Source organism: Quercus robur, chromosome 8 (genome assembly GCF_932294415.1).
Source record: "Quercus robur chromosome 8, dhQueRobu3.1, whole genome shotgun sequence".
Classification (NCBI taxonomy): domain Eukaryota; kingdom Viridiplantae; phylum Streptophyta; class Magnoliopsida; order Fagales; family Fagaceae; genus Quercus; species Quercus robur.
Window position 1 is genome coordinate 8,446,688 of NC_065541.1, and position 122,278 is coordinate 8,568,965.

General features: G+C 36.4%; 8 protein-coding genes, 2 long non-coding RNA genes and 1 pseudogene across 12 annotated transcripts; 6 read left to right on the plus strand and 5 right to left on the minus strand.

Annotated features, from left to right (window-relative positions):
• The first annotated feature begins 1,233 nt into the window (after positions 1 to 1,233).
• Positions 1,234 to 3,479, plus strand: LOC126694445 (uncharacterized). Of its 2 annotated transcripts, none has more exons than XR_007645766.1 (3): positions 1,234 to 1,518; positions 1,637 to 1,655; positions 2,405 to 3,479. It is a non-coding gene; the product is annotated as an uncharacterized LOC126694445 (long non-coding RNA). The 2 variants fall into 2 exon arrangements; XR_007645767.1 differs by lacking the exon at positions 2,405 to 3,479 and adding an exon at positions 1,813 to 1,954.
• Positions 3,480 to 12,599: 9,120 nt separating this feature from the next.
• LOC126695797 (cytochrome b561 and DOMON domain-containing protein At5g47530-like) lies at positions 12,600 to 13,715 on the plus strand. Its single transcript, XM_050392609.1, has one exon. It carries the CDS (start codon positions 12,600 to 12,602, stop codon positions 13,713 to 13,715), a length of 1,116 nt encoding a protein of 371 aa, XP_050248566.1.
• A 20,621-nt stretch (positions 13,716 to 34,336) lies between these two features.
• LOC126695798 (cytochrome b561 and DOMON domain-containing protein At5g47530-like) lies at positions 34,337 to 35,320 on the plus strand. The gene has a single exon (XM_050392610.1). The coding sequence runs from the start codon at positions 34,337 to 34,339 to the stop codon at positions 35,318 to 35,320; it is 984 nt and encodes a 327-aa protein (XP_050248567.1).
• A 14,836-nt stretch (positions 35,321 to 50,156) lies between these two features.
• LOC126695799 (receptor-like protein kinase 7) lies at positions 50,157 to 57,511 on the minus strand. Its single transcript, XM_050392612.1, has 4 exons — positions 57,437 to 57,511; positions 51,536 to 52,934; positions 51,144 to 51,160; positions 50,157 to 50,747 (listed from the first exon to the last, which is right to left on the minus strand). Exons 1-4 carry the CDS (start codon positions 57,509 to 57,511, stop codon positions 50,157 to 50,159), a joined length of 2,082 nt encoding a protein of 693 aa, XP_050248569.1.
• Positions 57,512 to 57,848: 337 nt separating this feature from the next.
• On the plus strand, positions 57,849 to 60,614 carry LOC126694446 (40S ribosomal protein S8-like). The gene is made up of 5 exons (XM_050390710.1): positions 57,849 to 58,013; positions 58,116 to 58,188; positions 59,073 to 59,406; positions 59,729 to 59,913; positions 60,271 to 60,614. Exons 1-5 carry the CDS (start codon positions 58,010 to 58,012, stop codon positions 60,347 to 60,349), a joined length of 675 nt encoding a protein of 224 aa, XP_050246667.1. The 5' UTR covers positions 57,849 to 58,009; the 3' UTR covers positions 60,350 to 60,614.
• LOC126695800 (F-box protein At2g26160-like) lies at positions 60,576 to 64,334 on the plus strand. The gene is made up of 2 exons (XM_050392613.1): positions 60,576 to 60,712; positions 63,260 to 64,334. The coding sequence occupies exons 1-2, from the start codon at positions 60,576 to 60,578 to the stop codon at positions 64,332 to 64,334; spliced, it is 1,212 nt and encodes a 403-aa protein (XP_050248570.1).
• Positions 64,335 to 65,615: 1,281 nt separating this feature from the next.
• On the minus strand, positions 65,616 to 75,761 carry LOC126694447 (beta-1,2-xylosyltransferase). Its single transcript, XM_050390711.1, has 3 exons — positions 74,974 to 75,761; positions 67,573 to 67,722; positions 65,616 to 66,871 (listed from the first exon to the last, which is right to left on the minus strand). Exons 1-3 carry the CDS (start codon positions 75,622 to 75,624, stop codon positions 66,149 to 66,151), a joined length of 1,524 nt encoding a protein of 507 aa, XP_050246668.1. The 5' UTR covers positions 75,625 to 75,761; the 3' UTR covers positions 65,616 to 66,148.
• Positions 75,762 to 78,875: 3,114 nt separating this feature from the next.
• Positions 78,876 to 92,778, minus strand: LOC126694448 (pirin-like protein). 2 transcript variants are annotated; one of them, XM_050390713.1, is made up of 6 exons: positions 92,517 to 92,778; positions 92,363 to 92,412; positions 92,224 to 92,262; positions 92,081 to 92,109; positions 90,826 to 90,992; positions 78,876 to 79,458 (listed from the first exon to the last, which is right to left on the minus strand). In XM_050390713.1, exons 1-6 carry the CDS (start codon positions 92,633 to 92,635, stop codon positions 78,954 to 78,956), a joined length of 909 nt encoding a protein of 302 aa, XP_050246670.1. In that variant the 5' UTR covers positions 92,636 to 92,778; the 3' UTR covers positions 78,876 to 78,953. The 2 variants fall into 2 exon arrangements, with proteins under 2 accessions (XP_050246670.1, XP_050246669.1); XM_050390712.1 differs by lacking the exon at positions 78,876 to 79,458 and adding an exon at positions 89,596 to 90,254 and having other exon boundaries at positions 92,517 to 92,742.
• Positions 80,260 to 91,408, plus strand: LOC126694449 (uncharacterized). The gene is made up of 2 exons (XR_007645768.1): positions 80,260 to 80,407; positions 91,187 to 91,408. It is a non-coding gene; the product is annotated as an uncharacterized LOC126694449 (long non-coding RNA).
• Positions 92,779 to 104,328: 11,550 nt separating the features above from the next.
• Positions 104,329 to 107,108, minus strand: LOC126694450 (O-fucosyltransferase 13-like; annotated as a pseudogene).
• Positions 107,109 to 116,944: 9,836 nt separating this feature from the next.
• LOC126695801 (exopolygalacturonase-like) lies at positions 116,945 to 119,044 on the minus strand. Its single transcript, XM_050392614.1, has 4 exons — positions 118,985 to 119,044; positions 118,549 to 118,860; positions 117,460 to 117,972; positions 116,945 to 117,263 (listed from the first exon to the last, which is right to left on the minus strand). The coding sequence occupies exons 1-4, from the start codon at positions 119,042 to 119,044 to the stop codon at positions 117,012 to 117,014; spliced, it is 1,137 nt and encodes a 378-aa protein (XP_050248571.1). The 3' UTR covers positions 116,945 to 117,011.
• Positions 119,045 to 122,278: the final 3,234 nt, after the last annotated feature.

Genomic DNA, 122,278 nt, shown 5'->3' on the forward strand with positions numbered 1-122,278 from the left:
TTTCTTTTTGTCTCTCTTTCTCTAATTGCTCAAAAAGAAAAAAAGTCTCATTACACACACTTCTCTTTTGAGTTGGACTCTAAAGTTAGGTCTAAATAGAATCCATATATCAATAGGTAACATATTTTGCAACAAATTTCCCAAATTTTTTTCTCAAAAAAAAAATTTCCAAATTTTTGGTATGATAACTTGTTGGTAACGGAAAAACTACCAATGTGGTTGGTCATTTGTTAATAGTGGATAACAAGGTTCATATGGTAATTAGCAAAAGATAAAGTTTGAAACATGTTTAGAGCCAAACTTTTTGCATTAATAATAATTTCCAATATCTGGTAAAATTTATTATGAAAAATGGTTTAATGGAGTGTCCTCATCAATGTACTACTACTAACACAAAATCTTAGGATTGCTTAACTTTCAAGAAGTCAGTGGTAACTATGACATTTAAGAGGAGTTTATGGTATGCCTTTATGTTAGAATTTTTTTCCCTCTTTCTTGTTAGTGTCAATGACTCAATACTTAATAGTATAGTAGTACTTTCGTGTAATGTATTATAAGTCTGTTTAAAAAACTATATATTACTTTCGTGTTTGTGTGTTCTAATAAGTATTACTGTTTCTTAATATATATATATATATATATATATATAGTATTGAAAAAAAAGAAAAGAAAAAAAAAAGTAAGTGATACTGATCATGGTTTTAAAAACCAAACCGGACTGGCCAGTCCGATCGGTTCAACTGGGAACCGACTTTCAATTCGGTCTGGTTATGGGTAAAAACCAAAAATCCATAAAAAATCGGGAAAATCTGGAAACTAATCGGTTCAATTGGAAAATCGAAAACCTAGGGTCAAATCGGTTAAGGGCTGGTTGGGTTGTCCACTTAGGTGTGGTTTGGATACGGACGATTTCGCGTTTGCGTTTTTTTTTTTTTTTTTTAACGCCTCTTGCACTGTTCATGGGACATGAACAGTGTATTTAGGCTTATGAACAGTAACCTACACTGTTCATACACACGAATTACACTTTGCAGGAGACATTGTGCACTGTTCACATATTGTTCATGAGACCCACAACCATTTTATTTAAAAAAAAAATACTAAAAATGGGTTCCATAATACTATTTACACATTTAAAAATTATTTTCTTACATTGTTTTCAATTTTCAACAAAATAAGCTGTATTAAATCGGACGCTAAACTACACCATTTTTTTAACTTGTACAAAGGAAACCTAAAAACTAACCTAAACACCTGTTCATACTCTCAAGCCTCTCTAATCTCTATCTCACACCTCTGTCTCACTCTCACAGTGAGAGTCTCACCTCACTCAACTCTCAAGCTCATGGTGAAGCCTCTGTTCTGCCTCTGAATCTCTCAATTTTTTTTCCCTTCTCACGGCCTCTGTTCAGCTTTTCATCCTCACGGTCACGATCTGCTAGACTGCTTCTGATTTTTTTTTTTCTCTCTCTCTCGCGGTCTCACCCTCTCTGCTTCAGTGGCTTCATCAATCATCAGGTATGGAACTTATTTTCCTTTTTCCTTTGCTTTTGATTTTTGATTACTTGATTCTAAATTTCTGAAATTTGGGTTTTTTTTTTCCCCCTTTGTCTTGATCTCGCCCTCTTTGCTTCAGTGGCTTCATCAATCATTAGGTATTGAACTTATCTTCATTTTCCTTTGCTTTTGATTTTTGATTACTTGATTCTGCATTTCTGAAATCTAGGTTTTTTTTTTTTTTTTTTTTTTTTTTTTTTTTTTTTTTTTTTTTTTTTTTTTCTTTGGTCCATCCTCCGTGCTCTGCTTCATCAGGTATTTTGATTATTTTCCTTTTTCCTTTGCTTTTGATTGTTGATTCTCTTTCTTTCATTTGATAATTTTCTCCGAATCTGTTTTTTTGGTCCGTCCTCCTTAATGTTATTATTTTAAGTTCTATAAAAAGATGTTATATACTTGTATGTTTGTTAAGGAAACATATTTATTAGTATTGGTTTGTTAGTTTTAGTATATAAAAAAATTATTAATTATTTATATAATTTAAATAAATAATAATTAAATTATTTATAATGTAAATTAGTTTCTTTTCCAGTTCTTTCACGGTATTAATTTTTAAAATCATGATGCTAATATTGAATTCTAGGTAACTAGCATTTTTATTTGACCTTTTATGCCACAAAAACTAAAAGTAGGCACTAATACGTAAAGATTTGGGCAGGGTTTTTTTTTTTTTTTTTTTCGTTTCGTTTTGTTTTTCTTGGTCATAAACTTCTTTCTTTTTGTATTGGTTATTCAATATAATTTTTAGGAATTATGTTCTTGTTTACTTTTGAATTTACACCCGTAAAAAGCAATCATACTCTCAATATATTCGATTTTATGTTTGTTGATACCCAAAAAATTACAGGAACATATCCATCCCAGGCTACAGACCATGGGCCTTTCATGGGTATGAGGGACCCATGGCTTCATGGGAATGCTAATGCAAAAGAGGCAAATGAACTAAAAGTAGAATGGGGCAAAAGCCCAACATGAAAGAAAGAAGGAAAATGGCCTCAAAAACAAGGTGCAAACGACCTTATAAAAGGGTGCAAGTGAAAAGGTTCTCGAATGAGACCAGCCCAGCAAATGGGGGAGCCTAAATAGGGTTTACCAAGGAAAAGGCCATGGAAGGCCAAGTTCCCTTAGAGAAAGGATTGAAAGGGACAAATGATCCCACAAAACCTTAAGACCTAGAGGTGAAAACCAACCAGTCCATGAGGGAGAGGCTTGAGGAACCTCGTCCAAAAAGAAAAATAATGGATAGAGAAAGATGTCCAACAGACTTTAAAGGTTCACCCAAATCAATAAAGGATCTATACCATTTTAGGAAGGAGGCATGATACGTAGAGTCCCTATCAAAGTGAAGAAATCTTCAAAATGTCCTTCTCACCAGCCTTGAGAAGAGACCGATCCTTGTTGACCTTAGCCAATGCTAGAATTGGTTGGAAAAATGTATCTCCTATAAGAGGAAAACTACCAAAGGTGCTTTCAGGGACAAGTTCCCAAGAAAGAGAAACAAGAACGAGAATGGAAAAAAAATGCCCAAAGCTTCAACACAAGGGCAAGCAGCAAGATCAAGGCAAAGGAGAAGATAGTAATTTTGAGAACCTCTAAGACTAGTATAAAAGGGCCGGGAGGAATCATCCATGGAAGAAAAACAACAAGTAGAGAATGAAAGAGAAATATTAGAAAGAGTAAAACATAAAGTAATAAAGAAAATTGGAAATTATAATGAGAATATAGAACCTAGGTCAAGCTCCCAGAAAGTAGTGGTCCTTTTTTGTAGTATTTCCTGGGGGCTATACATCAATCCAGGGATCCATACTTTGCAAGATTTGTAGACCTCAAAGTTCACTTAAGTCTGTGAAGTTTGGGGCTTATGGGTTTTATACCATTCCCTCAAAAAATTTGTATATGGGTTATTTGTCTTATTAATAAGAGTTCACTGAATATATTTATATTTCCCAATATTATGTTGCTTCCATAGTTCTTGCAAAAATACACACATACATACATACATATTTCTTGGACTTGCTTGTGCACAAATCGATCAGTTAAAATGACTCAATTGGCCGCAGTGGGATCGAACCCAATTCCTTCACTCAATATCTCACATCTTGTTTGGCCCTTGAATAGACCCATAAATCCTCATTGGGTTTGGGCTTGTGGAACCTTTCAAAAAAATGGTCCTACAATGTTCTCATATGTTGTGCCACAAACATAACAAGCATTCTAACATTTTTATCGTATGATAAATATTTAGAAAGTTTCTAGAAAAAGTTTCAAATTATGGGGTAAATGTATTATTCTTTGCCGTGAAAACCCAAGTCAATTTGGCTTGCACTTAACAATTTGAGGAATCATGATACTGAATACTTATCAAGGATCTTTAAACCAATAGTATAATCTTGAGAACTATTACTTCTTTTTCTTTTCTTCTTCTTCTTCTTCTTCTTCTTCTTTTTATTTATTTATTTTTATTTTTATTTTTTGAGATTGTTTCAAAATGCTGCTAATTCTGCGGTTTGAACTCTTTCCCTTCTAGACCCCAAGTACTTTGTATATGGAGAGGTACCAATTAAACTCAAACCCTTCCCCCTAGTGGTATATTATTGTTAGGGTACAATATCAATCCTACTAATTCTTGGTGACCTCAAGATAAAAAACCTAATTGAGAAATATTTTGCAACTATTATGATGGAGAAAAGAAAAAAAAAATCATAAAATTTTATGAATGAATTTTATAATAATAGTTTATGATATTAGTTTTTATGCAATTATTATTGGTTTCTCATTATCACTAAAAATATGTGGGAAATTATACTTTACTACCCTAAATTATACCCTAATTATACTTTATACCCTAAATTTTGGAATGTATATTTTACACCCTAAACTATAATCCTTGTTACACTTTATACCCTGACATCAAGCTTGCTATTAAGTTAGATGGAAAAATATAGAACCACATGAAAATACCTAATTGCTCATATTTTCAATGTTTTAAAAACAGAAGAAAAACTACAATTTATCACCTTAAACTATACATCTGATTACACTTTGCACCATAAACCTTAAGTTGTCATCTAAGTTAACAACAAATTTAAAGTTGGAGTGCAAAGTGTAACAAGGGTCATAATTTGGGGTGTAAAACACGCATTCGAAAAGTTTAGGGTAGTAAATTATAATTTTCCCAAGAATATGATAACCTGGAAATTCATTTATTTATTTTATCATTGGGAAATGGCAACTCATACATTTAGATATAAAACTTTATAGTTTTATAGACTATTGAGAACCCCATCCTCGCATTCACATTAGCTTGTTTATTTTAGTATAAAAACTCTCTCTCTCTCTCTCTCTCTCTCTCTCTCTCTCTCTTTTTAATAAATTTTACCTCACCGCTTTTTGAAAGATCTATTCTATTATTAAAATATCATTTTTTTTTCTTAACAATATTTTATGATATTTGGACTTGATTAGCTATATTTTATGCTTTATGCCATTTTACATAAGACTGTAAACGAGCTGAACTTTTCTGAGTAGTGTATGTTTGAGCTTGGCTTGTTAATAAATGTCAAGTGTTCAAGCTCGGCTTGGCTTGTTTTGATAAGTTTGTTGCTTGAGCTCTTTATCAATTTGAGCTTGAAATCCAACAAAATTAAATAAAAATGCTTAAATCTTGGAAAATTATGTAAACAAGAATAACATACTAAATACATCATGCTTCCAATTACAAAACTAAGCTACTATCAAACAAATACAATCAATAAGATGTTATTGGGTTATATAGAATTGGAAACAACCATAATCTAGAAATCAAGATGTTTATGAGTAATCAAAAAAATTATAATGGCTAACAACTATAAAAATATATAGGAATTTAAAAAATTTAAACCAAAAATAGAAATTAAAAAGAGAGAGAGAGAGAGAGAGAGAGAGAGAGAGAGAGATTTATTTGGGGGTGAGTGAAGATTGTGAACAGCTTGGAGGTAGAGAGAGTGAAGATGGTAGTGATGCTAAATATGACACCAAATCTAAAGTCGTTGTGTGCCTTCGATTACATAATGGAAACCAAAGTCGAAGCACTCTTTGCTAGCATAGCAAATCTCATTGAAATTTAGGACTCGTTCACCAACAGGTGAGGTTACAAAGAGATCAAGGAAGATGGTGGAATTTCTCATTATCTTGGCCTCATGGCTCACCAGAGAGAGAGAGAGATAGAGAGAGTAGAGTTGTTTGAAAATACAAAACTAAGTTGAAAGAGAGTAAAGAGAAAGTCTTATAATAGAAGCCTATTGTTCTAGGTTGTAAGATATAGGCATAGTTTGGATCCACGTTTGCTGCGTTTTCCCTTTTTTTTTTTTTTTTTTTTTTTTTTCACGCCTTTTCCCCTAACAAGCAGTACTGTTCATGTATGGTACATGAACAGTAGCTGCAACTTTTGACCGATCTTCCGTGAACAGTGCATCCGTGCACTGTTTACGGACCCACAAATTTCATTTTTTATCAATTTTTTCATTAAAAATGGGTCCCACAGTACTATTTACACATTTAAAAATTATTTTGCTACAGTATTTTCAGTTTTCAGTTTCAGCAAAATAAGTTCTATCCAAACAGACCCATAGATCCTATAGATAGAGTCAATAAAAGGTGAAAGTGAGAAAAGAGAATCTTCTCAAGGAAGCTTCTGTCTTATTAAGGAAGCCTATTGTTTTAGGTTGTAAGATATAGACCTTACATAGAGACAATAAGAATCCATTTGGTTGGTGGAGTGGAAAAGTGGAAGGATATAAAATAAGAAGATGATATAAGAGATTTAGGGGTTGTTTGGATTTATAGTTTTCAATAACTCATCACTCTATTTCCATCACTCATCACTCAAAATATGTGGGTCTCACGCATGCAATCCTTGTTTGGCTTTGTTTCCATTTTTTGTTTCCATCACTCATATCTCTCTTTTTTGAGTTATGAGTTATTGAATTCAGAAGCAAAAAATTATTGTTTTCAAGTTATAAAAATTGAGTTATGATGGCAAGATGATAATTTCCCTCACATGTTGGGCCCCATAGTTAGAGTGTAGTCTCGTTACTGCTTAGTCTTTACTCCCCCCAATAGTCATAATTCATTTTCTACACAATCAACTTTTTTCCTTTTAATCACACTTCACTTTCTTCTTAAGAAGCTCCTAGACCCACTACAAAAGCTCCCTCCCATTCCGGTCTTGCACACCCATCTGAAGGAGAAGTTTGGAGCTGGACGGTTTCTCCATCTTTTTTGCTTCGCTATTCTGGTTAAAGGAAGACACTCCAACTTGAGCCGTGGCTGCCACTTGTGAAAAAAAAATACCACATCGTAAAAAAAAAAACCCATGTATACTATTATCCATTCATCATAGACACATAAACAACCTTGCAACAATAAAGAAATAAACTTTATTGAATACCATGACATACCCAGAAAAATAAGTTCATTTGTTCCCTAAAATTTTAGAAAAGATGTGGGAAAAATTCATACACTGGTCTTGGTAATTTTCCTCCGAGTCGTCAGATTCCTCTTACTGTCAACCACTGCTAATTTGAATGAGGAGCAAAGCACCGAAACAGAGTTTTCTAGGTTCGGTTTCAGGGCTGAAGATGGAGAAAGGAGGTGTAGAGGTACTTAGTGGGTTCAGTTTCAGGGACGAGGAAGGAGGAAGATGATGTAGGAAGGATCCATGGCTTCAGCGCAGTTGGGAGCAGGATGGAGGAGATGATCTCCAAGGTTTAGAGCCTTTGGGGTTTGAGAGCTGAAGGAAATAAGACAAAGGAAATAAGGGTAATGCAAATAAAAGAGGAGTAAGGGTAATGCAAACAAAAGAGAAGGAATCCACAGGTAGCCGTTCTGTGTGCACTACACAATGGCTAATGAGTGGGTCCCACAAAAATGTGAGTTTTTTGAGTTTTTGGATTGGAAATTGAACTGGGTTTAGGTGCCAAACAATGTTGGGGTGTGTTTTAGGGATTTTTAAGTTATAAGAAATGAGTTATAGGTTAATGAGTGATGAATAATGATATTTGAGTGATGAGTGATGATATTTGAGTGATAGAATGGAATGGAATGGAATTAAGTAATCTTGATTGGATGTTTTAAAATAAAGGAATGGAAAGGAATGAAAATTAATAGAATGTAAGTGTTAACGTGTATTAGGGTATGTGGGCTTTAGGCCCACCTTGTTTACTTGTACAGCACACTTACTTGTACTGCACACTCTGCCTCCTATATAAAGGCACTTATGTATATTCTATTACTTGAGAAATACAATATAATCATTCAGTATTTCTAACATGGTATCGGAGCCACCTTCCTATGACCATGGTTTTCTGTCCTTACGGTATATTTAAGAGCAATTTTTGTCTTCCTCGGTGTTTTTTTTCGCTGCGTTCATCTTCTTTGGCTTCCTACTGCTGCCGTCAAAACTCTCCAGTACAGTCAAGCCACCGTTAGAAGTCGCATCAACACTGCAAGACCATTGCCTTCCTCAACCTTATCAAATCTCAAGATTTCATCAAGTTTCCATCTTGAGTTTGAGAGGGGGTGTTAAAGATATATTAGCCCATTAGCATAAGCCCAAGCCTAATTCTACTTTGTGTGCAAGCCAAGTCTCCTACTTGTACTAGAAGTCTATTAGTTTAGTGTTTAGTCTACTATATATACACATGTTATAATTCATTGTAACACAAGGATCTGTACTACACTTTAATATATTATTAATGTAGCCTTTTAGGGTTTCCTCCGTGAATGTAGGCCGTTAGGCTGAACTGTATCAATGCTAATATTTAACATGGTTACCTTCGGCGTGCTCTTAATGGCCTTAAACAAGCTCCACGAGCTTGGTTTGCCAAATTCAGCTCTACCATCTGTCGCTTAGGTTACATGGCCAGTCATTATGATTCTGCCTTATTTCTTTGTCGCACTGACAAAGGCACTATGTTACTTCTCCTGTATGTGGATGATATGATCATAACTGGTGATGACCTTAGTGGCATTCAAGAACTCAAGGGTTTTCTCAGTCAGCAGTTTGAGATGAAAGATCTTGGACATCTCAGCTACTTCTTGGGTCTTGAAATCACTCATTCTACAGATGGACTTTATATTACTCAAGCCAAGTATGCCTCTGAACTCTTGTCTCGAGCTGGACTCACTGATAGTAAGACTGTTGACACTCCAGTTGAGCTTAATGCGCATCTGACTCCGTTAGGGGGGAAACCGTTGTCTAATCCCTCTCTTTACAGACGCTTGGTTGGCAGCCTAGTTTATCTCATTGTCACTCGTCCAGACATTTCCTATGCTGTTCACCAGGTGAGTCAGTATCTGTCTGCTCCACGATTGACTCACTATGCTGCTGTTCTGCGCATACTTCAATACCTAAAGGGCACTCTCTTCCATGGTCTTTTCTACTCTGCTCAGTCTCCTCTTGTTCTTCGTGCATTTTTTGATGCTGATTGGGCAGGAGATCCCACTGATCGCAGGTCCACCACTGGCTATTGCTTTCTTCTTGGTTCTTCTCTGATTTCTTGGCGAAGTAAGAAATAAACTCATGTGGCCCGCTCCAGTACTGAAGCAGAATATCGTGCCCTTGCTGATACCACATCTGAGCTCCTTTGACTACGATGGCTTCTCAAAGACTTAGGTGTATCCACATCCTCTGCTACTCCTCTTTATTGTGACAACCAGAGTGCCATTCATATTGCTCACAATGATGTCTTCCATGAACGGACTAAACACATCGAGATCAATTGTCATTTCATTCGTTATCATCTTGTCCATGGTGCTCTCAAGCTGATCTCAGTTTCTTCTAAAGATCAACTTGCAGATATCTTCACCAAGTCACATCCTAAGGGACGTCTTCGCACTTTGGTTGACAACCTCAAGTTGGTCTCACATCCACCTTGAGCTTGAGGGGGGTTGTTAACGTGTATTAGGGTATGTGGGCTTTAAGCCCACCTTGTTTACTTGTACAGCACACTTACTTGTACTGCACACTCTGCCTCCTATATAAAGGCACTTATGTATATTCTATTACTTGAGAAATACAATACAATCATTCAGTATTTCTAACAGTAAGTAATTTTGTTTGGGAGCAAAATGGAGGAAATGAAACAGAATCATTTTATGACAATATTACTATTAGACATTTATTTTAAAATAAAGAGTTGAATATACAGGGGTATTTTGGGAGTTTTAGTAAAAAAATCATTAAATCTAATTTCATTCCCTCAAATTCCTCCCAATTTCGGGGGGGAATAAAAATTTGAGGTTTAAAGGGAATAGAGATGAATGAGTGTTCCCTCCTATCCATTCCATTCTCTCCTACTTAAACTCCCAAACAAGGGAATGTGTTTTCCATTTCCTCCATTAAAACTCTCAAACAAGGGAAAGGAAGAATATTCTAAAATGATTCTTTTCATTCCTTTCCATTCCCTCCTCTCAAGCGAAGCCTTAGTGTTTGGGAGGATGGAAAAGTGGAGAAATGAAAAACTTCTTTGTTTGGTTGAGAAGAAAAATGAGAAGATGGAAAATGAAGTTGGTATAAATTTACAATATGTCCCCCATTAAAGAAAACAAAAAAGTAACACATTTATTAAAAAAAAAAAAAAAAAAAAAAAAAAAATTAGAAAAAAAGAATAAAGGAACAAAAAAAAGAAAAAAAAAAATTGCACGTGGGCATTTTGGTCAGCTTAGACTTGAGCTTTTTTCCACTCAAGTTTTCTCCCTATTTTGGAGAGAATATTTTGGTGGGCTTGGGTCACTTTTTCTCCCCCTCCCAACCAAATAACCAATAAAAAAAGCTATTTTTCCACTTTTCTCTCCTCAATTTTCCATCCTCCTTAAAATTCCACCAAACAAACATACCTTAAAGGTGAAAAAGAAAGAATGCTTCTTAAGGATGCTTATGTCTTATATTGTTCTAGACGGTAAGATATAGACCCTAGATAGAAACAATAAATAAAAGTCAAAGAGAGGAAAGAGAAAGCTTTCCAAGGAAGATTCTATCTTATCTAGGCTGTGAGATAGTTGGCGTGCGTTTGGATTGGGCGTTTTGCCCAATCTACACATTCAGCCCAATCCGTACATTCAACATTTTTTTAGTGGGTCCCATGGGTATTGGCGTACCATCGAACTCAGCAAAACACATATTTCTAGGTAAATTTGGGTTCCAAAGCATTATTTACATATTTAAAAATTATTTTGTTATAGTGTTTTTAGCAATAAGTTTTCAGTTTTCAGCAAATAAGCGATATTCAAATACACCTTTAGACTCTAAATAAAGATGATAAGGTGACTGGGTTAAGAGGAGAAATTTTGAACAAACTGAATTGTGAGTAATGTGGGAGGGTTTGGTAATTTGGTTACATGTAAAGTTAGTCTTTTTTTGTAACGTTTTGATGGGAATGGATGGGAAGGAAAGGGATCATTGGTGGGCATGTAGCCCACTTAGATTAAAAATACATAAATCATAACACAAGGGTACCACGCGTGCCTAGTCAATGCAGATGCAAAGGAAGGAAAAAAAAGGTAATGGTAATTCGTAATTGGCACCAAGTGGTCCACATTATTATTAAAATATTTGTAATGGACTTATATTAATTAAGCACATATCAATTCCTCAACCAAAAAAAAGAAAGAAAAGAAGAAAATGCACATATCAAGCTTACCAGGTTTATAAATAAGGCTAAGCTTGACTTGATTTATATCAAGCCCTAATATTCACAATCTTGTTCACGAGCAGTATTTTTTTTGCTTGAACTCGACTTGTTTAGTAAACAAGTCTAAACCTAAGGCTCAAGCATAACTTGTTTATAAACAAACAAATATGAATGAGCTTTTTATTGAATCAAGCCCAAACTGTTTATGAACGGTTTGGTTCGTTTACAGTCTTAATTTTACATAAGTAGCTAGATGTGAATAGTGAATAATTATTGGTCAAAAAGTCCCAATTTATTGTTGAACCAACAATGTATCTGATTGTGATACTTTGATTACATAGAATGTTTTCTTTTTCTTACAGGAGTAATGCTAGGACCACAAACAATTACACAATTTTTACCATAACTCACCATGTTACAAGTTGTAAGTGGTGAACGTATAGACCCCCAACTTTTTCTTTACCACACATAACTCGCCGTATGACAAGTTGTAGCAAAAGTTGTGTAATTTTTTGTGGAATTACCATTTTCCTTCTTACATATTGACATATCAGATTGGGAATTTTGTTAGTAAACATGCGTGCTTTGGGGTTGGACTACTTCAATCCTAAAAAACAAAATTTACAAGTTTAGGCAAACCCTATATATAACAATTTTCCGGTTCACAATTTGAAATTTTGAACAAAAACTCTACAAGAGTCCCAAGAACAAGTAGGATGGGAGTAGTCAAAGGAATTGACCAGGGAATTAGTAAGCTTCTAAATCAGGAGTATTTAGGAATAAAAACCTGTCTAAAACATTATGAAAAAGTTTATTTCCAAACTGTACCTAGGAAAATCCTCTGACTTATTGTGTGGCAATGGATAAAATTAAAACTATCCTAGGTGTAGTCTAAGTAACGTGACCTATATATGCGTTCTGTGACTAGTTTGAAAAGCACATGTACTTCGTCCAAAAATTATATATAACATTCCTCCAATAAATAAATAAAAAGTCACAAAATTGAATAAAACTCTGGAACTATGCTGTCAGTGTCTGAGTATAAGTTGACTAGAAATAGCCAAAGGAAATGACCATGAAATTAATTAGTAAATTTCTACACAGGCCAATAATACTCTAGGAATAACTACCGAGCCAAAGCACTATATATATACATGTATATATATAGAGAGATAGAGAGACAGAGATTATGTGTGCGTGTGTGTGAGAGAGAGGGACTGAGGGAGTTGGATATTGTCTTTTTCAAACATACCCTCAAGAAATATTTTCAAGTGCTCCTTTTCTTTCACGATCTTTCCTCCATATTTTCATTTGGGTTTTGGTTTCCGAGTCATGATTAGGATTTTCTTCAACAAATTATTATTATTCCTCATGGTCTTCTTTTCGACTGCCATCTTTTTATGCAAGGCACAGTGTTCTTCTAAGTCCGAGTTTTCTAACTTTGCCTCATGCTCAGATTTGGATGTGTTAAATTCAGTCCTTTATTGGAATTACAATATATCATCTAACAAGGCTGAAATTGCTTTTAGCCAATCAGGTATTTATAACTACTCAACTTGGGTTGCTTGGGCCATCAATCCCACTTCAATTGGTATGATTGGCGCTCAAGCTTTTGTTGCGCACCCAATAAGTGATGGGAGACTAATAGCCTATACATCTTCTATAACCAGTCGTGAAACAATTCTTGAAAAAGGGAAGCTTAGTTTTCCTGTCTATGGTGTCTCAGCCATTTATGCAAATAACTCAATCACCATTTTTGCCACGTTAATGCTTAATAGCAGTGCCTTCGCGGTGAATCATGTGTGGCAACGAGGTCCAATGTCTATGGATAATGTTCCTAGCTTTCATGGTTATTCTAAAGACAATCTTCGGTCCTATGGTACTTTGAGTTTTCTATCAGGAAACACTGGAACAAGAGGACCAGAAAGATTTATGGTAATGAAGAAAATTCATGGAGGCTTGAATGTCATTGGTTGGGGTATTATGTTGCCTCTAGGAGTTGTTATAGCGAGGTATATAAAGGCGTTCAAAAGAACAGACTCGTCATGGTTCTATATTCATGTTATATGTCAATCTTTGGGGTACATTGTTGGTGTAATGGGCTGGACAACTGGACTCAACCTTGGTGTTCAACTATCTGGATTTAACCAAAAGGCGCATGGATACATTGGCATTAGTATTTTTTGTCTTGCAACAACTCAGTTTGGCTTGTTTTTAAGGCCAAAGGAGCTCAAGTTCAGGAAATATTGGAATATAATACATATCTGCATTGGTTATGGAACAATCATTCTGAGTATCATTAATGTATTTATGGGGATTCATATTTTGAAGCCAGGAAAAATTTGGAAAGAAGCCTATATTATCATACTTGCATTATTGGGTACTGCTGCTGTGCTACTGGAAATTGGTACTGCTTGTTATTTGTTTTTTTGTAGGAAAACTAAAATCCTAGAGACAATGGATGGAGCTAGTCCATTTAATTCATGAATAGCATGTATTTCTAAATTAATATGCTTACTTTACAATGTAATTTTTTTTTTATGGGTAATTTAATAGTTAGAGAGCTAGTAGGATTTAAATTTTAAATGTCTTCTTTAGAATTTAGGAACACCTTAAAGTGTAGTTTGAACTACAAACATCTTTGGCATTTTCAATGTAGTATTGACATTCAAATCATCCATTATCGTATTATTATTACAACTCGTGAATATAAATTTTCATTCAATTGTTTTGCTCAAATTCATGGAATATTCATATCTCCTACGTATGTAATTTTTTTTTTTTTTTTTGAGATAGAAAAATGTTTAATTTGTACGTACGTAAATTTGAAGGATGTCCGAAATAAGCTTCAAAATATACTATGACAATCATTAAATAAAATAAAATAAAATAAAATAAAAGATCAATTTAATTGAGCTTTAGGGACGTTAGAACCAAATAAAATCCCAAAAAAACTCAGCAAAAAATAATAGAGGCCTTTTTTTGGGGTTCAAAATTATCAAAATCTAAAATTCTATTATTGATGACCACATTATGGGTTCTACCTTTAATTCATGTGAAAAAGGGAAATATGTATTCTTTATACTCCCAAAATATTTTATAATTACACAAATAACACTGCCAATGAAAGAAAACATCACGATGTTGTAAAAGAAGAACTACCGATAAAGATTATGGGATGAGACTCTCTGTCCCATCAATTCCATAGAAACAACTTTGGTGTCCTGATAAAAAAATGATTTATTAATGTGAATGTGATGGTTCACCAATCACATTCACACATATAATCAAGTTATAACAAATGGTGTAATCCTAAAAGAACCAATGGAATAAATATATAGTTCAAACCTTTTGCTCAGTAATGCTACGGATACAATATTTTAACTATAATTTCACAACAAAGCTTAGGAGACAAGCTGTTTCTAATTCTCATTTGGACCTATCTATACTTTATTGTGAAAATATTGTGATTGGCCATATCTTATTCTTTGGTCAAACAACAAAGTATATGATTGTTTGATACATCGATGTAAACATTTACAGGCATGCTTGTTAGATTGAGAATTTTGTAGATAACTAGGGGTGCTTTGGTCATTGTGTATGAAATAATATACGGGTTAAAGCATCTCCAATAGGTTCTTTAAAACCAATTTTGAAGAACAAACACACCAAAAACTCACTCCAACCGCTTCTCTAAAATTAAAACTTTTCCAATTTTTTTTTTTTGAAGTTGCTACAGTAGTTTTCTTAATTTAGAGAACACTATAACAACTTCAAATGAATTTTTCTACTTAAAAAAAAATCAAACAATTCAATAAAAAAAACAATTCTTTCTCTTTCCTCTCATCTCTTTGTTTTAGTTTCTTTGTTTCTCTCTCAGAGACTCAAATGTCTCACATAATCAAAAAATAAAACATAATACAAAATCTATTTATTATTATAACAACAAAGTTGAATCAGAGAGAGAAAAAAAAAAAAAAAAAGAGAAAGAAAAAGAAAAGAGACAAGATGATCTGTCTGGCGGTAGGGAGGAGGATGAGGTGGTGCTGCATGATGACTCCGACGGCTTTGTCCTTCCGGTGACTCTCGATCTCCACTGACCTTCTCTCAAAGGTGTGCAGCGGTCTGTAGAAAAAAAAAAAAAAAAAAAAAAAAAAAAAAAAAAGGACAGAGACAATGTGGTGGTCCTAGAGGAGAAGAGGTAGAAAAATAAAAAGAAATATGAGATAATGTTCTCTAAAATTAAAACTTTTCCATTTTTTTTTTTTTGGGTGAAGTTGCTACAGTAGTTTTCTTAATTTAGAGAACACTATAACAACTCCAAATGAATTTTTCTACTTAAAAAAAAAATCAAACAATTCAATAAAAAAACAATTCTTTCTCTTTCCTCTCATCTCTTTGTTTTAGTTTCTTTGCTTCTCTCTCAGAGACTCAAATGTCTCACATAATCAAAACATAAAACATAATACAAAATCTATTTATTATTATAACAACAAAGTTGAATAAGAAAAAAAAAAAAAAGTGACAGGTTTATTTGTCTGACAGTAGGGAGGAGGACGGGGTGGTGCTGCATGGTGACTCCGACGGCTTTGTCCTTCCAGTGACTCTCGATCTCCACTGGCCTTCTCTCAAAGGTGTGCAGCGGTCTGTAGAAAAAAAAAAAAAAAAAAAAAAAGGACAGAGACAATGTGGTGGTCCTAGAGGAGAAGAGGTAGGAAAAAAAAAAAATGAGATAATGTTCTCTAAAATTAAAACTTTTCCTTTTTTTTTTTTTTTTTGAAGTTGCTATAGTAGTTTTCTTAATTTAGAGAATACTATAACAACTCCAAATGAATTTTTCTACTTAAAAAAAAAAAATCAAACAATTCAATAAAAAAACAATTCTTTCTCTTTCCTCTCATCTCTTTGTTTTAGTTTCTTTGCTTCTCTCTCAGAGACTCAAATGTCTCACATAATCAAAACATAAAACATAATAAAAAATCTATTTATTATTATAACAACAAAGTTGAATCAGAAAAAAAGAAAAAAAAAAAAGAAAAAAAAGAAAAAGAAAAAGAAAGAATAGAGAGACAAGTTGATCTGTCTGGCGGTAGGGAGGAGGACGGGGTGGTGCTGCATGGTGACTCCAACGGCTTTGTCCTTCCGGTGACTCTCGATCTCCATTGGCCTTCTCTTAAAGGTGTGCAGCAGTCTGTAGAGAAAAAAAAAAAAAAAAAAAAAAAAAAAAAAAAAAAGACAATGTGGTGGTCCTAGAGGAGAAGAGGTAGAAAAATAAAAAGAAATATGAGATAATGTGGAGGAGAAAAAAAGAGATGAAAGAGGAGTGGTGAATGGAGATACGTGTGTGGAGGAGAAAAAACAAAGATGAAAAAAGAAAAAAAGAAAAGAAAAGAAGAAATTGTATAGTTTTTTTTTAGCAAAAAGAAATCGTATAGTTGAAAATAATAATAATTAGAGGAATGAAAAAATAAAATAAAGAATAAGAAATTAAAATTGAGATATACTATTACAATATTTTCACAATACTTTTAAAATAAAACAAACAAAGAAAGATTTAAAAAAATGAAAAAATAATATTAAATGGGATAAATAAAAAAATAGAGAATTTGTTGGATAGTATATTTGAAAAAGTAAGTAGCTAAAAGGTAAAAGAAATCGTTCACTTTCCAAACAGTACAAAAATTTGGAAAGACTTCTGGAGATGCTCTCACACTTGTAACATTATGGGCTAGCCATGTACCAGTCAGAGCATTCCCATTCAAAAATGTGAAAATAAAAAATAAAAATGCATTTCAAGTCCCCAAAAAGTTAGTTTATCTATTTAAGATAACCACTTTAATGCACATACCCTATATCTCATTTTTTATTTTGCAATTTATCACAATAAAATACTCTATATTTTATACACACACCAAAATAAATAAATAAATGCAATACCTTAACAACACCCAACCCAAGGCAGAGAGAGAGATACATATCATCTATCAATATATATCTAAAAGTTGAAGCGTAACATTTATTATTACTACGTTTTAGTTGAGCCACATCGGCATCTACATTATTATATTTTTTCTTTCTAATTTTCCTATAATTTTTTTTAACATTTATTTGTTTAATATTTACACTTCTCCAATCTTTCTCCCCTCCCTTACCTTTTCATTTTCCCACTACTTCTTCAATCTTTCTTCCTCTTTTACATTTTCATCTCCCCACTACCCTCTACATTAATATCATTCTTCCTCTTTTTCTTCATCTTCCTTTATTTTTGTCTCTTCTTATTCGCACCCTCTCTTCTCTCTCTCTCTCTCTCTCTCTCTCTCTCTCTCTCTCTCTATATATATATATATATATATATCTATATCTAAAAGCTGAAGCGTAATATTTATTTTTGTCTCTTCTTATTCGCATCATCTTCTCTCTCTCTCTCTCTCTCTCTCTCTCTCTCTCTATATATATATATATATATATATCTAAAAGCTGAAGCGTAATATTTATTATTGTTATGCTCTAGTTGAGCCATATCAGCGTCCATGTTATTATATTTTTCTTTCCAATTTTTCTATAATTGTTTTTAACATTTATTTTTTTAATATTTACACTTCTCCAACTTTTCTCCCCTCCCTTATCTTTTCATCTCTCCACAACTTCTCCAACCTTTCTCCCTACTTTACCTTTTCATCTCCCCACTACCCTCTGCATTAATATCATTCTTCATCTTTTCCTTCATCTTCCTTTATTTTTGTCTCTTCTTATTCACAACCTCTTACTATAAATCTGTTACCATCTCTTCCATTCTATGCATAATTTTCCCTCACAAAAAAGGTTCTCTCTCTCTCTCTCTCAATTTTTTGGTGGATATTTTTATTTTTCTTGTATCTCAGCTTTAGGTTAATAATATTTAATATTCTTTAAAACTCTACTTTGGGCTAATGTGATTTTTTTTTGAATTTTTTTTTAAATTACTGTTAAATGTTATTCTATTGCGTTATAAAGAATTAAATATAGCATATAAAAATATAATATTATTCTATTACATAGCATGACTTGGATAATTGGGTATTTATTGTAATTTGGTATTTATTCTATTATATAGCATGATTTTTATAATGCTCAATTTAGATGTTAAACTATGAGACTTCATTAATTTTTGTTTATTTTTTAATCCTTTGTGGTGGACAAAGTACTCTTAATAGTTGTATTAGAAGTACTCTATAATATCATTTATTTAGAGAAAAGTAAAAGTTAGCCAAATGAAAATAATCGGATGAGTGACAAATTTAAGCTTTTGCAATTTTATTTTAATAATTATTATTATTTTATAACAATGCATATATAGAAATTTAATTATTAGATTTCTTTTAATAATTGTTTATTTAACCATATGTTTTGGGTGGACGAAATTACAATTTCTTTAAAAAAAAAAATATTAATAAATTATCAACAAAAAATTGTTTTCCTAATTGGTCCAATTAATTATTGTTTAGTTTTATTAATTTTTTTAGTTATGTTTTTTGGTGTTTTGGATTGTAGGTAGAAAAAATAAGGTTTGAGAAAGTTTGTTTAAAACTAAAAGAATAATTTCCAAATTTTATATTCTTTTTAATGATTCACAAAATGTTATAAATAACTGTAGTTGCACGATTTTCCTGGCCCAACTTCTATTGATCAGGCCTCGGCCCAAAGCGCAACCCACAATAAATATTTGTAGAGGATGGGTCAAAGAACTTAGCCTCAGTGAAACTATTCGGTTTGATACATGGACAGTATTGTTTGCAAAGAAAATAAAACACAAGAATGGATCTTTCACGTATGATTCTATTTCTTCAGTTCCCAATACAATTTTTCCGTCTCCTTCTTTGAGGGACTCCACTACATTATATAGTTCTCCTTCTCTCATCTCAACCTTACACCTGTTGATCATCTAAGCATCTACTTGAGCACCTGTCACATCAGCCGCCCTCATCACTCCCTTTGTGAGTTGCAGAGGCCAAGGCGGTACTGTTCAGGGGTCCTGTCCTCATTAATGCGGCCAAGAGGGTGGTTGGGGCGCAATTAATGTGGTGGTAGCTTTCCATGAGATATTTTGGATTTTATTCATTTTATATGTTGGGAGGATGAACTGAAATGGCTGGGGAGAGTTCCTCGTCTGAGCCTCGTGATGCCCGAGGAGGATTTACTCCTCGGAAAGGTTTCCTTGGCGTTATTGGGATTGAGTAATGCTTCATTTGTGGTTTCTCTTCGGGCAGGATGCTCCTCGGACGGGCCTGAATTTGGAATAGCCCATTATTTTTGGGCCGGGCCCCACAATAGCCCCTCAAAACTCCGGTTTTTATCTCCTTCCGAGGAGAAAAGCGGGGTTTTGATGTTTGTGAGAGGATGGAAATAAGGAGATCGTGTGGCGCGCGTGCGGACTGTTACTTTTGACGCGCTACAATTTACGAGGCGCGGCCATTAACTTCTGGAGGCGTTATGTTCCCTTCATCCAATGGCGTGGCGTGGATCGAACGGCCATCGTTTTTTCTCGTATTTTTAGGCAGGAGCAATCTTCTCTCTCTCCTCCCGGCTATATAAGACGTCAGAGGGGTTCAGTTCCTTCTTTTTATCTGTATTTCATAAACCTCAAAAGACTCCAGAAAACTCCATCGAATCCCAGAGATATACGAACACTTGCGTCCGTTACGCCACCGTAGCCGTTTTTCGTGAAGCGTTTCGTCCAAGAGAGATTTCCAGGCGTCCCACTGAGCGTTTTGTGAAGGTACCAGTACATTTCGTTCTTTTCGTTGTTTCAATTCCCTCCTCGGACTCTACTTTTCTTCTCAGTCTTTACTTTCATTTCCCCAGTTCAGTTCAGATGGGTAGATTCGAAAAATTAGTAAAAACTCCAGCCGCTATGGAGGCCTTTAGGGCTAAATACCATATTCCCCCGGGGGTTGGGCTGCGGTACTGTCCTCTTGAAGGAGTATTGACAGATAGAGGTGAGGGAGAAGTCGTTATCCCCATGATTGCTTTCATAGAGGGAGGGATGACACTTCCCATGCGTAGGATTACAAGGGAATACCTGTTCAACCATAGGTTGACGCCGTATCAGTGTGCCCCGAATATGTTCAAGATACTAGGTTGTGTAGATGTCCTAGACGAGCGGATGAATCTAGGCCTTACTTGGCACGATGTGGCTCATTTGTACGAATGTCACCGCCTCGAGGATGATGGGTATTATCTTAAATCCCAGAACGAGGATGTTAGGTTGATCTCTTGTCTCCCAGTATCCAATAAGACCGTGAAGAATGACTTCCTCATTGCTTCTGGGGAGTGGTTCGACGGTATTCATTGTCCAACTCGGGCAGGAAACCTAGGTGCGGCGCTTTTAGGATTGGTCCTTTTTGGGAAAGGATTTAGTGTTGAGGGGTTATTTTTCTTGCTTTCTTTGTAATTGGAAAATTTCATGGTCTAACCTCACTTTTCTTGGTTGTTTGCAGACAAAGTTCACGTTGCTCCTCGGATAAACTTTGTGAACGTGCCAGCGTTGAACTATCTTCTTAGGTCGGAGATTTACGTTGCCGAGGACGGACAGTTGCGTGCGGCCCATCTGGTTCTGGGCTATCAACCTCTGAGCAGCGCTTTCCAGGCAATCGGTCACGCTATAAGGGCTGGCAGTCCGAGGCTGGCTAGGATTGACGTGTCCAAGGACGCGTTCCTAGCTCAACACGATCTGCCCCCAGTTGTGTTGCCTGGTGTTAGAAATCCCTACTTAGCAGAGCAGCTACCTCCGGTAAACGAGCCTGGCGCTGCTGTTTTGGTTGAAGAAGAAGCTAAATCATCTCGTCTTTCCCTTGAGGAAGAGATAGACAAGTTTTACTTCGAGGAGGAAATTCAGCAAAACCCCTTGGTGGAACTTTCTAATCCCGAAGCAGAGCAGGACCAACATTCCGCAGTTGGTGTTCCCTCAATCGTTATCTGCTCGGACGATACTTCAGACGAGGAGGTAGAGCCCATGGCAGGAAAGGGAAAGTCTCTAAAGGAGCTGATGTCCTCCCGAGGGAAAGGTCAGTCATCGAAGGGTCAGTCATCGAAGAGACCAACTCAATCACAGGTCAAAACCCTTCCCCCTGTGGTCCCTCAGGGCGTCTCGGATCCTGGCCTTAAGGTTAATCCGGACCTGAAGAAGAAGAGGCCGGTTGACACTCCTGAAGAAGGTGAGGTGATTGCCCAGCCGGCCAAGCAGCAAAAAACCACACGGGCGCCAAGGAGCAGAAAGGGTAACTCCTCGGAGAGCCGGGATGAGGAGAACCTTGCTGAAGTGCGTGCTACCATCCGTGCATGGAACCCCAAGTTGGAGCTGGATGGGGTTGCCATCCCTTTCAATACTTCGGTCCGAGAGTATAACCGAGGACGGGCAGGGTACGTGGCGGATGCCTTAGAGCAACCCCTACTCCTTCCTCGGGACATGGAGGCCTATAGGCGGTTCTCTCAGCCCGAGATCTTCCTATCCCTTAAAAGGGATCTCGCGCTGGTAAGTTATCATTTTACCGTTTTATTGATTTACTTACCCCTGTTAGATTTTTTTTTTTTTTTTTTTTTTTAAAAAAAAAAAAAAAATCTTGTTTCGTTCGTAGATTACTCAGCAGGTGTTCGTGGCTGAGGAGTTTTGCTGTGATAGCCGTAGTCGGGCTGAGGCTGAGACCCAGGCTCGGACGGAGATGGAGAAAGCCTTGGGGTCCCTCAAAAACGATCACCTTAAACTCACGGACGAGTTCAAGGAGTCGAAGAACCGGCGCAAAAGTGCAGAGGCTGGTTTGAAGAGTGCCGAGACCCAGGCGGAGGACCAGCGCAAAGAGCTGTACTCGACACAGATTAACCTCGCCACCGAGAGGCAGGCAGTGCAGGATCTCAAGACTGCTCTGCAAAAAGTCGAGGATGAGCTGAGACGGGTCAAAGAGGAGGCCCAGCTGATCCGAGAGGCTGCAGAGGCCGAGAAGAATGCTGCTCGCCAACTCGGGGCCGAAGAGACGGAGGCCAGGCTATCCGAGGAGATCCCCGAGGTGTGCAGGGATTACTGCAGTATTTCATGGGCTCATGCTCTCGATGCTGCAGGAGTTCCTGCGGATTAGGCACTAAGACTGCCCGAGAACATCTTCTATCCTCAGGAGATCTGAGATAATCCTGATGACGCCCAAGTGGCTTCAGAGCAGGACCTGGCGGTGCTTGATGCCGTCCTTGTGCCTGATAGGGCGAAGGATCCCGCCGCAGACTCTACCATCGAGGTTCCTCCTCCTCAGCCCGAGCAGAAAGAAGATCCTCCTGCTAAGGCTTAGCCTTTTAGGCTTTTGATCTTTGTACTTTTTTTTTTTTTTTTTAAATGAGAATCGTCTTATTTTTCCATTCTTTTGTAAGGACCTCTCTTTCTAATGTACTCGGCATATTAATATAAAATGTTCGTTTTGCTTACTATGGATGTATGTCAGTAGCGCTCTTTTTTAAACATTTGCAACGATGTAGATACAGGTAAACGGTTAAAATAAAAATGAGTTTTTTGGGCTGCGCATTTGAGGGTTGCGATGGTGCTAGACTGTGCGCATGCATTAAAATGATTTCCTTTAAGTAATAATCTCCCAATCTATCATAAGTGATAATTTCCCCTAAGTCTGTGGTCCGAGGGTCCATGCAGGACTTAGGTTCTGTTTAAAACTTATGAATAGTTGCCTTAAGTATTAATTTCCCCTAAGTCTGTGGTCCGAGGAGCCATGCAGGACTTAGGTTCTGTTTAAAACTTATGGTTTTTCTTGTGTACTTGGTTTCCCCATAGGCTTGAGTCCGAGGACCATGCAAGGCCTTGGTTCTGTCCAAAACTTATGGTTTTTCTTTCGTGTATTTGGTTTCCCCATAGGTTTGAGTCCGAGGACCATGCAAGGCCTTGGTTCTGTCCAAAACTTATGGTTTTTCTTGTGTACTTGGTTTCCCCATAGGCTTGAGTCCGAGGACCATGCAAGGCCTTGGTTCTGTCCAAAACTTATGGTTTTTCTTGTGTACTTGGTTTCCCTATAGGCTTGAGTCTGAGGACCATGCAAGGCCTTGGTTCTGTCCAAAACTTATGGTTTTTCTTTCGTGTATTTGGTTTCCCCATAGGCTTGAGTCCAAGGACCATGCAAGGCCTTGGTTCTGTCCAAAACTTATGAATAGTTGCCTTAAGTATTAATTTCCCCTAAGTCTGTGGTCCGAGGAGCCATGCAGGACTTAGGTTCTGTTTAAAGCTTATAAAGATTGTCATGAGTAATAATTTCCCCTAAGTCTGTGGTCCGAGGAGCCATGCAGGACTTAGGTTCTGTTTAAAACTTATGGTTTTTCTTGTGTACTTGGTTTCCCCATAGGCTTGAGTCCGAGGATCATGCAAGGCCTTGGTTTTGTCCAAAACTTATGAATAGTTGCCTTAAGTATTAATTTCCCCTAAGTCTATGGTCCGAGGAGCCATGCAGGACTTAGGTTCTGTTTAAAACTTATAAAGATTGTCATGAGTAATAATTTCCCCTAAGTCTGTGGTCCGAGGAGCCATGCAGGACTTAGGTTCTGTTTAAAACTTATAAATAGTTGTCAGTGGACCAGCAAGCAGCGGATAGTCATGAAAGAAAACGTATGCTAAGCCATTCTCATTAATAACAATATCTTCTGAGATTATTTACATTCCATGGTTGAGGTACAGCTTTTTCATCCAAATCTTCTAGGCAGTAGGCGCCTATTCCGGCCACGGATGTGACACGGTATGGTCCCTCCCAATTGGGCCCCAACTTGCCCCAAGAGGGGTTCTTTGCGCTGCCAAGAATCTTTCTCATCACGAGATCACCTGGACCCAGAGGCCGCAGTTTGACATTAGCATCATACCCCTGTCTCAGCTTCTGGTGATAATAGGCCATATGAATCATCGCTTTTTCCCTTCTTTCTTCAGCTAGGTCCAGACTCCGTTCCAATAACTCGTCGTTATCGTTTGGGGTAAACAATTTAGACCTTAGCGTGGGAAATTTGTTCTCGATCGGGAGCACGGCCTCAGCCCCATAAGTCATCGAGAAGGGGGTCTCACCGGTCGATCGTCGTGGCGTCGTCTGATAAGTCCATAAGACGTGGGGGAGTTCTTCTACCCATCTCCCCTTTGCCTCGTCCAGTCTCTTCTTCAGTCCGTTCACTATGACCTTGTTCACGGCCTCGACCTGCCCATTTCCTTGAGGGTAGGCGGGGGTGGAATATCGGTTAATGATTCCAAACTCGCGGCAATACTCCCTAAAGTTCCTGCTGTCGAACTGCAGACCATTGTCGGAAATGAGTGTACGCGGAGTCCCGAAGCGGGTGATGATGTTCTTCCAGATGATTTTTTGGGCGTCCACGTCCCTAATGTTGGCCAAGGGTTCAGCTTCCACCCATTTAGTGAAGTAATCAGTTCCGACTATTATGTATCGCTTGTTCCCCGCAGCTTTGGGGAAAGGTCCGACTATATCAAGGCCCCATTGTGCGAACGGCCATGGGCTAGAGAGGGGGTTGAGAACCCCTCCGGGTTGGTGGATATTCGGGGCGAATCTTTGGCACTGGTCGCACTTCTTAGCGTATTCTTGGGCCTCTCTTTGCATGTTCGGCCACCAGTACCCTTGGGTGAGTGCCCTGTGCGCCAGCGATCTTCCTCCGGTGTGGCTTCCGCAAATCCCCTCGTGTAACTCCTCAAGTAAAGACTCGGACTCTTCTGGATGTATGCAGAGTAGGTACGGCCCAGAGTAAGAGCGTCGATATAGTTTGTGGTCTTCTGATAGCCAGAACCGAGGAGCATTCCTGCGTATCTTTTCGGCTTCCAGTTTTTCCTCCGGTAAGATGTCGTTTTGGAGGAAGCTCTTTATGGGGTCCATCCAGCTAGGACTTTTTCTAATCTGATGGACTTGAGCCGGGTTTCTGCAAATGGGACTTGCCTGTGATAGATCTTCAACAAGGATCATTCGCGGCAGATTATGTGCCGAAGACGTGGCGAGAGTGGCCAGCGAGTCTGCATGGGTGTTTACGCTCCTGGAAACGTGCGTCAGACTGAAGGATTCAAAACTCGTCTGTAGCCATTTGACTTGTCCCAGATACTCTTGCATCCTAGTATCTCGAGCTTCAAGCTCGCCCATCACTTGTCCGACCACTAATCTGGAGTCCGAGAATGCTTCTATTATTCTTCCACCCAATTTTTGAACCATCACCATCCCTTGAAGTAAGGCTTCGTACTCGGCTTCATTGTTCGTAGCCGAGAATCCGAGTCTTAACGATTTTTCAATGGCAGTGCCGTCCGACGATATTAAAACTATCCCAACTCCTGATCCTCTCTGGTTGGCCGCGCCATCCACGTAGACCTTCCAATGCGTGGTCCCCCCTGTTGAAATTGCTCCAACCAATTTTCCACCCAGGTCTTTCTTCTCGGTCATCGTTTCTATAGAGGGCTCAGCAAACTTCGCTACCAAGTCTGCGAGGACCTGTCCTTTGACGGAGGGTTTGGGCATATATTTAATATCAAAGGCCCCCAAAAGAGCACTCCACATGGCGATCCTTCCTGTGTAGTCAGCGCTTCGAAGAACGGCTCGAAGGGGAAGCTGAGTTAGAACGATGACCGTATGCGCCTGAAAGTAATGAGGAAGCTTCCGGGTTGCATGCACTATCGCCAGAATTGCCTTTTCTAAAGGTAGGTATCGCACCTCGGCCTCATGTAGTGATTTGCTCACATAGTACACCGGTCGTTGCACCCCATTATCATCCCGTATAAGTACCAGGCTTACAGCGTGGGGAGCTACGGCGATGTAGGCAAACAGCACCTCATCTGCCTCAGGACTGGACATGATGGGTGATCGGGACAGGTAGTCCTTAAGCTGCTAGAAAGCCTGAACGCAATCCTCCGACCATTCGAACTCTTTCCACTTGTTTATCAGGAGGTAAAAAGGCCGACATCGATCCGCCAATCGCGATATGAACCGGTTTAATGCCGCAATCATGCCAGTGAGCTTCTACACCTCCTTCGGGTTCCTAGGAGTCTGTAGGCTGTTAATGGCTTTGATTTGGTCGAGACTTACTTCTATTCCCCTGTGGGTGACCATGTACCCTAGGAATTTCCCAGACCCGACCCCGAATGAACATTTGGAGGCATTCATCCGCAACCGGTGCTCCCTTAGGATAACGAAGACTATTCCGAGGTCTTTCACGTGCCCGGACACCCTTTTACTCTTCACAACCATATAGTCTATATAAACCTCAATGATCTTGCCCAACAGTGGCTCGAACATCCGAGTCATCATCCCTTGGTAGGTTGAGCCCGCGTTCTTTAGCCCGAACGGCATCACCTTATAATGATAATTTCCGATGGGCGTCATGAAAGCCGTTTTCTCTTGGTCCTCTAGCGCAAGGGGTATCTGATGATAGCCCTGGAAGGCGTCCAGGAAGCTCATTCGAGGGTGCCCCACGATTGCATCTACCAATCGATCGATTTTGGGTAGGGGGAATGGGTCCTTGAGGCACGCCTTGTTCAGGTCCGTGAAGTCCACACAGACCCGCCACTTCCCCGTCTTCTTCTTTACCACCACTGTGTTCGCCAACCATTCGGGATAAAAGACTTCTTTGATAGCCCCTGCTCTTTTCAATTTTGCCACTTCGTCCCTTACGGCACTAGCGTGTTCCTTTGAAGGGCATCGGGGTGGCTGCTTCTTCGGAGTGGAAGAGGGGTTGACGTTCAGGTGGTGACAAATGAGGCTAGGATCAACTCCCGGGGCGTCGTAGGCGTCCCATGCGAATACATCGACATTTTCTCTGAGAAATCCGACCAGTTCCTCCTTTTCTTGAGAGGGCAATTCGGAGCCGACCTGAAAGAACTTCTCCGGGTCGTCATTGACAGCAATCTTATCTAAACTTTCACACCTGATCTCCTCGGCCATCCCATCGTCTTGCCTTGCCGAGGAGGCTGGTTGCTATAAGCTCTCTAGGACCGAGGACTCGACTAAGGGCCGGTGTAAAATGGCGGCCACCATGCACTTCCTGGCTACGGCCTGATCTCCTCGGATCTCTTCTACTTGTTCTCTGGATGGGTATTTTACTTTTTGGTGAAGTGTGGAGGTCACGGCCCCTAGGGAGTGGATCCATGGCCTTGCAACTATCGCGGTGTAGGGTGAATAAGCGTCGACCACGATAAAATTCACCTCCACCACTTCCGCCCCAGTCTGTACCGGTAGTCGGATTTGCCCTTTTGGCGTAACAATCCTTCCCTCGAAGCTGAGAAGGGGGGAGTCATAAGCTGTCAAATCTTCCGGCTTCAAGTTCAGCCCCTTGTATAGGTCAGGGTACATTATCTCCACCGCACTTCCCGAGTCTACTAACACCCTTTTCACATCGAAACCCCCAATCCGCAATGTGACCACCAAGGCATCATCGTGAGGTTGAATAGTTCCTCTCTTATCCTCATCCGAGAATCCCAGTATCAAGGAGCTTCCCTTTTTTGGCCTTTTGGGCTCCCTTTGCCTGCCCTCGGAGGGGAGCCGATCAACAGCTAACACCCTGGGAATGGGTGGCCCGGTTCTTCCTGGTGCAGCGAGGATGACATGTATCGTCCCGGTGGGGGGTCTTAAAGACACGTCCCTTCGAGGCTCTTGTGCTGCTTGGCCTGGATGGCCGCTCGATGGGTGCAGCAGGTGACGTAACTTTCCTTCTCGGACCAATTGATCTAGGTGATTCCACAGATTCCTGCAGTCCTCAGTAGTATACCCATGGTCCCGATGATAGTGGCAGTACAGGTTCTGGTTACGTTTGGAAGGGTCTCCAGCCATCTTTCCCGGCCACCTGAAATAGGGTTCATCCCTTACTTTCTCCAGTACCTGCTGTACTGGCTCTCTGAACACGGCATTCACTGTTTGCGGGTTGCTCTGCCCAGCCTGTCGCGAAAAATCTCTCCTCGGCTGACCAGGATTGTGACGTTCCGACCTGACATCATTTGCTTTGGGGTGGATAACCTTCTCCTTTCCCCTCCCTTCCAGCTGATCTTCCTCTACTCTTTTGTACTTGTCGATCCTATCCATTAACTGTTGGACGTCAGTAACTGGTTTTCCGGTGAGGGATTTCCTTAAGCCATGCTCGGTGGGGAGACCGCTTTTGAACGTGCTGATAGCAACATTATCATGGTTGTCATCTAAATCGTTATACACCTCCCAATACCTATCCGAGTATGCTTTCAGGGTTTCTCCTTCGTGCATGGATAAGGATAGTAGCGAACTGAGAGGTCGAGGGACTTTGGTGTTTGTAATAAAACAGGAGCAAAAAGCTTGCGTGAGCTGCTTGTAGGAGCCTACGAAGTTTGTCTTCAGGCTGTTGAACCACCTCATTGCCATCGATCCCAAGCTGGATGGGAAGATTTTGCACATTAGGGCTTCGTTTTGTGAATAAATCGCCATTTTTTGGTTAAACTGACTCACGTGCTCTACCGGGTCTGTTCTGCCGCTATAGATGGCGAACACCGGTTGGTTGAAGCGTCTTGGCAGCTTAGCCCCTTCGATTCTATTCGTGAAGGGTGACCTCGAGACCTGATCCAGCGCCTTCTTCATGGCGTCGTTTCCCGAACCTTTGCTGGATGGGCTCTCATACTTCCGTACAGGGCGTGGTTCCTTTTCGTAAGAAAAGGTTTCACTTGGGGGGGTCCTTGACCTTTGTCTGTAACTCACGTCCTCCGCATTAGAAGACTCGCCTGAGTCAGAGGGAGATCGTCTTCGCTGTACACGTCGTAACTTTCTTTTTAGGTCATCTATCTCTCGCTGCATGGCCTGGTGACTATTTCGCCTCTGAGACACGTGACTTCCTATCTGAGTGTGACTCTGGCTCGTCCGGATAGTATGCACACTTCCCTCACGATTCCCCCTGCCGCCTGGGTTGGCTGGGTTATTTTGCCTCTGGGACTCGGCGGGTTGTGTTCGTTGGGAGTCAGCTTGGTGAGGATCCTCCTGGTGCGGACCTAGTTCTGCCATGCTCGACCATTGTACTAGCTGATGCCTTAGTTCTCCCCACAGACGGCGCCAATTGTAGTTGCACGATTTTCCTGGCCCAACTTCTATTGATCAGGCCTCGGCCCAAAGCGCAACCCACAATAAATATTTGTAGAGGATGGGTCAAAGAACTTAGCCTCAGTGAAACTATTCGGTCTGATACATGGACAGTATTGTTTGCAAAGAAAATAAAACACAAGAATGGATCTTTCACGTATGATTCTATTTCTTCAGTTCTCAATACAGTTTTTCCGTCTCCTTCTTTGAGGGACTCCACTACATTATATAATTCTCCTCCTCTCATCTCAACCTTACACCTGTTGATCATCTAAGCATCTACTTGAGCACCTGTCACATCAGCCGCCCTCATCACTTCCTTTGTGAGTTGCAGAGGCCAAGGCGGTACTGTTCAGGGGTCCTGTCCTCATTAATGCGGCCAAGAGGGTGGTTGGGGCGCAATTAATGTGGTGGTAGCTTTCCATGAGATATTTTGGATTTTATTCATTTTATATGTTGGGAGGATGAACTGAAATGGCTGGGGAGAGTTCCTCGTCTGAGCCTCGTGATGTCCGAGGAGGATTTACTCCTCGGAAAGGTTTCCTTGGCGTTATTGGGATTGAGTAATGCTTCATATGTGGTTTCTCTTCGGGCAGGACGCTCCTCGGACGGGCCTGAATTTGGAATAGCCCATTATTTTTGGGCCGGGCCCCACAATAACTTTTATTAAAAAATGAATATTTTTGTTAACTTGCCTTTTGAATTTTTTAAAAAAAAATTGTATTATTTTCATTTTAGTACGACAAAATTTATATTTATGATTTATGATTGTTCCTATATTACATTTATGATTGTTCTTATAATAAACAAAAATACGATTACAAAATACATTACTCATTATTAAATTAGTTTAAATTGTAAAAAAAAAAATTAATAAAATCACTATAAAAATAATTATCACGCGCAATGCATGGATTCGCGGTTAGTTAATTTAATTGCAGTTGGAAAAAGATAATTGGGTTTAAGTTTATACTTATAGAATTTGCTATGGGGATAAACAAATTTAGATGTTTAAGTGTCAATATGCAAAATTTTGAACAGGGATGGATGATCGGATGTGGGGTTGTTTTTGCTCTTTTAGGCTAGGAAAACCGCCATCATCTATTTTGCATTTCATCCAGATGAGAACGCTCTAGGTCCATACAAAATCCCAGGACTACTTTACTTCCAAGAAGCGTGGATATTGTCCAATTTCATACAGATCCAAATTGTGAGCATTTTCACAAGTTGTAAACAAAAGACTAAATTCAATAAGGATAAGAGTCTTGTAGAGTTGTAGTTATAATCTATATATATATATATATATATATATAAAACCGAAGCCTCTGCTAGCACCACAATTTTCCACGTCAGCACAATATTTATAAAATAAAAAATAAAAACATTATAACTCCTCAAAACCCTAGCAACCTTACCCCTCTCTCAAGTTAAGAAATATAAAGCCACGGTTTCTGCAAACTCTCTCTCTCCAAACGTAAATATCAAATTCAGCCCCTTTAATTTCTCTTTATATTTTTGAGACTTCTATAGAGTTATAGTGAGTTATGTTGATTTTGTTTTGTGTGTGTGTGTATAGATGGTCATAATACTCTGGTATTCCAAGAGAAGTTTGTGTTTTCGTTAATTGAAGGCCTTAGAGAGATAAGTGCTGCAGTTTGGAACAGCAATACAGAAGACGATTTCATTGGCGGCAGAAAGTAATTACTTTTTCTCATATTTTTGTTTTTTGAATTGATTTTGTGTGCTTTTTAGACCCTTTTGGATCAATTTTGTTAATTGGTTTTTTTTTTTTTTTTTTTGATAGGGTCCAATTGGGGAAGGTTCTTTCAAAGGGTTACGACGACTGCACTTGGTGTCGTATACTAATAGTGGGGGGTAAGTGCTATAAATTACTAACCCTTTTAAGTGTATAATTTGTTTATAAAATTTAAGTGGATGGAGGGGTTTAAGTTTGCTCAAATTAACAGAATCTTCACATGTTCTTGTAGTGGAAAGGCTTTGATAGTTTTATTGAGCTAATTCAAAGTCCTGATATATTAATAAGTTCAGATTATATAGTAACACAATCAAATTAAATTCGTTGCTACCCGTAGAATATTGTGTGAAAAATTTGTTACAATACTCAAATTTTAACTTAATTTTTGTTCACCATTGAATACTCATATAATCAATTTCCAATTTAGTGTTTAAGAATTAAATCAAAATTCTAACTGCGCTATCATAAAATATTATTATTAGTATGAATTTAATGAAGTTGCAGTGTTCAGGAATTAAACCAAAATTCTTTTAAATTATCTATAATATTTTGTCCTCCAAAAATTTTCTCTCTTTAATTTTAGAATATTTTGTTTCTTAAGCTATAGAGAGATTTTCTTTGGTTTCTACAAACTCTCTCTCTCCAGATGTAGGAAGCCCTAAACGCACGGTATAGCATTCAAGATCTACAACGCTTGGTATAGATTTTAGCTTATAAAGTTCAGCTTTTGTAAGGTTAATTTGTTTATATATTTTGATAGAGAAACATGTTCAATGTGGTATGGCTTAATAATCGCATTAATAGCCAATAGTTAATACCATTTGCAAATTCAATTCATGGAGTTGCAATTTTCATTAAATGTTTTATGGCTTGAAGCACTTGCATTTTAACAAATTGGACATGTCTTTAAAGTACTTTTATTTCTTGGGGGAAAAAAAAAAGAAAAAAAAAAGGAGAGGATACATTAAACTTGGCATCATCAACTTATAAGAGAGGATATGTTCTTAGATGGTAGGAATAGGACAAAATGGTTACACGTTTGTTACGCCTGACTGCCAAAAATTTCTCATAAAGATGTATGCACATGATCTACTTCCCTTTGCTTTTAGTGAAAGATTAAATGCACGCCAATGTTGAGATCAAATATTCTAAAAAAATAGTCTGTGCAATCATAAAATATTATTATTAGTATGAATTTTATGGAGTTGTGGAGTTCAGGAATTAAACCAAAATTCTTTTAAATTATCTATAATATTTTGTTCTCTAAAAATTTTCTCTCTTTAATTTTATTATGTTGTGTTTCTTAAGCTATAGAGAGATTTTCTTCTTTATTTTAAATTTTATGGGATATAAAGAGATCTTTGATTTCGTGAAATAATTTATACTCTCTCCTTCTTTGATTTGATTTACTTACTATCTTTGGCACTTGCCATCGGCAATTACTCAGGGCCACTCTTATGGACTAAATCAACTTATTCTCCAGTCACCATCATTGATAAATGAGAAATCAAATCAAGGTTATAGTTTTTCTATTTGGTTGCTAGGGTTTTTGTTCATGAAATTGCTATTTTCTATTTAAAAATTGCACCTATAGATCAATATTTATATTTCTTAATTTGGCATTTTGCACCTATGGCTAAAATTTGTGTGGATCTTTGGAAGTTCAAAAATCTTTTCTCCATTCACCATGGTTTTTCATTGTGTAATTTCTTTCTCTCTTACTCTTGACAAGTTTTTTTTTTGACTAGAAGAAAGTTTTTTTGCTTTGAAGGTCATGTAGCACCTGTCTCATTTTATTTGTCCTCACCACAAGGAAAACATCTAGGTAAGGCAAATAAACTATTTTAAAGTTTGAATGGAAATTACCAAGTACAAGAGGTAAATCTTTAAGGGATGAGCTTAATTGTTTCTTATTTTCAATAATAAATCATTTTATTGCAATACTGGTAATTGTTTGAGAAATCCAACATGTTCATATCTCTATAAAATAGAGAATAGTAGAAGCCAATTTTATTACAACTACTTAAATTGAGTTGACTTAATTCCGTACAATTACAAAGTATAGCATGAAAGATAATGGAATTAATTGTTGTAATTTTTATTTTCTTTCCATGTTTTGAATTTCCTCTATATTATTATTACAACTGAGTAAAGATTGAGAAAGTAACATTACTACTCTAATTTGAAGTTTAATGCGTCCTTCTCAAGTCATGGTCTTTATTTATATATTTGCAGTTTATATTTCTAACCGTTGATGAGAAATTAAGGCTTAGTTGCACAATATGTGTATTCTTCAGAAGGCTACTTTAAATAGTAAGTCAATATGTCTCTTACATTTGGATATTAGTTAAAATTGTTTTCAAATGATTGTACCAATAAAAGTGAATGTGTATACATTTTGTTTAACTATCCCGTGCATCGCACGGGTTAGTGACTAGTAAATAAATAAAATTGAAACCCATTTAAAAATATCACACCCTGATTTAAATTCTAAACATATTGAGCTTATCATAATTCTCCAATCCAAAATCCAAAAAACAACATTCACATGTTAAGCCAAACTCTTCTCTCTCTCAAAAAAAAAAAAAAAAAAAAAAGAAAAGAAAAGAAAAGAAAGAGAAGTCGCAAATTGAACAACTAAATTAAGAAAGGACCAGAAAATTAGAAAATTTCTAAATCAGGAGAACTTAGGAATAACCACTGACTCAAAACATTATATATAATAGTTTTATTCAATCCAACAATAGTTCTCCAATACAAGGAAAGTTACAAAATTGAATAAAACTCTGGAACAGTGCTGTGTGGATAGAAATAACCAAAGGAAATGACCATGAAATTATTAAATTTCTAAATAGACCATGAATACGCAAGGACTAACCACCGAGCCAAAACACTATATATATATATATAAAGGGATTCGATCCTCTAGATTTCCTAAGGTATTCTACCAATAGATTTCCTTAAATCCTAATAGAGAGAGAGTTAAGCAATTGTCTTTTTGAAAAATACCCTTAAGATATATTTTCAAGCTTTGCTCTCTTTCTTTAACCATCTTTTCAATTTGGTTTTGTGTGTGATTTGGTTTGCCAGTCATGGTTAGGATTTTCTTCAACAAATTATTACTATTGTTCCTCATGGTCTTCTTTTCGAATGCCATCTTTTTATGCAAGGCACAGTGTTCTTTTAACTCCGAGTTTCCTCGCAAGAACTTTACCGCATGCTCAAATTTGCCTGTGTTAAATTCAACCCTTTATTGGAATTACAATATATCATCTGGCATGGTTGAGATTGCTTTTAGGCAACCGGGCATCGATATTTTCTCAACATGGATTTCATGGGGCATCAATCCCACTTCAATTGGTATGATTGATGCTCAAGCTTTTGTTGCATACACAAGAAATGATGGGAACCTAATAGCCTATACATCTCCTATAAGCAGTTATAGAACCTCTCTTAAAGAAGGGGCTCTAAGTTTTCCTGTCTATGATGTCTCAGCCATGTATGAAAATAACTCAATCACCATCTTTGCCACCTTACAGCTTCCTAGAGAAACCATCATGGTGGATCATGTGTGGCAAAAAGGTTCAATGTATGGGAATAATGTTCCTAAAATTCATAGTTTACATAGACACGAGCTTCGCTCCTATGGTACTTTGAATTTTCTATCAGGAAATGTTAAACAAGGAAGAGGAGGAAAATTTATAGTATTGAAGAGCTTTCATGGAATCATGTGTAGCATTAGCTGGGGTATTATGCTGCCTGTAGGAGTTCTTATAGCAAGGTATTTGAAGGTGTTCAAAACAACAGACCCGATATGGTTTAAGCTTCATGTTGCATGTCAATCTTCCGGGTACATTATTGGTCTTATTGGCTGGGCAACTGGACTCAACCTTGGTGCACAATTATCTGGATTGAGGTATAAAACTCATGGATGTATTGGCATTACTCTTTTTTGTCTCGCAACAATTCAGGTGATCGTTGGCCATTCTATTAGGCCGAAGGAGCGCAAGTACAGGATTATATGGAGTATATTCCATTTCTTCGTTGGTTATGGAACAATTACTTTGGGTATCGTTAATGTCTTTATAGGGATTCATATTTTGGAGCCAGGACAGAGGTGGAAAGCAACCTATATTGGCATACTTGTATTATTGGGTTGTGTTACTGTGCTCCTGGAAACTCTTTGTACTTTTTATTTGTATTATCATGAAAAAAATGATAGCTATACAATGGATGGAGCTACCCCATTTAAACCTTATTGAAAACATGTATTTATAAATCAATAGTGTGACTTTTTAGTGTAAATTTTTGTTCTTTTGTAATTTGATACATACAAAGTTGGAGAATAGAGATTTGAATTTTGAAAATTTTTGTTATAAACACCCAGAAATGTAGATGGAACTATAAACATCTTTGATGTTATCAATTTATCTTAAATATTAATTTGACATTCAAATGATCCATAAAAAAAAAATTAAAAAAAAAAAAAAAAATTCCATCATTGTATTATTATTACAACTCATGGGTATAAATTTTCGTTCAAATCTCCTACGTATGTCAATTTGAAGGATGACCGAAATCAGCTTGAAAATAGACTGTGACAATTCATAAGAAAAGAAAAAAAAGATCAATTTAATTGAGCTTTTAGAGATGTTATAGAACCCAAAAAAAAAATCCCAAAAACTCCGCAAAGAAAGAGGCTATTTTTGGGGGTTAAGATTATCAAAATCTAAATTTCTATCTTTGAAGCTTTGGTCCCAATTAAGCTAGGAGTTCGTGATATGGGAGTGTGCCAACAAGAGTGACAAATCAATTTTGAATCGACTGTAGGTAAACACAATGGTCTGTCTCAGTTCATCCACAGCGAAACCTACACATTCGTGCGTTAATTTTGGTAGGCTATTATTTGTTTGTGTACAAATCGTTAAATCTTAAAAGCATCAGCATCAAAGCTACTTTATTACTTATACCATACCATTTTATAATACCTCCCACGTCCCAAAACTCTATTTTTATTAAAATATTATTTTTTAATCTTTCTTTATTATTTTTTTTCTAACCGTAACTTTTGGTTTTCCTGGACTTTTCCAAACCCATCACCACAGCCACACACACACACAAACACAAACCATCAAACCTTAAACAGAGCCATACACACACAATCCATCAAACCAATTGGAGCCAATGATCAACCCAGAAAAACCCAGCCGTAAAAAATACCCAGAAAACGCCGATGATCAACCCAGAAAAACCCAGCGGAATAAAAACCCAGAAAAACCCAAGCCACCATTGCCCACTGCTCACCAAAATCCCACTGGAACAAAAACCCATATTATAAAAATAAAATAAAATAAAAAACCCAGCGTCACAACAGAAGGGAAAAAAAAAAAAAAAAAAAAAAAACCCATCGGAAACCCAGAAGAACCAGCCAACCATACGGTGACCCACGTCGATCTCCACCAAACCCATCACCGTAACCCACGCCGATCTCACCATGACCTCGTCGGACCCAAACACTGGCAATCTCCAACGACCAACAACCCACTTCAGCCACAACCCAAACACTGGACCCAACCACAACCAACGACCCAAACACCGGACTCAACCACGACCCACAACCCACTTCAGCCATACCCACCTCTTCCTTTAAGAACCAGTCACAGCAAAAAAAAAAAAAAAAAAAACCCAGATCAACCCCAATCAAAACCCAGACACCGCCGTCGCTAGATCAATGTTTCCTCCATTGTTGATCAACCTAGATCAACCACCAAAATCCCACTGGAACAAAAACCCAAACATCGCTGATCAACCCCAATCACAACATGAAAAAAAAAAAAAAAACCCATATCAACCCCGATCAAAACCCAGACATCGCCGCCACTGCCGCTACTAGATCAACGTTTCCTCCATCGTTGATCAACCCAGACCAACGTTTCCTCCATTGTGATGTGTGATGTTGATGCTGGGAGGAGGATGATGTTTGGGTCTGAAGAGAGGAGAGAGCAGATGAGAAAGAGAGAAGATAATAGAAATAATGAGGGAGGAGAGAGAAATTTCGGGGGACTTAAAATATTATTATTATTTTTACAATACTGCTACAGTGCAATTCTAAAGATAGAATTGCACTGTAGCAATATAGCAAAAAAATTTGCAATACTTGCCTTTTGCATTCTCTGATGCAGTGGGTTTTGAAGCTTAAAATGCTAAATACACCTTACATATGGCATTAGCATTGAAAAAATGCTAATGCTCTTAAAAACCTTTATTTTTATTTTTAGGTATAATTGTCAAACTTTTAGCAAATAAGTAAGAACAACGCTAATTACTAAGAATATTATGGACCTTACTACGTTAGCGCGTAGTAACCTAAAAATAAGCAAGAGTGATGTTAGAAATATTATCACTCTTAGTAAATAAATAGACTTGAAATTAATGTATCATAAACCTAGTTTGTTTGTACATACGAAACATTTTAAAAAACTCATGTTTGCCGCCTGTTTCCCAATGAAAGGGTAATATACAAGTGTTTTTTAAACTAGGAGTAAGAGTGTGTTTGGGTAGCAATTAAAAATTAAAAATATTTTACTATTCAGTTTATTTTTACTACTATTTATGGGCATCACTATATTTTTTAGTACTATTCATAGGTCTCGTTGTACCTTTAGTAATAATTTTCAATTTCAACGAAATAAATGGTATCCAAATACACCTTAAGAATCTGTTTTTATACCGTCAAACACGACAATAAAAAGGAGAAGATAGACATCAAAACAGTAAAAAATGCACTAAACTTATATTGTTCCACTGCACCCTACTATTCTATACGTCAAAACACACCTGCACACGCAGCACACCTATAGGCTACTATTCTAACAGTCAATTGGCATTTGCACAGAGCCTAATAAAAAAAGGACCAAACCAGCCGGTCCAATTGGTTCAATCAAGAATCAGGTACCAATCCAATTCGATAAAAATGTCAAAAACCGGAAAAAATTGGGAACTAGAGGCAAATCCGATTTTGCCCCCAGTTTAGTTTTTAAAACGTCTAGTCTTTTATTGTCAAATTTTATTGTTTCTAAATTCTATTATTATTATAATTATTAGTTTTGCTAAATCTCTTCTGATGACGTCGAAAATTGTCACCAATGGGTCACACCGTACTCGCGACTCGAAGCGAACCTGCACGACAAAAGAAGTCGAAAGAAGTCCTTCAGAGAGCACCGGTGTGGTGCCGGCCAAAAACTCTCCGACGGTCAAGTTAGAATTCCTCTGTTTTACTTAGTGCGTTAGAGAGGGTTCATTAAAGCGTACCTCGATTTCTGTGGGTATTAGGCATTTTATAGTGATAAAGGGTTGACTTTTCCTTTTTGGTTTCCACATCTTTTCAATGTGGGACTCTACTCCCAATTCTTCTAAGCGTGGTGAGCAAGGATTCCCATTTCCGGATCTTAGGGTTTTTCTGGGCTATGGACGTTTCGGATCATGGGCCCTTACTGTGTCAGTCAGTGATGGGCCTTCAAAGCTGGGACCATCTTTACACAGGCCCAAGAGACCCAATCCGTCAGGCCCATTAAGGTAAGCCCATCAGGCCCAATATTTTATCACCTTCAGTTGCCCCCTTCACCCCAATGGTCCGTCAGCTTTTAGGACAAAGGATCAATGGGGTGACGATCATAGCGTAGGGGTCTGACGGGCGTTTTATAACGGAAATGGATCCGTGAGATAGAAAAACCGACTTAAGTTGTCACAACTGGTTGGCGGATTTGTACAAAATAGGATGACGGTTCCAGACGAGTCAACCCGTCAGAGGAAGATTCATCGAGTTGACGGCTACATGATGGGTACAAATCTGTTGGTACGTACTGACAGGTTGTCAACATTTATTGAGCATGCCACGTGTCAATCTCTGACTGGTCGTTGTATAGGATCGAAGCGTCGCTTCGTCTTCCGTGCATCTCCTATATATATAAGGCGCCTCACTCTCTCATTTTTACACTTTTCAATCAGAAATTGTTTGTCAGAGCGAAGCCGTCAACCTTGTCAGAGCAATCCGTCGAGGACGAGTGTCTACCGATTACATCAACCGTCATCTATCCTCTGCTAAGTGTGGTAAGTACTTTAATACCATAATCAAGCTTTATTTTCGTCCTTACATTGTTGATAGGTTTACTATACCCGTCAATAGTTTCAAACCCGTCAGTCTTAGGTTTCATCGTCAATTGTAGGAAATGTCTAGTGCGTCAAGTAACCAGTCGGTGGTTCGTGACGGGACGGAATACGAGGATGTATACCCGTCCGGTCATAAAGACCAAGAGAGCCCCGGCGAAGATAGGAGTCCGTCTGCCTCCTCTTCATCCTCAACAAATGAGGATGTGGAGATAGTTGAAATAGAGGGTTCCGATGACGACGGAGATCAAGCACTAGAGTCCGTTGTAGGTGCTGATGGACTAAGGCAGTTCATCATGTTGCCAGAGTGGACGGTGCATAGGTTTACATCCGTCATCAGGGAGAAACACTTTAGCACCTTCAGAACCAATTTCCAAATCCCTGATTATGTTTCCATCCGTCTACCTTACGCGTCGGAGAAGTGTTACTATGAAGGGATAGACGGTGTCGGAGTGTACAAGCAGGCGTTGAAGGCTGGACTTCGATTCCCGCTTTCTACACTTCATAGGGAACTCTTACAGTATCTGGGGTTATCCGTCACCCAGATATCCCCTAACGCCTGGAGGGTCTTCATAGCCATGGAGATTCTTTACGGTGCAATGTCAGACGGGGAAAGGAAACTGACGGTCCGTGAATTTCTTCACTGTTACCGTCCAGACGAGATTTCTGGATCAAGGGGGATGTATAGTTTTGCTAGTCGGAGCCCCTTGTTGAAGGTGATCTTTGAGACCCCAGACTCAAATAGAGACTGGAAGAGTCGGTACTTCTTCCTGGAGGGTGACAGATGGATGAACCATCCAGGGGAGACGGAGTACATGCCCGTCGACACAACTTGGGCAGTGATAAATCATACACGTATGCATCCGTCTTAATTTTGTACTGCTTTTCATATCCGTCCATTTTTATGTGTATATCTTGATCATCTTTCTCTGCAGGTAGACGGCGCCCACAAGTCAGCCTTGAGGAGTTTAGTTTCCTTGAAAAGATTTGCAGGAAAACTACGCCAGAGGAAAGGACTTGGGCTAAGTTGGTGAACCCGAGGACCATACATTGGTATTGCGACGGTCCTGAGCCCACCCAAGAGGCAATTAGATACGACAAACGAGTTCATAGACATAAGCCCGTCAACTTTACTTTGCCATTTAACTGCCCTTACTTAGTTTTAATTTCATCCGTCATTATTTGCAGAGATGGAGGACGCAAAAAGGAGAGCTTTGATCAAATCCCAAGCCGTCAAGAAGAGGGAATCCGGCGAGGTGGTACCTAAGGTGTCGGCTTCAGCCCCTAAGAGGAAACCGACATCAAAATCTGACCGTCCATTTAAGCAACCAAAGGTCTCTTTTGAACCTGTGGTTGGTTTAATGGCTGAGGGTAACAAGACCGTCACTCCAGCGAAGCAGGGGACGGGTAAAGGATTGATGACGGCCCCAGACGGTAAGCAAGAGAGACCTCCTTCCCTTCTCCGCGACGACTCCAAGTATGCATTGGAGAAGCTGTCGTCCATCATCACGGCAGAAGACTATGAAGATCTGGGAAACCATTCGACGGAGGCCATGGGGGAGACGGGCCTCTTCGCCGTCGCTCAGGTTGGTTATGTCTGTCAAATAAGTTTATTTTTTCTTTCTCGTTGTTATTTACATTATGTGACGGTCTCTTTTCTACTCGCAGTCCTTGGTCATGATGAAGGGACTACTGGACCGATGTCTCAACCGTGAGAGTACCTTGGACCGGGTGCGCGCGAAGGCGGAGCAGACGGAGGAAGAGCTCGGACAACTCCATAAATGGAGGTCCAAGATGGAGAAGAAGCTGGAGCTTTCTGAGAAGGCGAGGAAGGAGCTGGAGGAGAAGACGACCTCTGCGCTGACGGTCATCGAGAAAAAGGAGGCGGAGATCAAAGAACTCAAGGAAGAGATCCGTCATGCGAAAGAGGTAGCCGTCGAGGAGTACCAATGCTCAGAGTCCTGCTTGGGCGAGCTGTCAGACTCTTTCCTTCAAGGCTTCGATGATTCTCTCCGTCAAGTCAAGAAGGCCTATCCAGAGCTGGATTTGTCAATGGTCAAACTTGAGGACCAAGCCCAGACCTCTGCCCTCCCCGTCGCCTCCAAAAATACGGAGGACCTCTTTGGCGAAGGCACTACTCAAGGAGACGGAGAGTCCGTCCCGTCCAAGGACGTCCAAGTCGCTGAACAAAAGAAAGATTAATGTCTATGTAATTTATTTTGAGAACAATCCGTCCTTCCCCCTTTTTTTTTTTATTCATATTTCAGAACAATCCGTCCTCTTTAATTGTCTTAAACATTTGTCTTTGGGGCTTTTGGCTTAATGTTCATATATGCTTTCTATCATTGTTTGGTACTTTGTTTAAAGGTCCGTCCTCCTTCCTGAGGAAGGATTTTTGTGAGAATATTTGTTTATCTGTGATACTCCGTCCACTTTGCAGACTTGTTATCTTGTGTTGATTGAGCATTTACATCGGTGAGGATTTTCCTTTTCCGTCTATTTTGAGAGATTTATTATGAGGACCGTCCACTTTGTGGCGTTGTACATCATTTTTAAATGTATCGCGTATTTAATGGACTTGTAAAAAATTTTAACGTAGTTAGTTGTCCGTCCACTTCGCGTACACGCTCTTCTATTATTTCCGTCCACCTTGGGACATGAGCATTCGTCCCTGTAAGATGTTATTATCCCTGTAGGATAGTCCGTCCATCTCATGGACTTTATTTCATGTCCGTCCATTTTGTATTTTCCAATTTTTGATGACCCGCCTGTTTTGTGGACATGTATTTCAACATTTTAGTGATCCGTCCACTTTGGGGACAGTTTTTCAATCACCTTAGTGATCCGTCCACTTTGTGGACTCATGTTTCATCACCTTAGTGATCCGTCCACTTTGTGGACTCATGTTTCATCACCTTAGTGATCCGTCCACTTTGTGGACTCATGTTTCATCACCTTAGTGATCCGTCCACTTTGTGGACTTATATTTCATCACCTTAGTGATTCGTCCACTTTGTGGACTCCTTTTTGTATCAGTCCATCTTGTTGAAAGTGATAATCCTCGTAGGCTTATCCGTCCATCTTGTGGACTTGATTTTGTATCCGTCCATCTTGTGGACTTCAAGTGATCATCCTTTAGAAGGATCCGTCCATCTTATGGACTTTATTTTGCATCCGTACATTTGGTGGACCTCAGTTATTTTGTGGGCAATTGTAATGACATCCAAGTAGAAAATCAAAGTTGATAGAAATGCGTAAAGGAAAAGTGCCTGCCCCCCCGGGCTTAAAAAGGCACGACAAGATTGTAGCAAAAATAGTTAAACAGTTAAAAGAAAAGCTAATAATGCCAAAAAGTCTTAAAAGAAAAACTGGTTGTCGTGTCACTATTACTGGTAATATTTCCTCAAATGCTCGGCATTCCATGGATGCGGTAGCTTCTCTCCGTCTGTTGTCTCCAGGTGGTATGTTCCTTTCCTTTTCCACGACGTAACTCTATAAGGTCCTTCCCAGTTCGGGCCGAGTTTTCCCTGTGTAGGGTCTCTAGTTGCGCCCATGACCCTCCTGAGTACGAGGTCTCCTACTTGGAAGTTTCTGTGTCGGACCCGGGAGTTGAAATGTCTGGACATGCGATCCTGGTATCTAGCGATCCTTTGCTCTGCTGCCGACCTAACCTCATCTATCAGGTCCAGTTGTAGCCTCATGGATTCGTCATTCCTGCTCTCTTCATGGTTGTGAACCCTGTAGCTTGTGAGCCCAACTTCTGCTGGGATGACTGCCTCGCTCCCGTATGTCAGTCGAAATGGCGTCTCTCCTGTCGGAGTCCTCGCCGTTGTCCTGTATGCCCACAGTATGCTCGGCAATTCTTCTGGCCATATACCCTTTGCCCCCTCGAGCCGAGTCTTGATAATCTTTAACAGGGATCGGTTCGTGACTTCAACCTGGCCGTTAGCCTGAGGATGGGCGGGTGATGAGTAGTGGTTTTTTATTCCTAGCTGTGTGCAGAAATCCCGGAAGTGGCCGTTGTCGAACTGCCTCCCGTTATCTGAGACAAGAACTCTAGGAATACCAAACCTACATACGATGCTCCGCCAGACAAAGCTTCTAATGTTCTTTTCTGTAATGGTGGCCAAAGCTTCCGCTTCTACCCATTTTGTGAAGTAATCAATACCCACTACCAAGAACTTTAGCTGCCTTATCGCCGTTGGGAAAGGTCCCATGATGTCTAGTCACCACTGAGCGAACGGCCATGGAGCCGTTATAGGGGTTAGTTCTTCAGCTGGCTGTTCGATAAAATTGCTGAACCTCTGGCATTTGTCGCAGCTTTTAACGTAGGATTCGGCATCCTTCTGCATGGTTGGCCAGTAATACCCAGCTCGTACCAGTTTGTGCACTAACGACCGCGATCCAGAATGGTTCCCGCATATCCCTTCATGTACTTCCCTCATCACGTAGTCTGCCTCTTCAGCCCCCAGGCATCTAAGATAAGGACGGGAGAAACCTCTTTTGTAAAGAATATCCTTTATTAAGACGAATCTCGCCGCTTGGACTTTTAGCTTTCTTGCTGCCTCCTTTTCTTCTTGCAGTAACCCGTCCTTTAAGTATGAAGTTATCTGTGTAGTCCAGTTTCTTTCGGAGTGTGTCTCCTGCATGTTGTCGGGGTCTATTAGCGGAAAGATTTGAACAAAGGAAAGTACATTACCCGGTGCCGTCATATGTTCTGCTGAAGCGGCTTTGGCTAGCCGATCGGCGAGCTCATTTTCTCCCCTGGGGATCTGGACGAACATTGCTTTTAGCCCGTCGACTCTCGCCCTTACTTGATCAAGATATCTCTTCAACCTTTCCCCTTTGCATTCATAATCTCCGTTTACTTGATTGGTCACGACTTGAGAGTCGCAACGCACGACCACACTTTCAGCTCCGGCGGCTTTGGCTAGGTCGAGTCCTGCTGCCACTGCTTCGTATTCTGCTTCATTGTTGGTAATGGGGAAGTCGAGACGGACCATACATTCAATCTTGTCTCCTTCAGGTGACAGCAATACTATGCCGGCTCCTCCGACTCGCTTATTGGATGATCCGTCGGTGTAGATGTTCCACTGGGGGGGTTCTTCTGCCCCCTTGTCCGCGTCCCGCGTAAACTCTGCTATGAAGTCGGCTATAGCTTGTCCTTTAATGGCCACACGTGGTCGGTACTTGATGTCAAACTCACTCAATTCTATTGCTCACAGCGTCAGTCGACCCGCGGCTTCAGGATTACTCAGTGCCTTTCGCAAGGGCTTGTCGGTCATTACGTTCACGGTATGGGCTTGAAAGTAGGGCTTGAGCTTGCGAGCCGCCGTGACCAACGCAAAGGCGAGTTTCTCCATAGGTTGGTATCTTTCCTCGGCACCGCGGAGCGCCCGGCTGGCGTAGTACACGGGCTTCTGTGCCCTGTCCTCCTCTCTGATTAAGGCAGCGCTGACGGCCACCGGGGAGACAGCCAAATAGAGGAAGAGTTCTTCTCCTGGTTGCGAGGGGCTCAGTAGAGGTGGTGAAGATAGATAGGTTTTTAACTCCTCGAAGGCTCGCTGACACTCCTCCGTCCACTCGAATGACTTTTTCAATGTTCGAAAGAAGGGTAAACACTTGTCCGTCGCTCTCGACACGAATCTATTCAATGCCGCTACCTTGCCGTTAAGGCTTTGTACTTCCTTCACGTTTCTCGGGGGGGCCATCTCCATTATGGCTCGGATTTTTTCCGGGTTAGCTTCAATCCCCCTTTGAGATACCATGAATCCTAGGAATTTGCCTGCCGTTACACCGAATGCGCACTTTCCCGGATTGAGTTTCATGTTGTAGGATCGAAGCGTGCCGAATGTTTCCTTGAGATCTTCCAAGTGGTCTTCCTCCTTCCGGCTCTTCACCAGCATGTCGTCGACATAGACTTGGACATTCCTCCCGATTTGCTGTGCGAACATCTTGTGGGATCACTCTTCAGCTTTCCCGGAAACGTCAGGGATCCTTCGTCCTTAATCTGCATTAGGACTTGGTCTATCGGAGCGGTCAACGGAGTGAAACTTGTGAACCTTCCGCCCATTGGTTTTAGACGTCTCTCCTCCCTCCGATCTCCCATCCGTCCTTTCTTCCGCCCCTGGTCCTGTCGGGGGTCCTCTTGTCTGTCTCTTTTCTTGGGTCTGTCTTCTCGGGCTAATAGTGCGTCTTCAGCGTTCATATACTTGGTGGCCCTATAAAGCACCTCTGACATGGTCTTTGGGTCGTTTTTGTATAGGGAGAACAAAAACTTACCCCCCTTCAGCCCGTTCGTGAACGCGGCCACCAATATCTTGTCGTCGGCTTCGTCGATCGAGAACGCTTCTTTATTGAAGCGTGATATGTAGGCCCGTAACGTCTCCTCCTCTCTCTGCTTGATATTCATCAAACAAGCCGTGGATTTCTTATACCGATGTCCTCCGATGAAGTAAGTAGTGAACTGAGCGCTCAGCTCCTTGAAGGTGCCAATGGAGTTTGGTGTTAGTCGGCTGAACCAAATCCTTGCTACGCCCTTCAGGGTTGTAGGGAATGCCCTACACATAATTGCGTCTGCCACTCCCTGAAGGTGCATCAGGGTCTTGAAGGTCTCTAGGTGATCGAGAGGGTCCCTGATTCCGTCATAACTGTCCATACTCGGCATGCGGAACTTACTCGACAGGGGGAAGGAATTGACGAACGCCGTAAATGGCGAGTCAGTCCGGTTGACAAGGTCGTCAAGATCACTGGACACTCGCCCCTTGAGAGCGTTCATCAGTACTTCCATTTGTTCCTTCATCGCCTGCATCTCCGCGATGATGGGTTGTGGAGCTGTATCCGTCACTGAAGGGATGCTAGCGTCCCGTTGCACTTGCTTGCTCGGGGCGTTACTCTCCTGTGGTCCGTCATTATTTCTCCTTTCCGCACTGTTCCCTTCTTGATCTTCTCCTTGGCTATTCACCGCCGCACTCTTTTGATTCAGCTGCTCTACCAGGTCGTGGTTTTGTTTGGTGAGGCGCTCCACGGCTGCGGCGAGCGTCTTGACCTGTCTCTCAAGGGCAGTCGTAGGGGCTTCTTCTTGGACGTCATTTGTGGTTGCCATCGAGCGTGTGAGTACCATGTAACTCTTTTGTCTAGGAAGCGATAATGTTACCGTACCCGATTTCCCACAGACGGCGCCAACTGATGACGTCGAAAATTTTCACCAATGGGTTACACCGTACTCGCGACTCGAAGCGAACCTGCACGACAAAAGAAGTCGAAAGAAGTCCTTCAGAGAGCACCGGTGTGGTGCCGGCCAAAAACTCTCCGACGGTCAAGTTAGAATTCCTCTGTTTTACTTAATGCGTTAGAGAGGGTTCATTAAAGCGTACCTCGATTTCTGTGGGTATTAGGCATTTTATAGTGATAAAGGGTTGACTTTTCCTTTTTGGTTTCCACATCTTTTCAATGTGGGACTCTACTCCCAATTCTTCTAAGCGTGGTGAGCAAGGATTCCCATTTCCGAATCTTAGGGTTTTTCTGGGCTATGGACGTTTCGGATCATGAGCCCTTACTGTGTCAGTCAGTGATGGGCCTTCAAAGCTAGGACCATCTTTACACAGGCCCAAGAGACCCAATCCGTCAGGCCCATTAAGGTAAGCCCATCAGGCCCAATATTTTATCACCTTCATCTTCCATCTAATATTATATTTGCATCCCATTCTCATGTAAATGCATATCATTTAGTATTATTTTATTGAATTTATTGTCTTTATTTATATAATATATTTGCATTTGTCCTGTAATGTGTTAGATTGTTAGAAAATTTCTATATGGTTATTGAAATAATTTTCTTTGTTAAGTAGATTATTTCTATATGATTGTAATTTGTTGGATTATATTAGTCATCTCCAAAAAAATAAAAAACATAAATGACAAATATTTCTGTATTTTTTTTTTGGCGAAGTTTCAAAATATAAAAGTATTATACACGTACTATATATATATATATATATATACTGTTATTTTCCCATTTACGTATTTTTTTGCAAAATTTTTAAAACATACTTTAAAAAAAATGTCGAATTATATCAGTCCATATACTTATTGTATTATACTTGTAGCATATTTTACTAACTATGGTCATCAATTACAAAAATATATATATATATATATATTAATTAGGTTTTTTAAATCCACCTATCACATTTATAATAACATCAGTTTTTATTTATTATGTGATGAAATTTGTAATAAGTTTAATATTTTCTTATCGATTTGCAATATCAATTATTGTATATAGTCAAAGATTCAAATAATATTCTCATTAATTTTTTCACCTTTGATGGCTTCCACTAAATTTTCCATGGGTGATGTTAGAGATACTATAAATTCGCTAAAATCCACAATCACCACACTAGAACCCATAGACAAGAGAAGAGAGGTGAGAGTCTGGTGAGAGAGATTAAAAAAAAAACTCTTTTCACCTAGAGTAGTTCTAGGGTCACAGATTATTCCACAACTTTTTTACCACTATTTAAACGTATCAGATTATGAGTAGTTAACCATCACTTATACATAAACTCATCATTTTTTTTTTCCAATCATAATCTGTCATGTCACAATTTTGACTAGAAGTTGTGAAAAAAATTTTGGTCCTAGATTTTTTTCTTTCACCTCTTGCTACAATGTTGTGTATAAGCACTACAGCAAATTGTAAAAATTATTTGCAAATGCCTCACTGGATTTACGGGAGTTTTTGTGCATTTTTGTTAACAAAATTATCTATTTTGCGTTTTTATGGGTTTTACTTTACATCACCCTATAGGAATGCCTTAATATGATGGACACTAAAAAGATATCCTATTGGTTTTGCTGAAAGTAGAGTGAGTTATTAGTGCACATTTTTTTTCCTTGATAACTGTTATTTCATTCAACAATAAAACAATTAGCAGTCACCATTCAAGCATCATCAATGACCTTAGGGAGACTACACTTATTGAAACAAAAGGACCAACTAGACTTAATGGAAACTTTACAGCCACATGAGCTGCAGAATTACAGCTCCTACTAGTTCAGCGAAACTGACAATTCAGTAAGGACTTTCTATGGTGAAGGATGTTACTAATAAAAGTTGCAATAGACCAGTCAAGTTGATATTCATTGGACTTTCTCCCTCAGTGATGATCTGCTTCCAATTTTCACCAATATCAAGTTGGATCGCCCAAAGCACAGCTGCATCTTCTGCTTGTAAAAGAGCACACAGATCTTGACTTTTCGTCCAAATTAAACCATTAGGAAATTGTACTTTGTGATCTCTTTTCTATATTCCGGATGGTACCCAGCGAGTCTGCGTGGCCACCATTGTCCTTTGTGATCATCTTTAAGGAGCATAGCCAGGAATCTTCTCCAATTGTGGATCTTTCCAAAGCCAAAGGAGCTGGTTGGGTCCAAAACTAGTCTGACAAGATCTTCATTAGAGGAAATTGGAATGCAATCAGATTTAAGAATCCAGTAGCTTGCAAACCAGATTGCTCTAGCAACAGTCCAGTTGAAAAAGAGGTGGCTGCTAGTTTCCATGCTATCCCCACAAAGAACACAGATTGTGTCTCCTGAGCCAATTCTTAGGAAAATTTCTTCTTTGGTAGGCAAAGCATCTTTGTTCTTTCTGTGGCTTTAAATATGCGTGCACAAATTTCCTTTTCTTGTGGTCGATTTAATTTTGGAATTTGATTAAAAATTGAAAGGTAGAGATGGTATAGAAAGTATATAAAAATTGAAAGATATAATATTAGGCCTTCTTTCAGACAAGCTATTCCATTATTACCAAAAATGTTTCTAAGACGACATTAGTTCTAAGCACAATAAAAATTCTATAGGTTAAAAATCATGATTGAATAGTCAAGAAATCATATAATGAATTAAGGCCAGATTTTTTTTTTTTTTTTTCAATCTCAAACACCGAGCATAATGTGTGCATTAGAGCAGTAGAAGAAAACATGTAGGTGAGATACTTAAAAGTGTTTTACCAAAAAAAAAAAGAAAGAGATACTTAAAGTGCAGCTGCAAGTCTAGTGCACAAGAAATCTCAAACTTATATCCGTGGAGATCTCTTAGTAGGAGATAGGATCCTTCCTTTTTGTCATGTATTGAAAGAACAAACATTTTCTCAAAAAAGTTTGGAGAAAATTCTGATTTAATAAATCATATGATTTAATACACATAAATTGTCTTATAAATCGTCACATAATGGAATTAGACAAGATTCATTCAACTCAATTAGAGAAAAATTGTCCATTAATGTCAATTTATTGAATTGCATTTAGCTTTGGCCATGTTTAGAATGAAAAATCCTACTATGAAAAATCTGAAAATATCTAAAGATTATTTCTTTGTTGAACATCATGCATCTCTCTTATTGCAAATTTATGTGGTACAACAATTAAAAAATCATCAAATCTTCCATATATAAGAAAAAATGTGGGTGAATCGCGCATTGTTGTAGAGGGTGAATGGATTATGGCTGTTGTTGTTGTTGTTTTTTTGTTTTTCTTTTTGAGATAGGAATTTATATGCGTGTAAGTTATCCAAAAGGTAATGTGGTTATTAAAGAAAGGAGAAAACAACACTATAATTCAATAATTCATACATATATTTTAAATCCACGACAGACACCATTCTAAGGCTATCCTATAAGATAATGGCTCATGATCTTCTTCTGATTCTTAGTAGAGAACAAATGCCTTATCAATTTCTGAAATACCTTGCAGGCAACACAAAGAAAAATTAAAGAATATATACTACAACATACTGATTTTGTTGTTACTTCTAAGACAAGTTTATTTAAAACCATGGCATATATTAAACTAAAGAGAACGTCAAACTCACCAAATTAGAGCACCCCTTAAATGCAAAAATATCTTCTTTTCCTGGGTCTTTGATTACTCCTCATCTTTGCGTCTTGTTCTCCTTAACAAACCTTAGAAGCCATTTAGGATTTCCTCTTTTAAAGTTAAACACAACACATCCCATAGCTAATCCAAACAACAATCCACATCCATAGCCCATTAACACGACCTTCCAACCAAATCCACTACCAAATATAGAATCATTATGTTCTTGCAATATTGAAGGCAGTGGTGGTGATAGCAGCTCATTAGTGCTACAGTTCACTGACAATGGAAATCCACACAATCCCAAGTTCCCATCGTATGAGTTGTTCTCAAATGTATCAAATTGCTTGCCTTGAGGTATGGGTCCAGTAAGCTGGTTTTGTGAAAGGTTTAACATGGCCAAAAATGTTAGACTTGTCAATTGGATAGGTATTTGTCCAGTGAGCCTATTTGAAGAAAGGTCCAAGGATTCAAGTCCTGATAAATTTGCCAATGATGATGGGATATGGCTGGTTAGGCTATTATGGGAAAGGTTAAGCAATCGAAGAACTGTAAGCTTTCCTAGTACTTCGGGAATCTCACCTTCAAATTTGTTACTTGATAAATCAATTGTTGTGAAGATGGTTAAGATTCTCTTTAGTTTAATCTTCAGCCCTTTCACAATCAACACCACCGATTCTTGATAAGAACCATCACTCAAATATTGTGGTTCATGTTTATCTTCATCCTTGATCTTCATGGCATTCTAATTTTCAAAATAATTTATTGGTAAAGGACCAATAAACTTATTGTGAGAGAGGTCAAGAATTAGTAACTTAGAGAAAAATATCCCACAAGTGTTATGATTTCCTATAGGACCATGGAATCTGTTGGACTTCAAGACAAGAACATGTATGTTGTGAAGAGCTTCCAACCAATAGGGGAAGAAATCATTTATCTTGTTATTTCCGATGTCAAGAATTTCTAGGCCATTGAAAAACTTCCCACTAGTATTATGATTTCCTATAGGACCATGGAATTTGTTTGATTTCAAGACAAGAACTACTAAATTGGGAAGAGCTCCCAACCAATACGGGAAGAAATCACTTATCTTGTTATTTCCGAGGTCAAGAACTTCCAGAGTTTTACAGTTGACCAAAGATCTTGGTAATGGCCCTTCTAAATCATTGTCACTGAAGGCAAGATATTGCAAAAAACTACTATTTGCCAATGTAATAGGGATGGTCCCGTGAAAGCTATTCATTTGCAAATCTAATTCCCGAAGATGGTTGCTGAAGTTTCCCAAACATTGTGGAATTTTACCACTAAAACTATTATTAGAGATATCTAATCTTTCAAGGAAACTTACGTTGCAAATCATATGTGAGATCTCCCCAGTAAGTCTATTGTTTGGGATAATAAAGTATATTATAGAAGTTGGAAGTTGCACTAAACTGCCCGAAAGCTGATTATCACTCAGTTGAATAAACTTCAGTGATGTGGCTTTTGAAATCTCTGCGGGTAATTCACCAGATAAGCAGTTGTGTCCCGCATATAACGTAGAGAGAGACTTGGCGTTTTTGATATCAGATGTAATTGGGTCTTCGATACTTTTCCACTTGATATCAATATTAAGCAAATGTGGTAATCCCCAAATTCCAGTTGGAATGGTTCCCGAAAGGGAATTATTGTTGACCCTGAAATCGAGTAGAGTGGAACAGTTGGCGTAACTGGCTGGAATTTCACCGGTGAGATTGTTGCCGTACATGTAAAGCACACTCAATGTACCTTGCTTGCACATATATTGCGGAATTTGGCCGGTAAAGAAATTCATGGACAAGTTAACAATATATAATTTTGCTGAGGAGCCAAGGTTCTGAGGCAGGGGACCTGTGAAGCTGTTATAACATAAAGAAAGGATCACAAGCTTCTTGAACTCACCAAACTCGGCGGGCACTTGGCCAGAAAGCTCATTTTCACATAGTCGTAGAGAAACCAAGTTATTCAAGAACCTCAACTCAGACAGATTGCCTTCAAGATTGTTCATTGAAAAATGAAACACCTCAAGCTTTGTGAGATTTCTTAAACCGACAGGAAGTTTTCCTATGAATGAGTTGTGGGAGAGGCTAAGCTTCCTGAGGTTGACTAGGTTCCCAATCTCAACCGGAATTTTCCCTGTCATGTTATTGCCCCAAAGCCCCAAGTAGATTAGCTCCTTAAGGTTTCCAATCTCTGCTGGAATTGTTCCGTGGATGCTGCAGTTGCATAGGTCAAGCCAAGTCAGGTTGGTAAGCTGTAACACCTCTTTTGGAAATGGAAAAGGATTAAAAGGATTATTGCCGAGGTATAGCTGAACAAGACCAGTCATGTTTTGAAGTGATTTCCATGGGAAAGTCTGGGACAATCCGCTTCCTTCCAAATACAGATACTGCAATTGGCTTAGAGAAGATATCTCTGCAGGAACCGACCACCCTGTGAACAAATTGTTGCTCAAATTCAAGTACTGCAGTTTGACACAGTTTTTCAAGTCCTCCATAATTGGACCGTTCAAGTTGTTGAACCCCAGTGAGAGCTTTTCCAATGATTGGAGCTGGCATATGAAATCAAGAGGAAGAACCCCTGTTAAATTTTGGTGTGAAAGTTTGATTTTTGTAATGGAACCCTGTGAATTGCAGGTGATTCCAGTGAAATTGCACATGGAATTGCTGGATTCCCTAGAATCGAAGGCACTGGTGTTTGATGTTTGAAGAAGGGTGGATTTTAGTTTCATGAGAATTTGAAGGGATCCCGGAGAGAAGGGAGAAGAAGCAAAAAAGGAGATAGAAAGAGTAGAGAGGTGGACGCGACATAGATGCTACTACTTTTCTCAAGCACCTTTGGTTTTCTTGTACTGATAGCAGCCACGAAAGGTGTATGTATATACCATTGACTTCCAACAGAAACTTGAGGAATGAAATAATGACTGACAAGAGAACGAAAAAAATTCAAATTAGAAACATTTGCGAGTTGTGACTTTGTGTTTCAAAGAAACTGACAATAGTAGCATCGCACCAAGTAATGTTGAACTACTCAATTATCTTAAGAAAAAACAAAACGAAGTTTCAACCATGGACGAATGGGATAAGGTGACAATGGTTCTTTTTCCCATAAGGTGTGGACTTTTTGGGTCCCCAAAATGGTGAAAAATGGCCAAACTTGACCATGTAAACTGGTTTTGGACAAGTTGGTTGATTTCTTTTCTCTGGAAAATGGAACCTGAGGGAGGGAGGGGGTTTGAAGATAATCATAGTCTTAGCATTAGTGAAAATTGGTCATGTTATGATTTCGAAGACTTGACTCACTAAAGAATCAGGGTTCCCAAAACGGAGAAAATGGGGCATGAATTGCACATGTCAAGGGAAGCATGATGCTCTACTCCATAAACCCATATAGACATTTTAAACACACTAAAAAAAATGCTATAATTATTATTAATTTTATTACGAAAGTCTTATAAATTATTGATATGATAAAGAATTTATTTAGTGTCACAGCAACTAAATTTAGTTATGTTTCTATTTTGAATATAGTATAGAAGATGTTATCTTCTACTAATACCAATGGAATAAAATAACATGTCGAATGAAACCACATAGTTGATATTTTCTTAATTTTTTAGAATCACATAGTTGAACTTAATTAGGGAATCTAAGGTAAATTGCATGAAATTTTATCTAAAATTATTAATCATCCTTTTTATTTGTGTTCTTAGTAGTTATCAGATCCTATACAAGATCGATGAGATGGTCCTATGATTCTACTTTTTGTACACACAAAAAAAAAAAAAAAGAAGGAAAAAAGAAAAGAAAAGAAGAAACAAAAAACAAAACAAAACAAAGAAACAATAATGATAATATATAGGCGAAAAACACATTTTGGTCCCTACATTTTCAGCCGATTTCCGTTTTAGTCCCTAAGTTCTTTTTTTACTGCTTTTAGTCCCTCTCCTGAAAAACGCTTCCATTTTAGTCCCTGCCGTTACATCAGAAACGGATATTACAGACGTGGCAAACGGCAAAGTTAAATAATAATAAACTAATGTCCACGCGGCCTAAATTAATAATAAAAAATATTTTTTAATGCCACATCAGCACCTAAATTAAAAAAATTAATTTATTAATTTTAACTAAATAAAAAAAATTAAAAACAGAATTAAAAACTAAAAATCTTATGAATTGAGATCTAAGTGTGCCTTGAACAAGAACAACAAGGACACAAACCCAAATCCAAGAACACAAACTCAGAAATTATTTAAAAAAAAAAAAAAAAAAACAAAACAAAAACTAATCAAAGCCAGAAATTCCAATCTCAAAGCCAACCCACAACCACCAAAATAAAACCCACAACAACCCAGGCCAAGAAAATCAATCCACAGCCACAAACCCACTAATCACTATTTCCCCACTCTCTACATTCTCATTCATCACCGAATACACACAAAACCACTGTGAAAACTCTCTCTCTCTCTCTTATCTCATTCTCTTTTGTTTGGTTGTTTTGAGTTTCGGATATGGGTGTGACGCTCCTACCAGATCTCGGCACCGAGATTCTGATTCCGGCCTGCGCGGTGGCGGAGCAACAGCAGCGAAGACTGAAGGCAACAATGACGGCGGCTTGAAGATTGGTTGTTCTGGGTTTTGCTCGCTTGGGTATTGGATTTAGATAGATGCTTCTATGCTTGTTCTAGGTTATTCTGGGTTTTGAAAACCGATGCTTGAAGATTGGTTGTTTTGGATTGGTTTAGAACTGATGCTCTAAGATTGGTTGTTCTGGGTTTCGAACTGATGCTTCGTTGCTGTTGCTCCGCCGCCGTCGCCGCTCAACCCAGCACTCTAACCCCCCTACCCATTTTTCCCTTCACACTTTCTCTCTCACGAACCCATATTTGCTCTCTCTTTTTCAACCGAAACCAGCCAAGACAAAGAAAAATAAAAAAACAACAAAAATCCATAACAATATCCACGAACCCAAATTTGCTAACAATATCCATCAGCTCCTAAGAAATTGTTTTTCTTGTCTTTTATTATTATTTTTTGCTATCTTTTGGTTTAGATTTGAGCTGTTGACATTTTTATTTTTTTTGGGTTTGTGGCTGTGGGTTGATTTTCTTGGTCTAGGTTGTTGTGGGTTTTATTTTGGTGGTTGTGGGTTGGCTTTGAGATCGGAATTTCTGGCTTTGGTTAGTTTTTTTTTTTTTTTTTTAAATAATTTCTGGGTTTGTGTTCTTGTTGTTCTTGTTCAAGGCACACTTAGATCTCAATTCATAAGATTTTTAGTTTTTAATTTTGTTTTTAATTTTTTTTTATTTAGTTAAAATTAATAAATAAATTTTTTTAATTTAGATGCTGATGTGGCATTAAAAAATATTTTTTATTATTAATTTAGGTCACGTGGACATTAGTTTATTATTATTTAACTTTGCCGTTTGCCACGTCTGCAATATCCGTTTCTGATGTAGCGGCAGGGACTAAAATGGAAGCGTTTTTCAGGAGAGGGACTAAAAGCAGTAAAAAAAGAACTTAGGGACTAAAACGGAAATCGGCTGAAAATGTAGGGACCAAAATGTGTTTTTCGCCTAATATATATTAGCCAATCATTACTTTTTTTTTAAGTGTCTTGTCGTTGAATAAGAGATTTGGAGTTCGATCCTCATCTATACCAAAAACCAATTGATATCTTCATCAGATGATAAAAAGTAATCATCAGGGTCAGACTCTATAGTTTCTCTAAAAAATGTTATACTATCATTAAAAAAAAAAAATTGATATAAAATACTTAAAAGTCCATAAATACTTAGTACCAAATTTCCAAATATAAATAATCTATTCCACTTTTTGTATTCTACTTTATGCTCAACCAATTACAACTTGTAAAATGATTGATTTTTTTTTCCCATATTTATCTTTGGTTGTTTTAGAAAGAAAAGTCAAATGAATACATAATAAGTTATGGTGATGTATAAAGTGGAACACAAAATGTATGATATATGATTTGTATTCCCAAATTACAAACACACAGATAAATGACAAATATTCAAACTTCAAAGCTACAAGTTCCTACACTATAAAGTTACATAATTTTTCAAAAAAACAACACAACAACACAAATATCTACTAAAAAGATGATGAATTTAATTATTTAATCATAATTGTAATAATCTTTTTATTTATCAGCAAATTTCTCCCCTATTCTTGGAATGAGTTCCCTTGGATGTAAGGAGGAGCAATACACCAACACCATGCCTGTTTTCCTCAAGCCACATCTGGGAGCTCCCCATTCCAAGAGAAGAAGCTACCCATATTCGAGCAGCGTTGCTCCATGATTTATGAACAACCAGAAAATAAATATTAGAAAAAGCCCTAAGGTAATCTCTAATATCATCAACCAATAGACCACATGCTATGGAAATTTGTGTCTGTTTGGAAATAATTTATCTAATTTTTTGCTAAAAGTGTGTTAAAATAAACTTATACTTCAAAAAAGTGAGGTTTTAAAAAACTGTATATAAAAACTAAAAGCTAAACTTATAAGCTCAAGCCAAATGGACATTGTTTGTATGGTCTATCATTATAGCTTCTTAAGCAACATGTTTCTTTTAAAGGTATGTTTGGTTGAAGGTGGAATAGGGATGATAAAAAATAAAAGAGAGAAAATAAGTATGGGTATTATTTGGTAAGGAGAAAAATGATGTTAATTTTTTGGTAGGGCCAAGGTATTTTCTCCCTTAGCCCACTAAAAATTCATCTCTCCAAATTGGAGAGAAAACAATGATGAAAATTCTTGCTCTAGTGCAATGACAAAATTGCCCCCAAATTTTAATGCTTCTCAAGAATCTCACCTACTCACACCCACTTCCCCACATGATCTACACACTTTTATGTCTTCCTTGTTTTGTTTGTCTGCATAGCTCATCAGTAATTCATCTCATCTTTTTTTTTTTTTTTTTTTTTTTATTATTATTTTTTTTTATGTCCTTTTTGTTGGTCTCTTTACTTTCCAGATTTTTTTTGTTGCTCATTTTTTTTTCCACCCAGCAACATGTCCAATATATATATATATATATATATATATATAATTTAGTAAGCACAAATAAATTATTTCTTACATGTTACGTAATAAGGGTATTAAAGTAAATTTATATAAATTACATTTTCTATCCTCCCACTTTCCTCCTCAATCAAACAAAAAAGTTTTTCATCTCTCTCACTTTTCCATTCTTCCAACCAAATACACATACACACGAGGGAAAATTAAATTTTTTTATCCTCCCACCAATTTTATATTCTCCAATTTTTCCATTCCTCTAACCAAACATACCTTAATGGATTTATTTGAAGATGTTCTACAGACACTGCCACATCCCAACCCTGAAATTTTTATGACAAACACCATACCTGTTTTACAAAAAAAAAAAAAAAATCATTTTCATGTCAAAATGGGCTTATTTACATGGAACTTGTAACTGAATTAAATAAATATAAAAATGCCTAACCAAACATGAGCATCATAAAAAAATTTATAAGCCTTAAAAATGCCTCAGCCCATTTTATTCCTTTGGGCCTAATTTCCAAAACCCAAGCCCCAAAACAATCATCTTATTCTACAATAAGTCAACAGTTGCCTGTAAATCATAACCGTAAAAGTGTCGAACCACGATGGAATCCAACGGCCTATATTTTACTAACTAAAAAAAAACATATTGACTCATTTACCCTGAAATGCCTTTAACACATCGAGGATACAATAGTAATTACACCAAATTAGGGTTTAGAGTTTTAAACCTAGCTCGCCTCTCTTTACATTTCTCTTTCTTTCTCACACCCTATCTTTCTCGGCAGAGATATTGTGACTTCTAGGACAGAGAAACCCTAGAATCCCCACTCGGCCAAAATGGGTATCTCTCAATTTACTCTAATTTTTCGAATTCTCTCTTCAATTTTGGATTCAGGGTTTCAATTTTTTGATGCTAATTTATGGAGTTTGTGTGGATTTGTAGGTATCTCTCGTGATTCCATGCACAAGAGACGTGCCACTGGAGGAAAGAAGAAGGCTTGGAGGAAGAAGCGAAAGTAAATCTGAAAAACCAATTTAGTTTCCTGAATTTTATATTTTATTTTGATTTTTTTTTTCTGGTTCAATTATGGTGCTGTTTGGTTTCTGAGAAAGTGGAGAGGAATAATGAATGGGGCTTGTAAAGTTCTTTGCTTCATGTTCTATTTGTCTGAAAATGAAAATGATTTAATTGTTTTTTAGCTGGGTAAGATGGGTTTTATCGATTTCTCTTATATACTTGTGATTTTAAACTTAATAGGCCTTTTTTTTACAAAGTTCAATAGTTTATATGTTTGCTTTTTATATGATTTATGGGCTCAGTTTGATTCAGATAGAAAGTAACCCTGTGCCCCCATAAATGTCGAAGTCTATTATCATTTTATGTTGGTTTTTGATTTGGTTTGTAGATTTGTTTTATATATTTTATGGAAGATGAATCCCATCTCCTAGTATGCCAGATTTACTTGAAACTGTAATTTGTTACTCTGTATTGTTTATGTTTGTTTTTTTTCTAAGGTACTTTAAATCTCTCCAACTTCCAGATCATGCTTGATTTCGCTTTATCTCTGTTTGTCACTTTGTCTTGTATTAGATGGAATATAAGTATTTTACCATGATACCACAGCCTTAATCTATACAGCATTGCTCTCTTGCTCTTATGAATGTTTTTGATGTATAACTTAAAACGAATGATTTTGATTGCATTTATAGTAGAACGTAAAAACCTCACGTTTCTGAGTTGTAAGTAGTCCGCATATGTTTAGGATCTTCTTGTGTTTACATTTTGAATGGAAATAGCTCCATAATTGTAGTATTATGAGGTTAATGTAAATTAGTAAACGTAATCTTTAATCAAGTCATTTCCTGAATGTATTTAATGGGTTTGCCTTGTTCTTTTAAGGTACGAGCTTGGAAGGCAACCTGCAAACACAAAGCTGTCAAGCAACAAGACAGTTAGAAGAATTAGGGTTCGAGGAGGAAACGTGAAGTGGCGTGCTCTGAGACTTGATACTGGCAACTTCTCGTGGGGGAGTGAGGCCGTGACCCGGAAGACACGTCTTCTTGATGTGGTCTACAATGCATCCAACAATGAGTTGGTTCGTACTCAGACTTTGGTGAAGAGTGCTATAGTTCAGGTTGATGCTGCACCATTCAAGCAGTGGTATCTCCAGCACTATGGAGTTGAAATTGGTCGCAAGAAGAAAACTACAGCTTCCACCAAGAAAGAAGGAGAGGTAAGGCGATATGTCTTAATTATATGTTGTCCTACTGTATTCCAGTACAAATATTCACAGTTTATTTTTTACTTTTTTCTTATTATTTGTTGGATTCTTTTTATTGATGGTGGGGATTGCACCATTTTCTGTGGTTGGTGTTAGATATTGTGGGATGGTCGAAGTTATAGAGAGAGAGCAATTTTGTGTAATGTTGTACTTCATTGATACTGTATATTATTGTTGTCTTTTTCTTTGGTGAATGAAAATTTGAAATTGTCTACGAGTGACATTGGACATCTGTGTCTTTCTCTTTACACTGTTACACTTCATTGTTTAATAGGAGGGTGAAGCTGCTGCTGCCACCGCCACCACTGAGGAGGTGAAGAAGAGCAACCATGTCCAGAGAAAGCTAGAGAAGCGCCAACAGAATCGCAAGCTTGACTCACATATTGAAGAGCAATTTGGTGGTGGACGTTTGTTAGCTTGTATCTCATCACGACCTGGTCAGTGTGGCCGTGCTGATGGGTATGTGACTTTTCTACACTTATCTTATTTTCTGTCTGCAAAATGTCAAATTGTACTACAAATTTTTAGTGGTTTCTACACATCCCCTTGGCATAGAGGAGCTGGATCTATATTTCACAATGGTTCATGGACCACACCTATCCTTACAATATTTTATCCCTCACATGTAATGTAGTTTCCTATACAGTTATGCTTGGTAGGTTATGTCAATAAGAAGCTAGTTGTTACTTTGAAAGCTGGATGAATATATCTTGTAATTTCTGATGAGAACTTTTCATTTGCCATATAAAGATGGTCGTGTTTAATTTTTGTTAAAATTGCAAGAACTTACAGTGATCTTAAATGGATTTGCAACAGATATATCCTGGAAGGCAAAGAGCTTGAGTTCTACATGAAGAAGATCCAGAGGAAGAAGGGCAAGGCTGGTGCAGCCTAAATTTTGTTACTTGAACTACATCCTTCATAGCTGAATGTCTTTTTTGTTCACTTTATTTTATTTCTCCCCTAGACATTGAACTTAAGTTGATATGCTCCATTTTGCCAGAAAGCCTTTTGCTTGTGTTAAGTTTGACTTAATTGGGATATTATTAGTTTTCCTTCTGTGATAAGAACGAGTTATAACTATTACTGTTGTGATCAATACTTAAACCACCTTTAAATGGATGTCCCAGATTGTGTTTTCTGGGAGCTTTTCATCTGAAGGTGGATTGGAATGGGCAGAAGATGGATGTTATTTTGTGACTGAAATATTGATTAAGCATCATGACTCTAGGTCTAGTTGGGATTTTACCTGTTGCTGGTATTCTTAGCTACCAAGGTAGCATGCCTCTAGGTCAAATAGGTCATGTTGTGAGATAACGGTTCAAAATCTGTTGGGATCAGAATTTCTTGTAGCCAAAAATTAGTGTGGGAATGTTCCTTGTTGCACTAATAATATAACTCAGGTATCGGCTAGACAACCTATAATAGGGATGACACAATTCACCCACTCCTATAAAATAGGCTGCCTAGCACCATCATTTCATAACTATAGTCGCTTATCCGTATGGTATATGGGGCAGTTTTTAGAGAAGGTACAATTTTAGCAAAGCAAATCAAATTCTCTGATGTGAGGAAATGAATGTCGCTCTAATTGCAAATCAAATTCTTTGATGTGAGAAAATGAATGTCATTTTAATGGTCTGGCTGGATTGAGAGAGGAAAAGGGAGTAAAGTAGAATTGGTCAAAAATTAGTCTAATAATGCTTTCATAAGAATTTATTATGGGGTTTGTATTAGATGAATCTCTATTGGCAGACAGTTTTGGACACATACTAGTGTGGTAGAGAGAGCCCATGACTCACGAATTTTTTCTCCCATAAAACAAATTATTAACCGACAATTTTGGAAGTTTAATTTAGAACAAGATCCCCTAGATTTTAAGTTCTGTCTATTTTGTCATGGTTCAAAGAAAAAAAAAATTAGTGCAACAGTCTCTGCGCCTTTAGGTTCGTAAAATAAAATATAAACCATAAAATGGATAAGTCTTGAAATAGAGATAATCCTGTTTAATTGACTTCAAAAGCCTAGGAATTGTGTGCATTTCAAAGTGAGATGGAGAAAGTGTTTATTTAAGGTTATGATCCAAAGTGCCTGGATGTTGCTAACTCATTTAAAATTTAAATGTGATAAAAATTTGATTGTGGTTAAACTAACTAGAGTTAATGAGTTGATAAAATCTAGACCATAGATTTATTACATTTTGAATCATGACCATTAAATGGACACTCCATTTTTGAAATAAAGAGAATCCAAATCAATCCTAGGTAGATTTGAAAAGAAGAATTTCTTTTCCAAAAACCAAAAAGGGTATGGCTAGACAATTACTAATAGGATGGTACAATTTAAGTATTTAACCAATCCCACAAAAGACGAGAAGCTAGTACTGCCTAGAACCCATATTTTATTTTAGGAGAGAAGCTGGTATTGCCTAGAACCCGTATTTTATTTTAGGAGTCTATTATTTTCGTAGATCTCCATCACTGTATTTTGGGTATAGTTAACGAGTGATAAGGTGTATTGGAGATGAGAACCCATGATTTGATCTGCTAGCTCCCCTTTTTCTTATAATAAAGTAAGGCTATAAAGCCCTTCCTTTAGTTGGTTTTGGCTTGACTCGAGATAGTTTGACATCTAATTAATGCAACAATTTTAAATGGGATATTTTTCATTTAAATATTATTTATTAATTTTTATAATCTAATTTATCAAAGACTCCATTACAATTTCATTTAATAACAGAACCACCTATCAATCTTAAGTTGTTAAAAGGAAGACAAATTCACTATAGAATTTGATAAACTAATACTAATAAAATCAAGATTAATTTTATATAAAAAAAATTAAATATCATGGGTACAAAAATAATACATTAAATTTAAAAAAATCATATTATGTTAAATTTTCTAGCATGAGTTACCAATCAGTATTGTTATATAATAAACATTTTGTAGCTCAATTAACAACTTTTAGTATTTTTAATTAAAAAAAAAATTATGTTGTTATATTAACCTAACCAATTTGACGGCAATTAAAGTTTCTGTGGAACTCGGTCTTACTTGAAAACAACCAATTAAGTTTAAGCTTCTTTTCCTACATAAAAACAGAATCTCAGTTTTCTTATATTCTCATTTTATATATAGAGTTTGGCTTACTTCCAATACTTTTTTAACTGGAGATCTCATTTTGTTTGAAATACACAATAACAAGGGGTAGTAGGCTTTAATCACCACTTTTTATTTAGTTAGTGAGTGATGTGACAATTTCTCATTAAAATAAAAGGAGATTTCAGTTAAAAAAGTACTGGAGTTAAGCCAAACCCTTATATATATATATATATATATATATTTATTTATTTATATGTATGTATGTATAGTAGGTGCTACAGAAGAAAAACAAACACAAAACGATTCTAACAGTTTAATCACATCAGCAAAATAGCTTTGAAGAGGTATGTTGGGACTTCTTTCTTTTTCTTTTTCTTTTTTAAGCATTTTAATTCCACGATGTAAGTGTTCTTTTTTTTAGTTTTGCAATATATATCTTTTGTTGCTAACTTTGCTAATGGAGCAAAAAAAAAAAAAAAAAAAGCTCTCAGTTTTTTAATATGGATAAGGGGTTGTAGAACATGTATGTTTCATGTTTGAGTATCTGAATTAATGAAACTTGTGCTCAAGAATATAAATTAATTTTTCCTTGAAGTGTAAATAATATAATATTTCTTGTCTGACCAGGGATTACAATTTGCTATCCATCACATAAATTTTCATAATTCTTGCACGTCATTGGCTCCAATTTCTTGTCCTAGCCTCCCAGAAGAGTTGCTGGAATTAATCTTACAGCGGGTAACAGACATTGTTGATCTTTACCAGTGTAGCAACGTTTGTCATTCATGGCGGTCCATTGCTAGGAAACAATCAGCTTTGTTACCTCCACAGTTGCTTGTCCTCAGAAATCCAAACAATGTTATAGACAAGATACAGATGATTAATATGTTCATTGGTAGCTCCAGTGTGTGCAAAATTCCAGAGTTCAACACTCGTGATGGTGTTCGATACATGCCCATGATTGTCGAGTCCTCACATGGTTGGCTAGTAATGAATTACAACACATCCAAGAGTAGGAAAGTCGAGGGTCACCTTAACTATATCTGTCTCTATAATCCATTGTCAAGGGAAGAGATTTGGCTCCCTCCTCTGCTACTTAATTCGGAAAACCCCAAGTTCGTTTTATCATCTAAACCAACAAATCCAAGTTGCATTGTTTTAGCTCTTCATGAGAAAAAGTTGGTGTTTTGGAGATTCGGAAATAAGAAGTGGACATTTTTGAAGAATGTTGAGTATTGGATTAATGATATCATATGCTACAAAGATGAATTCCATGCACTTCAAATGAAGGGAAACCCCCCTTACCCTGAAGTTCCATACTTGTTACAAGTTAAATTCAGTCCTAAATGCCATGTCAAAAGCATTCCTACTAAGTCGAATAGGTCATTTTATTTTGCATTTAATTATCTAGTGGAATCATTATGCGGGAATTTGTGGATGGTTTGTACAGTGTTGGGAAATTTGGGCACTTCTACTTTGAAGTTTCAGGTTTATAAATTGCATTGGAAGATGATGAAATGGGAGAAGATTAAAAGCTTGGGTGATCAAGCAATTGTCTTGGCTTGTAATGATTCTGTGTGCGTACAAGCTGATGAATCTACGGTATACAAAAAGAACTGCATCTATTTCACTGATGATTTATGTAATGGACGCGGCCCTTCAAAGGAATTTGGGACGTACGACCTGGAAAATGAGACTATGAATCATCTCCCTTTTCTGAATCATGATAACCCATGCTACAGATGGTTCAAGCTAGACATATGGTATAATGATTAATGCATACTTCTTTGCTACTGCGTAGAAGCTATAGCATTTTAATTTTATGTACCTCGAACTGTGCAAATGACAAAACCATTTTCATTGTTTTATTAACTAGTTCTAATGTAAGAAGCAGATCTTTTAATTGTCTTTTTTATTTTTGGGCATTTGAGGTTCAAATCAATTCCAAATGAATATATGCATTATCAACATGTCTGCATTAACCTTTCAATCATGATTCTTGATCTTAATAGATCAGCATGCCTCAACCAGTTTATGCAATCATTTTGGTGCTACTTATAAGTGAAGACACAATGAAATGAAATTTGTGATATTTAGCTAGAGAATACTAGGGTGCAGTTTGGATTGGGCGTTTGCCCGTCTGCGTTTATTTCTGCGTTTCCCTTTTTTTTTTTTTTTTTTTTTTTTTTTTTTTATTCTCCCAGCCGCAACTGTTGACCGGTCAGCTGTGAACAGTGTACTTGTGCACTATTCACGGGTCCCACAAACTCCACTTTTTATCAACTTTTTCATTAAAAATGGGTCCCACAATACTATTCACACATTTAAAAATTATTTTGCTACAGTGTTTTCAGTTTCAGTTTTCAGTTTCAGCAAAAATAAGCTCAATCCAAACGGACCCTAGGTGTCGATTCCATCGATTCAGCAAAAATAAATAAATAGATGTTGACTCAATCACAATAGCCCACCAGTATTTTCATTTACGCATGTGACAACAGTAAAATTAACATGAGAGATGTTACTCACGTTATTACCACACACACACACACACACACACACACACACACACACAAATGTTGCAAGGCATAAGGCAAAGAAAATGGGTTGCCAGTGATCGCCTACCAAACAGGACAACATGATTTGTATAGGAAACTCAACTGACATGAAGGATGGTTTCTATGATTTGCTATGAATAGAAAACTGATTTATTTTGGTAAATGGGGAAAAAAATTATTGAACAGAATGGGTGACTTAGAGCAACAGTATCGACATCTACTAACAGCTCAAGAAAGAGATAGAGTTGACAGACTTGAGCCCACAAATATTACAAAAGTAGACCCAATTGTGAGCCAATCCATTACTGGACATAAGGCCTAAAGAGAGAAAAACAATAAAATTGGAGAGTTGTGAGAATTATATTTATTGACTATTTCAGTATATTCTACTTAAAAATTAAAAGAAAAGGACTGTTCACAGTATCATATATATTATAAGTACACAAGGATACATCATGCTAAACACATCACAGCAAGAAATCATTATTTATGTTTCAAAGAATTCCAAATAAAATTGGTCACTGCATTAATTTATCGCAAAAAAAGACATTCTTGTCAGTAACAATGAATCAGTATACAAGCAAATAGTTATGACTCCTATCAGCCACTTTCCGAAAGGTTTGGTTAAATTGACCAAACAAGAATTATGGGTGTCACAATATGTCAATAACATACAAGACCTGCAGTGTATAATCCATCTACCTCTCAATGATAATGGTCCACTAAACTGCAGTGGGGGGTGTTGGGTGGGGGATAATTAAGGCCAAACCATCTTATCTTCTCAAAAGATCTCTGAAGCAGCCCCTTTTGCGTCGACTACAAACCACATCTAACATTCGAAGGTAACTTCCAGTATCTATCTCATCACTATAAGATTCCTACTGTAATCTTCTAACAGTGGCAGAAGCAAGTCATGCTCATTCTGTGGAAAAGATGAATGACGGTATATGAACTGACACTGGATGCAGACAATATTCCTTACCACTTCTACTTCCAGGCAACAAGATGAATCAAATTCAGCCAAAACCAAACTTTTCAGCATCCCAGGCTCCTCATTATGTTGCTAAGATTGTCAATAACAGTTTTTGGATTGGCATGTGATCCAGCAAGATTAATTGCATGATATTCCAACCCTTTCCACCGGGCTATCAAGGCAAAATGCGGCCGTCTGTAGTAACTACTAATAATCTCCAGGATGACAGTTTTTGGCAATGCAGATACTATGTGAGTTAGACCTGCACCATGAGCGCCAATAATAACTGAAGCATCTTGAATAGCTCGTACTTGCTCCTTCATGGACATGTGTGCAAACAATCCATTGACAAGGTTTACCTTGCACGCATGATGATTAGATGCCCAGTTATTTAATGAATCAAAAACTTCCTGTTCATTGCTAAGCCTCGATTCAACTTTACCACCATGACGAGGATGAGCTAAATAATCTTCACGCCGAACAAAGAGGACATTATAGCCTGAAACTGGCTTTTCAACACGGTGTCTATTTAAATGAAACCCAAAAGAAGCTCTAATCATTTCCCCAAATTCAGATAATCGAGCAGTTTTCTGGTCATCAGGGTTTTGCCACAGATCCTGTGCAGATGCTCCATTACAATTTATTTCTTCAGAAAGTCCCTTAAATAGTGCAGTCTCATAACCCAAAGGTGAGAGAATAGCATGACGAAAACAAACTGGACCACTGAAGTTTTTAGCATATCGAATGCCAGAAAACAATGCCTTCCATGTTTCTTCCATGGGTGACTGAAAAATTTCCACCAAAGGAATAGAAAGTGTTACTAAGATAACTAAACATTAGCTAGTAGTCTATTTCATTAGCAGAAAGATAAGCAGAAGAAACTCGGGAACAAATACACAAGAGCACATGCAAAATGAGATTCAAATGTTATGACCTGGAATGATGTGCTGAATATATTGTTATTTAAATTAGAAGTATTTAAATTTAGGCTTAGTGACTGATCTTTATCTGATTGATTCAGATTAGTATTGTTATTTGCTTGTATTCAGATTAATTCCTATGTTTTAGGATAGGATTGGTTTCTATTTTTTAGTATTTTTATAATTAAATAGTTGGAGAAGGGGGGATTTGAACCCTATATGTCTTCATAGGATTTGAGGATTTTAAAATCCTAGGTTAATATCTTACAAAAACTACCATCCCATAAAAGGTTTTTACATAAAAAAATCAATGAGGTAAACTCTATACCCCTCTTATTGGTCCAGAACCTTTATCATTGCTTCTCCTAAAGTCCCCCTAGTCCTATTTTCACAACATGAAAACTTAAGCTCTGGTTTTGCTTCTCATTATTATCTACCCCATTGCTTACTCAACAAGTCACAAAATGACAGCAGTAGAACCAAGTAATCATATTAATATTATCACATGCACTTAAACAACAGGCATGAAACCAGTCTCCTATAAACAAAATGCAGAGCCTACATACCATACAATGGCCATCCACAAAAACCACATTAGGTCGATTAGGCAATCCAGTAACTCTTGAAGATACATATGCACTGTACCAATCAGTAATAGTGTGGAAAAGGTTTGCATACTCAAAGCGTGTCACCAGCAGCGTCGGCTCCTCAACCCACTGCAAGTAAAGCCTTTCATTTAGAAACACACAAAAATTGAGATAGTGATATTGATGATGATGATTTTCTTTTGGTTGTTGTTGATACGTGATGATAATGATAATGATAACAACAACACAAAAAACCATAATTCTAGTCCAGCTGAATTAGTTTCATTTATGTTATATGCATTATATCATCCCTAGTTTTTATGGCATAGTTAATCCGAGTCTTTTAACTTCCATGTTTTTTTAAGACTGATTCTTCATTCCAGAATGCATTAAATCAACCACAATTAATCCGGGGGAAAAAATCAATCATTAATTTTCTTTAAAGAATAGCGGCATTGAATCCAACAGTTTCAAGTTTCAACACCAGACCCCAACAAATTTTGGTGATATGGTAAGATCTAACAGTTCTGCTACAACCACATACTTTGCCACAACGTTTGCCAAAACTTGATGATATGTGCAACTATGATTGATGATATGTCCATATACTTTCTTATCCATTCATTCCAAAATAAGAGAATAGGATTTTAGGAATTTTACAGTAGAGTTAACCTAATAACTCTAGAGGATCTTAATAACCTTGATGTGATTGTATCATGTTCTTCTCATGACACATCCCTGTAGTCATAACTGTATCTTGTCTTCATAACTGCTTTCGTAACCGCCTTCATCTTCATGTTAAACTGTTTACTTTGTTTCCCATTGTTGATTATAATGTTATCATTATTTGTTAGACTGTCCAGGTGCTTGGGAACAACCTTCAGACTGTTAGAGATCTCCTTTATTTAAAGCAAAGGAGAACGTTCCCACAATCTTGTTCTTTATGGGTACAAGGCTGACAGGGGGCTCCCTCCACATTACTTTGTATCTAATTTTGGCAGTTTTATAGTTTTTTCTTCATGAGTTCTCTCCCTCCCCCACCCTCAACCTCACCACCAACCCCACCACCAACCCCACCCAACTCCCTCTCTCTTCCCCTGTATACCACCGGCTGTCCCACATACCCATTCCCTCCCTCCCTATCCTTTTCTATTTCCACCTCAACTCCCACCTTTTGGTTTGCCCTCTTACACCTTTTGTTATCCCTCTTTCCCTTCTAGTTTATGCCCACCGTCACACCCCTTACTACCATCCACTTTGCCTAATAAACCTTCTGTGCCTACACCTCCATTGTTACCCGTTATCTCCCTTCCTAAAACTGATACCTAACCAGCTTCAAACCTTAATACCACTCCAACTTTATCGGTTTAGGGGGGGAGTAAGTTTCCTTTCCGTATTAATGCAAAGTTTTTCTCTTTTTCTTTCAAGGGTGGGCGACATGATTCGTATGCTATACATGAGAGCAGCCGTCATGTCAAGCACACTATTTGGGTAGGACATAAAGGATTGGAGTGGATCCTTTCTTGTTTTGCTGATATTCATGATTGGGTTCCGGGGAAAGTTTCCATTTGCAAATGTTTCCGGGAAAATAATAAATTGTTGGAATTTTGTGGGAGGTCGAATAAGGTTGGTGTTTTTGCGGTCATAGCTGAATACTATGGTGGGGCTCGCCGAGGGTGTGTTATAATACCAGCAAGCTCCAATCGTGCAGGTTGGTCTTTGTTTCAGAGAGAGATGAGGAATTTTTTCACCGGTGCTAAACCGGTTTCTATGGCTGAAATATCCTCCAAAAATGGTGGTGGTGGAGGTGGTCAGTCTGCTGGTGGTGACCGGAGTGGGAACCTTTTGTCTACTTATGGTCATCAGCAAAAGTTCAGGATTTTTGAAAATGTTGGAGCAAATTTGGGGCAGAACGGGATTCTTGGAGTCCCTACAGAAGATGGTTTGATCTTAAATAGCAATGTTTCAGTCATTAATGGCAGACCCACGCGGACTTTCACTTTTAAACTGACTCCTGCTGCTTTGGCTCTAAGAGTGTGTACGCCTGAGGGAGGAAACATTCTGTAACTTGTATGGGTATAAATGAGTTCAGTTGGCCTAAAGCTTTAAGTGGCAGGCCTGAACTTATAAACCAATCTGGTGGGCTCCCGTGGAGACCATTTTATCACTTAAGGGTACTTTGGTCAAACCCGGATCTTTAAAAGAGTCACACGATGGTTAGGCAACGTGGGTACAAGGGGAGAGCTCGAGTTGTAGTTCGAGGTTAGTTGCCGGGTTGCCAGTGTCAGCAACGGCGCTGGCGAGTGCAACCCATTTTTGGGTTTTCCAGTGTGGAGGGGACCAATCGGAGGTCGAGGGAAGAGACCCAGACTTCGGTGAAGCTGATGGGACCTGGGTATGTCATTTCTTCTGATCTTCGGCATTAGGGAGCTGCCCAAAACTCTTTTTCTCCTCTGTTGGGTCTAGGTAGAGAGGAGGGTCTCTGTTTTCGAGTGAGAGATGACTCCATGGTGGTTTCAAGGGAGAAGGGAGAAATATGGTGCAATCCTAGTGCTGAGCCAGTTTCGCCAAGTCATCTGGATGCGGTTGAGAAGTTATAGGAAGGGGCTGAGCATCTTCTAATTCAGTGAGAGCACAGTGAAGTTAATCCTAGAGGCTTCTTTCATGGGGAGGACAAGAATGGATCTTTGGAGTGCTCACCTCTATCTAAATGGGATCCCAATGATCGTAAGGAGTTGGAGGTGATCCAAGAAGGTGGCGAGAGAGAGGTTCGAGGGTCAACGGTGAAAAATTCGAAATGGGTTTGTAGCCTGATGAAAAATTTCTGTAGAATTGTGGGTTTTCCTATTGTTAAGCACGAAGATCAATGCCTGACTCTGTTCCGTCTTCTTGAACAGGATTGTGTTGATGTTGTTAGTGTTGGGTCTTCTAATGGTAATGTGAACTCTAAGCAGAAAGGGCTTAGGGAACTCAAATGTTTGTTTTCTTCTATTAATTATGATGGGGCAGCATCTAAGGGGAGGAGCAAAGACTGCTCAGTAGGTACAGGGGCGATTACCAGTTTAAAATGAGTTTAAAGCTGTTATCTTGGAATGTTAGAGGATTAAATAATCCTAAGAAGCAAGAGGTATGTAAAAATCTTCTCAAGGAGTGGAAGTGTGATATAGTTTGCTTTCAAGAAACTAAGCTATCTTCTTTAAACTCTTTTGTTGTTCGAAGCCTTTGGGGTAGTCCGTTCCTAGATTGGGTTGTTCTAGATGCAGTCAATACAGCAAGGGGGGTGTTACTAGTTTGGGACAAGAGAGTTTTTGAAAAAGGTGATTGTACTGTTGGTCTATTTTCTGTTAATGTGTTACTAAAGGGGGTTGTAGATGATTTTGTATGGGCTTGTTCAGGAGTGTATGGGCCTAATGAGGATAACCAGTGGGGTGCGCTGTGGGAAGAACTTACTAGAATGCACTCCAGGTGGAATACGGCTTGGTGTGTTTTAGGGGATTTCAATACCATCCGTTATCCGAGTGAGAGATTTGGCTGTGAGGCTTTTAGTCCGGCTATGTTTGCTTTTTCAGACTTCATTGAGGCTAATTAGTAATTACCTTGTGGACTTACCCCTTGAAGGGGCTTCGTTTACTTGGTTTAGAGTTTCGGGGTCAGCTTGTATGTTAAGAATTGATAGAACCTTGGCATCAGTGGATTGGGTAGATCACTTTGGAAACGTGTCTCAAAGGGTACTTCCTCATGTAGTTTCTGATTATTGCCCTCTTTTGGCGGTGGCGAGTAGTGTTAATAAAGGTCGGAGTGCCTTTAAGTTTGAGAATATATGGTTGAAAGAAGAGGGTTTTGTAGAGAGGGTTTGGCAATGGTGGAATGGGTATTGCTTTTCAGGTTCTCCTAGCTTTATTCTAGTTCGTAAATTAAAAGCTCTCAAAGAGGACTTGAAAAAGTGGAATAAGGAGGAATTTGGGGATCTAGCCTTTAGGAAGAAATGTCTTTTATCTGAATTGCTGGGTTTGGATGCTAGGGGGGACTTGTCTGGTCTTTCTGTAGAGGATCAAACTCGTCGTATTCAGATTAAAGGTGAGATTGCTAATCTTGCCTCTTTGGAGGAGATTTCTTGTAGACAAACGTCCCAAATTTTATTTGTGAAGGAGGGGGACAATAATGCTCACTTCTTTCATTGGGTTGCAAATTCCCATAGAAGAACTAATCATATTCCGGGTATAGAGGTGTATGGTGTCTTCTATGAGGATGAAGAAAAGGTGCGGTCTAAGGTGGTCAATTTTTATTAGAGGTTGTACACTGAGTTAGATACTTGGCACCCTTCTATGGATGGATTAGAATTTGCTAGAATTGAGGAGGTTGAGCGACTTGAATTAGAGAGGGATTTTTCTAAGGAGGAAGTGGTAAAGGTTCTACATGAGATGGAGGGTGATAAAGCCCCAGGTCCTAACGGTTTCACTATGGCTTTTTTTCAAAAATGCTGGAGTGTAGTGGAAATAGATGTCATGGCATTCTTTGATCATTTCCATAGGAGCTCAGAGTTTGAATGGTCTCTAAATGCTTCTTTCCTTTCTCTGATTCCCAAAAAAAATAATGCTTTAAATATCAAAGATTTTAGGCCTATTAGCCTAGTGGGCAGTGTGTATAAGCTGTTGTCTAAGGTTTTAGCTAACAGATTGAGGCGGGTGCTGGATAATCTTATTTCGGAGTCTCAGAATTCTTTTGTTGGTGGCAGATAGATTTTGGATTCTATGCTTATTGCTAATGAATGTTTAGACAATAGACTAAAGCGTCATACTCCGGGGGTGGTGTGTAAGTTAGACATTGAGAAAGCATATGATCATGTGAATTGGGACGCTTTGTTTTACCTATTGGAGAGGATGGGCTTTGGGGATAGATGGAGGAGATGGCTAAAGACTTGTGTCTCTACCGTTCGCTTCTTAGTTTTGGTTAATGAATCTCCTGCTGGTTTCTTTAGTAGCTCTAGAGGTCTCAAATAAGGTGATCCTTTGTCTCTCCTTCTTTTTCTTTTGATCATGGAGATTTTAAATCGTATCCTGAAGAAAACTGAGGAAGGGGATTTTATTCAGGGTTTTCATGTGGGTTCTGTTAATTCGTTTGGTATCCGTGTTTCTCACCTTCTATTTGCTGATGATACCATTCTTTTCTGTGATGCCTCTAGAGAGCAGATTCTTTCTATTAGGTTGGTTTTGACTTGTTTCCAAGCTTTTACTGGTTTGAAGGTAAATGTGGGGAAAAGCAAAATTGTCCCTATTGGGGAGGTGTGTAACATTCAGTCTTTGGCTAATATCCTTCAGTGCAGGGTGGGCAGTATGCCTATGATTTACTTGGGTATGCCATTGGGTTCTTTGCACAAAGCAGCCTCTATTTGGAATCCGATCCTTGAGAGGATGGAAAAGAAGCTTTCAGGCTGGAAGCGGCTTTATTTGTCAAAGGGTGGTAGACTTACCTTTCCCTTTTTACTATCCCTAAAGCTGTGGTGACTAGAATGGAATGCATTCAAAGGAACTTCTTGTGGGGTTCTTCAGTTGAGTGTTTCAAGTATCCATTGGTGGCTTGGGAAAAAGTTTGCTTACCGCGTGAGTTGGGTGGTTTAGGAATTCGAAAGTTGGTGCCGTTTAATCAGGCCCTATTAGGGAAATGGCTTTGGAGGTATGGCCATGAAACCTCGCATTTGTGGCGAAGGGTCATTGCCATGAAATATGGGGAAGGAAAAGGGGGTTGGTGCACTAGAGCTTGTAGTAGGGCTCATGGTTGTGGGTTATGGCGGAGCATTAGTGAAGGGTGGGAAACTTTCGCTAAGCATTTCTCTTTCGTGGTGGGGGATGGTGCTCGTATTTTGTTTTGGCATGATAAATGGACTGGGGATGTTCCTCTCAAAATTCTTTATCCTCAGTTATTTTTGTATTCAGTTAATAAGGAGGTTTGTATTTCTGAGGTGTTAAGCCCTCCAGTGGGTGATAATGACAAAGTGTGGAGTTTAAGATTTCAGAGGGAATTCAATGATTAGAAGTTGGCAGATTCCTACTCCTTTCTTCATTTCATCCAAACCCGAATTCCTAGGAGTGGAGGGTGTGACAGACTTTGTTGGGATCTTAATGGCAGTGGAAAGTTTGATAGTCGGTCCTTTTATCATAAGATTCGAAATGCAACTCCTTCCACTTTCCATTGGAAAGGAATTTGGAAAGTTAAGGTTCCTAAAAGGGTGGCTTTTTTTTTATGTGGATAGCAGCCCATGGTCAGATTCAACTTTGGATAATCTTATGCTTCATGGTCACCCTTTGGCGAATCGTTGTTGTTTATGTTGTAACAACGTGGAATCTGTGGACCACTTGTTACTTTTCTATCCAATAGCTCATTCTTTGTGGATGTATATGCTTCGGTTGTTTGGGATCCAATGGGTCATGCCAGGTTCAGTAGTGGACTTATTATTTTGCTGGTATCATTGGCTTGGGAAGCATAGCTCTGATATTTTGGATTTGGTTCCAAGTTGTTTAATGTGGACTATTTGAACTGAACGGAACCGGCGGTCTTTTGAGGATGAGGGGAAAACTATGGTTCAGTTATTAGAGCATTGCCAGCGGACCCTCTTTGATTGGTCTCGATGTTGGGGGTTATTCAGATTGTTCTACCCTTTTGGATTTTCTTTCATCTATTAGAATAGATAAGGGGCTGCTCCTGTCTTTTTGTTCCTTTTTTTCTCTTTTCCTTTGTTCACTACCGTGAACTCTTTGTGTTTCTCTTGCTACTCTTTTATTAATAATATTCTCTTCTTACTTATTAAAAAAAAAAAAAAAAAAAAGGCTGACAGGGGTTGGTGTTGGTATAGGACGGATTCAAGTTAATTTGAAGTATCAACATGCCTTTACTGTCAAATAGGCCTTATGCTCTCTTGCAAGATGATCATCTAAATCTTAATGTTCGTTCCTATTCCCAGCATCAGCACTCCATATGGATATTTGTTAGAATTATAGTTAAGCAATTAAATTCACCATTTTCCAATAGCTTAAACAACTACCAGTAATTTATTATGGTTTCAAAGCAGGAGTTTCTGAATTTGATCTCCGTCTCCACTTCACTTCCATTTAAATTGTTAAAAATCACAGCTCTGCTTATTAATGGAGAGTTTAGGCCCACACCAGTGTTCAAATTAACTAAGTTAAGTGATTAAATTCATAATTTTTTAACAATCAAGTTGCACTTGCTATTACTAATTATGTTTAAAAAATAAAAATTCAAAATCCACAACTAGAACACAAGATTAATTAAACAGATTAAGCAACTAAAATTTGCTAATTAAATTAAAATCTAATGCGAATAATCCATAATTAATTTAAAATAAATAATTAAATAACGAACCTTTGGGCAGTCGAAATGGGTCGACCCGACGACCTGGGCGGACTCGAGTAGACCTCTCATGGTGTGCATTGCAATCCCATTACGAGGCACGTACCGATCGAGGAACTCATCGCCGGCGAGCCTACGCGGCACGCCACGCAACCCGGGCCCACCGTCGACCTCAAACGCGCCGTCTTCGAACTTCGGCAATTCCTCCTCCTCCTTCCTCCCAATCACGTCCTCCAACCTCTCGCCTCCCTTCGACATCCTGACCCGACCCGGATCCATCCGGATCCGCCCGCCCTCGCAGACGGAGCTCCGCAGCGTGTCGCTGTGGAAGCATCTGAACCACCCATCGGCGCCGTGGTTCGCGGCGGTGAGGAGATCCTGGCGGTCGGAAAAGCCGTTGCCGAAATAGGCCTCGCAGGAGCGCGACGGCGGAGGGGAGCCGCGGGACCAGGGGAGGTAAGAAGGGAGGATTGGCCAGGGTTTGAGAAAATGGTCGTTGTGACCGTTGAAAAGGTGGTTAGAGTGGGAATTGGGGAGAGTTTGGGAAGAGGGAAGAGAGGATTGTTTGGAGTGGGAAGTGAAGTAGAGGAAGAGCATGAGGAAGTTTAAGGCGAAGAGGAATAGGACGATCTTCAGAAGCAATACGTTTCTCTTGCTCAACATTTTTTTTTTTGGGATTGTTTTTGGGGGGTTTTTTATGTGTGTTTGTGTTTTTGGAGCCTTTGGCAGGGTTAGAGAGTTGAGGAAGGTACAAATTATGAGAGAAATGGTAAAGTTATATTGGCTTATTTTTCTGTGAATGGGAGATGAAAAGGAGACTTTGATTGGCATCGTGTTGCACACGAGTTTTTGGACATTTTTTATCTTGAATTCTTTATTTATCTAGGTTCTTTGTTTAGGATCGGTTTATTTTGTTAAAGTTAAAAATTTTTTGTTAAAAGAACTGTAGATAAAAGTAAAAATTAGTTAAAATAGTACAATGAGACCCATGAATAGTATCAAAAAGCGCAATGGACCCCATGAATAGTAGTAAAAATAAGCTGAATAGTAAAATAAGTTGACTTTTTAATTTAGAGCCAAACGCACACTTAGAAGGAATATAGGCTTAGATTATAGTATTGAAGTGTTGAAGAACGTCTTCTATTTATGCTCGAGAAACGAAATGATATTAATAGTGAGTTTTAATTAGTTCAATTGATAAAATTTTTGATAGTTGAATAAGAGATTTGAAATTTAATCTCCAACTATACTAAAAGTTTATTGATGTCTTAGTTTAATGATAAAAAATTATTAATCAAGAGCGGATATCATATGTTAAAACTCTAAAAAAATCATTAATCGGTAAAATAAATGAATTACATTTTGTAAAAAAGAGAATATAATAGATCATTTATGAAAATTATAAAATATAAATTTAGAAAGTGAATAAAAGTATAAAATCAAATGAGCAAAGAGAAATAAACAAAAGTGGGGAGAGCTTACGAAAGAAGAAAAGGAAAAAACCACGAATCTTATTGCATTGAGATTAAAGAGTAGCAAACAGGAAAGTATTGAAGCCTGGCAAATGGAATAAAACAGGAAAAAAAAGTAACAGGAAAGTATTAGAGCACAAACTACTTTGCTTCCCAGTTCCCCCACCTTATCGAAAATCTTGGATACCCCTTCCTATGGGAGCTAAAATAATAGAAAAATAGAAATAGTGAAAGAGTGGCTTCTTTGACGGGGTCGGGATTCCAAAGAATTATTTTAAAGGGTGATTAGCCTCCAACAACAAATTATTCAAAAAAAAAACCTACAGTTGAAAATGGAAATTGATTTTGGTCAATGGATATTAGCTTTACTATGTGTGAGGGTGGTTGATTGGGTTTTCATCAAGGCAATTCAATTGGCTTAATTCCATTCAATTTGTTGTTATCAAGCGATTGAATTAAGTTTTTTTCCAAGCCAATTTCAAGAGAAATTCTTCAAAATTATCATATATCTTTTTTTTTTTTTTTTTTGAGAATATTGAAAATTTAACCTATGAGTTTCGTATTCCTTATATTCTTATCATGCATATCAAATTTCATTCAAATCAAATGTTATTTACTATTCAATTAATAAACTTATTTTTTATACATAATTTTAGATCACAAAAACTTTAAATTTTAACATTTGTTTAATGACATAGCAATTGATCTTTGATCTTTTTGAAATTTTACAAGCATGAAAAATATAATAAGAATATGCAATCCAACAGTTAGATTTTCAAAATTCACTCTCAATATAAAAATATATGAGAAATTTGTAGAGTTTCTCTCCAAACTAGTTTGGAGAGAAACTTTATTCAAAGAAATTGATGTCTTTTAAAAGTTCATGACAATCAATATTAATGGTGAGTGGGCTAATATTTATTATGGTGGCAATTGTCAATTGCATGATTTTGCCCAATTGTTTACTTCTATTTGGCTGGTAAGGCTTGAGTTTAATGTGATTTGTAGACTGGACCCAATACAAAATGGATACGTGACAAATAAATGAACACGTAGCCATATCATATCTGGTTCAGTGCATGAATGATGAAACAATAAACTCAAGCAATGCCCGTGTCTAGCTAATGCACAATGCACTATTCATTTACTGATACATATAGTTCTTTTGTAAATGCTCCGAACATATTTTCAAAATTGCTCATCAAGTGTAAAAATAGATTTTTTAAAAAAAATCCTCTCATAAAACAAACCAAAATTCTCAAAGTTTCTCACGGGTTTACCATGTGGACTTGGACCACATAGGGAAAAGATGAGGAGTAATATCACAGGTTCGGAACCTATTCAAGGAGTAGCCCCAATTGGGGATCATTTTTAGGCTGGGCTAGAAATTTAGTAAAGCTTATTTCATCTAGTGTTGAAGATTCGGCCTTTAATTGTATGCGGATCAAAGATGTGTGCTTTGTTTATTGCTAGGCCCATTTGCTTTGGGTTGTGAAAAATTGGCCCTGAACAACCTTGTATCATTTTTATTTATTTATTTTTATATATTTTGGTAAGACCCTTGTATTGTATCAATTTCAAACATGAATGGCTGAGTTACGTTTATCGTAACTATCCACGTGGTAGATTGTGCCACAACTATCCACGTGGCAAATTATAAGTGATGGAGAAAAAGTGGTAGGTTCATATGAAAGTGATATATAACTAATCAAAGTTTGACATATAAGATAGTTGTGGTAAAAGTTGTGCTATTTTATATGGTACTAGAACTACTCTAGAAACAAGGTGCCCATGTTGACAAGTTTGACCCTCCTCTTTACCTTATTACCCAAAAAAAAGAAAAAAAAAAAGAAAAAAGAAAAAAGTGACCCTCCTGTTCTTGTGTTTAATATGTATACTAGAAGTTGGCTGAGTTCCTATGTAGAAATGAATATATTTATTTAATATTTTTGGATAATCCAAACTTTAGAGAATAATAACGTGACCGGTTATCCATTATTTCTTAAGGGTATATAAGTTTTAGAAGGAAAGCTATTCAAAGAGGACATGTACGGGTGTGATACCATTAACTTGATGGCTAACCAGATCTCCTTCAATATGCAGGATCAAATTATTATGGTCAGCTTTCAATTGTAATTCCAGATTTGCAAAGAACACCAAAAAAAGGTCAAAAACATGGTGTATGATCTAATTGAGTTGATGTTAAGAAAATGAGTTCATCAAATTAATGTTGGTTCATTTTCTAAAACCTAAATTTTGATGTACAAATTTTGAGAATCAAAATTATTAATTTCCCACTTTTGTAATCAACAAGTCAATTCTAAATAAAACAAGAGCTAAAAATAAAGACATACTGCACGATCAAATTGAGTTGATGTTACGGAAATGAGTACATCAAATTAATGGCGGTTCATAAATCATAAATTTTGATGAACAAAATAATTTTGAGAAATAACATTTTATTAATTTCCTACTTTTGGCATCAACAATTAAATTCCAAATAAAACAATAGCTAATAACCTAACAATCAAGACTAAGGTTGCTTTCTGATCTCCAATGCCTGGCTTTCTCAAAACCATTAACGTAATTCTCAAAATCATCAATGGTTTGGTCAATCTCTTCTTGTGTGTTCATCACAAAGGGTCCAAACTGCACTAGTGGCTCGCCTAATGGTTCACCCCCAACTAGAATGAATCTGAGAGGTTTGGAGGACTTGTTCCATACCTCCAAGCCATCCCCAGTTCCTAGCAGAAGAAGGTGGTGAGCTGCGGTGGGTGAAGATTTTGCATTGCCAAATATACCTTCACCTTCCAAGACATAGATAAAGGCATTCCATGATATTGGTATTGGTTGTTGAAGGTGAGCTCCTGGTTTGAGAGTGTAGTCCAGATACATAGTTGGGGTCCTAGTGCAGATTGGTGATTTAGTTCCCAAGGCCTCGCCGGCTATAACTCTAACCTTAATCCCATCTTTGATGGCTTCAGCAACATCCTTGCTCAGTATTTCTTGATACCTTGGTTCAATCCTGTGATCAAACAAAATTACAACTCAATTAGATGAAGTTTTGGATTTTTAGGCAGGTCTACATTGGCAAGAAAATCATGCGAGAGTCTTGCCTTTGAAAGGCATAAAAATACTTTCAAAATTTTAATATTTGATCACTGTCACTAACCCACAAGAGTTATTCAAATTTTTCTAGAAGTTCAAAACTAGCAGGTGCTAGTATCATGACAGAAATTAACTTATCCACCAAGGGATATGACTATAAAGGCAGTTGTTTAGGCTGACCATATCTGGCTGGTATGCATACAAACCCTATGGTGCATTTCAAAAGCACCTTTGGAAAAGGTTCAATGATGACGAATCATCGTAGTAGTAGGAATCAGGATAGGAAAGTTGCATATTCTCATTAGAAAAGTTTGAAACTTATTTGACTCTTTCATTGAGTGGATAGACCTGCCATAATATTCTGTTTTGTTTTTTGGGAAGGGGGGGGGGGACTATGTCCCATAATATTCTGGGTTAAAAAATAACCATATAGTGACATAAAATGTATGGTATACTCATATCTATCTCTATGGTTAGGCTAACCTTTAGTGAGGGGTGTACTTATATTTTATGCTTGGAGGATAGGTTGATCCACAACTGTAGGCCCTTTTGGGTTCCCTGGGCGGCAGGCATTTCTGAGTGAACAATACCTCTTCCTGCAGTCATCCATTGCAAGTCACCGGCTCCTATTGTCCCTTTGTGCCCCTCAAAATCTTCATGTGTGAATGATCCCTGATGACACAAACAATTGAATTTCCTTCAACTGAAGGTACTTGCAACTCACCTCTAAATAGTTCAAATAGGGACCCAATCAATGAAAGCAAGTACAATAGGTCGTATTTCAATCAAAGTGTATTAATAAATGTGAAAAATGTCTTGAAATTTACTGTGATTAGATTATTGACCATATTAAGCCAAAGTGTAAGGTTATTTTGTCTTCAAGACCTTTCCTGGCAACCACCTGTTGCCTGAAAGGTCATGTCAACCTTGGACAGTTGTAGCATAGTGAACTGCATGCCTTGGGTCTGACTGGCTGACCAATAAAAAAAAGTATGATGCCAGACAGCTGACAAATGCCAACAATGTAAATCTAAATGTTACACCGGAAATTCCATTATTAACAATGATTTTTTTTTTTTAAGAGAAATTAATGACATAACTTGTTTCACAATGATGGTTGACACCTACAAATGGGGCACATATCATATTATACTTATTAGTTCGATATGTAGTGTCAAAGCATAATACATCTCTAAAAGAGTTATAATCAATTTTTGATTTACCATCTCTCCAAAAAAAATTTGTCATTCGATTTTCTTGATCAACTTGAATTGCATAAAAAAACATAGGATTTTCTGTTTGTTTCTGTTTAAAATGGTTTACTAAACTTTGAGCATCTCCAACCTCAACATTGATTAACTTCTGCTTGTTCACCACATTACATCTATCTCATTTTATAAACCCAACATTTTCAAATCTCCCAGCTTCCTCAACTAAATAGGAATATGTACTTACTGTTCTTATGTCTACTTTTTTGAAAGTTCTTATTACACCTAACTGAGCATCAGTTATTTTTCGATTCGACATTAAAAACAATCTTTCTTTAGGCTTTTGCAAGCTCATGATTATGATTAGGATTGAAATGAGTAACCTTCCACTCACCATTTGTCACTGTAAACCGAATACTAGCATCACAACCAATCCTAGTTTGTAATCTTTTGAATTTCTTATCATCCAAATGGTCACCATCATCTCGTGGAAATCCTTCTTTCGAACACACATACTCTTGTTGTCTTACACCATTTTTTACATATCTAAGTTTTTCTTTTCGAACACTAAACCCAATTCGTATATGTTAACATGTATTAGGGTATGTGGGCTTTAGGCCCACCTTGTTTACTTGTATAGTACACTTACTTGTACTACACACTCTGCCTCCTATATAAAGGCACTTAACCACACCCTCTTAATATTCACACAGCAAATGGTTCCACTATGTCTGGTCATAATGTAGGTTCCGTTTCAACCTCCAATCTCTCAGTTCCTAGTGTCTTTAATGTTCCTGACCTTTCTTACAATTTATTTTCTGTGGGCCAATTAGTTGAGTTAGGTTATCGCATTATCTTTGATTATTCTGGGTGTATTGTGCAGGATCCAAGGACGGGACAGGAGCTTGGGACCGGTCCCAGAGTTAGGCGTATGTTTCTCGTGGACAACCTTCGTCTTCCACTTGTTGCTCCTGTTTTTGTTGTTGCAGCTGCTACAGTTTCTTCTACTCCTTCCCTTGCACTTTGGCATGCTCGACTTGGTCATGCATCTTCCTCTCGTGTACAATAATTGGCTTCTAGAGGTCTATTAGGTTCAGTGTCTACAGAAAATTTTGATTGCGTTTCATGTCAGTTAGGAAAACAACCAGCTTTGTCTTTCAATACTAGTGAATCAATATCCACTGATATCTTTGACCTTATTCATTCTGATGTTTGGGGGCCTTCCTCTGTCTCTAGTATTGGTGGGTCTCGATATTTTGTTGTCTTTGTTGATGATTACTCTCGCTATAGCTGGATTTTTAATATGAAACATTGTTCTGAGTTATTGCAAGTATATTCTAATTTTGCAAAAATGGTTGAAACTCAATTTTCAAAACGTATCAAAATTTTTCGATCTGATAATGCTCTTGAGTACACTCAATATGCTTTCCAAGCTGTTTTGCATTCCTATGGCACTGTTCATCAACTAACTTGTCCAGGTACCTCTCAGCAAAATGGTAGAGCCGAACGAAAACTTCATCATATTCTTGACATTGTTCGTGCTCTTCTTCTCTCTGCCAAAGTTCCTACTCCTTTTTGGGGTGAAGCTGCCCTTCATGCTGTTCATGCTATTAATCGCATTCCAAGTCCTGTTATTCAAAATCAAACTCCATATGAGCGCCTTTTTGGGTCACCTTCAGACTATCACCACCTTCGCTCCTTCGGTTCTACTTGTTTCATTCTTCTTCAGCCACATGAGCATAATAAACTTGAGCCTCGGTCAAGGCTTTGTTGTTTTCTTGGCTATGGCGAAACTCAAAAGGGGTATCGGTGTTATGATCCTGTCTCTCATCGTCTTCGTATCTCCCGCAATGTTGTCTTTTGGGAACATCGCTCCTTTGTCGAGCTCTCTCACTTCCGTGCTTCCCTATCTTCCTCCTCTGTTTTAGATCTTTTTCCAAATGAGGCACATATTCCTTCTGTAACTGCTCCTGATCCTTCTATAGTTGCTCCTGATCCTCCTATAGACTTCTCTGTCCAACCACCAGATACCTTTGATCCCTTTCCTAGTTCACCCTTTAATGAACAGGTGGAAGATGCACAGGTTGAAGACAAGCTACCCAACCCTGAGCTTGGGTCCCCTGCTCCTGCTCCGCCTGAAGATCTTGCACAAGACATTCCACCTCGTCACTCAACTCGGGTAAGATCCATTCCTACACATTTACTTGATTATCATTGTTACACTGCCCTTGCTACACTGCATGAGCCTCACACCTATCGTGAGGCTTCCACTGACCCTTTATGGCAGATTGCAATGAAAGAGGAACTTGATGCATTATCTAAAAACCATACTTGGGATTTGGTGACTCTCCCCCCTGGGAAATTTGTGGCTGGTTGTAAGTGGATCTACAAGATTAAGACTCGCTCTGATGGGTCCATTGAGCGCTACAAAACTTGTCTTGTTGCAAAAGGTTTTACACAGGAGTATGGGATTGATGATGAAGAGACCTTTGCTCCGGTTGCTCGTATCTCATCTGTTCGAGCTCTCTTAGCTGTTACTGCTGCCAGAAAATGGGACCTTTTTCAGATGGATGTCAAAAATGCATTCCTTAATGGGGATTTAAGTGAAGAAGTTTATATGCAACCTCCTTCTGGTCTCTCTGTTGAATCAAATAAGGTTTGTTACCTTCGGCGTGCTCTTTATGGCCTTAAACAAGCTCCACGAGCTTGGTTTGCCAAATTCAGCTCTACCATCTTTTGCTTAGGTTACATGGCCAGTCATTATGATTCTGCCTTATTTCTTCGTCGCACTGACAAAGGTACTATTTTACTTCTCCTGTATGTGGATGATATGATCATAACTGGTGATGACCTCAGTGGCATTCAAGAACTCAAGGATTTTCTCAGTCAGCAGTTTGAGATGAAAGATCTTGGCCATCTCAACTACTTCTTGGGTCTTGAAATCACTCATTCTATAGATGGACTTTATATTACTCAAGCCAAGTATGCCTCTGAACTTTTGTCTCGAGCTGGACTCACTGATAGCAAGACTATTGACACTCCAGTTGAGCTTAATGCGTATCTGACTCCGTTAGGGGGGAAACCATTGTCTAATCCCTCTCTTTACAGACGCTTGGTTGGCAACCTAGTTTATCTCACTGTCACTCGTCCAGACATTTCCTATGCTGTTCACCAGATGAGTCAGTATCTGTCTGCTCCACGATCGGCTCACTATGCTGCTGTTCTGCACATTCTTCGATACCTAAAGGGCACTCTCTTCCATGGTCTTTTCTACTCTGCTCAGTCTCCTCTTGTTCTTCGTGCATTTTCTGATGCTGATTGGGCAGGAGATCCCACTGATCGCAGATCCACCACTGGTTATTGCTTTCTTCTTAGTTCTTCTCTGATTTCTTGGCGAAGCAAGAAACAAACTCATGTGGCCCGCTCCAGTATTGAAGCAGAATATCGTGCCCTTGCTGATACCACATCTAAGCTCCTTTGGTTACGGTGGCTTTTCAAAAACTTAGGTGTATCCACATCCTCTGCTACTCCTCTTTATTGTGACAACCAGAGTGCCATTCATATTGCTCACAATGATGTCTTCCATGAACGGACTAAACACATCAAGATCGATTGTCATTTTATCCGTTATCATCTTGTCCATGGTGCTCTCAAGCTGATCTCGGTTTCTTCTAAAGATCAACTTGCAAATATCTTCACCAAGTCACATCCTAAGGGACGTCTTCGCACTTTGGTTGACAACCTCAAGTTGGTCTCACATCCACCTTGAGTTTGAGGGGGGCTATTAACATGTATTAGGTATGTGGGCTTTAGGCCCACCTTGTTTACTTGTATAGCACACTTACTTGTACTACACACTCTGCCTCCTATATAAAGGCACTTATGTATATTCTATTACTTGAGAAATACAATACAATCATTCAATATTTCTAACAGTATAACATAATCATTATACAATTTATATGCTTCCTCCTCACTGTGCACCACCATTCCAAGCAAATTTTCAACATCTTGTAGTTCTTCGTCGGCCCTTATATCTATAATTAAAAACATCACAAAACACATTTCTAAGGAAACTCAAATCAAAAAGAAAAAAATAAATAAAAAAGAAAAAGAAAAAGAAAGAATGGTTAGAATGGTGTGTGAGTATAAACTATTAAGCATAAGAAAAAAAAAATGAACTATTTTTACATTTTGGACTTAAGGTTCGTTTAGAATTTGTGCTCTATTTCAAGACCAAAGAAACAGAGTGGCATTTAATAAACCCAAAAACAAAAAGTAGGCAGGGGTATGGAATGAGTTCTAACAATTTACACCACAGACTCATAAAAATTTAATTTTTAATATCTATAAACTAGATAGAAAGAAAACAACACATAAAAATTTCATTATTTTAATTCTTTCTCATCTTGGGCTTTTATCAAACACGTAGAAGACACTGATTTATAAACTACATAAAAACAAAACAAAGCTAAGAGAATGATACATTGAAGAGTGAAATGAGTCTTTGTAACATACATACCTTGATCAATCTTGGTTAGTTGCAATGGTGGTGTGTGGATTCCAGCAACCACTTCAGCCATAGTTTATAGTTAATCGTACTCACTATTCATCCAAGGGAGAAGAAAGAAAGCCCAACATAAGATTGTTTGAAAGACTCGTCCAATCATGCGAGAAGGGAGAGGGAAGAGGATTGAGCGGGTAAAATAAAATTTTGGGTTTCAGAAATTGGGTGAGAAGTGGCTAACACAATTGGGGTTAAAAGTGGCTAATTGATTTTGGGTTCACACGGTTTGATTTTGGCTAATTGATTTTGGGTTTCCGGTTGTGGGTAAGTGGAGTTGAGTTTTAACCTTGGTTTGATCTGCTAACAATAGTTAAGTTAATAGGAAAGTAATGATGTAGAGCTGAGTTTAAAAAATTGGTTACATGGTGTTTTCTTATTGGGTGGTAGGACCTGGGAGGACTACATCAGTGGTCCTCCAAGAGGTCCCAATAATTTCTCATTGCACACAAGTTTATGGACATTTTTTTTATCTTGAATTATTTATTTATTTATATTTAGGTTCTGTTTAGAATCCACTTATATTGTTGAAATTGAAAACTTTTTGCTAAAAGTATTGTAGATAAAAGTAAAAGTTAGCTAAAATAGTATAGTGGGACCCATAAATGGTACCAAAAAGTGTAATAGGGCCCATGAATATTAGTAAAAATAAGCTAAATAGTAAAATAAATTGACTTTTTAATTTGAAACCAAACGCACACTTTAAAGGAGCTCAAATTATATTAAAAAAATTTATAATAGTATTGAAGTGTTGAAGAACGTCTTCTATTTACATCGAAATCAAGAAACAAAATGACATTAGTAGTGAGTTTTAATAAGTTCAATTAGTAAAATATTTGATGTTTGAATAAGAGATTTGAAATTTAATCTCCAACTACAGTAAAAGCTAATTGGTGTCTTAGTCTAATAATAAAAAACTATTAATCAGGAGCGGATACCATATGTTAAAACTCTCTTAAAAAAAACATTAATAGGTAAAATAAATGAATTGCATTTTGTAAAAAAGAGAATATAATAGATCATTTATGAAAATTATAAAATAGAAATTTAGAAAGTAAATGTAAGTACAAAATCAAATGAGCAAAGAGAAATAAACAAAAGTGGGGAGAGCTTACGAAAGAAGAAAAGGAAAAAACCACGAATCCTATTGCATTGAGAATAACGAGTAGCAAACAGGAAAGTATTGAAGCCTGGCAAATGGAATAAAACAGGAAAAAAAAGTAACAGGAAAGTATTAGAGCACAAACTACTTTGCTTCCCAATTCCCCCGCCTTATCGAAGATCTTGATACTCCTTCATATGGGGGCTAAAATAATAGAAAAATAGAAATAGTGAAAGAGTGGCTTCTTGCTTCTCAAAAAAGAAAAAAGAAAAAAGAAAGAGTGGCTTCTTTGACGGGGTCGGGATTCCAAAGAATTATTTTAAAGGGTGTTTAGCCTCCAACAACAAATTATTCAAAAAAAAAAAAAAAAACCCCTACAGTTGAAAATGGAAATTGATTTTGGTCAATGGATATTAGCTTTACTATGTGTGAGGGTGGTTGATTGGGTTTTCATCAAGGCAATTCAATTGGCTTAATTCCATTCAATTTGTTGTTATAAAGAGATTGAATAAAGTTTCACTCTAAACTAATTTCGAGAGAAATTTTTCAAACTTATCATATATCTTTTTTTTTTTTTTTTTTTTTTTTTATGTGAATATTGAAAAACCGTTGAATTTCATATTCTTTATGTTCTTATCATGCATATCAAATTTTGTTCAAATCGGATGTTATTTACTATTCGATTAATAAACTTATTTTTTATACATAATTTTACATTACAAAAACTTGAAATTTTAATATTTGTTTGATGATATAGCAATTGATCTTTGATCTTCTTAAAATTTCTCTCCAAACTAGTTTGGAGAGAAACTTTATTCAAAGGGATTGATGTCTTTTAAAAGTTCATGACAATCAATATTAATGGTGAGTGGGCTAATATTTATTATGGTGGCAGTTGTAAATTGCATGATTTTGTCCAATTGTTTGCTTCTATTTGGCTGGTAAGGCTTGAGTTTAATGTGATTTGTGCACTGGACCCAATACAAAATGGATACGCGACAAATAAATGAACATGTAGCCATATAATATCTGGTTTAGTGTATGAATGATGAAACGAGGCAAAATTTGCTGGACAGTATATTTTTAGAAAAAAAAAAATGGTGAATAGCATGTGTTTGAAGTTATTTAGTTATATAGATTGTTTTTGGAACTCGAGTTTGCCAAGCTCGAGTTCCAATTGGTTTAGTCGTGTAACGTGGATTTAAAAATAAAAATAAAAAACACGTGAAAAGCGAGTTTGCACTCAATTTCCAGCCTTATTTAGACCTCCATGCCAGAGAGCTCCAAGCTCAGCCTTTCATCGCTACTAGCAACAAATCTCCATTGCCATTGTGGTGGTGGCTTTCAACTCAAATCCTCTTTCTTTGTCCGTTCTACACAGACCCATTCTCTCTCCATAGTTGGTCGATGGGTCATAGCGATGGGTATTTGGGTTGTTGTGCTCTGATGGGTTACAACAGTTGATGGGTGTTTGGTTTTTGTGTTATGATGGGTCATAATGGTCAATGGGTAGGGTTTTGCAGTTTGATGGGTTACGAATGCGAGGGAGAGGATGGGTTTGCTGGGATTTTGTTTGACTTGGTTTGGTGATTGGCTTCAGTGGGTGTTTCAATAGATCTGTTTGGTTCAATGAATTTCCTTTGATGGGTTGGTGGATTCAAATGGTTTTTGGGTCTAATTGTCTACGTTGTGTTTGATCTTTGATTGTTCAACTTGCCTGGGTTTGACTATTTTTAGGTATGAAGTTTATGGTTTTGATTTTTTGGGTTTGAATTTGCTGGGTTTGTTCATCATGTTCATGGTAGATTTTTCATTTATTGGCCATGAACTCGAGTTTAGGAGACTCAAGTTCCATGTGGTTTTATTTTTTTTTTTTACAACCTATACTAGTTGGACCTCGAGTTTGTTAAACTCAATTTTGCCAATGAAACAATAAACCCAAGCGATGCCCGTGTCTTGCTAATGCATAATGCATTATTCATGTACTGCTACATATAGTTCTTGTAAATGCTCCAAGCATATTTTCAAAATTGCTCATCTAGTTTAAAAATAGATTAAAAAAAAAAAATCCTCTCATAAAACAAACCAAAATTCCCAAATTTTCTCGTGGGTTTACCACATAGAGAAAAGATGAGGAGTAATATCACAGGTTCGGAACCTATTCAAGGAGTAGCCCCAATCGGGGTTCATTTTTGGGCTGGGCTAGAAATTAGTAAAGCTTATTTCATATAGTGTTGAAGATTTGGCCTTTATTTGTATGTGCACCAAAGACATGTGCTTTGTTTATTGCTGGGCCCATTTGCTTTGGGTTGTTAAAAATGGGCCCTGAACACCCTTGAATCATTTTTTTTTAAAATTTTTTTTTATTTTTTTTTATTTTGGTAAGACCCTTGTATGTATCAATTTCAAACATGAATGGCCGAGTTACGTTTATTGTAACTATCCATGTGGCAGATTGTGCCAGAACTATCTACGTGGCAGATTATGAGTAGTGGAGAAAAAGTAGTAGGTTCACATGAAAGTAATATATAATCGGTCATAGTTTGACATATAAGATAGTTATGGTAAAAGTTGTGCTATTTTATATGGCACTAGAACTACTCCAGAAACAGGGTGCCTATGTTGACAAGTTTGACCCTCCTCCTTACCTTATTACCAAAAAAAAAAAAAAAAAAAAAAAAAAAGAAGTGACCCTCCTGTTCTTGTGTTTAATATGTATACTAGAAGTTGGCTGAGTTCCTATGTAGAAATGAATATATTTATTTAATATTTTTGGATAATCCAAACTTTAGAGAATAATAACGTGACCGGTTATCCCTTATTTCTTAAGGGTATATAAGTTTTAGAAGGAAAGCTATTCAAAGAGGACATGTACGGTAGTGATACCATTAACTTGATGGCTAACCAGATCTCCTTCAATATTCAGGATCAAATTATTATGGTCAGCTTTCAATTGTAATTCCAGATTTGCAAAGAACACCAAAAAAAGGTCAAAAACATGGTGTATGATCTAATTGAGTTGATGTTAAGAAAATGATTTCATCAAATTAATGTTGGTTCATTTTCTAAAACCTAAATTTTGATGTACAAATTTTGAGAAACAAAATTATTAATTTCTCACTTTGGTAATCAACAAGTCAATTCTAAATAAAACAAGAGCTAAAAATAAGACATACTGCATGATCAAATGGAGTTGATGTTACGGAAATGAGTACATCAAATTTATGGTGGTTCATAAATCATAAATTTGGATGAACAAAATAATTTTGAGAAATAACATTTTATTAATTTCCTACTTTTGACATCAACAATTAAATTCCAAATAAAACAATAGCTAATAATCAAGACTAAGGTTGCTTTCTGATCTCCAATGCCTGGCTTTCTCAAATCCATTAACGTAATTCTCAAAATCATCAATGGTTTGGTCAATCTCTTCTTGTGTGTTCATCACAAAGGGTCCAAACTGCACTAGTGGCTCACCTAATGGTTCACCCCCAACTAGAATGAATCTGAGAGGTTTGGAGGACTTGTTCCATACCTCCAAGCCATCCCCAGTTCCTAGCAGAAGAAGGTGGTGAGCTGCGGTGGGTGAAGATTTTGTATTGCCAAAGATACCTTCACCTTCCAAGACATAGATAAAGGCATTCCATGATATTGGTATTGGTTGTTGAAGGTGAGCCCCTGGTTTGAGAGTGAAGTCCAAGTACATAGTTGGGGTCCTAGTGTAGATTGGTGATTTAGTTCCCAAGGCCTCGCCCGCTATAACTCTAACCTTAATCCCATCTTTGATGGCTTCAGCAACATCCTTGCTCAGAATTTCTTGATATCTTGGTTCAATCCTGTGATCAAACAAAATTACAACTCAATTAGATGAATTTTGGATTTTTAGGCAGGTCTACATCCGCAAGAAATTCATGCGAGAGTTTTGCCTTTGAAAGGCATAAAAATACTTTCAAAATTTTAATATTTGATCACTGTCACTAACCCACAAGAGTTATTCAAATTTTTCTAGAAGTTCAAAGCTAGCAGGTGCTAGTATCATGACAGAAATTAACTTATCCCCCATGGGATATGACTATAAAGGCAGTTGTTTAGGCTGACCATTTCTGGCTGGTATGCATACACACCCTATGGTGCATTTCAAAAGCACCTTTGGAAAAGGTTCAATGATGACGAATCATCGTAGTAGTAGGAATCAGGATAGGAAAGTTGCATATTACTTATTTGACTATTTCATTGAGTGGATAGACCTGCCATAATATTCTGTTTTGTTTTTTGGGAGGGGGGTGGGGGGGGACTATGTCCCATAATATTCTGGGTTAAAAAATAATCATATAGTGACATAAAATGTATGCCATACTCATATCTATCTCTATGGTTAGGCTAACCTTTAGTGAGTGGTGTACTTACATTTTATGCTTGGAGGATAGGTTGATCCACAACTGTAGGCCCTTTTGGGTTCCCTGGGCGGCAGGCATTTCTGAGTGAACAATACCTCTTCCTGCAGTCATCCATTGCAAGTCACCGGCTCCTATTGTCCCTTTGTGCCCCTCAAAATCTTCATGAGTGAATGATCCCTGATGACACAAACAATTGAATTTCCTTCAACTTAAGGTACTTGCAACTCACCTCTAAATAGTTCAAATAGGGACCCAATTAATGAAAGCAAGTACAATAGGTCGTATTTCAATCAAAGTGTATTAATAAATGTGAAAAATGTATTGAAATTTACTGTGATTAGATTATTGACCGTATTAAGCCAAAGTCTAAGGTTATTTTGTCTTCAAGACCTTTCCTGGCAACCACCTGGTGCCTGAAAGGTCATGTCAACCTTGGACAGTTGTAGCATAGTGAACTGCATGCCTCGGGTCTGACTGGCTGACCAATAAAAAAAAATATGATGCAAGACAGCTGACAAATGCCAACGATGTAAATCTAAATGTTACCTTGAAAATTCCATTATTAACAACAAGTTGATAGTTGAAACTTGAAATTTTTTTTTTTTAATATTTTCAGTGTACGGAGAAATGATGTTCTTTTTTTCATATTTATGGTGGAGTCTATCATGAATGTGAAAGAAAGAAGTACAATCCTCTATACTCTAGAAGCATTTAAGAATTCCTTGAAACTTAAAAGTTGATACCATTGAATCCAAGGGTCATTGACTTAAAATGTCATTTATATTCGAAAAAAGTTAGTACCTGCAAAAACTTATACAACTTTTGTCAAAACTTGTCACGTGACGAGTTGTGAGTAATGGTATCTATTCAGCTTATAAACTCAAGATATTGACCAATCAACTATATATAATATTTTTACTCTCAAAAAAAATATCTTGGATAAATTGAGATTAATAAGTAACGTAATTATTAATAAATCGACATCTATGGTAGTTAGAAACACGCATATCTTTGTCTTTCTCTATCTCATTATTAAAATGACTACTGTGTGCCCCCCAATCATTTTAAACGTGGAATATGACATTTTCATGTTAATTATAACCATAATAGACAAATATCAAGTATGCTGTGGGTGTTTATGTATTTCTTTTTTATTGACATATATGTAAATTGAAGTAGTGATTATTTTTAGTTTGCTTGACCAAAAAGTTTGCATACACACAGGAAAAGAAAGGCCATGAGCTGCAATGGCCAGTTGAAAATACCTGCAACATGTAGGTCACTGTCTCAAACCCTGCAAAGAGGAAAAAAGAAAAAAGAAAAAAATTAGAATCATCTTATGTTTATCCCAATTCTCAACAGTTAGATTTTAAATATTTTCAACGAGACTAAAGGTCAATAATCAAACCCCTATGTGGATGATCAGGAAATCCAGCTGGAGCAGTAACTGCAAAATTCAACAACTAACTCTTAAGAAAAATGAAACCACATGTATAGAGACCCAACATGTTTTCATGAAGCAACAGAGGAAAGCAGAGACAGCCCACCTGAGAATTCATCAAGTACAAGAAAAGGATCAAAGTATTTCAGCTCAAACCTGCAAAAAAAAACCAAAACGCCCCATTAATCCAAACCTTCAAATTCTTCCAAAAGTTCATTCCTTTAAGTGAAAAGAACACCATTTAATTATCACTCTCTTACCTTCCTATGCTCCTTCTAACAATGGCCCCAAGTCCCTCATGTTGTGGTCTGGCTAAGAATTTCCTCACCACAAGACGAGGTTCTTTGAGAATATTACAACTTTCTTTCTGGTCATGCATTTTTTTTTCTCTTATGTGTCGACTTTCAAAAAAATGTAAATTTTCTCCAAATGTGTGTATCAAAGTAAGGCATTTGATGCTATATATAGGAAGAGAGGGAGAGAGAGAGAGGGAGAGAGAGAGAGAGATTCAATTTGGCTTTGGAAGGTCAAAGGGAAATGTTGGCGGCCAAAGCAAAGGTAAATTGCTTGTGCTCTGGGGACTTTTTGAATATATTCCTGTGCATAACGTCAGCATAGCGTTGTGTTGAGGTAGCCTTGGATCGTGTATCCTAGCCGTTACTTGTGGCACGTGTCAGCTCATAATACTTTTTTTTTTGGGTGTGTGCGTGTGGGGGTATTGTTAACAAGGGCTATGAGTCCCATGTTAAAGATTAACAAATGCTCAATTATGACTTGTAAATTTGTAATATACACTTTTCAAAAAATAAAATACACAAGTTATTGATTCATTGGCTTATACGTTGTTGTTGTGTTATTATTATTATTATTTTTTAATAATAAAAGCTAGCATGTAACATACGAATGAATGCATTTAAAAATAAACACATTTTTTCAATCATAAAAATATACACAATTGATTGACTTATTAAAATTCTTGCATAAATTTAATACTACTTATAATCATTTCTATTCTAATTTTTAATAAGGTAGAAAGTGTGGTTATTTTTGTTGAGTAGATAATATAATTGAATTTTTATTTGTATATTTTATTAATATTGAATTCTTAGTATTTTGCAATCATTAACTCACTCAACACAAATATTAAAAAACCTTAGTGAACACATGGCACAAAATTAGCCCACAATTGATATCTAGTTTGAAATTTAATTGAATTTTCTCTTAGTGTTGACTTTATATATATATATATATGTGTGTGTGTGTGTACAGTTTTACTTTATTTTTAAAAAAATATATTAAAACATTATTTAATAAAATATTAAATGTATCTTAACCACCGTCCTTAGGTCATTCATATATAGGCTTGGCTTGGATTTAGTGCATCCAATGTATTAGACCTATTAAGATGATGACATGTGCAAACTTTGCCCTACGTATATATATAGTCATAGACACACAAATTTTCAACAATTGAAGTAAAATATTATAATTAGTGCATAATAAAAGTGATATTAACGATAGGTTTATGTGAAAATTATGATATATCATTTACAACTTACCATCTTAAGAAAAAATTTAGGGGGGGAAATTGTCTTTAGCTTAACTCAACACAATCTATTTAACACACCTTTTCACAATTTATTGAAGTCATACAATATTATTGGCAAAAGAAAAGGCAATGATGACATTGTTTTATGTTCTTACCAATCACAACTTGTCAGGTCAATAAATTGTAAAAAAAATTAACAAAATATTAAAGCTTTTATAAATTTTACTACATAAACTAATAAACAAATGATAGCAACAACATACGTGATTTGTGCACTTCAAAAAAATTATTTTCCCAAATTTTTTTTTCTTAACTTGGATAATTGTGATCTTCCCCCCTCTTTTTACTTGAGAATTTGGATAACAAAAATGATGGTGATGATGCTCATTGTAGGGACACGATCCTCAAACGACCCAACGATGAAGTTGGGCTCGCGCGTGAAAGATCCCCCACAATAATATTTGTAGAGAGTGGGCTTGAAAGGCTAGCGTTGGGTCACAGGGTGTTGGTACAGGCCGGACCTTAGATAAACCTAGACTAGAAAAGGTCTTAATCCGGATATCCAAGCCCAATAGCTTTATAAATTGAGGGATTGGACTCCTCGGATCATGTCCGAGAAGCACTAGTGTTTTTCTCCGGTTACCCGTTGATGGGTTTTCCATGGTGGAGCGCATATATTATCCGGGCATTCTCATTCCTGGAGTTTTTCCCCGGAAGTGAGATGGGGATCCCCCCCTAATTAGTTTACCTTTCCTTTTATACTAGCCTACGTTTGTTGTCCCTCGTCCACGTGTAGGGTTGATCTTTCCAGGACAGATATATGTCCCATCAATCTAATCCCGAAATTGTTGGAGATGATCAATAAAGCCTAAGAATCCGGCTCTGTTAGGTGCAGTGTCACATCAGTGAAGGGTATTAAGGACAACTTCCCCAAGATATTTTCTGATCTTTCAAGTTAGCTTGTATTCCACTCTAATCCATGAGACTTTGGGTCTGCCGAGGACTAAGCTGTCCTCGGCTGTATCTTCGGGCCGTTTTGGGCTTCCTATTTTTGAACTTGGGCCCTGGCCTCCTTTAGTTTGGGGCCTGTGGACTCCCCATAAGCGAGCGAGCCGGGCCCCTAAACTATTGGGCCCCACACCCATTATTTTACTTCTCCCAATTTTAAGTTATAAGATTCTAACCCTAAATGTTACAAAAAAAATTGTCTTTTTTCTTTTTTTTTTGGGCAATTGAGTTAGTGAATGATTAATAATTAGGGTAAAATATAGCTAACACCTTAGAGGATTAGGCTAATACCAACCAAGTTTAAGACATTTCAAAATTGACTAATTTGATCTTAATCACCGTAATAGAAGAGAAAAATGAGTAACTGTTTAGAAACTAAGTTGATCAGTTTTAGAATATTTTAAACCTAATTAACATTATCTCAAATATCAAAAGTGTTGACTATTTTGCCAATTATGATATATATCGTGTCTCTATAATACTATATACTTTAAGGCAAAAGCCTACATCAACTAATATTTTGTACTGTTTCCTGCAAAGAAGATCTAGACTTAATCCCCTTTTACCAACTAAAAAAAATCCTTCTCAAAAAAAAAAAAAAAAAAAAAAGTACCAACTAAAAAAAAAAATTTCTACTTAACTTAAACCGTGGGAGAGAAAATATCTCATGAGACGGTTTTATGAGATTTATATTTCAATGATATGTGGGTCCCACAAGTATGAAACCTACATATCATTAAGATTTATCAAACTTACATATCATTGAAACATAAGTCCCATAAGACGGTTTCATACAAGAATTTTTCAATGAGGATGGGTTTTGTTCATTTTGAATTGAGTCATGGCGGTGTAGAATGTAGATCCAACGTGTAACACGGAGTGGACACATGCAAGCGTCACGCTGATATGGTGGTGGGTCTAAAATCTGATGATGCATATGTTGGCCCACAAGTATGAAAGTTGGACACATTGGATATTCTGCTCTGTTTTTACTTCAAAGGTATGGTTCTGTCAAGTTTCCCAATTATACGTAAGAATTTAGTCTTTCTCTTCGATTGTGTCAACTACAAGCATTTTCCTTGTAATTAATAACCAAGCACCCATTAGTCTAAACCTAAGAAAGAAAACATTTTCATATTCCATTTCCAAGCTCAAAATTAGAACACTATTTTACATTCTAAATAAACAAACAAACAAAAACTTTGTAAAGATTTTTCATTAATAAATGAAATAAATCCAAGGATAGTATTGCCCTTTGTGCTCCAAAATTTTTAATGATTTCCAAAATCTTTGTTAAGAAATTTTGGTTAATGGGAAAAAAAATATATATTCATTCATTTTCTTATGTATTTATCTAATATAGATTTTGGAAGAAAGTCCTCTCATGACAACATGATGATTGTATTATTAGCAAAAACACAGCCACAAATATCTAATATCACATCATTCATAGTGAACAAATTCAAAGTTGAAATTTGAAAATTTTCCATGAATGAAAATGCTACAACGTATTTTGATCAAGACCATATATATTCCTAGTCATTTGCTTGGAAAATGAAACAACCCTTGATTCCTTGCCTACTAACAACTAACTAAAAACGTAAGAAAAAATGCTTTTACTTCCTTGTTGAGGTTTTCTTGTTTCTCTTTTCTTGTTCACATGATCACTTTTGAGTTTTGACTCAATTTCTTTAATTTTACTTGGCATCCAAGAAGTTACATGGAACTTGCTTCGACAACTACTTGCTTTGAAATTTATTTAATTTTAATGATCACAAACCAATTATTAAAATTAATGACATAAATTATATCAGACCTAGCAAATTAATGAAATTAAGTCTCGCTTTTTTTAAGATATACGCTCTTTTTGTTTTATTTATTTATTATATTTTACAAACGATATACACTCATTAGAAGAAACTTATATAGGCACCATAAAAAAATGCATCAATAATCAATATAATGTAAAGTTTTTTTTTTCAATTTTTTTTTATTAAGGGAAAAAAAGCCAATATAAGGTGAGTTACAAGTGTGTTTGGTTTAGGTTTTTTATTTATTTATTTTTATTTATAATTTATTTAGTTTATGTACAAAAGTTAGGTACATTATATTAAGTTCCTAAATTAAATTCTCATATATATCCTTCTCAAAAAAAAAAAAAAAAAAACTCATATATACATTTTGTATTGAAAATAATTGTCTGTGAAAAAGAAAATATTTTTGTATTTCATTACTCAATACGATCATTTATTAGAATTTAATTAAGAAAACCTAATATAGTGAATTAATTTAAAATACTGTACCTAAACTTATTTTTTTTATACATATAACTTCTTAAAGTTTCAATTTCCTTTTCAAAGTACAACAAGTATATTTTATCTTTATCAAATAGCCACACTAAGACTACAAAATCATTATTAATGAGTGGTGTTTGCATTATATGCACAAGTGTGCAACTTTAAGCGTGCCAATTATAGTAAATCAAGTAGATCAAATTTGTGGGTTTCAATTAAGTCAATTGATAAAAAATTTTCTCCTAAAAATTAATGTCTTAGTCTAATAATAAAAAACTATTATTATAAATTTCGCCGAAACATCCAAAATTTAATTCACCCTCCTCTTTGTAACATTGAATTTTTTTTTTTTTTTTTTAAATCCTCGTGAAATTTGGTCTCTATCAAAATTTTATTTTCTTTAGGCAACTTTAATTAATGAACTGAGATTTGAGCCCCGTGAATCTTTGGTGGGTTTGGGACCATATCCATTAATGACATCATGGATACAAAAGCATGACGGTAGAACAGGCCTTGGATAATAATAAAAAGTGAGTTTGGTCTTTTAAAGCAAAAAAACAAAGTGCATGAGTCAAACCATAGATGAGTCGGAACATTTTAAGTATTTAACTGTAATGCAATAACGTGTAGACTTTTTGAAACCAGTCAGACAGATATTTAATTCTTTTTTAATTATTTTGTCTAAGCATTATTTTAGACAGTTGGATAATCTATGTTCCTTCCTTGCTTCCATGATGATTTATGGATTACGAATGATGATGCTTGCACCCTTTATACTCATTTAGTAATTGCTAATTATGAGAATGGATGAAACTCGAACCCATTTTTTTTAATTTTTATGTTTTCTTTTCTGAATATAAAATGGATAATATTTACTTTAATAATTCGGTGCTTGTGAGCGTGATTTGTAAAGTTAAATTGCAAGAGATCTTTACTAGTGCTTTTCCATGAATATTTTATTTAATAAAAAAAAAACACTTGAAGGATAAAATTATATTGTATTTATTAAAAAACAAAATTATTGCAGTTTTTCTGGATTCAAAACATTGCTTTGCCTCAATTTTTTTTCCCAATAAGATATTGGTTTCAAGATCATTGTTGTTGACTTGTCATATTTCCTTCTTCTTCTTCTTCTTTTTTTTTTTCTTTTTTCTTTTTCTTTTTTGATAGGGACTTGTCATATAGTCTCACTCACGTATGTTCCCCAACTTTTCCTTCATAATTTTTGCCATCCTTTTCTTCCTCACTCAAATGAAATCCAAGGGAAAAAAAATCATATTTTGTGACGAAACAAAAGAGCACAACCAGAATTTAACATTTTCAGCATCAATATAAGTCATAACCCTGTAAAAGGAAAATGAATTAATAAATTGATAGACACGATAAACTAACCAATTATTGTCAAGAATCATATAAGAAACTTCTTAAATGTTTGTGAGTATTACATTGTAATCAAGGATTCAAGAATTTTTTGTATTTCCTATTCTTTCTTCTTCCTCCTCTGTTTTTTTTCTCTAGGGTCGGGAATTGATTTCATTAACAAAAACATAGGAAAATAGAAATTTTCCGGGGAGGGAATTCAATGACCTCAAGTCACGGAACAAAATCAAAGAAACAAAAGAAAACAAAAAAGACAACACATTGTGTCAAGGCAAGGTTTCATTGCCACTAAGAGGAACGCAACGCAGCCTTCATGACTACGTTACAAGTGTTGTCTCATACGTAATTTTCAAGACTGACATCAACCCCGTCAATTAAATGCCACCTTAGTTTTTCTAGTATCTATAATCCAAAACTGAAAACTTTTAAAACGACAAACATGAAAGTCACATCCAAACAAGATAGATACCCAGCCTGCATTTTGTTAGAGAATTTTTGGGAAATTATGAGTGCTAAAGTAACTTGGTAAAGACTCATTGTCAAACATAACCCATAAATTTCCTCATCTAACAGATAAGTAACGCAAGTTTAGATAGTTAATGAAATGAATATTGCTAGTCAAACGAAAAAAGAAAAAAAAGATTTTGTTAACGAATGCCTAAAGGCAATTAAGATGTATTTAATGCTTTATTAAATAATATTTTTATATATTTTTCCAAAAAAAAAAAAGTTAAGATTTACACATTGACATATATTTAAAAAAGCACACACAATTTTAGTCTCAAAAAAAAAAAAAAAAAAAAAAAACAAAACAAAACCATACACACACATAATTACAATGAATTTGTGCATGTAATTTTATAATTTTTTTGACCCCCTAAAATAAAAATTTGAACATCTTGAGGCCCTAATTCTAAATCTTTTTTAAGTCCAAGTCTAAATGAAATAAACTTGAATATGATCCCCTTAACAATCTATTATTGCAAATAAAGTTACTATTAATTAAAACTTTTGATTGAATTTATGAGTGGAGTAGCTGAATTTGAATGTGTTTTTAATTTGTTATTTGTTAAGTAAGGATTGGGGCATGGGCCAGCTGGTCAATCGGTAGTTAGTAAATGTGAACACTAAAAGACAATTAAACAATTAGACAATGGATGATTCTTAAAAAAAAAAAAAAAAGGCAAAAATATTATTTTGGTGATTACATTTTGAAGTCATAGTTAATTTGGTCCCCACATTTTGATAGCAGTCAATTTGGTCCCTGTTATTTTCAACTTGCAATCAATTGGTTCCTACTTCCTACTGTTAAGTCATTAACGAAAAATGTCTGCATGACAAACAGTTTGCATTGTTAGCATGTTTAATATTAATAAATTAAATAAGATGCTGACCTATTTAAATTTTATGGCCATATTAGCACTGAGATGGCAAAAAAAGCCACATCATCTTTTTTTTTTTTTAAAAAAATTTACCAATTTTTTTTCTTTTCTTTATTTTTTCTTTTAGTTTTCTCAAAATTTCTTTAAAATTTTATTTTATTTTCTCACATTCTTCACTGTTCTTCTCCAAACCCAGATAAGGCTACCGTCTCTCTCATTAATTGCTTGCAGTCATACTCTTCTTTGTACATAGATGATTTGGTTGGGAAAGCAATCAAATCTCTACAAAAGTTTCTCCAGCATACCAACTCAAATTACTTAGTGAACCCAACTCCAAATTTCTCTTCTTTATTTTATAAAAATGTGAGATTGGTGTCTTATCACTTTAGAGTCCATGAGAAAGCTTGGACTTTTTGAGCTAAAAAATTTCAATGTGTTAGCCAATAGTCCAAAAGAGAAAAAACCCATGAGCACAAGAAGCTATCTTTCATGGAGTCCAAGCTTTGTAGCTCCTTTCCCAACAAGGCCAACCCCATTACCATAAATTGCTCAACCCCCACTTCACTCTTCTATTGGTTACTCTGTTCCTACCATTGTCACATCCCCCCATAGCAAAAATTGCGTAACAGTCTACTTCTGGGAAAAAATTAGGCGTGTGGCATGCATTCAAAGTTATTTAGAAAGTTCGACTCTTTTAGAAAGTCGAGTTTGGCAAACTCGACTTTGGACTGGAAAACGAACACTATAATGGCGTTTTTTAGTGCCTATAGCAGCGTTTATAGAAAATGCCACTAAAAAAAAGCCATTATAGTGTTCGTTTTCCAGCCCAAAGTCGAGTTTGCCAAACTTGACATTCAAAAAGAGTCCAACGTACTAAATAAGTTTGAACACGTGCCACGCGCCTAATTTTTTTCCCAAAAATAGACTGTTTCACAATTTTTCTCTCCCCCCACTTGCCCAAAAAATTTACAGATCTGGGTTCTAATACCCTAGTGCATAGTAGATCCTATCCCACTCCTCTTAAAGCATAAAACCTAAGTGGGTCACAATTTTATGCTGATCTAATAAGTCCACCCTGTGAATCCTATCATCACTAATGCCACTGCGTGATCTGTGCGACTTTCGTGCTCAACTCATATTCCAATCGCCACCCACAGAGGGTCGCAATTTCTGGTCGATCTGTGAGAAGTTGTGATGGTGGTGAGGAATAATGTAAACTATATTAATGCTATTAACTGGTGGTTAAGGTGAGGAGGAGGAGATTGAGAGAGATAGAGGCCTTATCTGGGTTTGGATAAGAACAGTGAAGAATGTTAGAAAATAAAATGAAATTTTAAAGAAATTGTTAGAAAGCTAAAAGAAAAAATTGGTAAATAAGAGAAAATTATTTTTAAAAGATGATGTGGCTTTTTTACCATCTTAGTGCTGATGTGGCCATGAAATTTAAACAAGTTAGCATCTTATATAGTTTTTTTAATATTAAGCATGCCAACAATACAAACCGTTTGCCATGTAAACATTTTCCATTAATGACTTAACGATAGAGACTAAAATGATTGCAAGCTGAAAATAATAGGGATCAAATTGACTGTTATCAAAATGTAAGGACCAAATTGACTATGACCCCAAAATATAAAGACCAAAATAATGTTTTCGCCAAATTTCAATTATGTAAAACTCTTTTACCAGAAAATTTCAAACACTTTGTAATTCGTAAGTTTGGTTTTTTTTTTTTTTACCATGATTGTTTTAAACTCTATTTTTTGATAGTGAGTTTACAATATTTTATTTTTTGGAGTTTGAATTTCTAAACAAGTGAAGGCATAACAATTTGGATATTCTAAACCACCTTCAATTATATCAAATGACAACATTAATTGAGTTACATACCTCTAATAATAGTGAGTTATGAAAGTTAATAGAGATTTATAATTGGTATTAAGAGAGTCAATTTCATATTAGATGTTGTTTTGGTTTGGTTAGGAGAACAAAATATTTTAGTAGTGATTGATATTTGTGTATTGTTTTTGGAGTTACTGCTATTTATATACTTACACCTACACACATATGTTATTATTATTTATGTACATATGTATTTATTTATTTTTATGTTGGGTATATTGCAAATTACTTCCCTTAAGTTTGAAAGTGTTTAGATTTTACATTCTAAAGTTTTAGAATTTGAATTTTACCTCAAGTTTGGGGGTGTTTGGATTTTACACCATAACGTTTCAGAATTTGGATTTTACACCTTAAAGTTTGGGAGTGTTTGGATTTTACACCTCTAAAATCTGAAACTTCAGGGTGTAAAATCCAAACACCTTCAAAGTTTGGGGAGTAAATCCAAACACCCTTAAAATTTGGGGGTAAAATATAAATTCTAAAATGTCATGGTGTAAAATTCAAACATCTCAAAACTTCAGGGGGTAAAATCCAAATTCTAAAATTTTAGGGTGTAAAATCCATACACTTTCAAACTTTAGGGGTGTAATTTACAATTTATCCTTTTATGTTTATTAACATATAATTCAAAATCCATATATTTTATAGGCACAAATATTTGCTTAAATACAATAATTCAATATATTATTTTAAGAGATTAAATTCTATAAGGACGTGGTGTAAAACCCATGTTTTACCCCTTCAATCCTAACATGCCACATCATTTTATCACATATTTAAGAATAAACACAATCACACTTAATCAATTCTAATACCCATATATAAATCCAAACAAATTGGGAATTTATTGAGATGTTATTAGGTGTTAGGATATATTGAATTTTAAGTAAAATGCTAACGTGACAATTACTTATTAAATAGTGGAAAACATGGATTTTACACCTTATCCTTATAGAATTTAATTTCTTAATTTAAATATAATGTAATATATATATATATATATATTTATATTTATAGTTAGACTGTTAGCTAGATGCCTCCAATCAATAATTTTACCCTTAGCTGAAGCAGTTTTATTAGGAACATAACTACTGCAGAAAATCAAATATTTCTTCTTTTGGGCAAGATACAGAGATGTGACATGTAAGCTTAAATTTTATTGTATTATTACTCCTTTAAAAAAAGAACTACTTTGAATTGTATAATAGTCAAATTACAGCAAGAAATCATGTGAGTTTCTCATTCGTCTCCTTAATTTTGTTAGAAAGCAAGACGTAAAAATCATCAGGGTAAAAAAAAAAAAAAAAAAAAAAAGGTCAATATCCCCATAAAAAAGAAAAAGAAAATAATAAGAATAATAACAACCAAGCTTTAACCTCAAATTTTAGGATTGATTATAAATCCTCAACAAACTAGTTAAATTGGCTTCATTTATTAGAAGAAAAAAAAAAAAACATGGTACATTTTTCTCACTCCTAAAAGCAAAGAGCAGTATAAAACCTCATTATCTACTTTTGGTAGTGGACTGAACATTGTACCTACAAATTTTCATATTTTTAGCAGGTATCTCTGTGAGCATTCTCCTAGGCACAACTACATCGACCCCAAGGGCCTGGTTGGTTGGTGTTCTTTTTTATAAAAAAATTTGTTATCAGTCTTAAAAAGAAATAATAATAATAATAAAACAGTTGGTTTATCTTGACAGTTCTCTTTGAGAAATTCCACCTTTTTCATTGATAGAACATTATTCAATAAATATTGAATCTTATGCCAAAAAGGGAATTCAAAACTTGAGCTTATGTAGTTGATGTTAGATTAGTGAATCATCTCTCACTGAAGAGAACTCAGCCAAGTGAGCTAGCAAGACTTACTCAACCAGACTATTCATCATGATACTTAAATTTCAAGTTGCAAGAACTTCAGAAGAGAATTGTCTTGGATCAGCTCCATGATGCTATACTGCTTTTTGGTTGCGACCTTTGTCATTTTATGAAGAATGGCATTACAAAAACTAAAACTAACATTTGAAGGTTCATTAACCAGTCAGTTATACAAGATTCCAAATGACAACCACTAGAAGAAATGGTGCTTGCAATAGAGGAAAAGTCTGTCTCCTGGGAATACATGCGGAAATTTCCATTTATAACCTAGATCAAAGCTTGCTCAAAGGTGAACCAAAGCATTAAAATGGACTCATACTGTCCCTTTTTATCTGCAATTTCACTCAAAGAAGGAGAATGTGATCTTAGAAAATCTTCTAACCTAAAGCATATGACAGCTGCAGTCAAGATGTTCAAGCATACCAATTGTACTGGTACTGATGAATGAATCCTTTTTGCCTACTTGAAGAAACATTTCTATAATGTAACATTCATCTCTTCAGGATCTTAATAATTCTAATAACTTTCATTGCAAGTGTGGAATGCGGGTATGATAACCATCAAAACCAATAAATACACAATTGAAATCTTAATCATAGATTTTTCTGAATAGCAGTTTTTAATTAAAACACATTCGTGCATGGGTAATGTAAAGAGATGGATTAAGAATTTACGAATGTAGCCAAAGGAAACTTGTTTAATAGAAAAAGTGAAAACAGAAAGGTTAGGTGCAATGCCCAAAATTTGGCCAAGAGATACATAATTAAAGTCAGCAACATTAGAACTTGTAAAAATAAGATATAAGGGGAAAACTCTTAGTTCTACAAGCCCTAAAAAATTATAGAAACACCTAACAAAAAACCTGCTTCTAGAGTCATAGAACATACAAAAAATGAAGAAATACAATATATGGCAAGAAAGATGAGCCTGAAATCACAATTTGAACTCACAAAAGCAGTCAGGCAAAGCAGACCCTCTTGCCAGATGAGCCTTCCATGGGGCTTGCATCAGATCTCTCCCACTAAAACCCTGTGAAGTGAACTCTGCAAAAGCTCTTCTGCTTAAGAAAAGGGTTTTGTACAAGCCCTTAAAAACTCGCATTGCTGCAACCATCTTATCCATATTTCCAAAATATGTAGCCACATAAGAATCACTATTAATAGACACACAATAATCCAATGCAGATTTTGTGTTCCCGTGCATAATTGTGAAATCCTACTACATTGGTGTAAAAAGATGTCAAGCCTTCGATTTCCATCAGACCATCCCCAGCTGCCAAATATATATTTGTGTCTGTTGGAATGGAAAGTGATTGAAGTCTGAAGGCCGTCTCATTAGGGATAAGAGGATATTTTCCCCGTTTTCTCCAAACTTGAGCTAACTCTCCAGTCCATGGTTTTCTATCTCCTTGTGCTGCTTCAATGGCTTTGACAGAAGATGGAGAAAGACCTGAGTATTCACATTGACTGTATGCTACCATGTCAGGTTCAAATCGAAGGTGAAGTGAGAGAAAGTGTTTGGGTATGGCTTCTAGGAGCTCATAAGCCTTGTTCTCCAATGATCTAGTCAGGCGTAACGCACTGTAACAAGCTTGACAAAGGGAAGCTTTTGCATACAGAGGATACCTACAAGAAAAAGTAAGTAGTCAGCAATAAACCATGAACATCAAAGATATGGTGGAATTTTTTTTTTAATCACTATTATTATTTTTTTAAAGCACATATATATGGAAGCTAAACCAATCTTGTTAGACATCAAAACTCATATGAGAAAGGCAAAGATGTTCAGTCAACTTTCAATTTATCTTTCATTTGTTTTAAGTGAATAATTAACACAAGTACAAGGGTGTATATGGAAAAAAAAATCAAACAAACAACATAGGCTAAAACATAGAACGGTTATAATCCCAAGGAGTCCATAAAATCTAGGAACCCCTTGATTGAAGAGGACATTCAAAACAATATCCACTCATATAGACTTCAAATACACATACTTCAACTCATCTGAGCTCCTGGCCCTCAAATCACCTTATCTTTCTCGGCACTAGATGAAAGTTTCCTAAAATATGAAACAGGTATATGCACAAGACCCAATCTAAGATATGTGGCCAGCGCCTCAAATTAACATGTTGAAACCAAACCACATATTGCATTTGACAGTTCAACTCTATATCATAAAACTAGTGGCCATTATACATCTCATTAATCAACCTACTCCGAGTGGGATGAATTTCTCAGTCACAACAATATGGTTCCAGTGTCATCGCTAAGCAAGAAATATAGAACTACAAGGTAATACCTATCTCTTCTTTGGCTCATTGCTGGTGTAATTGAAATATAATGATGTTCCAGCAAGGATGGAAGAACACTTTCAATGTAATCAAATTGGCCTTTGCGTTTGCTACAGTCTACTAGAAAATGTTCTTTTGATGCAATTTCTGGTGGCAACTCTTTGACAACCTTAATAAACCCATTCATCTGTTGAATAAAGTAGTCAACTTCAAATACATCTGCAAAACCACTGAGGTGAAACCAAATGGTTATAAAAGGATACTGCCTTAGTAAAAAGAAGATAAATTTTAAAAGATTATGAAAAATAAAAGAAGAAAGATTTTTACTAAACAAAAAAAAAAAAAAAAAAAAAAAAAATTTAAAAATTGAAAGAAGAATGAAGAACGTTACTCTTTTTGCTTGGGGAAACCTTTTAGCCATTGACACATAATATCATACAATTAGAACCATTTTATAAGATCAAATCGTAGATAAAAGAAGGCTTATTCTATACAATTCATCAGACTAAACTGCTGAAATGAGAGAATGATCAGAATATAGGATGAGAAAAAGACCTATCAAACCATCTTGTTAGCCTTTGAGAGTTGAATAAAAATTATAATTGAGGCCCAATTGATACGATTACGATGGTCAAGTAGAAGGAAAGTAAAATAATTTAGGAACCCAAAAAAAGGATATACAATATAATACTGAGTAAATTATTACTTTTGGTCCCTGAAAATTGAGGTAAGTTTGATTTTAGTTCCTTAAATTTAAAAAGCTTGATTTCGTCTCTCAGATATTCAGAAGGTAACAATTTAGTCTCTTTCAATTATTTTCCATCCAGTTTTTGCATACGTGGCTAATAGTATGCTGAGATGGCTTCCAAATATTACCAATCTAAGATTGGGAAAGTTGGGATTGGAGCTCGAAAGGTAATGTGGGTATTAGATAGTTTGTTATACTTGTTAAGTTACCCTGTGCTTGTTTGTGATAGTCTTGGTACGCAGCTCGAAGTTGAAGAAATTTTGGGAGGAAAGTAATCCTTGTGAATGACAGGAGGTGTAAAGAAGGGGATTGGGTGAAAAACTGAAAATGCCACTAGGTGGTCTTGGGTCTCAGCTTGTGGATGTGTTGATGGTGTGTTCGGTTGTGGGTGGATGGAGGCAAAGGCCAAGAGGGGTGGCGTCTGAGTCACCAGTGGTATGGGGTGTGCGACAGTGTTTTAGTTTGGAGGCATTCTAAGGTGGCTGTGGCTGTTGGTTGAGACGAGATTTGGAGACACCATTAAAGACATAGACAAAAGTTAGATGCAGATATTAAATTATTACATTTGAATTGTATTTTTTTAATATAAGTAATGCAATTCTTATTGATATCAAAGAATAGTCACCCAAGTATACAGAGAGTATACAGCTGGGGGCCATACAATCAATCATGCAAATCACATGAATTTATCAAGTCAAAAACAGAACATAAAGGCTGACAATGTAAAGCTAACATCCAAATCCAACAAAGTTCTAAAGAAAAATAATTTTGGATCAGGCATAGTTCTCTTTGTGTCCTCAAAACTCCGATTGTTCTACTTTGTTTAGATTTTACATTTTAAAATTTTAGAATTTGGATTTTACCTCCTAAAGTTTGGGAGTGTTTAGATTTTATATCATAACGTTTTAGAATTTGAATTTTACACATTAAAGTTTGGGGTATTTGGATTTAAAAAGTGTTTAGATTAAATTGTGTGGTTTATTTGACTTATTTAAAAAAAATGAGAATTGTTTTAATAAGTGTGTAAGACAGACCTAAAAAAAATAGATTGTAAATTTTAATAATTGAAGGGGAAAGAAAATGATTTTTTTTTTAATAAAAGGAACATGATCTAAGTACAAGGGAGAAAAAAAAAATGTTATAGAAATGTGAGACTATACAACCTATAGGAAAATCTATTGGGTGAAAGGAAGTGAATGATGGAACAAATAAAAGAATCATTACAAATGGCCCAAGAACATGATTATGGGTTACACCAATTTTTAGCCCAATTTAAGATGGATTCATTGATACAAGTACTTACAATGGGAAGAGCTTTGCAATTTGGATCTTTATTGCAAGTATTGTCATTTCAAGCAGAGGGACCTTGGCCATCCAATTTCCCACCACGCCCGAGTATCAACTGATCTATGTATTGGAACGTGATCCAATGGTTCACATTAATTGTAGATGCTTCATCTGTAAAAGCTTTTAAGGTCCCTATGATTTGAAATTCCACCGGGCCCTTGCATGGTCCTTTCAACACTATTGGCCGCAACATATATATTCCTCGTGGGATTAATACAAGCTTCCTTCCTTTAGATTGACAAGCTTTGTTAAATACATTTTCAAAAACCTACAAAGACAAACACACACACAATAATAAAATTATAAAACAATTATCTTGCTTTGTTAAAATGCTTAGTGCTACTCATCAAAGAAAAGATTCATGGTTACCATAATTCTATTCAACGAAAATTACCTTACTGTTATCAGTATTCCCATCAGCAATGGCACCATCTTCCATCACATTAAAAACCATTTTTCCATACCCAACTTCAAAAATGCATGCTAATAAGAACATTAGGAAAACACAATGAAAAGTTGATATTGAAACCATGTTTTCTTTTGGTACTACTACTACTTGATTGTTCAGGTTTCTCTGCTTAACTAATGAATTTTCATAGAATAAAATTAACAATAAAGCTAAGGATACAACAATATTCCTAATTAGCCTAATATGTTATGCATTAGCCCATCACAAGCTGCGATTTAGTTTTATTTATTTATTATATTATTATTTAAATGGTCCATGTGTGAGGTGATAAGTTAATTTTGGAATGTTAGGTAAAGGCGAATGAAAAACAGATATTAAAGACCTGTTTCCTATTACTACTATACTACATGATTGTTATTATTTCTCTGCTTTTATAATGAATTTTTCATATAAAAAATGGAATAAAATAGTAATAAAACTAGGGACACAACAAAACTTCAGAATAATTTTACAACAATATTCCTAAATTAGCCTATCACCACACATGAGCCAGCCACAATCTGCAATTTAGGTTTATTTATTTATTTATTTATTTTTTTAATAACCTATATGTGAGGTGATATGTTAATTTGGAAATATTGTAAATTTGTTATGAATTTTTGTTGTGTCCAGGACTCTAAAATCAAAACCACCCATGGTGTCATGTTGTCATATTTTGTTTATCAATCTTCCCACTTTTTCGTGTACAAGAATTATACGTATGTATTCAATTGTTTCGTTTCTTGGGGGAAAAAAAGTGAACGTTTTCAGTTAATCATAAGAATGCTTTCCTAATGGATTAGACCACACCGAAGACTAACCATAAGATAACTAGTATTGTTTGGCTAAAATGGTAATATAAGTCATAAAAGTGACATAACTATCAATACCCCATATATAAAGAGAACTACATCCAGCATAAACAAAACGTAGGTAAGACCGATATGCGAGACATTAAAAATTTATTTATTTACTCTAGTGAAAGAAACATTATAATTTTAATAAGTCCAGTTGCACAAAAAATGTCATATCCTTTTTTTTTTTTTTTAAGTAACATGTGATTGGTACACAACAAAAATGATGTTAATGGATGCTATATGTTGAAATACTATCATATTTAAAATTTAGAAAAAAATTAAATGATTTTAATAGTAAAATCATATAAAAAATAATATTACACCACTCAATATTTGACGCATGCTTGTAAAAAAAAAAAAAAAAAAAGTCATGCATAGGATTTTTTGCTTGAATAATAGTCATGCTAGGAACAAAGTATTTTCTAAAAGAAAATTATTAAAGGAAAAGGTAATATAAAAAAAATATGAATGCCAAATAATAAATTTGGTTGCATTAATTCATGAAACCCAAAATGAAATAAAGAAAAACAATATCAAACTATATAAACATGAAGTAATTATTAAGTGACTAGGGGCCTATTTGGATAAACTGTTTTAAAAAGTGCGTTTTAAAAAATTAGAATTTTTAATACACATGTTTTAAAAAACACAAATTTTAAAATCACAAATAAATATTTGGATAACATTAATAAAAAATAGCGGTTTTGGATGTAAGTTCTAAAAAAGGATTTAACTAAATTGTTAAGGATATATTGCCTTTTTTTTTAAGTAATCAACTATTTTTTTTAAAGAAAAATATGTTATGAACATTAACAATTGCATTAATAATAATAACAATAATATTTTTTTCATTTATTCTAATTTAAGGTTTACACATTTTCTCATTAATATTATGTATTTAGAATTTATAAGTGGATAAAGCAATTTAAAAATCAACAAAAGAGTAACTCTATTTTTTAGGAGTTATAGGCACGTTTTTAAAATGTGGCTATAAGATTTTATTTTATTATTATTTTTTGGTAGTTTAATGGAAGTTATAGTTGTATTTTTACTGGATTATCCTTTAGTTGTCTTTACTTAAATATAAGGGTGTAGAGGTATTTTTGAACAAAAAAAAAAAAAAAAGAATTTCAAATAGGAGGAGTCCTTTAAATAATAGTATAGATAAAAACTATTTTGTTTTTTTTGGGTAAAAATAACTATTTTGTTATATTCTTTTGCCATCTTTTAAGATATAAAATAATAATAACTTTTTATTTAATAGCGTAATGGCAACAAGCATTCTCACTTTTTTTTTTCAATTTTTTTTATTATAAAAAATAGAAATTTATTAAAAAAAAGAAATTACAGGTTTAAATATATAAATGGCTATTCTTACACGTTTAAGAGGTTTAGAGGCCCACCATATAGACCAGTAGAACCCCACTTATTGTTTTATATTTAATACTATTAATTTTTCCCATGTTCACCTCCTACCATAGTATCCTTTTCCTGTTTATCATCATTTCACTCTCTTCTTTTCAAGTCCCCAAGACCGTGGGTGCTACTCCATACTGAAATTTTGCTCCAATTTTTGCCCGTGCCCACAACATTTAGATCATGAAAAATGGTGAGGACAGTGGCAAGGAGAGACAAACACTACAGCGAAGATAGACAGCAACAAGGCATGGTGACAATGCAATGGATTTTTGATAGGGTATTTTGGTCATTCTTCAATTAATTCGGAAACGCAGTTTGTGTTTTACACTAGTGTTTTATAAAAAGCTGCTTCTCACTGCATTCCAAAATCGTGCCTTTCTGCTATTTTCAAATACATGATTTTTAATAAAACACAAAGCCAAACATATGGTTTCAAGCATTTTCTTCCAATAATGCATGTTTTAGTTTAGAAAATGCGGGGCCAAATGAACCCTAGATGCTCTCTCCTCTTATATTTATGGTGTATCCCATTTAGAATTGTAAACAAATCAAATTTTGTTGAGTAGTGAATGTTTGAGCTTAGCTTAACAACAAAAGTAAAATGTTCAAGCTAGCTCGAGCTTGCAAGCCTACAAATAAAGATGTGGTATAAAACATTGGTTTTACACCTTCCAATCTCTACATGCTACATCAACATTTTACAAAACAATGAATAGGGAGAGGCACAAACAATCAATTCTAATCAATACCTTTTGCCCTCTCTTTCTCCCTTTCTCTCTTTGCCCAAAGCCTCTCTAATCAGACCTTTGCGATCGACCATGATAGCTACCGCTCGTCACCGCCATATTTGGAAGTGGTTCCCAAGCTCAATCATTGTCTCGCTCTCTTTCTATCTCAATCTCTCTAGATCATCCTACGTTTTCCTTTAGAAATAAGCTCTCTTTGTCATTTAGCTTTCAAAAGAAAGATGTTATTCATTAATTTTGGTTGGAAATTTTATATTCAAGGGCTTAGTCCTGCTAGGCATACTGTCAATTTGGATCAATTTGGGTTCAAGTTGTAAATCTATGATTGGGAAGAATGTTTTCTTGGAGGGTTCTAAGCTTTGGTTGGGATATGGCTGTAGAAAGGGAAAATTCCCGACCTATCACAAGCTGACACGTCACATTATCAAGTCCACAAAATACAGTCAATTACAGAGCACCATGTATTGCTGCTAGGTTTTGCTATCACTATTCAGAAGCCAATAGAAATTTGCCAAGTGTCATGCAAAAACCAATCACGCATCAGCGCACGTGTAAGCGATGACTCAAGCAACCTCGCACGTGTAAGCGATGACTTAAGCGGACCAATCAAGCTGTGACATGTGTCACCAATTAAGCTCCGCCACGTATCGCTCACCCACCCTAAAACTCCTATAAATAGAAGCCTTCCTGAGACATTTAGAAGGACCAGAATTCAGAAGTGAAAAAAGCTCTGCGAAGATCAAGCCCCAAAGCCTTCGAGAACTTCAAGAACTTCAACCCCAAAATCGAAGAACATTCGAAGTAGAATCATCCAGATCATCTGCCTAGATCCTAAAGTTCACGGGAATCAAGCCAAAAGTGTCCGAAAACATCAACAAATCAAAAATCATTGAAGCTCAACGGATTCAAGCCTCTAAAGCTCCGAAGAACTCCCACCACAAACCTTCGAAGATGAAGAACGCACGAAGAACACGAAGAACGCGAAGAACAAAGAATTTCTAAACAAGCTCATAGCCAGAGATTCATTGTAATTCCGTTTCGGTAGTCTTCAATTCATCCCTCAACCAAATTGAAGGGTATTTTGTGTTCAAGTCAAAACCACGTTACCACAAATCTAATCAATAAGTTTTGCAAGGAGATCGAATCAGAGGATCACTCTTTTGTAATTTCAGAGAATTGTACCACACAATCATCAATACAAATTCGCATTTGTGAAACTATTTTACTTGTTTGATTTATTTCAAACTAGAAATTTAGTCGTCTACAATGGCTACTCTTATTTGCTGTTTTGAGATTGGAGTAATGGACACACAACAACATTCAAAGTCACCACTCTGAGTGAATAGTAGAGAGAGAAAGTTAGAGGGAGGAGGAAAGTAGTATCATCGTCGTTGATGGCAATGGTGATGGCGAGTGGTTTTAGAGGGAGAGAGCGGGAATAAGGTTTAAAGACAAAGGGAATGGGTTAGAAGAGAGAAAGCCACCACTGATGGGGGTGGTGCTGGATGGTGATAATAGAAGGGAGCAGCAGATTTTGGAGGTTTGATCCAAGAGCATATAGATGCAGATGAGAAATTATTGTGTGTAGCACTTTCTATTCCTTATTTTATGAAATGTTGATAAGACAATCTCTTATTGGATGGTGTAAACTATGCGTTTTGCACTACATCCTTATCAAATTCCAAACCTTTTTTTTTTGGCTTGGGCTTGGCTCATAAACAAGCATAAACCTAAGGCTCAAGTTTGTCATGTTTATAAACAAACAAATATAAACAAGCTTTTTATTGAGTCAAGCCCGAGCTGTTTATAAACTGTTTGATTTATTTACAGCCCTAATCCCACTAATCAAATTCTTGGTGAGATCCACCATAAATGTGAAAAGAATGAGCACCACGTCTTTGTACTCTGAGATCACCCAATAATTTTTCATAAACATGATAACTTCAATAACACATTTCCTTGTTTGCAATCTTGCTCGTAATTACTTTAGCATTCTGTTGTGAAACAAGGCTTGGCACATGGCTAATAGCATCAATTTTGGACAGAAAACCTTTGATCTCATGACTCAAACACAATTTTGTTTCTGAATCATAACAATAACTGAAACAACCAAAAAAATATGTATATATATATTTCTCCATTTTTCATTACATATTTACATTTAGAAATAGAGGTACCGTCCATATTTGCCGCTCATTATATATTCCTTCCTTTAGAAATAGAAGTACCTTCCCTATTCGACATCTATATATTCCTTCCATGAGTAGATTGGATTGTTTTATGGCTTCATACAAGATCTACACTATGACAACATCAACACCGTGTTGATTTTTCTCTGTATGCTCTAGAATTCATATGGGTTGAATAGATGGAGGCTTAGATCTACTTTGAATGTCTCCTGTATAATGAAATTGAGAAAAACTTGGTTATACAAACTTTAGCTGCACAAATGGTAATTCCTCTCTCTGAAAATCCTATCTAAGGATGGCTTATGATGTCCTTTAAATAGCACAACAAACAAATCACAAATCAGGTTTGAACCAAGCAAGTTATGGGCGTTTTCACCTTTCAAATTTTTGCTAATTGCACAATCTCGACAAGTCAAACTAGGTATCGAGCTAGAATTGAACTTATCTCAACTAGTCAAACTTACCATTGAAATTACAAAAACTTTTTTTTTTCTTACGTTGTACTTGAGTTGAACTTGGATCTTAGTCTTGGAATTTAAAATACACACACAAGACTCATCAAAAACACTATAAATTGATTACATTTGATCATGGTTTGCCAACCTAAAAATATAGACTCTACAAACCAAGTGGACTAGGTAGAACACAAAATTGCTTACTACCCACATGAAAGCAAACAATAGTTTCAGTGGAATCAAGTGCAATTGTAGGATTGGTCATCCAGTGAAGGACTCCATTAAGAAAAACTGCAGGATATTTTGCAGCAATAGGATGTGGCACATTCCCAATGCTCCTCCACCCCTTAGACTCGCACTCAAGTGTGTATATTGATGGGAAATTTAGACCCCGGTTGATAGAATTAACAAGTTTTAAACTCAAGTTGTTAATCAGATTTATTATCAATAAACCTTATTAAAACAAACAAATATCAATATCATGTCAAAATAATGGAGCGGAAAAATAAATAAGACAAGATATGATGACCCAGGAAAACCAATGAAACAAACTAGTTTCATAGTAAAAAATTTGGGGGGAAACCTTCCCGAAAAGTAATCTACTATAGAAAAGAGAAGTGTCAGATCTAGTACAAAACCTTTGTCCCTAGACTCTACAATCCCTGTAGATGAACTCACAGTAGAAACCTTCAACCGCTTCAGAACCTCTGAACTCTTCAATATATGAACGCCACCCTTTGATGCACGAATCCTAGTACGTGACTAACTCCTTTGCATGAATCCCAGTACGTGACTCACTCACCAACTTGAAGAAGATGTTGGCTGCAAAGTTCTTCACTTCATTAATAATGAAGATCAAGAAGCACTTGGTTAGAAAACCCTAAGGCGCAAAAGACGCAGTAGCTTCTTTTTGGAGAGAATAAGGCATCGGTCACCTTTTGCATATGTTCTCCTTGTATTCTCTTATGTAACGGCCTCTAAAACAAGCCTTATATAGGTCTAGGGTTGTGAGAAAAAAAAACCCTACACAAATACAAAAACTTGGGTCGAAAATCAGATCTGGAAATCTGAATTTCCGTAACCTCAATCGATCGGGAGGTGTCGAGGAGGTGTCGAGATTTAAACTTTGACAGATACAGCTATCGAGAAGCTATCGAGGAGACAGGAGCTTTCTCGATCGATCCACCAACTATCGAGAGGTGTTGAGATTGCGATAACAATCAACTGAAGAGCTCGATAGATAGCCTAGCTGTCGAAAGGTGTCAAGCAGCTGTTGAGATATCTGTCCGCAGGTGTCGAGCTATCTGTCCAGTTTTAGTGAACAACTTTTCTTCACTTGTTTCTTGGTCCAATCTTCATAGCTTTAATACTATACTTAAACAACATGTTTCTTGAAGTATTAAATGCATCCTAGATCTATCCAAATACAAGTAAAGTGCATTTTGTCAGAGGATTAGCTAATTACACAAAATATGTCCTTAACATATATCTCACCCACCAACTCAAATTTGCAATCCATATCTATGAAAGGAAACGAAACCACAACCTCACAACCTAATACTCATCATTCAAAGGGTCATATCCAAGTCCAATAGGAGCACGATATTGAGTGATCTCGGAAATTGAGGGAAAGAGTAGTGTACTTTCAAGAACAGGATTACAAACATAGGAAGGGCCATCATAATCGGAACAGGACAAACAAAGCAAGCAAGCCATTACATGACCCCGCAAGTTGAAGTGTCCTATTACACCCACCAAATGGTGTTTTCAAAACTGAGGTCCTTGTTGGAATCAAGAACATTTGGTAAAACTTCCAGGGATTTCTTGTTCAACCAACCTAGCTAAGTTTGCCAAGTTCAACCATTATGATGCTCATACTAGTACTACTACAGTGTTTGTCAACATGTAACTTAGCCAAACCAGGTGAGTGATTCTTGTTTGCCAAGTTTTGCAGACATACCTGCACTGAGAGAGGGTTTTGATGGGAAGCTTGGAGAGAATGTCCAAGATTATCTCATCTGGAAGATCTGATATTGTTGATGGTCCCCTAGTTTTCATCAGATTTGATATTTTCTTCTTGTGTGGACTAATGTGTGTTACCAATATAAAGAGATTAGAAGAGAAAGTTAAAGGATGGGTGAGAGAGGTGCAGGAGATTACTACTAATAGAAGAATATAATATGAAGCAAAAGTCGTATATATGAACTTGATCAATAATTTGGTGGGGTTCACAATGAGGTTGGGAGAGACTTTTAACATAGGAACCAGGTATTGTAGGGGTATTTTAATATTAGAATGATTAAATAAGTTAATAATATGAGTTAAGTTAGTTAGAGGGTTTTTTTTCTTTCTTTTTTTTTCTTTTTTTTTTTTTTTTGTAGTTAATAATGTTGTAAATGTAAGATGTTTTTAGGCACGTAAAACACAGAATAATCATTCCCCTTCAAAACACCTGGAAATTTTCTCCTTTAATTAGTAGTGTAACATTAACGCAGAAACCATTCCCCACCCCCCCCCCCCCCCCCCCCCCTTAAAAAAGAAAAAAAGTACAATTCGAAATCAGAAGAACAAGAGTGTAATTATAGAAAACCTTAGGAGAGATTAGAGCCATTTTTCCTATAAGATATTATTACTCCACATTATACAAAGAATGAACACGTCACCATAAATAGGTTCTACAACCATAAATTTCAAAGGCAGTTTTTCATTTTATTTTTTAGAATCAAATTTCAAAGACACTTTGAATTTTCAAATACGAAGTTTACATTACCACTTACAACATTTCTTGTAGATAAGCCTTAATTTCAAGCACAAAGCAGTATTGTCAAAAGAGTTGAAGTATTAAACTTTATGTCTTGATTTTAATAAAGGTGCTGCGAGGAGTGATATATGCAAGATGGGGGTTGTTGTTGACCAATAACAATACCTTTGGCATTAGAACATAACGATGTCGCAGGTCCTCCAGCACCATTGTAAGTTAGGTTGATGTTGTTGAGCTCAATATTCTCACAAGGTTTGCCTTTGCTACAATCAAAAGCAACTGCAATTTTTGAGCTAGAGGTGCCCGTAATGTTTCTGAACTTAACATCGCGAATTTGAACTTGGGAGTCACCCTGCAGATAAAAAAATATCACCAACATGGTAAATCAAGTTTTATATAACATACATTTTAATCAAACATAGTCCCACTTTAACCCAGAAATTGAGTCTAAAAGCACCAATATGTTATGACCAGACTCACTCAAACCACAAACTTTTGCAAAAAGCACAAGCATATGTAACTTTATTTGAACAAGAGCTACTAGGTACCTTTTTACAATTCCGAGGTGGACAATATTGTTGATCAATGATGATGGGGTTGTCGACATTCTCCATGATGATATTTTCAAAGGTAAGATTGAAAACATTGTTTGAGTAAGGCATAGCCCATGTTTTAACCCTCAAGCCATTTTGAGTGCCAATAAAGGTGGAATGTGTCACCCTTAATCCACTAACATCTTCTTCATTTGGTACCCCGCCAAGACTTCCAACGCTGATTCCATGGCCCGGGCCACACTTAACGTCCTGAATGTTTATGTCTTTGGATCCAGGACTCAGCGATACACAATCATCTCCAGTGGCTATAATTGAATTGAAGATATCAATATTACTAGATGAACCAATGTGTATTCCATCGGTATTGGGGCTATCTTTGGGTGCTATTATATGGATGTGATCAAATCTCACATGTTCGCATGCGAAAACATTCACATGGGCACTTTTGCTGTTGATTGAAGATAGGTGACTGATTCTTGAATTGGTGACAAAATCTAATCTCAAAGACTAAAGAAACACACAATGTGAATAATATGTAACTCAAACAGGATTAAAATTTAAAAAGTGTTCGGATTAAATTTTGTGAAATGGGAATTGTTTTAAATAAGTTTACAATTAGTATTTTAAAAAAATGTAAGCACTAAGTTAACAAATCAAATATACCTAATAAATAAATATACCAAATACGTCAATTTATTAAAAAAATAAAAGTAACCAGACTTCAAAACATTGGAGATAGGACATTAAGAAATTAAGTGGTAAAATTTTATAGTCTTTTTTTTTGACAAAAAAGACTGATAAAATTTTATAGTTGAAGAGGAAAGAAACTGATATATATATTTTTTAAGAAACATAATCTCTTTTTTTTTTTAATAGATTTTAAAGAACATAATGTAAGTACAATGAAAAGAAAAACAGATTATAGAATTATGAAGTTATATGACGTATAGAAAAGTCTATTGGGTAGAAGGATAGAAAAAAAGAAAACTAAGAATGATTCATGACAAATGACCCTAGCACATGATAATGGGCTACACGATTTTCTAACCCAATTTAAGATGGACTTTCGAAACATGAACTTACAATGGGAAGAGCTTTGCAGTTTGGGTCTACATTGCAAGTATACACATTCCAAGCAGCGAGACCTTGTCCATCCAATTTCCCACCACCCGTGAGGATCAACTGGTCTATGTATTGGAAGGCGATCCAATAATAAACATTAACTGTAGATGCTTTATCTGTAGGAGCCTTCAGGGTCCCTTTGATTTGAAATTCCACTTGACCCTTGCAAGGCCCTTTCAACATTATAGGCCACAACATATATGTTCCTCGTGGGATTAATACAAGATTTATCCCTTCAGATTGACAAGCTTTGTTAAATACATATTCAAAAACCTACATAGACAGACACACACAATAACAAACTTGTAAAACAATTACATTTCTTTATTAAAACGCTTCAATGTTATTGATTCAAGAAAAGATTCTTGGCTTTCATAATTTAGTGAGTGAAAATTACCTTACTGTTATCAGTATTTCCATCGGCAACAGCACCATAGTTCATCACATTAAAAACCATTTTTCCATACCCAACTTTGGAAATACATGATAATAAAAACATTAGGTACGCACAATGAAAAATTGATATTGAACTCATGTTTTCTTCTTCACATACTACTACTTGATTTTTTATTTATTTTTTCTCTGCTTTTATAATGATTTTTATAGATAAGAATGGAATAAGAGTAATACTAAAACTAGAGATACAACTAAATTTCACAAAAATTTAATAATAATATTCCTAAATTAGCCTACCACCTCACACATGACACGTGTCCACCACAATTGGCAACATTTCTCATATGTTGGCATCCATTTGTTTTGACATTAACATTTTCTTGAAAATTAATCATTTTTCTATGTTTGGTAGCAATTTTAAAATGAGTTGGAAAACTATCTTTTAACTTTCCTTATTTAGCTTGGCATGAGATAGAGTTATTTTCCAATTCTATGTCACTCCAAGCCTTCTGGGAAATAACTCTCTCTTACGGCAAGCTAAATAAGGGAAGTTAAGAGATAGTTTTCCTTTTACCTATTTTTTCAAAATAGTAATACCAAACACTAGAAAATGCATAATCTATCTTCACATAAGGTTTTCCATTGAAACAAACGAAATGTTACAATATAATAAAGGAAGCTCAGTAATTAATTTTTATATTCTTTCATTGCACCGTATCAGCTAGCTATTTTCAAACCTCTCTGTCTCCTATTAGACACTTCTCCTCTCGAATATTCCAACTTACCGTTACACTTTCTCTAACTTTTCTCTTCCATCTATATTTTTTTTTTCTTTCCATTATTTCCCACCTCACCATTACTCTTCCTCCAACCTTAATTTCATCTCTTTCTTTATTTATTTTTTTTTTTCTTTTTTAGTTCTTCTTCCTCCCATGCTCTTTTCTATAAATTTGATTTTCTCTTTCCCTCTCAATTCATATTTTTCTCACACATAAAAAGGAGATTACTCTCTCTCTCCCAAATTTTTTTCCCTTTGGTGGGTTTTTATTCTTTCTTGTACTTTTTGGGTTGATAATTTTTATTTTTTTTAGCTCCACTTAGGGTTGATGCGTTTGGTGTTTTGGTGTTGTGCTCTTTTTTTTTTTTTTTTTTTTTGAGCAAATGGTGTTGTGTTCTTTTATTTCTCCATTATAAATCCTCTTTCTCTCTCATATGGCTTTGGTTTGATTTTAGTTTGGATTAGTACTTAGTTATTTTGGAAGTAAATATTTAGATGTCCCTAGCAACTGTGATTAATAAATTATTGTAAATTCTATCTTTTATGCCTTTAATATAGTTTAGGAAGGTAAAGTACAAAAGGAGTTGTAATTTAGGGGGGGGGGGGTAAAGGAGTCTTTTGGCTGAATATTGCTAAATTTGAAATTTATTTGCGTTATAGGTACTGTTCCAACTTATTTAGGAAAATGAGGAAAAAGAGTGAATTTCGGCAACACCGTTGCCAAAATTCAACAAAAGTATGAGAGAGAAAGAGGAGAAGTGGGAGAGAGAAAATTTTGAATTTCGGCAATGGTGTTACCAAAATTCCTGCTACCCAAATTCCCTACCCGAGTGTGTCCTGTGCTCGAAGTGTGAGTGCCCCAAACAAAAAAAAAAAAAAAAACTAATTGTGGCAATGCCATTGCCGAAATAGGGAAAAAAATTTTTGGTAATTGTGGCAATGGCATTGCTGAAATAGGTGAATTTTTTTTTTTTTTTTTTGTCAATTGTGGCAATGTCATTGTCGAAAATGGGAGGAAAAAAAAATGTGGTTGCCGAAATCTGGGGAGGAATTTAAAAAAAAAAGTGTTACGTTCACAATATTTTTACAATATTTTCACAACAAATCACAGGTTATTAGTTTTTATTAGTTCAAATTTGAATTTAACACTGAGATTACTTTTTTATTCCAACAATAACAACCTGCCACTTAAAATTTGTTGTAAAAATATTGTAAAAATTGTGTGCACTTATCATTTCCTAAAAAAAGAAAAAAAAGAATTGTGGCAATAGCATGGCCGAAAATGTGAGGAAAAAAAAAAAGAAAAAGGAAAAGGAATTTCGGCAATACCATTGCCACAATTCTATTCCTTTTTATTTTATTTTATTTTTTTCACATTTTTGGCAATGCCATTGCCACAATTCTATTCTTTTTTTCTTTTTTTTTTTTTAAGAAATGATATGCACACAATTTTTACAAAATTTTTACAACAAATTTTAAGGGGCAGGTTGTTATTGTTGGATTAAAAAAGTAATCTCAGTGTTAAATTCAAATTTGAACTAATAATAACTAATAACCTGTGATTTGTTGTGAAAATGTTATAAAAATATTGTGAACGTAACACTTTTTTTTTTAAATTCCTCCCCAGATTTCGGCAACCACATTTTTTTTTCCTCCCATTTTCGACAATGACATTGCCACAATTGACAAAAAAAAAAATTTCACCTATTTCGGCAATACCATTGCCACAATTCCATTCCAATTTTTTTTCCCCTCCCATTTTCGACAATGGCATTGCCGCAATTAGTTTTTTTTTTTTTTTTGGGCACTCACACTTCGAGCACAGGACACACTCGGGTAGGGAATTTGGGCAGTAGGAATTTCGATAACACCGTTGCCGAAATTCAAAAATTTCTCTCTCCCACTTTTCCTCTTTCTCTCTCATACTTTTGTTGAATTTCAGCAACGGTGTTGCCGAAATTCACTCTCTTTCCTCATTTCCCTAAATAAGTTGGAACAGTACCTATAACGCAAATAAATTTCGGATTTAGCAATATTCAGCCAAAAGACTCAGGGATAAAGTGTAATTTCTCTTTAAATTTTAGTTAAGATAAGAGAATAATATATTTTAATAATACATTTTAAACTTAGAAAATTCAATTGTATGGAAGAAAATTTAGGAAAACATAATGCACCATGACACAAGTTAGAAGAATATTGACCATCTCAACAATTATTTCATTTGGCTATTTGAAAATGACTAAACCTAATATATTATCTTTAGAAAATTTTAATGAATGAATTATACATTATACCATAATTATATAATGTTAGGGACGCAATAAAACTTTACAATAATTTTAGAAAGCTAAGAGAATTGGTAGTAGATACCTAAAATGGGTAAATGAGTTAATATAGACAACCAAACACCCAAAAACCTTCCACGTCTGCTTACCCTTCAACTTACCCATACCATTTAAGCTACCGTGGTTACCTATATTTAGGGAATCTAATGTGGTTACTCATTTAAATGAAATA

Bases quoted from the DNA above. Each gene is read 5' to 3' on its own strand.
- LOC126695797 (XM_050392609.1), top strand. From the start codon at position 12,600: ATGGTCTTCTTTTCGACTGCCATCTTTTTATGCAAGGCACAGTGTTCT.
- LOC126695798 (XM_050392610.1), top strand. From the start codon at position 34,337: ATGGTTGAGATTGCTTTTAGGCAACCGGGCATCGATATTTTCTCAACA.
- LOC126695799 (XM_050392612.1), bottom strand. From the start codon at position 57,511: ATGGTGTTTGTCATAAAAATTTCAGGGTTGGGATGTGGCAGTGTCTGT. The intron at 52,935-57,436 runs GTATGTTTGGTT...GAAAAGTAGTAG, and splicing joins CTTCAAATAAATCCATTAAG to CATCTATGTCGCGTCCACCT.
- LOC126694446 (XM_050390710.1), top strand. The intron at 58,189-59,072 runs GTAAATCTGAAA...TGTTCTTTTAAG, and splicing joins GCTTGGAGGAAGAAGCGAAA to GTACGAGCTTGGAAGGCAAC. The intron at 59,914-60,270 runs GTATGTGACTTT...GATTTGCAACAG, and splicing joins CAGTGTGGCCGTGCTGATGG to ATATATCCTGGAAGGCAAAG.
- LOC126695800 (XM_050392613.1), top strand. From the start codon at position 60,576: ATGTCCCAGATTGTGTTTTCTGGGAGCTTTTCATCTGAAGGTGGATTG. The intron at 60,713-63,259 runs GTATTCTTAGCT...TTCTTGTCCTAG, and splicing joins TGGGATTTTACCTGTTGCTG to CCTCCCAGAAGAGTTGCTGG.
- LOC126694447 (XM_050390711.1), bottom strand. From the start codon at position 75,624: ATGTTGAGCAAGAGAAACGTATTGCTTCTGAAGATCGTCCTATTCCTC. The intron at 67,723-74,973 runs GTTCGTTATTTA...CTTTACTTGCAG, and splicing joins CCCATTTCGACTGCCCAAAG to TGGGTTGAGGAGCCGACGCT. The intron at 66,872-67,572 runs GTATGTAGGCTC...GAAATTTTTCAG, and splicing joins TTGTGGATGGCCATTGTATG to TCACCCATGGAAGAAACATG.
- LOC126694448 (XM_050390713.1), bottom strand. From the start codon at position 92,635: ATGCATGACCAGAAAGAAAGTTGTAATATTCTCAAAGAACCTCGTCTT. The intron at 92,110-92,223 runs GTTTGATTATTG...TCCTCTTTGCAG, and splicing joins TCCTGATCATCCACATAGGG to GGTTTGAGACAGTGACCTAC. The intron at 79,459-90,825 runs GTAAGTACACCA...GTTTGATCACAG, and splicing joins CTATCCTCCAAGCATAAAAT to GATTGAACCAAGGTATCAAG.
- LOC126695801 (XM_050392614.1), bottom strand. From the start codon at position 119,044: ATGGTTTTTAATGTGATGAACTATGGTGCTGTTGCCGATGGAAATACT. The intron at 118,861-118,984 runs GTAATTTTCACT...CTGTCTATGTAG, and splicing joins GAAATACTGATAACAGTAAG to GTTTTTGAATATGTATTTAA. The intron at 117,973-118,548 runs GTAAGTTCATGT...GTGTTTCTTTAG, and splicing joins ACTGCAAAGCTCTTCCCATT to TCTTTGAGATTAGATTTTGT.